At 44.2% G+C, this 144,179-nt stretch overlaps 3 protein-coding genes across 4 annotated transcripts in view; all 3 read right to left on the bottom strand.

The window, feature by feature from the left end:
- The window catches only part of LOC138799390 (serine/arginine-rich splicing factor 6-like), a 13,134-nt gene extending 6,284 nt beyond the window's left edge, over positions 1-6,850 (bottom strand). Inside the window, exons 1-4 of one of the 2 annotated variants that reach the window (XM_069980488.1) lie at positions 6,609-6,850; positions 5,285-5,412; positions 3,301-3,413; positions 837-1,045 (exon numbers count right to left, since the gene is read on the bottom strand). In XM_069980488.1, coding sequence (XP_069836589.1) covers positions 837-1,045; positions 3,301-3,413; positions 5,285-5,412; positions 6,609-6,733 — 575 coding nt within the window. In that variant the 5' untranslated portion in view covers positions 6,734-6,850. Of the gene's footprint in view, positions 1-836; positions 1,046-3,300; positions 3,414-3,741; positions 3,820-5,284; positions 5,413-6,608 lie in introns of those variants that run through there. The other variant, XM_069980489.1, reaches the window with a different exon arrangement.
- A 30,034-nt stretch (positions 6,851-36,884) lies between these two features.
- ALOX5 (arachidonate 5-lipoxygenase) lies at positions 36,885-93,840 on the bottom strand. The gene is made up of 14 exons (XM_069980487.1): positions 93,576-93,840; positions 63,314-63,512; positions 63,066-63,147; positions 61,939-62,061; positions 59,656-59,762; positions 59,130-59,302; positions 58,180-58,326; positions 57,098-57,301; positions 49,298-49,384; positions 45,419-45,597; positions 43,882-44,003; positions 40,083-40,183; positions 38,381-38,551; positions 36,885-38,102 (listed from the first exon to the last, which is right to left on the bottom strand). The coding sequence occupies exons 1-14, from the start codon at positions 93,723-93,725 to the stop codon at positions 37,923-37,925; spliced, it is 2,025 nt and encodes a 674-aa protein (XP_069836588.1). The 5' UTR covers positions 93,726-93,840; the 3' UTR covers positions 36,885-37,922.
- Positions 93,841-96,976: 3,136 nt separating this feature from the next.
- On the bottom strand, positions 96,977-125,962 carry LOC138798604 (uncharacterized). The gene is made up of 5 exons (XM_069979129.1): positions 125,837-125,962; positions 121,854-122,002; positions 119,392-119,496; positions 101,895-101,998; positions 96,977-97,399 (listed from the first exon to the last, which is right to left on the bottom strand). The coding sequence occupies exons 1-5, from the start codon at positions 125,960-125,962 to the stop codon at positions 97,227-97,229; spliced, it is 657 nt and encodes a 218-aa protein (XP_069835230.1). The 3' UTR covers positions 96,977-97,226.
- Positions 125,963-144,179: the final 18,217 nt, after the last annotated feature.

Genomic DNA, 144,179 nt, shown 5'->3' with positions numbered 1-144,179 from the left:
TATAGCGCTTTTATCCATTGGTCTATGGGGCTGTGTGAGGTGTCATTTTTTGTGACATGACATGCACTTTCTATCGGTACCTTGATTGCACATATGTGACTTTTTGATCACTTTTTAATACATTTTTTTCTGGATTTTATGCGACCAAAAAAAGCGCAATTTTGAACTTTGGATTTTTTTTTCGCTTACACAGTTTACCGTGCGAGTTCAGGAATGTGATAATTTAATAGTTCGGGCGATTACACACACGCCGATACCAAATATGTTTGTTTATTTATATTTATAAAATGGGAAAAGGGGGGTGATTTGGACTTTTAATAGGGGGGGGGGGGGGGATTTTTTATTAATAAAAAAAAATGTTCACTTTTTTTTTTTACATTAACTAGAAGTCTCCCTGGGGGACCTGTATATACACAGCACTGATCAGTGAGATCGGTGATAGATTGCAGTGGCCTGCTGGAGGCCATAGCAATCTACTGCCGAACCGTGTCAGTGCGACGCTGAGGCCCGACACGGGCAGAAGAACCGATCTCTCTCCAGCGCGATCGCATCGCTGGTGGGAGAACCGTCCCACTAAACACCAGGGAGATTATGTATAAAGCACTTCAATGCAGCTGTCATGTTGTGCTAATAGAGGCGCACCCCGGCTGCAGATCACAGCCGTGAGCGGCGCCGTTCAGAGCTGGGTCCCGGCGGGACCCCTCTCTGAACTCCCCCAGCGCCACCATGACGTACCAGATACGTCATGGGACGCTAAGGGGTTAAACAAACCACAAGATGTACCAACATTAAGTAACTTATATGCTAGACTTTATTACTAGAACCAAAAAGCTTACCTTGAGCGACTGCGGGAAGAGGAACGTTTTGGCAACGACTCAGCTCTATCCTCCACAAGACGGATCTTTCGCCCATTCACTTCTCTGCCATCCAGTCTTTCTAATGCTCTCTTCATGTCAGAATATGAACGAAATTCTATGACTCCTTCATTGGGCCGATGGTGGTGGGCATCAGCAAAAGTAACTTCCCCTGCTTGTCGCATAAAATCCTTTGGAAAAAAAAAAAATAAAAGTATGAGATACATAAGGCAGCATACATGTATAGTAAATAAATACTATGTAGAATTTTACCCTGTACTTAAAAGCATTTGCAATGTCACATTTCAGTACAGTATAGTGCATGAGTCACACATCCAATGAAGTCTTTATATTAAAAGGAGAAGTCTGGCCAAAAGTATTTTTTAATATGTTATTACATAAGGAAAGAAAGACAAATTCCTAATATACACTTATTATGGAAAATGCACATATACTGCTTTTTTCCTCAATTTAGTAGATCATGCAGACTTCAATTTCTCTAAAAAAATGTGACGTCACGAACCGAACCAGAGCTGGTCTGGGTCCTATGAAGCTCCAAGCAGGGGGTGCAGTATATGGAGAATTTACATGTAATTGGGTTGCAGTCATCCATAGCAGCTTGTGCACTCACCGGGTGGCAGAAAGAGGCTGCCCGGGCACCAGTCCAACCTGCACTGGCTCCCCTAGCCCCCCAAAGGACCCTCCCACACCCGTCCATCACACTGGCCACCCTCCCCTAGCCCTCCCGCACCCGTCCATGCTGCTGGCCGCCCTCCCCTAGCCACGTCCACGCTGCTGGCCGCCCTCCCCTAGCCCCGTCCATGCTGCTGGCTGCCCTCCCCTAGCCCCATCCATGCTGCTGGCTGCCCTCCCCTAGCCCCATCCATGCTGCTGGCTGCCCTCCCCTAGCCACATCCATGCTGCTGGCCGCCCTCCCCTAGCCACATCCATGCTGCTGGCCGCCCTCCCCTAGCCACATCCATGCTGCTGGCCGCCCTCCCCTAGCCACATCCATGCTGCTGGCCGCCCTCCCCTAGCCACATCCATGCTGCTGGCCACCCCCCCGCACCTGACCATGTCACCGGCCGACCGGTGACATGGCCGGGTGCGGGGGTGGCGGCCAGCAGCATGGCCGCGTGCGGGGGGCGGCCGGTGACATGGTCGGGTGCAGGGGGCGGCCAGCAGCATGGACGGGTGCAGGGGGCGGCCGGTGACATGGTCGAGTGCGGGGAGGCGGCCAGCAGCATGGACGGGGCTAGAAGAGGGCAGCCAACAGCATGGACGGGGCTAGGGGAGGGTGGCCAGTGTGATGGACGGGTGTGGGGGGTCCTTTGGGGGGCTAGGGGAGCCGATGCAGGTTGGACTGGTGCCGGGCAGCCTCTTTCTGCCACCCGGTGAGTGCACAAGTTTCTATGGATGACTGCAACCCAATTACAATGTAAATTCTCCATATACTGCGCCCCCTGCTGGTAGCTTAATAGTAATTACACCCAGCCCTGCTCTGGTTCGGTTCATGACGTCACTTTTTTTTTTTTTTTTTGAGAAATTGAAGTCTGCATAATCTACTAAATTGAGGAAAAAAGCAGTATATGTGCATTTTCAATAATAAGTGTATATTAGGAATTTGTCTAACTTTCCTTATGTAATAAAATACTTTTGGCCGGACTTGTCCTTTAAGCATAGTTTCACTATTGCACATATCTGCATCCTGCCATATACACCTCAGAATCAGAGGATGAGCTGGCAACTTTATAAATAAAATGGAGGAGGAGGGCTCCTTAATCTCGAGTACAGGGATATCCCAGGAGTTATTTTAACATCATTTTGTAGCCTTGGGTATCCACATCAGAATGCGGTATTTATTGAATAACTTAAAAAAAGGTGTGCGCATGCTAGGCTATGGGTGTGAATATAAGGATGAGGGGGCTTAATGTTGGTATCAGGGCACCTGGAGACTACCAAATGGTACAAAACTAATGCCCCTATTCCACGAGTCGTTTGAAGGAGCAAACGAGCGCTATTAGCGCTCGTTTGCTCCTCGTTCCCCGCTCGCTGCCGCCGCTATTCAACGCGGCTGCAGCGAGCGGGTGAGTGCGGGAGGGGCGGCGGGGAGCTGCCCGGGGGATTGCTGATCGTCCGGGCAGCCCATAGGATACAGCAGCGCCTGCTGCCGATGCTCCTATTCAACGGAGCGACGGCAGCAGATCGCTGCTATATCAGTCGCTTGTTTTTCAACATGTTGAAAAACAAGCGACTGCAACGATCAGCCGACATGAACGATGTCGGCTGATCGTTGCACTTTATTCCACGGGACGAATATCGTTCGTAGCGGTCGATATCGGCCGAATACGAACGATATTGCTCCTCTAAACGACCCGTGGAATAGGGCCTTAAGGACTATAGGTTTCCTAAACCTAAGTCTAAAGTTCTATCACAAAAAGCATACCTTTAAATCTTGCCAACTGCACCTTGTAGATAGGTTTTCCACCCTCAGACGATACATTGTGCGAACAGGAGGTCCAAACTTGTCGCTGCCACTTTTACGGTGGCCATAGCCACCTGGGACACAGGGATAAAGGAGAGAGATCAGGGGCAGCAGATGTTTAGCTAAGAATGAAAACAGCAAAAAGGCACACTCTTGTCCCCTATATACACTAATTTAATTTTTCTTATGACAACTGAGATGTTATACAAAAACAACTGGCCACAACAATTCACAATTTTCTGTACAAAACTTTCCCCCAGTTTTGACATCTGTCCTCCTTTAGGGCAGTCTCTCCATAGTGCCCTATCCAGTTACTGTTATTGCCTACCAACAGTTCATACGTGCTACCCTCCCCTACACAAGCTCTCATTAAAACGTACATGCACCCCACAATTCACTTACCTTAGAATAAAGGGCTCCCCTTTGTCGCCCACGTTCAGCAGCCTCGGCCCCCCGCCGACTGGTAAACCCAACGCGCTCACCCACGTACGCGCCCCCCCGTGGCACCTCCTCGGATCTCACGAGAAGAAGAAAGAGGCGGGGGAAGGAAGAGGCTGCATCGTCAATATTACTTGGAGACAGACCCAGAGTCAGCCCCATGCCAGCCTCCGCATAATCTCCCAACGGCAGTCTTAAAATGGTCACAATCATTCTCCACACCCCCAAGACCATTTTAAAATGCATTAGGCAATAGTTAAGTTGAACAGCAAAAGTCACAGAAAAGAAAAGGAAGGTGGGTTTTGAAATATCCAAAATTATCACTGATGAAGAGTATATCAAAACCCCTCTCCAAAGCATAAACTTATAGTGGTAAAGCAAAGGATTAACACAATTTTGTGTGTTAGTTTCAAGGGTTAAAATAAACGCAAATACTCACCTATTCCCCAGCCTTGTTAAACCTTTATAGAAATCTAGCTGCTAAACCCTACATTTTAGCTGGGGACTTACTCTACAGACTGCATGCTTATTGCGGCTATAGCAGGGAGAGGAGGTTTCTGTTACATTAAGCCACCATTGTTACCAAGGAGCCAAACGTCTGGCAAAGAAGACCACTGTGTCGTGAGAGATGCAGTCTGGTACTCTTCTGTCCCAAACCACAATCCAAAGGGAAGGTGGAATAATAAAGTAGGCAAAAAAAAAGAAAAAAGAAAAAAAGAATTTCTCCCTTCATGAATATGCATGTTCAGAATCACCAGGGAGCATATTCATTGCTGAAAAAGAAAGGAGAAATACACTGCTGTATCCTCTGGTGTCCGTCGTATCCCAGGATAGACATGATGGTATATGCTGAACCCCAACCTGCCAATCCTCGACTCCTGGGAGGAATTGGGTTCTGCAGGGATCACATGGCGTACCATTCAGAGGAATGGGACAGTCACAACAACAAATCTGCCATGTGGAAATGCAGCCTTACAGTGACTAGAGAACCATCTGTCCTTTCCAAATGCTTCTCATACAACTACTAGAATACTTGTAAAACCAGCAGCAGACTCAAAGAAACTGCTCATTTTCCAGCCACATTATGAGAAGGACTTATAGAATGTAGCATTTGCCGCTGACTTGGGGGGGGGGGGCAGATCTGTTGGGTACATACCACAGTGGGGAAACTATGGAGGTAGAATAGCTTTTGCTTCTAAAATTTTCAATTCACAATTGAAAAATGATTCATGGCACAGGCCCTCTAGGAACTAGGGTATCTTTTATATGCCAAAGGGTACCACTGTACACGATAGGGCCACACTGGCACATGCCATATACTACCCTGTGGTTAACATTCTGACTGCCAGGGGGCCATGCTGTGCAGGATGCTCTATGGAGCTCTGTAGCGCCCACACACACTGGTGAAGCAGCACATATAATAGACACTCTAGTTTAGAGAAAACCTGGCAAATCCTATTATAATGTCTGCTCCACAAAACGTAGACGGCTTCATTGGAATACTCACTGCGCAAGTCTCTGCGTGGTGCACGAGCATGTTCCACAATGACGCGCTCACCACATAGGTCTCTCCCATTCATTTCATACACGGCGTCATCGGCATCGCGGACATCTTCAAACTCCACAAATCCGTAGCTTCATAAAGGAAGGAAAGAAATATAATGTTTAATATAAAGTGGGACAATAATCTTATAGAAAAAGCACCAAATGTACAAGCTGTGAGGTACATGTAAAAGCATTGTGTAAGTGCTGTACATCTATAAGAGCCACAAAACTGAGCTAGTGACGCAATGTTTATACCCCCACCCAAATATTCCACTTCCTGCACCTTGAGGGCATCACATGAGCTCCGGAGACAGCACTTTGGGGGAGGGGAGGGGGGGGGGGGGGGGGGGAGTTAAATGGGGGGCCGGGCTGTACACAGGGCAGCCATGTTGGATTGCTGCACACTTGACTCTCAGTGGAGACAAGCGGTGGCGGAAAGGTCTCAGCTTCTTATCTCACACTGGGAACAGTCATGTTTTAGTCCACTCTCACCTAATCCCTGGATCTCTACTCAAAGGGGTTCTCTGGGCGGGGTTATTTTATTGTATGGCGGGAAAAGGGGTGGAAATAGAGGCCGCCGGTCACTTACCTTCTCAGTTCCGGCACAGGGTCACACCGCCCTGTTCTCTCATCCTGGTCTGAGCTGCGGCTTGAGACGTGACGTCTCAAGGAAGCTCAGCCATTCAGCGTCTGAGGTGGGACTCCGCTACGACCGCTGAATCACCCTGAGACATCACATCTCAAGCCGCAGCTCAGACCAGGAAGCGGGACGGGAGAACAGGGGCGCTGGAACCGGGGAGGTAAGTGACCGCCAGCCTATACTTCCACCGCTTCCCCGGCCACATAATAAAAATAACCCCCACCAAGAGTACCCCTTAAATGCAGAACAACAATCCCCACTACACCTAGAAGGCCTGGCAAAGCATGCTGGGACCTGTAGTCCCACTGTTCAGACCAGCGATGGGGAACCTGCAGCCCTCTGACTGGTGCAAAACTACATCTCCCATCATGCTTGAACAGCCAAAGCCAAGCACAGAGTTTCCAGGCATGATGGGAGTTGTAGTTTGTCACCAGCTGGAGGGCCCGGGTTCCCCATCCCTGATCTGAGTGCCGGGCGGCTGTCCGGGGACGTAACACTAGGCCGTGCAGCCCCTCACACTCGGTGGAGCGGTTATGGAGACGCAGCCGCCCGCCCGTTCAGGATACGCACGCATGTGGCGGGCCGGGAGGGAGACTCCGCAGCGTCTTCTACACTACATCCCATCCACCTGCCGCCGGACGCTCACCCATTCTTCAGGTCCACCTCCACGATCTTCCCGAAACCTTTGAAGAATCGCTCCACGTCCCTCTCCCGGGCCCGATGACTGAGCCGTCCAATGTAAATCCTTGGCATCACCGATGACCGTGACATGTGAACAGTGTCTAGAAACCTGCGCAGCACGCGACCTCAACCAGACACACGCGCTCACTGCCTGCAAACGCAACGGCCAAAGCGCGGGCTCGAAACCGGAAGTGAGAATGGGGGCAGACGACGCCTGCGTGGAACGCAGAATGTACGTGGTGACGTAGTTCCGGAGGTGGCGCGTATGAGTCGTCAAGCATAAAGAGTGTGGAAGAAGTGGGGGCAGTCTGGGGATTGTAGACGGTGGAGGACTAGATGTCCCAGCATGCCTTACAGTGTATGCAAAGGCTTTCGTCCCTCAGCAGCTACTCACACTACTAGTTGGGGTGTATGATATCTATACTGTAGTGCAGTGTTTGTAAAGTATGGCGCCCCCTGGTTGTTGGTGAGGAAATTTTCAGGAGTATAAGCCGCACAGTCCATTAGCTGACTGATACAATCTGCATTAGCATTGGGAATCATTGATGTACACCAGTCATGAATATTTGGCGCAAATCTGCACAGAACTCCCAGATACTGTTGAGCAGATCTGTCACAATGTTCGGGTTCAAACACTTTATTTGATTCTGACCGCTCAATGTTTGGTTGCGCAGCAGTAGAAGATGGCTGCTGCTCTATGGAGTCATGGGAAACACTGATACAGCCGTTTTCTGTAGCCATGTTTTCCTGGCAGCCTGAGTGCAGCATCCAAGTTCTGCAAGCAAACGCTGAGCATTCAGGTTTGGATAACGCTGAACCTGAACACTATACTACTCGCAAACACTTAGGACGTTTCCACGGCAAACTGAATCTCTACCAGCAGCAGTGTCTGCACACGCGGTTTACTGTCTGCATGCACTTCCACTTTGGCCCTGCTATATTGCACATAGTGTACCTTCAATATACAAGGATGGCTTTACATCTGTGTTGTCTGTACCATCATTTTCCCTCACAGAAGAGAATAAAAAAAAAAAGGGTAGCTTCATATGTACCAGAATTGTGAGGGATTTTCCGCTCCAATTCCTGGTACTGTCAGTTTATATGGGTTTACATACTCGCAGCGGATTCTTCATTCCGCTACAAGTATATAAACTCAGCCCCCCTTAACCCTCCGCGGCTCAGTGAATACTTTACCCGTCTGCTCCCTGACATCCCGCCACAACCACTGGTTGAGAGGGAAGCCAGGAGCCACAGATGAAGGCCGGAGCGCGGACGGGTAAAGTATTCACCTCAGAGGGTTAAAGAGGATGTTTAACACTAATGAAAAAAAAAAAAAAAAAGGCTGGCATAGTGGCTACTGTTTACCCAAGTCAACCTGGAAAGTTTTGTTGTGATCTGCTATTTTTGGGGGCCATGGTAGAGTCTTTTCTATCCAGGCATCTTCACTTCCTGGTTTTGATAATATGCCCACCCACTGTCTCAGACTACATGGACCAGCCTGCTATGCAAGCCAGAGCCAGCCTTCTGCTGCTAATGTCTCCCATATTCTAGTTACTTCCCCCTTGCCCAGTGATGCTACTGACTACAGACACTCTCTATGTAAGGCAATGTACCTTATCTAATATACTGCTGTTAGCTTATAACAGTCAACTACTATACTTATAGCTGCTTGCAGCATTGGGTCACTCAGACATATGGATCCTGCCAGTAGTGTAATTTGGTGGGGGCAGAGGGGGCGGCCGCTCCGGGGCCCACACAGGCAGAGGGCCCACTGAAGATTTCACCAATTAATGCTGTCCACAAAAGCTATTGCTTTTGCAGACAGACTTAACAAATGTCTATTGGCTGTAGGTGGCCCCCTGGCCAGCACTAAGTGCTCCTCAGGGGTCCACACGGCTAGCAAATGCTGTGCCTGATGCGAGGAGAAAACAAATAAATATCTAAGCAGCACCAGATAAGAAATGTGTATATATGGGTGCATGTCTCACCAGAACAGAGAAGAACAGTTGAATGCAGAACGGTGATTGAAAAGGCTCTCCACCTTGCCAATCACTGTTGTGGCCACAAGAGGCCGTTCCCTCCCTTAGAGCTGCGGGACATGAGTGATGTCACTCGTGCGCTCACAGAGCAGGGAGAGAGTTGACATCAGAAGACTACAGTACTGCAGCTCAACAGCAGGTTGATATGGCTTTTGTTTTGTTAGTTATAGAGGAGGAGACCTATGGGGGTGGGTGGGGCTAACTCTTGGGAAGGATTTCATCTATGGGGGTTGAGGTATGGGATAACTGAAAAGGGGGTATTTAATTTGGAGGTACAGTCTACTGACAGTGGTAGTGGTGGTGGTGGGGGGGGGGGGTGTCTAACCACCAGTAGGATTACCAGGGAGATTGCTGCTGGGGGAGGGGGTGGTGAATACATACCGGGGGGGGGGGGGGGGGTTACCTACATGAGAGGTCTAAATACTATATAGATGAACAGAGGGGACTTTAACTTCTATATGAGGGCACAGAGGGCCCTAACTACTACTACTACATGGAAACAGAGAGAAATAATTACTGTATTGGGGCACAGAATGCATAGAGAAGCTGAACTTCAATTTGAAGGTACAGAGGTACAGACTACTATATGTCTTTATGGAGGTAGAGGGGTTGATAATCTACTATGTTAAGGTAGAGATGGTGGCCTTTTTACTATCTGTGAGCATAGAGGGACCCTGCGTTCTATGTGAGGGCTAAAACTGGGTCTAAGTACTACATGAGGGCATAAAGTGGGCAACAGTGTGGAGCAATACACATAGGCATGGTGCCTTAGTGAGATGCCTAAAATGTTTGTTTGGCAGAGACGAGGCATTGCCAGGAGAAGTCTTCATGATGGCCGAGCCAAACAGAGGAAAAAGGAAAAGTAAGCCACCTACCAAACTTGTCACTAACATTTCATACAGAGAAGACGCCCCCTGTGCTTTGTCTGTCCAAGCATGATGGGAATTGTAGTTTTGAAAAATCTGGAGGGACATGAGTTTGACACCCCTGGTGTTAGTCATTAGGTTGTGATGAAGCTAGTAGTCATTGTGTTGAGGTATTACTTGTAGAATTGTCTTATGTTTAAAAAAAAATAATAATAATAAAAAAAAAAATATATATATATATATATATATATATTATCTTTTATGTTGCGTTAGTCTGGCTTTTTTGTATATAGGTTATTTAGTATAGTTGCCTTGAACTGCATGGGACTATTTATTGTTATTACCCAGCATTTGTACTATACATTTACTCTATTAGTACTGCAGGTATGGTATCCCCTTCGGATGTTGCCTATTTGGTAATTGACGATCAGCTATGGTGTAGTCCTCATGCTGCCCAATAAATATTAGACAGATAGATATGAGATAAAGAGATAGAAGAATGGATGGATAGAAAACAGAAACAGCGCCATAGCTTCCTCTATGATGTTTGTGGTGTTACAACTTGGTTCAATTTTTTTTTTAGTGGAACTCTAGCTGCACTACCACATCCAAGCTTTGGAGGAGAGTGGCGCTGTCTCTGGAAAGAGGCCGCTATGTTTTTGCAATGCTGAATAACCCCTTTAATATTTACATGGTTATATATGTGAAATATAGAAAGTCTTTTCCACTGTTCAGTCCCTGTTCACTCTGAATAATGTAGTAGAAAATACCCTTTATTATTTGGAAAGCATTGTCATCCGCTAAGATTCTCTATGGGTAACATAATCGGTTGGGGGCCCACTGAGACTCACTCGCCCCCCCTAGGCTGAACCCCTAGCTATGCCCCTGGATCCTGCAGCTGCTGCTGGACTGCATGCACTGGGACTGAGCAGGGGTGGGAGCTGGGCCTGGTCCTCACCTACAGTAAGCACTGCTCTCCCTCTCTGCTCCATCAGCCTCTGACTGCCCCACCTCTTATCTTCTAAGCCCAGAGAGGAGGAGGGCCAGGCACAAGTTACAAGTGGGTATGCTTTCTGCCCCATCCATCCCCATCTGTGTGACACCTTCAGCCCTGCTAGACAGAGGGGATAACACATTCAGCTCTGCTACATGTAGGTGGTGGTGACACATTCAGCTCTGTAATATCTAGGGGCTGGTGACACATTCAACTCTGCTACATGTGGGGGGTGGTGACACATTCAGCTCTGCTATATCTGGTTGGTGGTGACACATGCAGCTCTGCTACATGTGGGCGGTGGTGACACATTCAGCTCTGTTATATCTGGGTGGTGGTGACACCTTCAGCTCTGCTACATGTGGGGGGATGACACATTCAGCTCTGCTACATCTAGGTGGTGGTGACACATTCAGCTCTGCTTTATCTGGGGAGCCATTCAGTAGCTATGGGGGGGGGGGGATTCTATTGGCTGAGACAGTGCAGTGATGAAGGTCTTGCAGAGCTCTGTTATTGGCCAGATAGGGACATGTGACAATTGGACCAATCAGAATGCATATGCAGATTAGTTATGTGGAGCAAGTGCTGCCGAAGTTACTGTGTGAGGTATTGGCACAAAATGGCGTCCTGTAAGTTGGTGTCGACAGTAATTGAAAATTTTAGACCTACATGACTTCCTGGGCTGCAGGAGAGGGATGAAAAGTGCAGGAAAACGTGGGGACTGTATAACTTGGGGAAAGGTAGAGAATGGAGAAAAAAAGATTTAAACCAGACAACCCCTTTAACCCTTTAAGGACGGAGACAATTTTTGTTTTTTTGCGTTTTCGTTTTTTCCTCCTTGTGTTTAAAAGGCTATAGCACTTGCATTTTTCCACCTAGAAAGCCACATGAGCCCTTATTTTTTGCGTCACTAATTGTACTTTGCAATGACAGGCTGAAAAGTATGCTGAGCAACCAGAAAAAAATTCAAAGTGTGGTGAAATTGAAAAAAAAAAAAAAAACGCATTTCTTTCATTTGGGGGGTATTTGTTTTTACACCATTCGCCCTGGGGTAAAACTGACTTGTTATATATGTTCCTCAAGTCGTTACAATTAAAACAATATGTAACATGTCTAACTTTTCTTTTATCTGATGGCCTGTAAAAAATTCAAACCATTGTTAACAAATATAAGTTCCTTAAAATCGCTCTATTCCCAGGCTTATAGCGCTTTTATCCTTTGGTCTATGGGGCTGTATCAGGTGTCATTTTTTGTGCCATGATGTGTTCTTTCTATCGGTACCTTGATTGCGCATATACGACTTTTTGATCGCTTTTTATTAAATTTTTTCTGGATTTGATGGAACCAAAAATGCGCAATTTTGCACTTTAGGATTTTTTTGCGCTGACGCCGTTTACCGTGCAAGATCAGGAATTATTAATTAATAGTTCGGGCGATTACGCACGCGGCGATAGCAAACATGTTTATTTATTTACTTTTATTTAAAACCTGGGAAAAGGGTGATGGGTGATTCAGACTTTTATTAGGGGAGGGGACTTTTTACTAATAACAATCCTTTTTTTTTTTTTTTTTTTTTTACACATATACTAGAAGCCCCCCTGGGGGACTTCTAGTATATACACTTTGATCTCTCATTGAGATCTTTGCTGTATACTTATACAGCAAAGATCAATGAGATCGGCACTCGTTTGCTTTCGGCTGCTGCAGCCGAAAACAAACGAGTGCCGAGCCGGGGTCGACGCCATTTTGGCGACGCCAGCACCACACACGGAGATCCCCCACTAGACACCAGGGTACGGCTGCATCCGGTAATCGGAGGCAGCTGTCAACTTTGACAGCTGCCTCCGATTACCTTATTAGCCGGCACGGCAATCGGACTAATAGCCGCGCTCCCGGACTACACGCGGCACCCAGGATCGCGGCGGTTCAGAGCGGGGTCGCCGCGCGGCCCCGCTCTGAACACCTCCTGGGGACATATGACGTATGGGTACGTCATATGTCCTTAAGGGGTTAAGGGGAACATTTTTATTATTTACATTTTAGATTTTTCCTCCTCCCCTTCCTAGCACTGTAACATATTGGGGTAGACAATCATTTCTGATTACTTTTTGTATAATTTTTTTTTTTTTCCCAGCATGGCCACCTCTAAAATATGAGCATAAGGGTACAAACCCACACACCGTATAAGCAGCAGATACGCAGCAAATACGCAGCAGATTTGATGGTGCAGATTTGATGCTGAGTTCAGTTATTTAGATCTAATCTGCTGCGTATTGGCTGCGTGTTTGCTGCGTGTTTGCTGCGTATTTGCTGCGTATCGCAGCAGTAAATACGCTGCATATACGGTGTGTGGGTTTATACCCTAAATCTCCGGAATAGTGACCCACCCCCAGAAATCCAGTTAAAACACCATATGGCAGAGAGGTCCGTAGTCCCACTGTTCTTCCAGTAAAGAATCTCCTCCTTGTCAGTCTTAGGTTTAAAAGTTTCAGTGCAAGCAAAGACTGCAGATGCACTACTCTAATTAAATCAAATTAAGTATGCATAAAAGGGGCAGCGGCACACCGAAATACAGATAGGTATAAATCTCTTTATTTAACAAACCATGAAACAGAAAAGAAACACTTGAAAAAAGATTAAAAACACTTAAAAATTAGAACAAGAGACCATGATTGTAATCATTTACTCAGGGCCAGTTTAGGAGAACCATATACTCCAGGTAAATGTCTTAATCCCTATCTGATAACATAATACTAGTCCATCAACACCAGAAAAATCCTGGACGAAAATGTATAACATAAACCAGAATATATACAAACAAAGTGCAAATGCATGGAAAAAATGGATGGAGAATGAAAGATGGTAGCATGAAAGCCCCTACCAAGCGTGTGACATTTCCCCTAATACAAATAAATGCCAATGTATCTGGCAATCAGATGTAAACACAGGGAAACAGTGACAGGGATGGAGAGTGCTAATGGTGCGTTTACACAGGCAGATTTATCTGACAGATTTTGAAAGCCAAAACCAGGAATGGATTTGAAAAGAGGAGAAATCTCAATCCTTCCTTTATGACCCGTTCCCTGTTTATGGTCTGTTCCTGGCTTTGGCTTCAAAAATCTGTCAGATAAATCTGCCTGTGTAAACGCACCATAAAACAAAAACCATGCAGCACATAAGTAAGTCATAAAACATATGACTAGGAGACAAAAGTTGAAGGACAGAGGGGGAGAGGCAAGTAACCAGTAACTATGGCCCAGCGATGTCCCACGCGTTCCGTCCTGCGCACAGGACTTCCTCAGTGATAAATGCAATAAAGAACAAGTGTTCCTTTTATACATGTACAGTAATTAGCATATGAAACAATAAATATGCAGAAAATGGGCTAACAGACCTGTTGCTGACCGGAGGGGAGTTAGTAACACACGTGCTGCACCAATATGGCCGAACCGGCGTGTGGCTGTCAACACCGCGCATGCGTGAAAAAAGAGGACGTCATTAGAATCGTACGCCTGCGCAGTAATGAAGATAATCAAAGATGGCCGCCGCAGAGTAGGCCACACATATTGCGCATGCACCACTCAAAAGTCCAAAAAATAGTCGCTAAACGAGCCAAACGCAGGCCGAAACTATTGCTCTTTAATATTACCATGCGTACCAACAACAAAGATCTAAAACACATATTTGAAAGTCAGTGTGTCGAAACATCCAATAATTTATAGTTATTAAAGAAACATATTACATATTATATATTAAAAGTTTCAAAACATTGTTTAAAAATCCAATGCCAATTATTTGCCATCCACACAATCTACCCTTGATTTTGGTTTCAAAATACTGAGCAAAAATACTGTGTGTGAACATAGCGTTAACCAGTTAAAGTAGACCTGTCATGAAAAAAAAATGAAATCAGGATAACAAGCAGGTAGGAGCACTTGGCGGCGTGCTACACTTCCCAGCTGTCCATAATCTACGTCCATCAGCCCCAAAGACTTTGAAAGGAGCTGCCTGGACAGAGATCACTGCAAAGCAATGAGCGAAAACAAGTATAGGCATAAAAGAATGTAAAAGAAAAAAAAAAATTGTCGGGGTCTGGGTGTTTAGACTAATCAGTAGAACAATCACGCCTCCCTCCCTAATCTGTGCCTATGTCAGTGAGAAGGCCCCATAGACTCACATTATGTGGCTGTCTTGGTTACATGACACAGAGTCAGGGAGAGCTCAATATTTCTGGGAGACTACCAGAGAATTTTATTACTTCAACTCCAAAGATGTTTAGCCCTTTTTCCTGTTACTAATATAAATAAAATATAGCTTTTATTATTGAAAGCCATAAAAGATAAGTATATAAATACTAAAAGTTCTGGTTTATTGATTTATAGTAATAGGGGAATAAAGGACTAAAGGTTTGGTTCAATTGTTTGTATTATTTATTGTGTTTGTACTGGACATTTTGGAATAGATAACTAGTACCTTGGTGCCTTGGATTACGAGCATAATTTGTCCCGGGATCGCGCTTGTAATCCAAATCCACTCAAACCAAAGCACCTTTTCCAATAAGAAATTACTGATATGCAGACAATTGGTTCCACACCCTTAAAAATAATGATTTTTTATTCTGAATAACATGTAAAACAAATGAAACAAACATTCAGAAACCGCAGAATATGTGATATTATAAGTTACTGTACAGTAATGGAGAGGATAGGAAACACAAGGGCGGACAGAGACTGCAGGGAGTATGAAGGAATGCAGGGCAGATGTGTGGGCACAGTATAGCAGCGCTCTCTGTCTGGGGAGAGAGGGGTTACAGCTATGGAGAGATTACCTCCACAGTCCTGAAGTGGATCTGCTATGATTTGGAAGGTGAGGGAGACTTCCTGGGTCAGAGTACAGGGCTGTAGACACGGCTATGCAGACCATCCCCCTCCCCCACTCACCCTCCCACCCAGTACAGGGAGCTCTTAAACCAAAGCAATGCTCTTAAACCAAGTCACAATTTTGAAAAACTGTGAGCTCTTAAACCAAAACAGTCTTAAACCAAGGTACCACTGTATTTCTATAGTATAGTAAACAAGGGTCAAAATAAAGTCTGGTTGCATGTAGAGATGAGCGAATTTACAGTAAGTGTGGGCAAGTTCAGATACAGCCGGGGGCTAGGTTCACACTATGTAACTGTGCGGCTGTATTTTTTATGCGGCTGTAAATGTGCGGATGAAACTACGGCCGTGGGAAAAAATAGACATGCGGCTCAAAACATACGGTCATTTACTTGGAAATCTGGTTCAACTAAAAATAACAAATAAAATCTTAAGAAAGTGATGCAAACACCTCTGGATGCATCTGGGAAAGCAGAGAACACAGTTTACATGAATTGCTATTACCGGGGTTTGCGATCCTCTGCACTAATGCCGATGTCTCTCATGGTTAATATATTAAAATAATAAAACACATTTTCGTTGTAATAAAGTCCCTTTCATTGTTCAATAATTAAATTTAAACTAATCCATCATTTTGCAATTAAATATACTGTTAAAATAAATATATAAATAAATGTATATTTATATATATTTATTTTTTGACAGTATACTTAATTGCACAATGATGGATTCGTTAGAATTAAATTATTGAACAACGAAACTGAATTTATTTAATCGAAAATGTGTTTTATTAATTAAATTTTAATTAGTACAGGAAGCTCCATAAGCCGTTAATTCATATTGCAAAAGAGCTTTCTGTACTAATCATCACTTTACTTTAATGAAAACATCAAATGTTTCTTCTAATTATCTTATCACAATAGCATTATTAGAAGAAACATTTAGAATTATATGTGCGCTCAGCTGATTGGCTGATCGGCTCAGCGCACATATAATGAGCCGGTCCGCAGTACAGTGACTTCATTGTGCTGCGGACCAGCGAAGAGGACACATCGGGGTCAGGGCCGTCTTAACAGCATTATGGGCCCCTGGGCAGAGGTGCGAATTGGGCCCCACCCAATCTTTGCAACCCCGCCCCTAGCCAGTACAATTACGTACAATAAAAAATACAAATTATTGTTAACATAAACTTTAATTTACAACACAGTCTTTCAGCAGCACAAAAACAAAAAAATAACCGTGCGTGCATGCCTCACCAAACCAGACCAGGTTGGCTTCAAAGTATCCAAAAAACGCAATGGAGACAGCACTTCCAACAGCAATCTGCAGGGTTTATTGTCACACCAGTGCAACATGTCTCATATACACAGAGGGGCAACAACATGACTATTATATATGAGAACCATGTTGTCTGCCTGTATGTATACTGTATAATACAATATACAGGGAAACAACATGTCTCATATATACAAAGGGGCAGCAACATGACTATAATATATGAGAACCATGTTGTCTCCCTGTATGTATACTGTATAATACAATATACAGGGAAACAACATGGCTTATATATAGAGAAGGGCAAAACAACATGTCTCATATATACAGAGGGGCAACAACATGACTATTATATATGAGAACCATGTTGTTTCCCTGTATGTATACTGTATAATACAATATACAGGGAAACAACATGGCTTATATATAGAGAAGGGCAAAACAACATGTCTTATATATACAGAGGGGCAACAACATGACTATTATATTATATATGAACCATGTTGTTTCCCTGTATACAGAATACAGGGAAACAACATGGTTCATATATAATATAATAGTCATGTTGTTGCTCCTCTGTCTATATGAGACATATTGTTTTGCCCTTCTCTATATATATGCCAGATAACAAGCAACAAATATTACCACCGCATACTGACTAACACCACCGCTGCTACTGACTAATCCACTGTACACAGATCACTATCACCTCATCCAGTCATATAGAGGTACCCAGCCCTACACAGGTTCTGTACACCATATACATTACAGTGCAGATACATCAAGTGACTCACATGGGACGTCTTCTCTGATCGGAGTTCTTCCCTTTTCATCTTCTTTTCCATTTGCCCTGTGCCATTATGAGAACTTCTCCGAGCCACGAATCCACAGAATCTGCCAGACAGACATATTAGGCTCCACACTCTGTCACTATCCTCATCTCTCTACACACTGCACATCTGTATTGGCCCCTTATAGATAGCTCCCCCTGTATTACCCCCTTATAGATGGCTCCCCCCCGTATTACCCCCTTATAGATGGCTCCCCCCTGTATCCCCCCGTATAGATGGCTCCCCCTGTATTACCCCCTTATAGATGGCTCCCCCTGTATTACCCCCTTATAGATGGCTCCCCCTGTATTACCCCCTTATAGATGGCTCCCCCTGTATTACCCCCTTATAGATGGCTCCCCCCTGTATTACCCCCTTATAGATGGCTCCCCCCTGTATTACCCCCTTATAGATGGCTCCCCCTGTATTACCCCCTTATAGATGGCTCCCCCCTGTATTACCCCCTTATAGATGGCTCCCCCCTGTATTACCCCCTTATAGATGGCTCCCCCCTGTATTACCCCCTTATAGATAGATCCCCCCTGTATTACCCCCTTATAGATGGCTCCCTCCTGTATCCCCCCCCTGTATAGATGGCTCCCCCCTGTATCCCCCCCGTATAGATGGCTCCCCCGCATTCCCCCCTTATAGATGGCTCCCCCCTGTATCCCCCCCTATAGATGGCTCCCCCATATTCCCCCTTATAGATGGCTCCCCCCTGTATCCCCCCCCTCGTATAGATGGCTCCCCCCTGTATCCCCCCCTATAGATGGCTCCCCCCTGTATCCCCCCTATAGATGGCTCCCCCTGTATCCCCCCTATAGATGGCTCCCCCTGTATCCCCCTATAGATGGCTCCCCCTGTATCCCCCCTATAGATGGCTCCCCCCTGTATCCCCCCCTATAGATGGCTCCCCCTTGTATCCCCCCCTATAGATGGCTCCCCCTGTATCCCCCTATAGATGGCTCCCCCCTGTATCCCCCCCCTATAGATGGCTCCCCCCTGTATCCCCCCTTATAGATGGCTCCCCCTGTATCCCCCCTATAGATGGCTCCCCCCTGTATCCCCCCTATAGATGGCCCCCCTTTATCCCCCCCTATAGATGGCTCCCCCGTATTCCCCCCTTATAGATGGCTCCCCCCTGTATCCCCCCCCTCTCGTATAGATGGCTCCCCCCCTGTATCCCCCCCTTATAGATGGCTCCCCCCTGTATCCCCCCCTTATAGATGGCTCCCCCCTGTATCCCCCCCCTCTCGTATAGATGGCTCCCCCCTGTACAGTATCCCCCCCTTATAGATGGCTCACCTCCCCTGTATTTCCCCCTTATAGTTTGCCCCCTGCACAGCAGATAAAAAAAACAAACACCCAACTCACCTACCAGCGCTCCCCCGTCGCTGCTTCCTCTCCTCTTCTGCCCCCGGCTGATGCGTCGCTCCCTGGGGGATTCTCCGGGAGCGCACACATCCGGAAGCTCAGTGTGCGCCCAGACGGGACTTCCGGTACAGGAAACCCCAGCGACGCGCACTGAGGTTCCTGATGCGTGCGCTCCCGGAGAATCCCACGGGGAGCGACGCATCAGCCGGGGCCGGATTTCCTCTTGCGACCGCAAGCAAGAAAGTGCTTGCGGTCGCAAGAGAAGGGGAAGGGGGGGGGGGGCGCGCAGGGCCGTCTTACCCATTGGGCATGGGAGGCGGCTGCACGGGGACCCTTGCGTCCTAGGGGGCCCCTGCCCGCTGTCACAGCGGGCAGGGGCCCCCTAGGACGCAAGGGCCCCCGGGCAGCCGCCTACCATGCCCAATGGGTAAGACGGCCCTGATCTGGGTGAGTATAGAGCTCTCCACACCCCCTCCCCAGCACTGCACCCCTCCCAGCAAGGAAGGGGGGTCACTTAACCCCTTCCTTGCTGGGATGGGTGCAGTCTGACATCAGTCTGGCTTCCAAGGGGTTAAGGGGGATGCAATACATCCTCCCTTAACCCCTTGGGGGCCAGACTGTAAGCAGCGATCTGTAAAGATGCTGCATACTGTAAGGTGCACAACACCGTTCACAATGATGGGTGTTGTGCTCCTGTTTGTGTGTTTTTTGTGTGTTTCTCCCTTTTTGTTTTTCAGATATCGGTATCCTGTGGATTACGTCGGATTCCGTGGACTACATCGATGACCAGCGTTTTTTTAATGTTTTTTTTTTTTTTATAAAATGGTCAATGAGGGGTGTGGGGGTGTTTTTATTTGAATAAAAATTTTTTTTAACTTATGTCTTGTCTTTATTTCTTTACTTTATAGACTTAGTAGTGGAAGCCGTCTAATAGACGGAATCCATTACTAAGTTGGGGCCTAGTGTTAGCCGGTATAAAATGGCTAACACTAACCCCCTATTATTACCCCGGTACCCAATGCCACCAGGGGTACTGGGAAGAGCCGGGTGCCAGTGGTCCCGGAGCGTCAAAATTGGCGCTCCTGGACCGGGCGGCAGCAGGCTGGTAAGATTTAGGCTGGGGAGGGCCTAAACCAATGGCTCTTCCCACCCTGGTGTTACCAGGCTGCTGTCGTTTGGTTTTTAACCCAGCTGGTTATAAAAATAGGGGGGACCCTATGCGGTTTTTTTTTAAAATAAATAAATAATTAAAAAAAAAACAGGATACCGATATCTGAAAAACAAAAAGGGAGAAACACACAAAAAACACACAAACAGGGGCACAACACCCATCATTGTAAACGGTGTTGTGCACCTTACAGTATGCAGCATCTTTACAGATCGCTGCTTACAGTCTGGCCCCCAAGGGGTTAAGGGAGGATGTATTGCATCCCCCTTAACCCCTTGGGGGCCAGACTGATGTCAGACTGCACCCATCCCAGCAAGGAAGGGGTTAAGTGACCCCCCCTTCCTTGCTGGGAGGGGTGCAGTGCTGGGGAGGGGGTGGGGAGAGCTCTATACTCACCCCGATGTTGTCTCTTCGCTGGTCCGCAGCACAATGAAGTGACTGTGCTGCGGACCCGCTAATTATATGTGCGCTCAGCCAATCAGCTGAGCGCACATATAATTCTTAATGTTTCTTCTAATAATGCTATTGTGATAACATAATTAGAAGAAACATTTGATGTTTTCATTAAAGTAAAGTGATGATTAGTACAGAAAGCTCTATTGCCGGCAATATGAATTAACGGCTTATGGAGCTTCCTGTACTAATTAATATTTAATTAATAAAACACATTTTCGATGAAATAAATTAAGTTTCGTTGTTCAATCATTTAATTCTAACGAATCCATCATTGTGCAATTAAATATACTGTCAAAAAATAAATATATAAATATACATTTATTTATATAGCTATTTATTTTAACAGTATATTTAATTGCAAAATGATGGATTCGTTAGAATTAAATTATTGACCAACGAAAGGGACTTTATTACAAAGAAAATGTGTTTTATTAATTTAATATATTAACTACTAGAGGCATCGGCATTCGGCATCATTGCCGGCTATTTTTGAAGTACTCCGTACGGACCGCCTGTCAATCCTCGGCCGCATGTCCAGCCGCAAACAATGGTCTTGTTCATTTTTTACGGGTCCGTTTACGATCGGGCCGTAGATTCATACATAGTGTGCACTGTGCAGCCGTATATCCTATACTTTCCAGCGTATGCATGAACCACCAAAAATACCGCCGCACAATTACAGCCGCAAATACAGCCGCACAGTTACATAGTCTGAACCTGGCCTATGGCTGTATCCATGTTTTCCAGGTATTGTTAGGGCTGCATCCATCTTCTCCAGCCATTGGGAGTCAAATACATGTCAACCTGAAATTACAGTAAGTTTGCTCTTCTCTAGTTATATACTAGGCTAAACAGTTTTTATACAAAAAAATTTTTATGTTATTAGTTTCATATGTAATTTTCAGAAATGGTAAAATAGGACAACGACAGATTGTTATTATTTTATCACTGTGCAATCTCCATAGAGATGTATGGAGCTATGATGCCTAATCCATAAACTCCATTTTACTTATCACCTATCTTTTTGATAGATGTCATTGGTGGGACCAGTTTTTGAATCAATGTTTTGTTGGTCCCCACCAGGGCCGGTTTTAGACTAAATGTGGCCCTGGGCAAAGTTGAAGGTGGGGCCCCATATGCTGAAATATTGTAGCAACAATTTAAGGTCCCCATACATGTTACACTTTTGTTGGTACCTGCTGCTCGTGGTGGGTTCGCCCATCAGTGTAAGGTGTATGGGGCTCTCTGGACCGTCCTCTGACAGATGACATCAGTGGACATAGGGGGTCGGACTTGATGGAAAATCAACACCCAACCTCTTTGTTGTCAGAGAGATAAGCCACCATCAGATCTGTCTGGCTATAGCTTATCCCTCTTATACAGGACACAGGAACACTCATCTGTGCCGAACATTCCTGTGTATGGGGAGGACAGGGCCGGATGGGAGAGAGAATTGTCAGCTGAAGGATTGTTCAGCCAGCAGCTACTGAAAGTGTACGGACAGTATAAGGGCCGTACTACACGGCCTGATATTCCGGAGAAGTGAGCGCCAATCTAGTAGAATGGAGCTTGCTTACAGAGCCTACCACATGACTCAATTATTGTGCAGCAAAGGCTGTATATATACATATATATATATATATATATAATCTATCATTAGTGATGTCTGTGCAGCCCTTGCTGTATATAGTAAATAATAAAGATATATATATACTACCTTATCACGTTGCCCGGTGTCCTCAGGCCTTGTCTGTGGGATCCCCCAGTCACCGCAGCTGCAGCTCTCAATTCTAGTCCCCTCTCTGAGGTGACAGGCCGCTCATGCAATCACTGGCCATAACAAACAGACAAAGCCTGAAGACACCAGGAACATGATCGGGTAAGTAACAGCTTTATTATTTTATATGCACATCAGCCAATGATTTTTAAACTTGCCAAAAGAAAACGATCAGTTGATGATTGTTGTCTTTATTACACAGAGTGATATCGTCTGGATTCGAACAATTTTCGCTCCGTGTATTAGGGCCCTTATTCACATTGAGTCAGTTCAGAAGGTTACATGCCAGGACTGCCGCTACTGTACATGCCGGGACTGCCGCTACTGTACATGCCGGGACTGCCGCTACTGTACATGCCGGGACTGCTGCTACTTGTACATGCCGGGACTGCCGCTACTGTACATGCCAGGACTGCCGCTACTGTATGCATTATATACAGAACTATATTATGTGGTGGTCAGTCTATGGCAGTAATGACTCTATATACACTATATACAGACTAATATTACCCCCATACAGTGACCACCACCTTATTTTTTTCTCAATAAAATACATGGTATTGCCTTAGTGACATCATCATACACTATACATAGGAGCTGCAGCCATCACCGGCCTCAGTAGTCACCGGCAGCAATTACATAGGACTGATAAGGCCAGAGAATAGCTGCAGCTCCTATATACAGTACATTCACTTCTACACCTCTGCTGGACAGTGCTAATACACACACTATACAATATATATATATATATATATATATATATATATATATATATACACACACACTAACACATGCATGAATACAAATCCAAACCACACAGTCCACAGACATGTAACACACACTACATTCATGCATTATACACCTACATTTATACACACTACATATACAGTATACTTACTACCACTAGCAGCATGCTGGGAGTAATGGTGCATCCTCTGATGTCCATGCAGCAGCAGCAGCAGGCTGGGATCCTCACACTGCAGCCTGCAGCCCTCTCCTCCATGTCCCGACTGCTTTAATATTACACCATGTGACACAGAGGAAGTCACAAGGTGCAGTGAAGCTGGAGGGAGGGGAGGAAGCACACTCCGGAGCAGAGCGGGTCCTGCAGCCTCTGTTTGACCCCTGATATCAGCCATCAGCTGTAGCCAGGGATCACTGCCAGAGGCTGCAGGACACTGTCTGTGCACTCCTGCCCCTGACACATACTGTAAGTGCCGTAGGGGGCCCCCAGGGGATGGGGGCCCTGGGCATTTGCCCTGTCTGCCACCCCCCTAACGCCGGCCCTGGTCCCCACAGCACTGTAGATCTTGGGTAAAAGGGAATACAAAGTGGTATAAGGGGGAAGCAGAATGAAAATAACATGTAAAAGCTTCATGGAGCTGGATTATTAATAGCAAAATGGTCAGGTTGGGGGATTTCTGATGATATTTTGATGGTAGAATATGCCGCATAAGAATTACATATAGATGGAGAATATGCCGCATAAGAATTACATATAGATGGAAGCCTCCTTTTAATTATAGAAACAGGACTCTTTCTGTAACCTATGGCCATAGACCAAGTTAATAAGGTCATTCATTTTATTAAATTTTTATGTTTTCCACTTCCGTTCTTTACAATGCGGGATATTTAAAGGTCTGTGGAGTTTATTTTCTCCTCCTTGACATTTACTCTTATACGACACTGTGGTTGCCTGAATATGTATTTAGATGGTGTGCTTTTCATTTGCATGGAAATCTTTGGCATTCACTTTTAGCCCAAGAGGAATAGGGGCAAGTCACTAGTTGAAATAAGTGGGTGTGCTTAGTTTAGAGATCATGTGAAATTCTCACATTTTGCTACAATAACCTGATACCTTGTTAACCTCATTTTTTTTTTTTTGCATTTTCAGGTAGGGATGTCATTTACATGGGACTGTGTTTTAGAGGAGGCTGATATCTATTTGACCTGGCTCTTTCTCCAATAGTGTTTCTGATGCGACCCACCATGTTGTTGTCCAGGCCACTGGGAGCAAAAATCAGGGAGCCTCACTATTAAATCTATGGGGGACAGTGTGTGGCAATATTATAAGTAGGTGTCACAATGTGTGGCACTATTATGGCCTGACAAAAGAGTGTGTTATTATATCCGGGGTCACAATGTACTATTATTTCCTGGAAGAACGGTGTTTAGCAATGTTATATTCATGTGTCACAATGTGTGGTGCTATAATGTCCTGGGGGGACAGTGTGCGGTACTATTAATTCCATATGGACAGTGTGTGGCAATATTATATCCAGGGGACAAAGGGTGTGTCAGTATAGCAAAAGTGAGATGCCAAATATATTTGTGGCAAACACTCGGGAGATATGTAATGAATGGGTCTAGGCCAGTTGAATAAAAGGTCAGAAAACAACATAGTTGCTTTCTTTCAAAAAGAGAACCACCCCTGTCCTCAAGTTGTGTGTGGTATTACAACTCAGCTAAATTTACTTTAATAAGAAACAAAAAAAAGGTGAGCAAACTCTGTAGCTTGTCTAAACACAATTCTGGTAATGAATATGTAGATGTGTACTTACTCCTAGGAGAGGAGTACGATGGAAACTCCCCCCCAAGCCGGATTGCCTTCAGCAAGTTGCTTCTCTACGACTTGTGCACTCTCAGCGGCCCCTCGCGCTCTCACCAATGCTGCAGTTCTCGCTGCTGTGTGGGGTGTGCCAAACATCAAACTCCTTCTGGGCTGCGCTCCAGGGAAAAACAGATGCATAGAGGCAGCAATTCGCCTTAATACATTAAAAACATTTATTGCACGATTCCAAAGAAAAATCCAACACGTATCGGGGAGTGTATCCCCTTCCTCAGGGATCATAAAAGCAACTGACATAAAACACCATTAAAAAAGCATTACCCTCCTCTTTGCCCCGCCCCCTTCATAACATCAGACACCCAAATAGTACAGTCTCGACAAATCTAAAGCTTTAGCTGTCCAGGCATGATGGGAATTGTAGTTTTGCAACAGCTGGAGGGCCGCAGTTTGGAGACCCATGATTTGGACCTTTTGGCACCAAGGTGTTCAACCTAAAAATCCAATAGCTCTCTGCGACACAGCTTAATTAATCTATGCAGCTGGTCAGTAAGTGTTTTTTTTTTGTTTGTTTTGTTTTAAAATTCACTTTAATAGAACTGAAATGCAATACCTTACAGAAGCTGAGGACAAGAGTGGTGCTTTCCTAATCAACTCTCCTTTTAAAGATCCAGAATGTCATACTTGATGCTCACACAACGTTTTTTCAGCTCCGTGTAAAATGATGTCCGTCATTTGAGTCTAAAATAACGGACGTCATTTAGCAGCCTGGCCTTCCCTTAGTGTAATGACGGCTGTTGGTACATAATTCTAGTTTCGGATTACTAATTGGCCTTTGGATGTGACTTAATTGAGAAGTCCATTGAAAAACTGTGTGAACTACTAATAAAAAACGTCTGCTGTTTGCAAAAGACATCCTAAAATAATGATCGAGTTTATTATTTTGACGTCCGCGGTTAAAACGTCCATTATTTAATACACTGTGTGCATTGGACGTCTGTCTTCCTATTGACTCCAATGCACTGGACGTTTTATTAAATAGCTATATCGGCCGCCTTTTCTCTATTTTTGACTTTGTGTGAACAAAGCCTACCTGTAATGTAACATTAGGAGGTTATTTCATCTTAGATTTGGTGTTTATTTGTGTTCTGCGGAAGCCATGTTGGGGGGGCCTGTATGCTTTTTTAACAGTTTCCCTTATTTGTTCTATAGGCACACATAAATGTTGCAATATTGACCTGTAAACATACCTGTATGTTTAATACACAATAGGTGGATGGAAATAAAGGGGATTTTTTGGTACCAGTAAGCAGGAATATAAACAGAGTCTATTAAGCGTGCTATGTGATTGTTTGAAGAAAGTCTACTGTTTTGTTAAAGGGGTAGTGCGGCGGTAAACAATTATTCACAGAATAACACACATTACAAAGTTATACAACTTTTATGTTATGTCTGTGAATGGCCCCCTTTCCCGTGTCCCACCACCCCACCCATGTACCCAGAAGTGCGGTGCGCTATACATACCTGTCACGTGCCGACTCGTCTCCGATCTTCAGTCTGCGATGTCGTCTTCGGCCGAATCCCTCCATCCGTCCTGAGTGACGGCCGCCCTCTGCCGCGTCATCAGCTGCTCAGCCGCGATTGGCTGAGCCAAACTGTGCTCAGCCAATCGCGGCTGAGCATCTGATGATGCTGAAGAGGGCGGCCGGCACTCAGGACGCTCGGAGGGATTCGGCCCGGCCGTCCGAAGACGACATCGCAGACTGAAGATCGGAGAAGAGTCGGCACGTGACAGGTGTGTATAGCGCACCACACTTCTGGGTACACGGGTGGGGGTGGTGGGACACGGGGAAGGGGGCCATTCACAGACATAACATACATTACAAGGCTGGGTTCACACTACGTATATTTGAGGCTGTATGTTTGAGGCTGTATAGCAACCAAAACCAGGAGTGGATTAAAAACACAGAAAGGCTCTGTTCACATAATGTTGTAATTGAGTGGATGGCCGTCATTTAATTGCAAATATTTGCTGTTATTTTAAAACAACGGCTGTTATATTGAAATAATGGAAGTTATTTACCGTTATATGGCGGCCATCCACTCAATTTCACCAGTGTGTGAACATATCCTTTCTGGGTTTTCAATCCACTCCTGGTTTTGGTTGCTATGAGGACCTGACATGAGGACCAAATACAGCCTGAAATATACATAGTGTGAACCCAGCCTTCAAAGTTGTATAACTTTGTAATGTGTGTTATTCTGTGAATAATTGTTTACCGCCGCACTACCCCTTTAATGCGTTACACAGGACTGGTCTGCGGGTTGTACTTTACTCTGCAGACAGGAGCCTCTGCACTTGTATAAGAAGACTTTAGGAGAAGCAATTTAATAATGTGTATATTAGAAAACTGTATGATTTCCTAGTTTATGAATTAATAAAAATAAACATAAACCCTTTAATAAAAAAATATATCTATCTATCTATCTATCTATCTATCTATCTAATGTAAATGAAACAACTATAAAAGCTCAAGGGTAAGGACTAGAGAAGATGTCTCAAGGACACTTTATGGCTATGTTCACACATAGTATTTCCGTCAGTCACTTTTGGTCAGTTTTTATTTTTTCAACCAAAATCAGAAGTGGAACTAATGGCAACATTATAATAGAAATTATAATTTGCATAGCTTCATAGCTGGGTTTTTTTTCAACCCACTCCTGGATTTGGTTGGGAAAAGACTGACCAAAAGACTGATGGAAATACTTTGTGTGAACATAGCCTATGGATGGTACTTCTACCCAACCAAACTACACCAACTATATCCTTCTACCTCCCATTTGTGTTGAAGGAACTGCAACCAGTCGGGTACCCTGGCCCATGTTCTGGGGCATTGTTCTGCAATCATACCCCTTTGGTGAGCGGCATACGAGATAATAGCTCAAACTACTGGAGCCCAAGTTTACTTCAAACCAGAGAAAGCCTTATTGATGACTGAACTAATCTTATTTGTTCTTGTTCTAGTTGCCTTTGTTTGATCTCTGAGTATTCTATGTACATCATGAGACATTGTGTGTTTACACCTTGTCCACTGTATTATATACTATACATGGTAATGAAAAATACTTTCAATAAAAACTAATAGAAATAAAAGCTTAAGGGCAAGGGCCTACACACATACATGTTTTGTGCTGCAAAACCGATCACACCACTAGGTGGCTGTAAAGGAGCATGTTGTAAGCAGCATTCCTTCATTCCTTAAAGGACAACTCCCGCGGGACCCCAAAAAAAAAAAAACACAGACACACACAGACACCATACTCACCATCTCTCCGGTGACGATCGCCACTCGATTCGCCCGCCGTCCGCCTCTCCGTCGCCGCCTTCCGCCATCCAGCGATGTCTCCAACTTCCGGGTCCAGGGGATGGAAAAGGCTGCCAGTGCGCTTGCGCACCGGCAGCCTTTTCATTGGCTGGAGCGCATCACATGGCTTCCAGCAAGCTCAGCCAATCAGGGCTGAGCAAGCTGGAAGCCATGTGATGCGCTCCAGCCAATGAAAAGGCTGCTGGTGCGCATGTGCACCAGCAGCCTTTTCATCCCCATTCACTTTGCATGAAGACGCCGAGGAGGAAGAAGACCCGGACCGCCCCTCGGCTCTGACGTCGTCGTCACCAGATGCCGCCCCGGAGAAGAGGACCGTGACGATCGTAATAGGTAATGTATACATTCCTTAACTTCCGGGGTGGGGGGTCGGGGGTCCGAAAGTGGGGGAAGGGGGCCAGGCCGGGTATTTAACCACATTACAAAGTTATATAACTTTGTAATGTGTGTTAAATGAGCAAAAAAAAATTTTTGTGGGAGTTGTCCTTTAAGGAGGTGTAGTTTACAGAAAAATATCTAGCAAAGCAGCAAAATAGAATTTAAAAATCTAAAATACGTACTGATATACATAGTGCCAAATATCTGAAGCCAAAGGTGTGACTTGTAGCTCTTGTGGGCTCCAGTCCAAAATCTGTATGAGTGAGACCTCCATGTAGAATTTGCCATTTAGAATACTTTTGTCTTATTAAGTACAAGATGGGGCACCAGGCATCAGGTTCTGGATGCGACTGTTAGTTCTGCACCCCCTATAGTCATACCCTCTGCCTGGAGCTATTCCTTCTAGCTATTTGGTTAATTTAAAATTTAGAATCTCTACAGGGGTTTAATAGAGGCCTATATATATATATATATATATATATATATATATATATATATATATATATATATATATATATATGTGTGTGTGTGTGTGTGTGTGTTGCTCTGTATATACAAAAGGTTCTATGCTGCTTTAGGCTGGGTTCACACCCAATATATTTAAGTCAGTATTTGGCCAGTGTTTTGCAACTTCAACCAGTAGTGGATTGAAAACACAGAAAGGCTCTGTTCACACAATGTTGAAATTGAGTGATTGGCCATCATATAATGGTAAAGAACTGCCATTATTTCAATACTCCACAGCCTATTTTGGCCTTAAAAGGGTACTCCGGTGCTGATAAAAAAAAACAATCAATCAATCAAACATAGTTTTTACATTTATCATCTCTCCTGAGTCTTTCTCCGTTTGAATTTTCTGCTGTTTGCAGGTCCCTGAAGTTCCAGCTGGTGGCTTCATTTTTTCTTTACTTCCTGGTTTGTGCTTTCACATAATGCACTTTGTCTCCAGTGATGTCTAACTCTGTAAAACTGTTAGATTGCTTACATCTTGTTCAGCCAATCAGAGCTGAGCAACCTGTGTCATCTGACAAAGGGAAGGCTGGCTTAACAGGGCTTAGACCCGCCTCCCTCTTTTATTATTATTATTATTATTTATTTATAAAGCGCCCTTAATTCCAGAGCGCTATACAATAGAAAGGCAACAGGCAGGAACAATACAAGATCAGAAGACATTACGTGAAGGCAAAAGACAGACTGGTACATGGGGGAAGAGGACCCTGCCCGCGAGGGCTTACAATCTATAGGGTATAGGGAGAGAAACAGGAGGTAAAGTGCAGCCATTCAAGTGTGATGCAGAGTTATTGTATGTTGTAGCCTAGTTTGAAGAGATGGGTTTTCAGGTTACTTTTGGAGGACATGATGGTGGATGAGAGACGGATGTGTCAGGGTAGCGAGTTCCAGAGTATGGGGGAGGCTCGAGCAAAGTCTTGGAGGCGGTTGTGCGAAGTACGAACAAGGGGGGAGCGCAGACGGAGGTCACTGGAGGATCGAAGGTTGCGTGAGGGACGGTAGCGGGATATCAGGTCAGAGATGTACGGAGGGGAGAGGTTGTGGATGGCCTTGTATGTCATGGTCAACAGTTTAAAGTGAATACGTTGGGCAATGGGGAGCCAGTGGAGGGATTGGCAGAGGGGAAAGGCTGAGGCAAAGCGAGGGGAAAGGTGGATTAGTCGGGCAGCAGTGTTAACCTCCTTTTTGCATTTTTGCATCTCTACACAGGTGTTAAGGGGAAATTTAGCGTTTTTCATACCTTATTTCATATCATACGTCATGGTGCTTGTTCAAGTAAAAAGTGTCCTTTTATCAACTGCAGATTGTATTAAGTGGGCGTGGCCTCGTGTCATTAGCGCCACTTAGCCCCGCCCACAATGGCACCGTTGGTCCCGCCCCCTCGTCGGCCATTGGAACAGGCTGGCCGAAAGGTCTAGACCCCACCCCCTTTACGTCGGCCAACCAATGGGCGTAACGGGGGCGGAGTCAACGGTGCCGTTGTGGGCGGGGCGAAGTGGCGCTAATGTCGTGAGGCCACGCCCACTTAATACAATCTGCAGTTGATAAAAGGACACTTTTTACTTGAACAAAAACCATGACGTATGATATGAAAAATGGCATGAAAAACGCTAAATTTACCCTTTACACCTGTGTAGAGATGTCAGAATGCACAAAGGGGGTGACAGTGTCACTTTAAGGATAGACTGGAGGGGATCAAGGGAGTTAGCTGGAAGGCAAGAGAGGAGGATGTTACAGTAGTCCAAGCGGGAGATAATGAGAGCATGTACCAATAGTTTGGTGGAGTCAGGGGTGAGGAAAGAGCAGATTCTGGAAATTTTTTTGAGGTGAAGGTGGCAGGAGGTGGTCAGGGCCTGAATATGTGGTTTAAAGGAGAGGGCAGAGTCAAAGGTGACCCCAAGGCAGCGGACATGGGGGACAGGGGACAGAGTGCAGCCATTGATAGTGATTGACAGATTAGAAGGCGGGGTGGAGCGAGATGGGGGAAAGATGATAAGTTCTGTTTTGTCCATGTTGAGTTTTAGAAAGCGGGAGGAAAAGAAGGAGGATATGGCGCGAGGTTTTGGCAGTCAGCAGGTCTTTAGCCACTTTGGTGAGGGCGGTTTCTGTGGAGTGGTGGGGGCGGAAGCCAGATTGCAGGGAGTCAAAAAGCGAGTTGGATGAAAAATGGGAGGAAAGTTCATGGTAGACATGTTGTTCCAGGAGTTTTGAGGCAAAGGGGAGAAGAGAGATGGGGCGGTAGCTGGATAAGGAGGTAGGATCAAGGGATGGCTTTTTGAGGATGGGTGTGATGGTTGCATGTTTGTATGGAGATGGGAAGACGCCAGAAGTTAGTGATAGATTGAAGAGATGGGTTAGTGCTGGGATAAGTGCTGAGGAGAGGTTGGGGATAAGGTGGGATGGAATTGGGTCAAGTGCGCAGGTGGTGAGATGTGATGTGGAAAGTAGTTTGGAGAGATGTTCTTCTGTGATGGTGGAGAGGTGAGTTAGTGGGGACGGGCAGTAGACAGGCATGAGGGGGGGCTGAGGGGACTGTGAGGTGAAGCTTACCCTGATGTCATCGATTTTCTGCTTTAAGAATGTGGCGAAGTCCTCAGAAGAGATGAGGGATGTGGGGGGTGGCAGTGGGGGGCGGAGAAGAGAGTTGAGAGTGTTAAACAGTAGCCTAGGGTTGTGAGATAAGGAAGATATGAGGGAAGAAAAGTAGTCCTGTTTAGCAGAGGTGAGGGCAGATTTGAACTCAAGGAGTGCTCTCCTGTATCTTTGGAAGTGTTCCTCAGAGTCGGTCTTCTTCCAGCGCCGCTCAGCAGCTCTGGACACTCTCCTTAGTTGTTTGGTTAGGTCGGTGTGCCAGGGCTGTCTGTTCGTGCTTCGTTTTCTCTTTTTCGTGAGAGGGGCAACAGAGTCGAGGGCTGAGGTTATTGTGGAGTTGTAGAAGGTTGCGGCTGTGTCAGTGTCGTTCAGAGTGTATGGTGGAGAGAGGCAGAAGGGAGTCAGAGAGTGTTTGAATGTTGAGGTTTCTGAGGTTCCTGCGAGGGTGGGCAAGTTTCTGGACTGGAGGGGCAGATGAAGAGAGGAGAAATGAGAAAGTTAGGAGGTTGTGGTCAGAGATGTGGAGAGATGTGCTGGTGAGGTCAAGTATGGGGCCGAGGCTCGAGAAGATGAGGTCCAGTGTGTGGCCCTTTTTGTGAGTGGTCATAGAGGACCACTGCGTAAGGCCAAAGGAGGAGGCTAGTGATAGGAGTTTAGAGGCGGGTGATTTGGTCGTGTCGATGGGGATGTTGAAGTCACCCATGATGATGGTGGGAATATCTGTTGAAAGGAAATGCAACAGCCAAGTGTTGAACTGGTCAAGGAAGGTGGTTGCGGAGCCTGGTGGTCGGTAGATGACGGCCACTTGGAGGTTAGAGGGGGAATAGATACGGATAGAGTGTACTTCAAAGGAGGTGAGGGTGAGAGCAGGGAGAGGAGGGCTTGGGGTAAAGGAGCAGTTGATGATGTCATTGTCACAAAATGGCTTCCTGGGGTCAACAGTCATTAGGTGAGAATGAGTTTACTTCCCTTCCTGGTGGGGGGTTGAGGGGGAAAAAGATAGAGAAGGGGGCAGATAGGTGATTGAAGCACATTACACAGTTATATAACTTTGTAATGTGTTTCAATTACTGGGAAAAAGCTTTTTGCTGGAGTACCCCTTTAATGCCCAGGGCCTATTTTTCAAATCTGACCTGTTTCTCTTTATGTAGTGATAACTCTGCGATGCTTTTAACTATTGCGGTTATTCTGAGATTGTTTTTTCGTGACATATTCCTCTTTATGTTTGTGGTATACTTTGGTTGATACACTCTTTTAAAATTTTTAAAATTTTACAATCCTTTATATTCAAAATTTTCATTTTTTTGGCAGATATTCCATTTTAATCCATTTTTTCCCTCTAACACAGCAATTACTAACTAAAAAATGCAACTCAATATGTATTCCCCATGTTTTAATGTTTCTAGAAATGCCCCATATGTGGCCGCAATGCGTCACCTGACTCAACCACAGGCCGCAGACATGACAAAGGCTTTGTGTATTTTTGGGGCCTTTATTTAATTCAGGTTTTTTTATAGCCATTATACCATCTCACAGAAGCCTTGGGGTGCCAAAATATTTTAGTAAGACGGGTTGACCTTTCCATCTGTACCATTCTGGGGGACGTGACACCCTGATCAATATTTATTAAATGGGTACGAATAAAAAACACAATTTAACAGTTTTTCATCATTTGTTTTGTACGCCGTTTACTATACGTCACATATAACATGTTATTGTTATTCATCAGGGCGGTACGATTACAGTGATATCCATTTCATATAGCTTTTGTTATAGTTTATGGCATTTATACTATAAAAACTGTTTGTGTCTTGCATATTGTAAGACCTGTAATATTAAAATTTTTTCGCCAATGGAGTTATGTGAGGGCTTTTTTTTGCGGCATACACTGGTGGTACACCTTTTGGGTACATGTGATGTTTTGATAGCTGTTTTCTATATTTTTTAGGGGGTGGGATTAACAAAAAATTGTCATTTTGGTTATTTTTTTATGGCATTAATCGGTTGGGATACTTAGTTACGGGTTAATAGACAGGGTCATTACGCGGCGATACCAAATATACTAACACTATTTTTAGGGGATCATTTATAAAGGGGGATAGGGACTGTGTATATTTATTTATTTATATTATTTATTTATGTATTTATTTAATTATTTATTTGTTTTAATTATATATTTATTTATTCATTTATTTGTGTGTGTCTTTTTTTATGTAACTTTTTCAGGTATATATATAACGCATTACAAAACAATCAGGTCCCTGCCTCAGTGCAGGGACCTGATCGTTATATACCACAGTAACCCAGACGCACTGGGCAGTGTCTGGGTTACTATGTGCACAGAGAGGGAGAGCACTGGCTGTGTACAAGAGGCCTTAGCTGTTAGTGAATAGCCTCTTTCTGGGCAAAATGCTTGTTGTACCAGGATCTTTGCGTAGAGACTTTTTCCATCATCACCAATTCTATTAGGGGATAACATTAACATTCCTTGAAGATATGGCCTGATAAATGAAGAAATTAAATAAATGAAGAAAGGAAGGAGCTATGAAGATACAGGGAGAGTCTGTTGCGTGTAAACTTGTCCTGTACTATCTTGTACATCTGGACAACTGGTTTTGTCATTTCGAATCCACAAACCACTCTTTTTATTAATGCTTACTGTACATTAAGCGGTCTGAGTGAGGAAATCAAAGGAGACAGACTGGAACATTGAAAAAGTTACAGTAGTTTATAAATAAAAAGGCACAAGCCAAAAAGACAGAAATGGCTGCACATCGCACCCATGGCTGACACGAAAGCTTGTTCAGCTACATTTAAAACCAACATCAGAAGTTAGTATATAATTTGGCCAAACCATATTGCTTCATGTACCACGTGCAGGTGGTTGTAGGGCCATTCCGTGGCCCCTCTTCTCTGCTTGCGCACGTTTTGCGGGGATTGTGGTCGCTGACCGGCACAGTGATGAGGTTTGGTTAGGGACTCATGTGTATCAGAAGACCTGCACGTGGTACATGAGGCAATATGGTTTGGCCAAATTATATACTAACTTCTGATGTTGGTTTTAAATGTAGCTGAACAAGCTTTCGTGTCAGCCATGGGTGCGGCCATTTCTGTCTTTTTGGCTTCTGCATATTATAAATAAAAAGGTTCCTCATACTAAATTACAATATTTTTCCATGTATAAGATGACTTTTTAACCTCGAAATATCTGCTCAAAAGTCAGGGGCCAACTTATATGCCGTGTATCGTCACCGCATACGGTGGGGAAGCTGAAAAATGGTTGTGGCCACACCCTGCCGTATGCGGCGACCGCTATTGGCGCCAATGCCTGCTCTGCAAACCCCCTCCTCTTGCAGGAAACAAAAACAAACTATCAACTGACCTGTCACCTGTTCCCCGCAGCTCTGCGTCTCCTCTGTCATCTTCCTAGCGTAGGCAGCGTGGCACAGAGACACTGCCTGCGCCGTAAGACCCTGCAGCCTCTGTCATTCATCTGGCTGGGGAGTGGTGTGTGGCTCATTTCTAATAGGTTGACTAAATTGCAGGCCACCTCCTGATTGGATTAACCCCTACCTGACTGCAGCTGGGCTCCCCAGCTGCAGCTAGTCACTCACTTCTAAATTATAGTCTGTATAGTCGGGGGTCAGTCAGTCTTATAGTCAGTCTTATATGCTGGAAAATACGGCTACATGCGCAGTTAAGACAATTGTGCAGCAGGATAGAAATGAGTGCTTCTCGGGCTGAGGGTTCTGTGATTTTTGTGGTGAACATCCTTTGGGCATAAGTTTGGTCATTTTACATTAGGATACCTCATGGAATTTACTGTTAAACAGTAAAGATATCTTCCCTCAACAAATGCTTACATATGGCCTACAATGCCGCATGCAAAATCATTATTATTGACATACAGCGATGACTATTGCAAACCTGGGTGTGTGCCTTTGTGGTGGCCAGGTAAATTATAAGCAGATGTGGAGAATTAAAGGGGTAGTCCAGTGGAAAAAAAATGTTTTCAAATAACTGGTGCCAGAAAATTATACAGAGTTTTAAATGACTTTAAAAATATCATCTTCTGTATGTCCTGCAGGAGCAGGAGAGGTTTTCTATGGGCGTTTGTTACAGCTCTGGACAATGATATCAGCAGAGAGCACTGTGTCAGACTGGACAGATAACTCCACTTCCTGCAGGACATGCAGCAGCTGATAAGTACTGGAAGACTTGAGGTTTTTAAATAGAATTCATATATAAGGCTATGTATGCACATTAGGAAAGTGTCCGGAGTTCCAGACTGTTTGCTCACCACCCATACCCCTATCCCCTGGGCCTCACCAGTCGGCTCCCCCAGCCTCCTGCTGCCGCTGCTCCTAGTCTGCGTCTGGTGTGCTCTGGCACCCCCGGCCTCTTGCTGGCTCCCTGGCCTCCTGCTGCTGCCACCGCCCCCGGTCTTCCCGGCAATCTTGGCCTCTTGCTGCCTCTACACCCCCCATCCACCGGACCTAGGGAGGACAGAGTAGGATCCAGTACAGGTGAGATTATCCCTCAAAACTACTACTCCCATCATGTTCTGCTGACAGTTCATGATGGGAGTTGTAGTTTTGCAACAGATTAGAGGATGACACAGTATGGAAGTAGAGGCAGTGGCACAGTAGAACTACATCTCCAATCATGGTGTGTGTGGTAATATGCAAGACTATCACATAATGGGAGTTGTAGTTCTGCAACAGATTATAGGACGACATATGGCATGAGGGGGATATTGTGGCACCGTGCACGAGGGGCACGTAGTGGCAGGGTACACAAGTGGGGTGCAGTGGCAGGGTACACGAGGGGGGGCACAGTGGCAGGGCACACGAGGGGGATGCAATGGTAGGGTACACAAGGGGGACGCAGTGGCAGGGTACACGAGGGGACGCAGTAGCAGGGTACATGAGGGGGATGCAGTGGCAGGGTACACGAGTGGGGTGCAGTGGCAGGGTACACAAGGGGGATGCAGTAGCAGGGTACATGAGGGGGATGCAGTGGCAGGGTACACGAGGGGGAGATGGGGCACGGAGCAGCTGGCTCTGTTCACTGTGCACTGTCTGTACTGTGCCATTGCAGCTCAGCTCTTATTCCAAGGATCAAAGAAGAAAAGAATTAAAAATGCACACCCATGAATCCTAAAATATAGCTTTATTAACACCATTTAAGACCATAAAAAATACACAAATGTGTGATCCTCCAATACAACAAAAGCTAGACAGATATCAAAAATGGCCAGGAATAAAGGCAGAAAATAATGAAATAAGCATTACACTATACATGAAATGACTGCTCTAAATGGGTAGTCCAATTTGGGTGTAGTCGGGGATAGCAGTTGCAACAGAGCCCTTGTGTCTGAAGGACCCAAAGGTCCCTTAGTCACATATAACCCTGACACTTTTTATAATACCAAGTTAAATTTGACATGTACAAATACAATAATTAAAGGATAACTTTTAGCCTGGAATTTTTAAATTATTATTATTATGTTCTGCCCAATGAAGTGGTGCCACCTGCCAGTCATCTGTACAGCCTTTGCCTTATGTATAACTATTAGGATATGTTCACACATAATATTTCCTTCAGTCATTTGGTCAGTATTTTTTTTTTATTAAAATCAGGAAGGGAACTGACAGGGCAAAATTATAATGGAAAGATTCACACAGTTTTTGTGTTTTCAGTCCACTCCTGGTTTTGGTTGAAAAAAGACTGATGAAAATACTATGTGTGAACAGATCCTTAACATGTTACATATTTATAGTCCACTTGTTGTTTTAATATAACCAATATATGCCGGTCTGTTGCAAGAATTACATTTTATTGTAATACAGAGATGCTAGTTAAGATAGACTATTGTCAATATTTAATGTGTTCCTAATGCACAAAGTTGAGTTTAACAGAGCTTAGTTTTGCATTTAGCGCAATGTGTTATATCAAGGTACAGTATGTTCATATATGCTGTCTTGGGAGTACAGAGAAACCATAAGTCTGTGCTTATACAGTAGCATAAAACTTAAATGCAGTTTTCTCATCTATGCAGCACATGAAATATACTGTGAGTACAGCAAATACAATTAAAACTTCTGCCCTTGGTCAGGTGGCTGTTATTGTCAAGTTTGAGTTGCACAAAACATTTTACATTGCTGATCCAGCAGGTATCTTCAGGAACCCTATACAGCAACACTGTTAGGGATCTTGTCTGGTGACAGATACCAATATGGCAGCTTCTTATTCTTGTTGCGGTCATGGATGAAACTGGTAATGTCTTCAAGGTTCTTCCTGAACTTGGCCATTGCTTGTTTTACTGATTTTTCAACAAAATGTTCATCAGGATACATCCCTAGAAACAACTAGATATACAGCATGGTATAAGATATAAGACAGTGCTATTACCTGTAATGGGCAGAAACATAGAAGGTATAAACACCAATTATTGTGTGAGAATGGAGAAATATATAGGCGGCTAATGGGAGCAACCATTGTTGTTCTGTACTCCAGTTGTATGACTTCATATAAAGATCCTTTTTATCAGATATTAGAGCTAGAAATCTGCTCACTCCAGCTTTAAACAAAACATATGGATACATACAAAGCATATGATGGTTATTGTGGCTATTGAGTTGCTTACCTCATTGTCTTGAAACTGGCTCAAAGCCCATACAGCTCCAAGATGCCAGCATGACCGACCTCTGTCAGGTAAGCTTTCAATGATATGCTGTATGGTAACCACTCCTTTTTCTTTAGGTGGAGGGCAGCGCATGGTAGGAGGAGAATTGGGGATCCACGAACACCAGTCATACTGCAGGGCAAGTTTCCATAGATTAGAGTCAGTAAAGAGGTATAGGGGTCGGCACTATCTAATGTCCATTAGCCATACGTGCCAAACATTAAAGTTCTCATCATGATCATCAGTAGAGGGTGTTAGCGTCCTCCGCCTGCTTGCTACATGTTGTGTGTACCAAGACACGAATAAACAAGGTTTTTCTGCACAAATTGGTGAGTGCATTCAGATTTTCTTCTTCTATGATTGCTTTCCATATATTAGGTTTGAGAATTTAGTATCCTCCTAAGTATTTTGAGCCATCTCCTGTCTTTCTAGCTGCTGCCATTCCTGTGTTACAAGTTTTTCTAAAAGCTGGTCTATATCCAAGATGGCGCTGCCAGGAATCTCTATTTCCCATCATGCATCCCTTTGATTGGTCCTTTTGTGTTCTCGCCCCCTTAGCTTTCTTTCTTGCCCACTGCTGTCATTACTTTTGCACGGTAAACACAGGACTGTTTTTTGAACTGATTTTGCATCACATCACCCCAGTATTTATTCTATACTAGCTGATGATGTTACAGAGCTGATGCGTAGATCGTGTTTACCAAGGAATGTAGTGTAGGTTTAGATCTCTGCTTGCCGTCTGTGAATGAAAACATTCTAGTTCCGTCCAGGCTCTAAAAACATCCATAACACTTACAATATACAGAGCTGTAACACAAAGACAGGTACAAATGCTTGCATTCACTGACAGCAACCAGAGATAGAATAATAACTTCTCGGATACCGAGAAGATGATTTTAGCCATCCAGAGTGGGTAAGTATGAGAGAAAAAACAGGAAAAGGGTGCAGGATAGATTATACATGTATATTAGATTTAATGTGGTATTGGGAAGGGGGATCATTTAGAATATTGTTTTTGTTTTCCGGATAACCCTTTTATACATATCATACTGTATTTTGCTGACAGATCCTATGCAGGGCTGAATCTACCACTAGGAACCCGAGAGCTATGTTTGATATCACTGCTGCTGGCTTCCATCTAACTTCTTCCTTTGGTTGAATTCACATGGGTCAGGGCTGCAGATTAAACCTGCAGATCTGCAGGCACAGGTGAGTGAACAGAGCCTTAGGAAAGAATTTATCAAGACCTGCGTAGGCAGTATGGCAGCCTCAGAAATCTATACCCGCTTTGAGCTACATCTTATGCTTGGTTGTGGCATACATTGTAATAGGCACAGTCCCATGACCCCTTTGCACTATGTCATACTTTATTTGTGAACTATTCTGCATTATGAGAACATATGATACATTGCCACTTAGACTCCTTTTCTTTTACTTATATTATTGCTAGTCCCACCCCTAGTATTTCTCATGTTTATGCCAATAGAGCCACATTTGTCCACCAGAATTTCTAGCCCTTTTTTGCCGCCTACCAAGCTACCCACTAATTTACTCATTAACCAAAATAAGTATTACTAAAGTTCAAGCAATTTATATTTAAAGTAGTTTTTTTTTATTTAATTATTTCATCTTGACATTCACATTACAGTTATTACAGGCTCACCTGACCAAAGTTTACAGCAGCATGCTGCCCAGATGCAGTGAAAATGGCAAGAGTGAGGTATTCTACTAACTTCTGTTTGCTTTTGATAGTCTTTGGAAAACCTATAAAAACAGTATGTTAATAATCTTTATCCATCTGTCTGTGTGTCATAAAATCTAACAGCATCTCCTATCTATCTATCATCTATCTATCTATCTATCTATCTATCTATCTATCTATCTATCTATCTATCTATCTATCTATCTATCTATCTATCTATCCATCCAATCTACTTTATTTTTAGAGCAAAAAAGGACAATCCAGGACCATCCTGTGTTAAAACCTAGATTTTAATTTCATATGAGTTAAAAGGCATAGTTGTGTTTCGCGCAGGTGTGCCTACTCATGATATAATGCATGATAATAGGCAAGAAGTTTAAAAGTAAATAACATCCAATAACATCATGGCACGTCATAGGCATTTTGCATGGTAATCACATGGTAACAAAGGAAAAAGTGTGCATTTAACCCATTAAATGCTATAGGGAGCATAAAATTCTGAATTCATAATCCTTATATAAATTAATGCAAAAAAGGGATAAACTATACACTGCGTGGGTCACTACAAAGTGCAATATGCATAAGGCAAAATAAAGGCCCTATTCCACGGAACGATTATCGTCTGTATTCGGCCGATATCGGCCGATACGGACAATAATAGTCCCGTGGAATAGAGTGCAACGATCAGCAGACATCGTTCATGTCGGCTGATCGTTGCAGTCGCTTGTTTTTCAACATGTTGAAAAACAAGCGACTGATATAGCAGCGATCTGCTGCCGGAGCTCCGTTGAATAGGAGCATCGGCAGCAGACGCTGCTATATCCTATGGGCTGCCCGGACGATCAGCGATCCGCCGAGCAGCCCCCCTGCAGCTCCCCATCGCCCCCTCCCGCACTCACCCGCTCGCTGCAGCCGCATTGAATAGCGGCGGCAGCAAGTGGGGAACGAGGAGAGCGCTGAGAGCGCTCGTTTGCTCCTCTAAACAACCCGTGTAATAGGCCCTTTAGAAAACACAGCAAACCACCTCAAAGAGGCCGAGATTATCTTTCGTCTAGAAACCAGAATACCACAAGGTCTTAATTATATTATATTATATATAACCTATATGTACTACTGGGGAATACACACATGGCTCCCTCTAGCATTTAATGGGTTAAATGCACACCTTTTCTGTTGTTGATCACCATGTGACTTGCATGCTTATGAGGTGTCCCGATTTTATTGGATGTTGTTAGCTTTTAAACTTTTTGCCAATTTTCACACATTAGATTATGATTAAGTGCACCTGCGTGAATCGTGTTGGTCCAACATGCAACCATATAGCCTTTAACTTGTATGGAATTAAAAGTTAAGCTTTAACACAGGGCAGCATCCTGAGGTGCTGGATATCCATTTTTTGCTCTATACTCCTCACATACCATGTACCTAGTCCCCACCAGAGCTTGTGCTCCCTCCTAGGAGGCTTTATTTGCTATCAACAATTCTCAAGGTGAGCTGACTCACACCACTTTGTATAGGTTTCTTTTATTACTAGACTTACCCAGCTTTGCACGGATCTATTTAATTTAACGATTTGTTCTCTGTGTGTGGTTAAACACTTGGTTTGCTAGTGATATGAAGGTGACGTTTAATAAAGTAAACCTTTTACTATAAAGTACAGAAAATATTATTTCAAGACATATCCCTACTAATAATGATTTCCCTGCAGGTTTCTGGGGGAAAGAAGAGAAAGTATATACCCTCCTCTTTGTTTACCTGAGAAGAGAAAAAAAATATTAAACAAAAAGAAGCATGGCACCTGGAAAGGGTCACGCTAGATATCAGTCCCTCACTCAATAATGTGACTACAGCCTGTTAGACAGACCCTTGTGTTGTTTGCCCAGGTCTGTTTGAAGTGTATCTCTACATATTTTTTTAGTGTACACTATGGAGGGACATAGCTTACGAGTTTGGCTAGTAGATCGGCGTTCATTTACTGGGCCTATTACACGGCCCGATAATTGTTTAACAAGGGCTGCAAGGACATCATTACCGATGTCCTTGCAGCCCTTGTTTAAACTGTATACATACCTATCCAGGCTGCAGGGCTCCTCTTCCTCTGTGCTTCTGTGCTGCTCAGCCAATCACTGGCCATGGCAGTCCCGGCCTGTGATTGGCCGAGCCGCCTGTCAGCTGAGACAAGCCACTGTGAAGCTGGAGCGCGCGGGACCCGGGGAGAAGCACAGAGGAGGAGGACCCTGCAGCCTGGATAGGTAATGTATTCCTCTTACGATTATAGGTCAGAACCTATATCAACGATCAGCCGATGACAACGATCATCGGCTGATCCTTGTCTTTATTAGACCGAACGATAATCAGCCAGATAGGGCCGATTCGGCTGATTATCGTTCCGTGTAATAGTACCCTTAGTTTCCTTTGGGTTGTTACCAGGCTCCACATATTTTGTGTTAACTGTTTGACCTTTTAATGGTGTTTTTAAAGCATAACATTTGATAAGATATATGCTTTTTTCTATACATCTTTTTTCTTTGTTTCTAAACAATAAAAAATATAAATACACAGAAAAGGTTGTTCGAAAGCCATAGCTCTACCTGTCTTCATGGCTAACTAGAAGTGACTGAGCATGTATGCTTATTGTAATATCCAGAGAAAAATAAGTGGCTACCATACACAATTCTGCTTCCACATACCTTTTTGTCAGTACAAACTAACTATCCAATATGTCTAACTCATGTACCGCCAACAGTAGATATGAGGGAACAGTGGCATTGCCACATTAGTTGTTGTTAAACCTGGATGGTTGTGATGGCATATGCCATAAATGATCCAACCAGCTAAAGTTGCTCACAATTTATATGCTACTGCTATTGAGAGAAGGGGCACTTACCAGACACCAGGGGCGCACAAAACGTAAGGGTATGTGCACACTATGGAATCCTGAAGGAACACCCGCCGCGGATTCCGCAGCTTGCGGACTCTGCCAGCTGCTCCCATAGACGACTTCATTCTATTGTTTGACAGACTCTGCCTTCCGTCCGAAGAATGAACCTGTTCATTCTGGTGTGAGCTGCGCAATCCATGGCGGATGTTCTGTCGGGATTCTGTAGTGTGCACATAACCTAACTTTGGAAACCGAAAGGAAAAATATGAATGGCTTCAATGCTGCTCCCCTCTGGCAGTCGTGCTGCGAGCCCGACACTGCCAGTCACGTGTAGAAATGTTGCCTCTTGCTGCCTGTCCATGGAACCGGGATACCTAAGTATCTATTCAGAGAAGAGTGGCACATTGGAGGTCCAAGTATGCATGGATTCCGGGACATCAAGACATTAGTCATGGATAGTGGGAGACGTAGTAAAGTTTTATTACGTATAATGCGTTTCAAGGTGAACCTGTTAATAAAACCTTTTATCTTCACTACTATGTCTCCCATCATCCATGATTTGGTGTACTGTCAGTGCCAACTAGTGCCTTGATGTTCTGGAATCTGTGCATACTTGGACCTTCAACGTGCCACTCTTCTTTCACCTGTTACTAATACAACATGTCAAGAGTTTTAATTGATGGCGGTCTTGGTATTCACTAGTATGACAATGGAGAACATGCAACTAAGCGCTTCTCTCCCTATCTATCTACTGTATTTACTGCACAAGATGGACTCCATGGACTTTAATAATAATATATATCTATATATGACACTTTTGCTGTCACACATGGCATGCGTAATATTTTGACACTGTAATAAAAGTAGTAGTTATTTTACCTGAGGCTTCATTGTCCCGAAGTCCATAAACGAATACATCTTTTACAAAAGCTTGGAGCTCAGTGTCTTCACAGACTGTCTGATCACTTTCATAATAAATGTCCACCAAATCTCCCACAAAGCTGTATAAAAACAGTAAAGGATGTGTATTACATGTATGTGCCTGGAATCATTTTTTTTTTTAATACAAAGCCAGTCATTGATAATTGTTCTGCATTCAGGTGACATGTCTACTACGTTTTACAGTGATACCTTGGTTTAAGAGTAACTTGGATTGAGAGCATTTTGCAAGAAGAGCTCACAGTTTTTCAAAATTGTAATTTGGTTTAAGAGCTCCCTGTACTGGGTGGGAGGCCGAGTGGGGGAAAGAAATGGTCTACATGGTGTGGTCTGCAGTCCTGTACTCTGACCCAGGAAGTCTCCCTCACCCTCCAAATCATAGCAGATCCACTTCAGGCTGGGGCTTGCATCAGGAGACAAGAGTTTAAGAGTGGATTTGGATTACAAGCACGGTCCCGGAGCAAATTATGCTCGTAATCCAAGGTACCACTGTATTTCTCCATTGTTCTATATCAGTTGAACTGTGCCATCCAATATCTCAGGCTATAGTTAAATGGTAGCTAACCCAAAGTGAAAATCCCTTAAAAAGTCCCCACTCCTAAGTAAGTCACCTTTCCCTTATTACACTAATATTTTTTTTACATTTGCCTAATTAAATTTTATTACTTTAGTTATTTGTGGATGCTATATGACATCTCACATTTCCATATGTTATAAACTATGAATGAGGAACATGAAACAATGGAGCTGACTCAATCAAACTTCACTTCCTCTATTGTAATTAGAAGGCAAGTATGCAAAACAGCTGCACAGAACAAAGAAATTGGTTTGTGATACTTGTAGGCAGTGGCGTAGATGTGGCAAGTACACTTGACCTTAGGCTGAGTGGGTGCGTTTCTGACATGGTCCTATACATGCAGGGTTATTAGGAAGGTGGGGCTGTTACTTTGACACAACTACAGAGATCAAGGTACTCCATCCTAAATAACCCTTACACCATCCATACTGCTGTCGGCAGAACTCACCCACTTTTAAATGTCTGCTTTGGCAATTCTTCCCCTTATATTCCTTTTTTCTTTTGTTCTCCTGTTTTTTTTTCAACTTAATCTTCACTACTACAGTCTAAATAGTCCCATCTTAGTAGATCAGAAGTTAAAGCAGAATTAAATTTTGTCAGCTGTATTTTATTTACCTACTCCGGATGTTACTATTGCAATATTGTCCTCTACAGGCAGACAATACCATTCTACTTCTAGAACGTGATTTGCTAATAAATATAGCAGATGTTTATTCGTTCCCTCTCTGTCCACTTATAGCAGATTGGGGGTTGGGTTTCCATCTAAACATTTAATGCCCTGTTTGCATAAGTGTGTCTGACCAATAGACGTGTCTCTAAACCTATACACACATCATGTTTTATCAGTTAGTAAAGAAACATAAATATAAATGAACAATCAAGCAAATGTCCTTCTCTTACGCAAGTAATGCTTCCCAGACTTTCATTCCATCATCTCTGTAGAAATAATAGGGGATTTCCTCTTTGTTTTCCATGCCCCTCAACTTGATTGATTCTGGAAAGCAAAGACTCTCATATGTAAACTCCTTCATGGCTTTCAGCACCAACTCTACATGTCCTCCTCCTCCTGTTGCGTTGGCCTACAATATAATTTACATTAAATGAAAAACAACTAAGCTATTTGCATTCGCAGATGGTCATTAACTGTACAGGTTCCAGTTCATGACGACTAGAACAGCAAATGACAATGAAGGAGTTGTCTGTGTAAAGACCCTGGAGGATCTCTGGAACTGTTGGGACTAGGTAAATATTAATTTGGAAATGCAGTTGGCACCTTTCCTCTAAGAGAAAGCTGCTTCAGGGGTACTTTGAGTTTCACTTTTTTATTTTATCTGTTGCTTAATAAAAAACAAAAGTTTAAAGGAAAAAAACAACCGAGGACCTATAGCAGCTTATAGAATGTTCAACAAACAGTGTCTGCCAACATGGGAAATATGCATATGGGAAAGTCAACGTGCTGACCCTAGTATTTCGTTCAGATAAGTGGTTGCTTATTAGCACATTTAATAGTGGAATTGGTGGAGATAGCCCTTAATTCAGAGATCTCATGGCTACAGTGTTGTTCACCTGGAGTTTTTAAATCAAGCTTTTTCTGCACAGTGTGGGGAGTCTTTTTATTCAGGTGCATATTGAGCTTTATGGTTTTATTCAAGGACAGGGCAATATTTATTCATAGGGTACATTGTGTTGCATTTTATGTTCAGGAAACACATTGTATGGATTGTTTTTACTCATCAGCTAAAGTTCAGCACATATTTAAATTCAAGACAACAATAATGTTTTTCCTATAAGGGTACGTTCACACTGCGGAATCCGCACAGAGATTTCAAGCAGATTCCACTAGGCGGCCTCCGCTTGAAGTCCAGCCCGTTCCTTAGACTCAATGATATTTGACATGTCAATTCTTTGGGCGGACGGCGAAATCCACCAGCAAAGACCATTGAGTCGATGCAGGGGCGGACACAGACTGCAAAGGGCCCCTGTGCAAAAAATGTGTTTGGGCCCCCATAACCCATTCTTTTCTCCACCTTTCTGCCTTGAAAGCGCACACATATATACGACTGGGTATCCGGTACATGTGTCCTGGTTTCTAGGAAGGGCCCTACAGCAAAGATGACAGGGCCCACTAAAGAACTGTACTCCAGTCTGTGCAGGCCCCAGTATGGGGTACCTAAGGCTCACCAATAGAACTGATCATGGGGGGGCACCCAAATAAAGAACACGTCAGAAGCGACATGCAAACCTGGTCCCATCCTGCACTGATGTATCTTTGACCACAACTCCTGGAATAACAATAACTACAACTCTCAGAATGCCTTACACTTATGAAGCTCTCAGAGAGTGCTGGAAGTTGTAGTTTCCAAGGGGACAACCCCTTTAGTTGTCTTCTCATTTGTACTTCAAATCTCAGCACATCCTGAGGACTTCAGACTGCAGTAAATGCTGGGAGTTGTAGTGTTTGCAGCAGTTGTACTTAGAGGGTCCTGGGTGCATTATACACTGGATGCTGTGTGGGGGATGAGAGTATATAGCTCAGAAGGTAGAAGTGACCCCAGAACAGCACTAATAGGGGATAGAACAAATGGGCCCTTAATCACTGTTGGGGCACAGGTGGGATACATGTACTGTATGTGGCTGCACAGGTGGGATACACATACTGTATGTGGCTGCACAGGTGGGATACATGTACTGTATGTGGCTGCACAGGTGGGATACGTGTACTGTATGTGGCTGCACAGGTGGGATACATGTACTTTATATGGCTGCACAGGTGGGAGACATGTACTGTATGTGGCTGCACAGGTGGGATACATGTACTGTATGTGGCTGCACAGGTGGGATACATGCACTGTATATAGCTGCATAGGTAGGATACATGCACTGTATATAGCTGCATAGGTAGGATACATGTACTGTACTGCTTAGGGGGGAGATGAAAGAGAAAAACAACCATGCTGCAGAAATAGGGGGGCACAGATATTGGCTAAAAATGCACAAACTTACAATAAAACTTACAGCACCAGAGAGGGGGTGGGGGCTCTGTGCTATCTTACAACTTCCAGCAGCCTGACAGACACACTGACAATAATCACTCACTGTCAGAGCTGCTGTTGTTGCTTCTCTTCTTAGTCCTGTCCCTGGCAGCCATAACCCTGCAGGATTCCTCCAGCCCCTGTCATCACATGCTCTATCCTCTCCTCCTCACACAAGGTATGCCAGAGAGTGGAGTACAGGAAGGAAGGGGGGGATCTGTCATCACATGCTCTCTCTCCTCTCCTCCTCACACAAGGTATGCCAGAGAGTGGAGTACAGGAAGGGGGGGGGGGGGTCTGTCATCACATGCTCTCTCTCCGCTCCTCCTCACACACGGTATGCCAGAGAGTGGAGTACAGGAAGGAAGGGGGGATCTGTCATCACATGCTCTCTCTCCTCTCCTCCTCACACAAGGTATGCCAGAGAGTGGAGTACAGGAAGGGGGGGGGGGGGGGGGGGTCTGTCATCACATGCTCTCTCTCCTCTCCTCCTCACACAAGGTATGCCAGAGAGTGGAGTACAGGAAGGAAGGGGGGATCTGTCATCACATGCTCTCTCTCCTCTCCTCCTCACACAAGGTATGCCAGAGAGTGGAGTACAGGAAGGGGGGGGGGGGTCTGTCATCACATGCTCTCTCTCCTCTCCTCCTCACACAAGGTATGCCAGAGAGTGGAGTACAGGAAGGGGGGGGGGTCTGTCATCACATGCTCTCTCTCCTCTCCTCCTCACACAAGGTATGCCAGAGAGTGGAGTACAGGAAGGAAGGGGGGATCTGTCATCACATGCTCTCTCTCCTCCTCACACAAGGTATGCCAGAGAGTGGAGTACAGGAAGGGGGGGGGGTGTCTTTCATCACATGCTCTATCCTCTCCTCCTCACACAAGGTATGCCAGAGAGTGGAGTACAGGAAGGGGGGGGGGGGTCTGTCATCACATGCTCTCTCTCCTCTCCTCCTCATACAAGGTATGCCAGACAGTGGAGTACAGGAGGGGGTGTCAGAAGCAGCAGCGTGCAGGAGAAGAGAGGAGAACCAGCCCCGACTGGGCACAGCATCCATGCTTGACAAAGGCCAGCAGGCCGAAACGTTGCATTTTTTTTGTGTACCCTGATGTGTGAATAAACACACTATTTTCATCCTGGATGCTGTGGGAAACCTTTTCTTTTGGAGTTCGTTGTGCTCATACCTAGGATTGTGAGCATACCTGCGTGCATCCTTTAGTCTATTGCTGGCCATTATCGGAGAATCTCCAAGGTGCTGTTGGACTTCTTTTGTGAGCACAGCATCCAGTCACTAAGTGGGCTCCACAGGAGCATAGGGCCTGCACTTCCCGGGTGCTGATGCCGCCTGGGGGGCCCACTACAGACATGTGCCATGCTGAGCTGACACTTAAGAGTCTGAGCCTAGCGGGCCCCTCTATTGGCCTGGGCCCCTGTGCAGCTAAACAGGCTGCACAAGTGATAGTCCGCCTCTGAGTCTGTGGAACATGTGGGACTTCAAGCGAGGGCCACACGGTGGAAACCGCTTGAAGTATTCACATGAATTCCGCAGTGTAAATGTACCTTTAAGAGTTTAGGTTGATTGTTTTTCAGGGAGCAGAGTATGGGGCGTATTTTTAAAGGGCGCAATAGACTGTGTTGCCCAAGAGCCAGACACACCTACTATAAAAAAATAAATCACATGTATCTAAGAACTAAAAAATATCTACATCATTATAAAAAGTTTAGTTGCAGAGTGAGATTTCATACCTTATCGAAGAGGCCACATTCACAAATAAGCTGTTCCCTTGCCTTTGTGTTGATTGCTATGGTGAATCTTACATGTGGGATCAGAAGCTGAAACATAAAATAAAAATTTTAATTAAAAAAAGCTACACATTAAAGCATATATGGTAGAAAATTAGTTTAGTCATGGTCACACATATCTAGTACCTCGGTACCACCGCTCAGGGTAGCCGAGTGATAGTAAAAGTGATATCCAGACACAGGATCATTCTTTTTGAGTGTACCTGTCACTTTTAAAAACTTTTGGCATGTTGTAGAGACATGATTGGTGTGTGGGGGGGGGGGGGGGGCTGGGTGCTAGAATGGTCAGAAGACAACCTGACAGCCATATTGTTTCTCAGCGTACAGTTTATACAGTTTGTTTTTCTCTTTTAATAAGAGCATAAGCTGCTCACATATACTTGTCCTCCATTGAGCTTACTGCAACATAAAAGCCATTGTTGCTATGAAACATAATCAGAATAAGAATCAAGTTGTTATGCAAATACTAATACTCAGTTCCAGTGTTCTGTGCGGAGACCAAGTATCCTTAGAGACCAATATTCCACTGTAAAAATCCACTTTGCATTCCTTGTACTGCAGTCAGATATGATAACATTTTGCTCAAGTTAACAGTATCTTTGGGGTATTTTTTATCATAAACTCTGCATCTGTTGTAGATATGCAGATACATACATAGATAGGTAAATAAATAGACCAGAATATAGGCTCAAACGTGCAAAAGAGTTCCATGACCTTGTATAGGACAGGGCAAGGGAAATGGGTGGTGACTTATAATCGTCACAATGTATCTAAAAAAGGAGGAAGGAAGAATGTTAGTCTATTAGGCAATGATGTCCTCCCTGGTCCTTATCATAGTTGTCGTTTAGCAATGTTTAGCAATTAGGTGTGAAGCAATTTTTGTGCAGGGAAAATCTTACACTATCATTTTATGAAGAACAGTTTGGCAGATAGGGTTATGGCCTATATTATAGTGCATAGGGCACTATATTATAGGGCAGACTGACCCTAGAGACAGGCAGTGAAGCTTGCAGCCAGAGGAACTCTATAGCAGCGTATTTATCAAATGGAATCTGTCACATTGACCGTGTGGGCTGATCTACAGTGTGATATAGAGCGGAGGAGCTGATCACATTGGTGTATAGCTTTGTGGGAAAAAATTCAGTGTTACCTCTATGTATAAACTGTGCTTTTATTATAAAAAGCTTTTGACATGTCACACATGGCAAACACAAAAACACTATGGGGGAGATTTATAAAAAAAAAAGTGTAAAGTACAATTGGCTGAGTTGCCCCTAGCAACCAATCCTCGCAGATTCTTTAAAAAATGAAAGGTGGAATCTAATTGGTTGCTAGGGGCAATTAAGACAATTCTGCTTTACACCAGTTTGATAAATCTCCCCCTATGTGTAAGGTGTATTATATTTCCCTGTTGACTCTCAGCTAACATCTGATGACTGCATTTTTTCAGCTAAAAAACCCACCAGTTTTGTTTTTATTGGCTTTTCATTTTGGAAAATAGTCTAGTCTGACAGCACTCTTAGGCAGGTGTGGAAGCAATGCTCCCGTCATGACTATTTCGGTCTATATTTTTATTCTGAACCAGAAAAAGGACCCCAAACATACATCCATATAGAGTCCTGGAAGTGATGATATGGCCCCCACAGAACCGTCATCATCCTGTCTGTGTGGGATTACACAATAAGACGGAAGGATTTGAGAAGCAACAGCCACAGGAAATTTGTGGTTAATTGTCCAAGATTTGTATAACAACCTCGCTGTAGAGTTCCTTCAAAAACTGTGTGTAAATATACCTAGAGATGTTGTTGTGAAGGAAAGGGAGATGACACCAAGTATTGATTTAGGTTCCTCTTTTGTTTTTTCACTTTATGTTTTGTTAATGGTAAAATTATACTACTAACACTTCTATATTTAAAAGCATTATTTCTTTCCGTGTTTTTTTTGCACAGCTAGCTAAACCTTTTGCATAATACTGTATATAAAATGTAAGCAGGTGATAACCAGTATAGATTCATGAAAAAATAGATTGTGCCTTTGCAGCTTGCTTAGAGCCATATTACATGGCCTGAAGCACTGTGTAAGCGAGCCCCAATCTAGATCGGCGCTTGCTTAAGGAGTCTATTACACGGCTCAATGATTGTGCAGCAAGGGCTTCGGATGATCATTGTCTTCATTATACGAAGTGGCCTAATTCGGCAGATTATCACTCCATGCAATAGGGCCCTTAGGTTTTATGAAGAGTTAAGTGCAAATCTCAATGCTGGTAATGTGGGTGACAAGATATTCCTAGATATTGCAAAAGCATTTCAAAAGGTACTACACAACAGTCCTGTACTGAAGCTTTGGATGCAAGGGATTAGGGACAGTGTATGGACATTGGCAAAGACAGGGGCATAACTAAAGGCTGTATTACACAGCCCAAAGTCTCACAGTAGCTTCTAGATTGGCGCTCGCTTGCCGAGCCTACACATGTCTTGATTATCGTGCAGCAAGGGCTGTATGTATGTCCTTAGAGATATCAGTGAAGCCCTTGCATTTTACTTTAAACATAATAAAAATCATACCCTCCTATTAACCCCCCCCCCCCCCATTGTCCTACAGCCTGTCACCTGTGTTCCTGTGTTACCTCTCCTGGTCCCATCTCTTTAGTAACAGGCTGCTCAGCCAATTGTAATGGCCCAGAACGGTATTTATTGTCAGGCGTCTGGAGATGTATTGTTGCTATTGGCAACCTTAGACAGTCTGTATTAGGGCCTATGTATTTGCTGCTCTTCCTTAGCTCTCTTGTAGTGGTATTGTTTTTTGCTATGTGTTTATGTTTTCTGTATGTTGTTATGTATTAATTGCTAATAATACAAGTGTTGAGCTTGATCAGTGCTCCTCCCCTGCAACCTACCACACTCTAGTGATTGGCCAGGGGAAAGCTAGCTCCGCCCACCTTTTACCCAGAAGGGCTGTGCGGTCTTGTCAGTGACAGTTGGTAGTCTGGCATTGCCAGAGTCACATCTAACCTCCCTACGTCACCTCAGTAATCCTGTCAGACTCCATCCTCAGCCCCCTAACCTGTTTCCAGTCAGCCATAAGGACTAATACGTGTCTTCTAAGTCTCAGCAGGACATCCTCTGTATTTATTAGTGCCTGCTGTCGGATTGGTGAAGTGATAGAGGGTCTCCCATTCACCGTCCACATCTTCCTGGCTTCCAAGTCAGTGTGTCCATGCGTCTTCCTCCTACATGATAGTGAGCGTCGACAGCGTCAAGTCTCTTCAGTAACTTCAAGTACCTATTCACACGTATCCTTATAAAGGCGGAAAGCTATAAAGTCTCTGGAACAGGTCTGTCTCTTTGAAATCCTGTTTATCCACCAAGTCTAAGCTATAGTAACCAAGGTAACCCTCCCCCTGAAGCAAAGGACTCTGATCAAGCCAACAGTTTGCCATCATCAGATGCCCCTGTATTGGATTGTATATAGTTATCCTTCAAGTAAAGTCTTGTTATACTTTCACCGCTATTGTGTGAAGACTTTTATTAAAAATTATACATCCCTGTGTGTATGCTGTAGAAGACAAGGCCCCAGCACCCTCGGACCCCACCGTGACAGGAAGGTTTCAGAAGGTGAGACCTAAGGTTGCACTACACCACCCAGCAACACAATACCCTGAGCATATTACACCACATACCACCAAAGGGACATTATAATTTTTTGGCGTCACGAATAGGGACATTATACAATCACAGGCTGACATAGGACAGCACCACAGCCAGTGATTGGCTGAGCAGTCTGTCACTAAAAAGACAGGGCCAGAAGCATCAGCGGTGAGCATGGAACATGGGCAAAGGCTGCAGGAAAACGGGGGAGAGTAGGTACGTACAATCTTTTTTTTTTATTTTACAAAGTCCGTTAGCCGTCGACTGCGCACCACTACACATAGCAATGCAAGGCCAGTGGCCAATGATTTTAAGAAGGTTTAAACAACAATGATTAGCCAATGATCGTTTCTTCTGATCATTTTCTTTATTACACCGAGCGCTAATCTGCCTGTTGAATCGGCAGATTACCTATTTGTCTAATAGGGCACTAACAGCTCCTGGGCCCTGGTGCATTTGTTCAGCTTGGACCCCCAGGCACATTCTTACAGTGTTAAGAAAGCAAAATAAACAGCTTTATTTAGGGGCTTACAGGAGCTGCTATTTTTCCTTTTCTTCACCATTCAGCCTAAGGGTCCTATTCCACGGGCCGAGGAGGGCCCGATCAACGATGTAAACGAGCGGCGATCTGCTAGATCGCCGCTCGTTTACTGGGCCTATTCCACGGCCCGATGATCGTTGAGCGAGGGCTGCAAGGATATCGTTACCGATGTCCTTGCAGCCCTTGCAGCATCATACATTACCTGGCTGCAGGGCTTGTCCTCCGCTCCGTCTCTATCTTCTGAATGGCCGGTCAGCTGACAGGCCACAATCAGCCAATCACAGGCCGCGGTGGTCCCGGCCTGTGATTGGCTGAGAGCTCCGTCAGCTGACCGGCCATTCAGAAGACAGCGCAGAGAAGAAGCCCTGCAGCAAGGTAATGTATGATGATGCTGCTGCTGTTTCTTCTCAAATCGTCGGTCGCCCGCCGCGCATCGCTACGGTTGAATGGGGGAACGATGATTTTAGGTCTGGCCCTAAATGAACGATCAGCCGATGACACGATCATCGGCTGATCGTTCTCTCTATTTCACCGAACGATAATTGGCCGAATCGGGCCAAATGGGCCCGATCCGGCCGATTATCGTTACTGTGGAATAGGGCCCTTAGGGTCTGTTCACACTGAGTAAAAGTGGCGGAACTGCGCACAGAGTCTCTGCTGCAGACTCTGCTCGGAATCTTGTCTGCATGTCAATTCTTTGAGTAGAGAGCGGAGGCATGCAAGACATCACATTGACACACTTAGGCAGGCGGGATTCAGAGCGGAGTCCGCAGCAGAGGCTCCGCTTGCAATGCTGACACTTTTACGGTGAACAGACCGTTACAGTCTTATCAGACAGTCAGATGCAGAATAAATGGCTTTGTTCAGGGACTTTCCTTCACCATTCAGCTCAGACGACCATAACAACTTCTCCCTATGTTTCAACTACTGCCTCATGTTGTACTCCCTACATATATCACTGCCACAAACAGTGTTTCCTAAAAAGAAGTGCTGCATTCCTAAATATAATACTGCTGCACACTGTTCTCCCTGAGTACAATACCAAAGAATAATTATGCCACTTTGCCTCAAACAATTATATGTTTACTTAAGGCCCTATTCCACGCAACGATTATAGGTCGTATTTGGCCGACATCGGCCGCTACAGACGATAATCGTCCCGTGGAATAGAGTACAACTATCAGCCGACATCGTTCATGTCGGCTGATCGTTGCAGTCGCTTGTTTTTCAACATGTTGAAAAACAAGCAACTAATAAAGCAGCGATCTGCTGCTGTCGCTCCGTTGAATAGGAGCGTCGGCAGCAGACGCTGCTATATCCTATGGGCTGCCCGGACGATCAGCGATCACCCGGGCAGCCCCCCCGCAGCTCCCCGCCGCCCCTTCCTGCACTCAACCGCTCGCTGCTGCCGCGTTGAATAGTGGCGGCAGCGAGCAGGGAACGAGGAGCAGACGAGCGCTGAGAGCGCTCGTTTGCTCCTCTTAACGACCAGTGTTTATTGTAATCTGTATTGTGAATCTCCAGTGTAGAGGACTTTCACCCAGAGAAACGAGAGTGTTTTTGTTTTAAAGTCAACTGGTGCCAGATATTTAATTACTTCTATTTAAAAAAGAAAAAAAGCACCTCTGTCCATGTCAGGAACTGCCCAGACCAGTAGCAAATTCCTATAGCAGAGGTGCACAACCTGCAGCCCTCCAGCTATTGCAAACCCACAATTCCCATCATATCTGGAAACCCCTTGGCTGTGCAGGCATGATGTGAATTGTAGTTTTGTAACAGCTGGAGGTCTGCAGGTTGTGCACCTCTGCTTTATACAGGGCCATTACCGGCCTTTAGGACAAATGAGTTTATTGCCTCAGATGGAATGTTCCATTCAGTGGCCATAAATCCTGCTGTCTGCTACACACCACTGACCTCACTGACCCTATGACCTGTAAATGACAGTTGGACACAAACATGGAATGCACGGCAGTCAGGACTGCAAACACTTTGCAGGTACAGTTATAGGTCAAAGGGTACTAACTCTCATTAAGGAGAGTTCCTCATAAAGACGTATGGAGACTTACAGACCATTGCTGCTCCATTGAGAAATCTGGGAAAAAAGAAGCTATTTTGCATATTGTTTCTTCCCAGAATTTTCAGTGGAGCAGCAATGGTGTGTAAGTCTCCATACGTCTTTATGATGAGCTCTCCTTAATGAGAGTTGGTACCGCTATGATCTACGTCCATAGACCTCTCACTAGCCAGCCAATACCCTGCTCTGCAAGAGGAACAGCAACCTCGAAACAGGTGTCTGTTTCCTTTTGGAGAGATTGTTTGGCTTGGCATAAAATCCCCAGTCAATGTTCTAAGACAGCAAGACTTGACTTGAAGGGACATCTCTTTGCCCAAGACGTGTGAGAGCTATTTTGCATATCATTTCTTCCCAGGTCCAGTTATATATGTTTCAGACAGAGAAAGTGATCACTACCCCTTTAAATGGAGCACAAGGTGTAATGGTAGTATGGCCATGAATATCACCATGAGCAGTGAAAAAGCAATGACTCTTGAATATGTCAGGTGCTTTTATTCTTTTTAAGTTAAAGTAGCAATAAAGATTAAAGAATTGTATACACACTTGTGGAACTGGAAACATTGAACCTTTTTCTGTATGGTCCCCAACATGGATTGTAGGTAGTGCTTAAACTGGGGAATTTATAGTTGAGCTGGATTGTGTGTAAGCAGTTATTGTTATGTGCTGCCGATTTTCTGCACACACACCTTTCTTATGATTTTCCTCAGGCAGCAGAAAACCTAGAATAGGTCCTGGCCCTATAGAAGACCTTTTCTTCTTTGAATGGTTCCACTTCCTGCAGGGCATACAGCAGATGTTAAGTACTGAGAGTTTTTTTTTTTAAATAGAAGTCCTTTACCAATCTGTATAACGTTCCAGCACTGTTTGATTTGATTTAAAGCTATTGCATAACTTATCTCTTTCCTTCCCTAGATAGGCAATGTGGGATCCTGTGCAATGGAACTGTGCAAGTTTTCATACCTAAAGCTACTCTCCATTCTGATTGCTAGAAAATATCCATAAAAAGGGTCTCACTGACCATTATAAGATTGTTGCTAAGTACAGAGTATCTTTTTGCGTTATTCCTGTTAACTTCTTTGTACCTTGTTGATTTGTATTTGTCTTATCAGTTAAGTAAAATATATCTATTCGCTAAGAAAAAGGGCAATAGGAATCCACATGTTTTTACTATAGGGAGTTGTATGTTGGAACACTCAATCAACACTTATTTCCCTATCCAATATAACATATACATGGTATATACATACACATGCAGACAATATAGCAATATTGTTACTGGAGATCAACATTTAATGGGTTTTCCAGTTAGGGAATATGGATGTCATAGAGCTGGGTAACTTATTTAAGGGCCTACCAATATAAGAGAAGCAGTGACCTTTTTCTTAGTGGAGAATAGAAATTCATTTGTTACACTTCTTTAGCAGTCGGCCGCATCATCATCATTATTAAATTAATGCACATTATGATAATAATTACTTTACCTTAAAAATTGGGTGAACAGCGGGTAGCTGGCGGTACATAGCAATTGCAAAAACTTCTGTAAGGAGATGAGACCTCAGAAGATGGCTAACTGTCTGATGAATGTGGAAATCGGAGGATCTGGCCCAAATCTTAGCTAGGAGCCAATCGTACTTGGCATCAGATGGCAGAAATATTGGATTTTCTGGCCCTGGTGTTTGATTCAGCTATAAAAATATAAAAGAAAAAAGTGTTATATCCATATGAATAATTAATTAAATCTACAGCATATACAGTAAATGTACAGCATATACACGGCCTGACGTGTAGTGTAAGAGCCTATTACATATCTCGATTATAGTGCGGCAAAGGCTGCCAGGACCTCATTAGCTATGTCCGTGCAGCCCTTAGTTTCTATAGAAAATAATAAACATGTAAACTTACCTGGCCTGCTTCCCAGTGTCCTGCTGCCTTTTCCCCTCTGATCACAGCCGCTACTGAAGCTTCTGAGCCTTAAAGTGACAGGCTGCTCAGCCAATCAACGGCCAAGATGGGACAGCGTGGTGGCCAGTGATTGGCTGAGTAGCCTGTCACTTCATGAATGGCTTTAGAAGCTTCAACGACAGCTGCAGCAAGTGGGGAAAACAGAGAAAAGGCAGCAGGACACCAGGCAAACCTGGACAGGTAAGTATAATGTTTTTTTTTCTTTACAGTCTTTAGTAATCAGCCGCACATCTCTATACATGTTGCCATGTGTTGTTTTTATTACATGGAGTGATATCTGGCCCTAACAATGAAGTGGTAATGACTCTATTCAGATTGAGCTAAGTATGTTCTAGCAGCCTTAATGCCTTTATTACATTTTATCTATGCTCAGCATATTCTGCAGAGCTGTCCTGAGAATTAAACCTTATTGTTACACTTCCTAGTGCTCAACATTTATTGACCCTATATCACACATATACAGTAATACAGAATTGAGGCTCTGCTATTTTCCAGAAATTTTTGATATCTGACTACACATTTTTGGGTGATAGTTTTCAGTACAATTAGGCTATTTATTTTAAACAGAATAGGAATGGAATGTGCTTTGCATTTACGGTACCTGTATAGCAATTGGTACAATTTTGTTCTCAAGATTTTTGTACAATAGGCAGATGGGTGCAGCAAGGTATTGGATGGTGCACGGATCAGTTTTGTTTGCAGAGATGCCATCAAGAAGATGAAAATCAACAATGAAGATGTTATTTTGCTGTAATAAGAGATGGAAAGTATATATTCTGTTACATACAGCATTTGGTTGCTATTCTTCAGATCACCATTTTTGTTCAAGCTTAATAAATGAACATAATTAGTTCACATGATCTACTCTAGGGTCATACAGCTAAAAGTCTTCTTCTGTAGGCTCTTACAAGTTTATTGCATGTTACAAAGCTGTACACCAGAAATTGCCGAAATGACACCTCCAAGTCTACAGGTTGCTGCTTCAGCAAATATATACAGACCAGGAAGTGATGTCCGAGGACATCTATAACTTGTCAGGCTAACTTCTGATAAGTTATAGCCACATGTCAGAAGTTTATATCGGTTAGTGTCCAGATCCTGAGACCCTCCCAAATTGCTAGAACAAAGGGGCAGAAGTGCTTAGTAGCGCATGCTCTGCTCCACTGCTCTCACTGCTAAGCTAGCAGTGAATGGAATTATAATGGCAGTCTATGGAACTTCCGGTGGACATGATTGCTGGAAGTTTTATAGACTCCATTATAATTTTGTCCACTGCTACTTTAGCAGTGAGAATGTTAAGTACTTCTGCCCCTTCGTTCTTGCAATTGGCGGGGTTCTCAGCACCCGGACACCCACCAATACAAACATCTGACATGTGGCTATAACAAGTCAGACATTTGTTGAAATGACAAGTATGCTTTAGTTTTACAGAACACCTTGGAGTCCTGTAGATTTAACAATACTGATATGTTATAGGATTCTAGTAGCTCAATTTGACTCTGCATATTTCCCTGGAGTTTCAGTTTGAAGCGACAATGAAAAGACATGTACCTCCATTTCTTTCTCAAGTGTAATGTTCCGTTCCAGGCTACATTCCACCATTTGATGGGTTACTGGGAATTTCTCTGGTATTTTTTTGCATTTTTTTATTAAAACTGGGTTGCAGCCATTGAGAAACTGATATCCAAACATGAAGTCTTCCTGCCAGTGCTGCATAACATATTCTACAAGACAAGACAAGAGATGAAGGATATATATAGTAGTATATATGTAGTGCTAACGTATTCTGCAGCGTCATACATAGATTGGAATCAGGTGCATCCGTTCTAAAAGTGTTTCAGAATGTTGGAGGCATCCCACACAAATGTGTAGAACTTGCTAGTGTTGTCTCTGGCTGGATTCAAACTCAAGACACCACAGCTGCAAAACAACAGAGCTTACTACTAAACGGAAAGTTGTTTTTAATTGTATTCCAATATTGTACATCATGCATTTTCATGGGCACTCTTATTCCTTTTTTATTCAGGTGAACTGGCTTTGAAAATAGAAGTTTTTGGAATCTTTGGCTGAAACCCACCGGATATTGTATTACTAATTCTCACAAAAATCCGTTCAAAATCAGCAAAATCACTCCAGGAGGACTGGAACATATGCATGAAACTGTTCACAAAGAGGTTTTCCATACTGTAAGATATAAAAATAAATAGTATCAGTGTAGATTTTCGACCTTTAACACACAACCTTTTTGAGGTCATGTAAGTTTTAACCAAGTAACCAACCATCCAACTGAAAACATAACTTCCTAAGACCGCTCTAGTAGCTTGCCCTTTATTTATGTTGTAGTTGTGTAGTCTTTTAACCACCTTAACCTCTTAACGACGCATGATGGGTATACCCGTCATGCGGCCATTAAGAGTAAACAGAGAGGGCTCCCGGCGTGAGCCCTCTCTGCAGCGCACGGTCCCTGGTTGCTAAGTGCAGCCAGGGACCGCGTGTATTAGCCGGCGCGGCCGATCGCCGCAGCCGGCTAATTAACTATTCAAATGCCGCTGTCAAAGCTGACAGCTGCATTTGAATAGCAGCTGTGCCCCCTCTCCCTGGTGTCCAGTGGGGGATCTCCCCCCCGCGATGCGATCGCGGAGGGGAGATCCGTTCTAATGAGTCGGCCGGGGCTCAGCGTCGGAATGACGCTGATCCCGGCTCGGCAATCTATTCAGATGGTCTGCAGCAGACCATTATAATAGAGCACCGATCTGATGGATCATTGCTCTATTATATACACAGGATTGATCTGAATGGGAGATCAGTTCTGTGTATATAGAAGTCCCCCAGGGAGCTTCATATTACTGTGAGTGAAAGTGAAAAAAAGTGTTTTTATTAATAAAAAGCCCCCTCCACTAATAAAAGTCTGAATCACCCCCCTTTTCCCATTTTACAAATAAAAATAAATAAATAAATAAACATGTTTGCTATCGCCGCGTGCGTAATCGCCCGAACTATTAATTAATCACATTCCTGATCTCGCACGGTAAACGGTGTAAGCGCAAAAAAATCCCAAAGTGCAAAATTGCGCATTTTTGGTCGCATCAAATCCAGAAAAAATGTAATATAAAGCGATCAAAAAGTCTCATATGCGCAATCAAGTTATCGATAGAAAGAACACATCATGGCGCAAAAAATGACACCTGACACAGCCCCATAGACCAAAGGATAAAAGCGCTATAAGCCTGGGAATAGAGCGATTTTAAGGAACGTATATTTGTTAACAATGGTTTTAATTTTTTACAGGCCATCAGATACAATAAAAGTTATACATGTTACATATCGTTTTAATCGTAATGACTTGAGGAACATATATAACAACTAAGTTTTTCCATAGGACACACGGCGTAAAAATGAAGCCCCCCCAAAGAAAAATAATTGCAGTTTTTTTTCAATTTCACTGCGCATATCATTTTTTTCTGGTTTTGCAGCATATTTTATGGAAAAATTCAGCCTGTCATTGCGAAGTACAATTAGTGACGCAAAAAATAAGGGCTTATGTGGGTCTGAAGGTGTAAAATGCAAGTGCAATGGCCTTTTAAGCACATTAAGGCCTTTTAAATGCAAAAACGAAAGTTAGCACGGTCCTTAAAGGGTTAAAGGTAACATACATCTTATAGCCTCCCACAGCTATCTTGAAAGTCAGTGGATTGGACTGACATTTTACTATAGTGTAAGGGGACCTTGAAAGTCTTTCTCTGCCCAATGGAATAACCATGCATGGTTGAGTAAAAAAAGTTGTTTCCTACCCCCTGCTCCCTCGTGCTGCCCCCCTGCAAGGTGCTACCCTAGGCACCAGACCATGGGTAAAAATGGTAAATACAGCCCTAAGTAGTGTGCAAAAGTTATATAGATTTGTAATTTACTTCTATTTAAAAATCCGGTCTTACCATACTTATCAGCTGCTGTATGTCCTGCAAGAAATGTTGTTTTTTTCTCAATCTCACAGTGCTCTCATCTGACATCTCTGTCCGAGACAGGAACTGTCCAGAGCAGTAGTAAATCCCCATAGAATACCTCTCCTGCTCTGGACAGTTCCTGTCTCATACAGAGGTGGCAGAAGAGAGCACTGTGTCAGACTGAAAAGAAAACACTTCCTGCGGGACATACAGCAGCTGATAAGACTGGAAGTCTTGCAATTTTTAAATAGAAGTAAATCACAAATCTATATAACTTTCTGAAACAGTTGATTTGAAAGGAAAAGATTTTTGCTGTAGTACCCTTTAGTACCCTCAACATTTAGTTTTGAGGTCTTGCATATTGCAATGAATCTACCATATCACACAAGTATATTTACTTATTTTTTTTGTCTACTTACGCTTTTGTGTAGTTCAAAATGAAGTCAACTCCCTTTTCACTGTCAAACTGTATGTCATGGGGCAAGTCATGATGACAGTGAGCATCAATACTCAATGGAAAGCCAGGATGCCATTCCTTCCATCTGTAGAACATAAGGTTACTGTTAATATTTAAACATATTTCATATAACTTTGATGGTTTATTTAGTTAAAAAGTTAAAAAGTTTACTAGTGATGGTTAAATGTTAAAAGCTGGTATTGTATACAGTATTGATGTTTCAATAATGTCACGTTAGGGCCAGTTCACAAAAGTGACGGAATCAGAGAGGAAAGTGTTTAGCCTGGAATCAGCTCTCACGGAATTCCGCATGGAATACTCGCGAAATTCTTACAGAAAGTGTTCCCCCTGGAGGCAGCACTCATGGAATTCTTTGCGGAATTCTCACATATTTCACGCGGAATGCAAGTAGAATTTCCGCACGGAAATGTGGGAGGGAGACACAGACAATATGTTGCAAAGTTGTCTTTTGAGTTGTCTCTTGAGTCTGGTCTGACATTCTGTGCTGATTCCTCACTCAAAAATCTCACAGAGAAAAATCAAAGCCCCATTGATTTCTATAGGATTCCGCCAGCGGAAGTATGAACATGTCTATTCTTCTGGCGGAAAGTGGATCTGATGTGATCTGTGTGAACTGCAGAGCGGAATTTCCATTGAATGGAAATTATCTCTGCAACAATTTCATGAGCGCTGAAATTGCACTGCTTTTCATCCGTTTGAACTGGCCCTTTACTGTATCTCCTTACATGGTATTTTTCAGGCCTTCATCAGTTCTATAAGGGTATTAATTGTTTGGTGGGACTCATAGTTTCACAGCCACCCTTTTAAAAGCACGAGCGCTTTAGGCCAACAATGTTCTATGATGTGTGATCATGATGTTAAAAATATTGGCTTGTTGAGGGAATAAAGTACTTATTGACAGGGGTAGAAGCATTTAATAGCCTCCAATTATCGTTTTCTCACTGTATTGCAGGCTCCTATTGAATATTGATTTCTACCTTCTAACTTCTCAAAGGCCTCAGATCAGACCAGTTTTTGACACCTCCATTGTCCACTGGATATGGTCATCGCTCCGGCAAGTTAGCATACCTGTACTGTTTTTGTCTGTCTTCCAACTCTTTTCTTCTGTGTTGCTTATGAATTTGTGTTACATCCTGTGTGACCAGTTTAGCTGTTATATAGGAAAATAAAGCATATTTGTAAGATGTAGGATAACGGAAATCCTTCGTAAAAATCAGAATTGCCCCAGTTTATCTCAAAAAACGATTTTGTTTCTTACAAAGATGGTAAAACAATGAGTGACCATATTGTCATCATAGTATTATCGTAGTACTAACCTGTTCCTTCGCGAAGAATTATTTCTTTGTCATTGGTAATCCATCTGTAGCAGGGGAATTCTACATAATCTCCTGAGGGAGTTTTAAGTGTGATGTGCCGACAATACCAGTCGTCTTTATACCAATATTTATGTTTTTCAATTTTAATTAACTGGATCTCTCCAATATCTTCGGATATTGTAAAATCGTAGGAGTCAATCTAAAGGTGATAGAAATAAAAAAAAAATAATTAAATGGATTAAAAAATATTTCAAGGCTACAAATAGAGTACTTTCTTTCCAGTCTGACACAGTGCCCTCTGCTGCCACCTCTGTCTGTGTCAGAAACTGTCTAGGTTTTCAATGCTGCCTGGGGGCCCATCACTCATAGGAGGCTCCTCAAACCCTGGGAGCTTCTATACACAGTATAGTGAGGATGGACGAGAGGGGATACAAGAGAACGCTGCAGCCGCCAGACATACAGCATGCTATGCTTTGTGCTGTGTGCTCAACATAAATCAGTTGGCTATATGTGTTATCTGTTACACAGGCCCTGCTTCCTTCTGTCAGTGTGGTCACCTGTGACCTCTGCACTGCATGTGTGCATTCTTCCTCCTCCTAAGGGCCCTATTCCACCGGACGATTATCTTTCAGATTATCGTTAAATCGTTCGAATCTAAACCATAATCGTTCGGTTGAAATGCAGTTAACAATTAACGACCAAACGAGAAATCGTTGATCGCTTTATAAGACCTGGACCTATTTTTATCGTTGCTCATTCGCAAAATGTTCGCAAATCGTTCGCATTGAATAAGACATTGTTCGGTCATTTGCAATAGATACGAACGCAATTGCGAAGAAATAGCAAAGAAAAACGATCGCAATTACGATCATAAGTAACGATTATCGTTCCCTGGAAATGAGTGAATGTTTTCAGGTCTTTCGCAATAGCGGTCGTTAGAGATCGTTAATCGTTAACGATTATGCGAACGATAATCGTCTGGTAAAATAGGGCCCTAAACCTTCCCCTGCACTGTCCAGCATCCTGTATACTATACATGAGGTGTATATGTGGTGCATCCCCTGCTGTATACTGTACATGAATTGTATATGGGGTGTATCCCCTGCTGTATACTATACATGAGGTGTATATGTGGTGCATCCTCTGCTGTATACTGTACATGAGTTGTATATGGGATGTATCCCCTGCTGTGTACTATACATGAGGTGTATATGTGTGTTGAATCCCCTGCTGTATACTGTACATGAGGTGTATATGGGGTGTATCCCTGGCTGTATACTGTACATGAGATTTATATGTGGTGAATCCCCTGCTGTATTCTGTACATGCCGTGTATATGTTTTGCATCCCTTTCTGTATACTGTACATGAGGTGTATATGTGGTGCATCCCTTTCTGTATACTGTACATGAGGTGAATATGTGGTGGATCCCTTGTTGTATACTGTACATGAGGTGAATATGTGGTGTATCATCTTCTGTATACTGTACATGAGGTGTAAATGTGGTGTATCCCGTGCTGTATACTGTACATGAGGTGTAATTATAGTGGATCCCATGCTGTATACTGTATATAAGTTGTATATGTGGTGTATCCTCTGCTGTATACTGTACATGAGGTGTATATGTGGTGTATCCTCTCCTGTATACTGTACATGAGGTGTATATGTGGTGCATCTCTTGTTGTATACTGTACATGAGGTGTATATGTGGTGCATCCCTTTCTGTATACTGTACATGAGGTGAATATGTGGTGGATCCCTTGTTGTATACTGTACATGAGGTGAATATGTGGTGTATCATCTGCTGTATACTGTACATGAGGTGTAAATGTGGTGTATCCCGTGCTGTATACTGTACATGAGGTGTAATTATAGTGGATCCCATGCTGTATACTGTATATAAGTTGTATATGTGGTGTATCCTCTGCTGTATACTGTACATGAGGTGTACATGTGGTGTATCCTCTCCTGTATACTGTACATGAGGTGTATATGTGGTGCATCTCTTGTTGTATACTGTACATGAGGTGTATATGTGGTGTATCCTCTTCTGTATACTGTACATGAGGTGTAAATGTGGTGTATCCCGTGCTGTATACTGTACATGAGGTGTAATTATAGTGGATCCCATGCTGTATACTGTATATAAGTTGTATATGTGGTGTATCCTCTGCTGTATACTGTACATGAGGTGTATATGTGGTGTATCCTCTCCTGTATACTGTACATGAGGTGTATATGTGGTGCATCTCTTGTTGTATACTGTACATGAGGTGTATATGTGGTGTATCCTCTTCTGTATACTGTACATGAGGTGTATATGTGGTGTATCCTCTCCTGTATACTGTACATGAGGTGTATATGTGGTGTATCCTCTCCTGTATACTGTACATGAGGTGTATATGTGGTGTATCCTCTCCTGTATACTGTACATGAGGTGTATATGTGGTGTATCCTCTCCTGTATACTGTACATGAGGTGTATATGTGGTGCATCTCTTGTTGTATACTGTACATGAGGTGCATATGTGGTTTATCATCTGCTGTATACTGTACATGAGGTTTACATAAAGCTGTTAAGATAGCCTGACCTGGATAGTTCCTGTCAGAGGACAGAGGTGGTAGCAGAAAACACTGTGTTAGGGTACAAACACACACAGCAGATACGCAGCAGATACGCAGCAGATTTGATACTGTGTTCAGTTATTTAGATCTAATCTGCTGCGTATCGCAGCAGTAAATACGCAGCGTATAAGCCGTGTGTGTTTGTACCCTCAGACTGAAAATAATTAACCACCTTCTGCAGGACATACAGCAGCTGATATGTACTGGAAGACTGCATCCCCCACCAGTCATCTGTATATGCAGAAATGTTTGAGGTGTCCTTTATGCTGGAGACATGTCACATAATATGGAGGCTCAAGCAAGTCCTGAGTTCCTGAGTGGCAGCTGTACCACGGCTGCCGTAGAATCTGTCAGGGACCCTGAGTTTAGGAGATACTGTGAAGAGTGGACTGGGCCAAAATACTTGGACCAGTCCATGGGGAAGAAAAACTACCCTACTAATCCATCAAATCCCCATACATGTCTTTCTAAAGCTTATGGCCTCCATCTCGGGGACAAGTTTGCACCACAACTCCCACCAGTTTTTCCAAGTGGAAGCAAGTCCTGCATGACATCTTTTATCAACTTGACAAAGGTGCAGGCAGCATCTATGTCTTTATGCTACTGACAGTGCCGCGCCTGAAGCATGATCACTCCAGAGTCCACCTATAGCATTGCTGAAACTCCTATGGTGTCCCCCAAGATAAAAGCACATATTGCGCCCTTGTTTTTTTTTTTTTTTGCACATTGATAGAATTTATAGACATAAACGTTGTCACACTTGAGCAGGAGCTTCAGGAAGCATGAATATTGCACAGACAGCATGAAGCAAGAACCTGATTACTATGAAGCAAATTCATCACACTTCATGACATGAAAGTATATGACCACCTATTCTGAATGTTTGGTTCAGCCATTTTAACCAAACTCAATGCAAATCAGAACCTTAAATCAATTAAGACAAAGGAATATGATATGGAAGCAACATGTGATCTGTAAAACAGCAATCAGAACAAAACTGCCCAGCTGTCCTTGGTTGCAACCTTTGATACAATCACATACATGAGCAATGGCAAATGTCTTCTAGAATCATGTAAAGAACAAATATAGTAAACGAATTATAGCTTTGAGTTGTTTTCCAAGGATGGATATCATACAATGACATTATAAAGAATGACATGGCAGCATGACAATGAGCACACTCACACAGGAAAAAAAGGTGTGTGTCATATGGGAACTGCAAGAGCTAAAAAAATGAAATGCTCCCAAACCTAGCTGGTCTTAGGGTACTATTACACCAACAGATCTGACGAAAGATTATCTGCCAAAGATTTGAAGCCAAACCCAGGAGTGGATTTGAAAAGAGGAGAAATCCAGTCTTTCCTTTATGACCTGATCTCTGTATATAGTCTGTTCCTGGGTTTGGCTTCAAATCTTTGGCAGATAATCTTTCGTCAGATCTGTTGGTGTAATAGTACCCTAACTCACCAAGTCCCCCTGAGTATTTTGAGTTGTCTCCCGTCTTTCTAGCGGCTGCCATTCCTGAGAAAAAGTTTTTCTAAAAGCCGATATATACATGCAAGATGGTGCTGGCCAGGAAACTACTGCTTGCTGCTTGCTGGGACCTGTAGTTCTGCAGAAGCTCTGTGACCTGATGATGTGGATGGATAGCAGCTTACTGGGACCTGTAGTGCTACACAATATATCAGGTCACAGAACTTCTGTAGAACTACAGGTCCCAGCAAGCTGCTATCAGTCCAAATCAGAAACTGTGTGACATGATCTGTTGTGTAGAACTACAGGTCCCAGCTATCCATCCACATCACAATATATCAGGTCACAGAGCCTCTGATGTGGATGGATAGTGGTGGTGGTAGGGAATTAGCGACGGGGGGGGGGGGGGGGGGGGGCAGCGGATTGTAGATGTATCAGCATGTCTACAGCAGAGGCTGGAAGCTGCAAGGGGAGGCTGAGGAGGAGGGAGGACACACATGGCGGGCAGAGGTCACAGGTCACCACACGGCCTGTGCTACAGAGACACACACTGATTGATTTATGACCTGATAACACAGTTCAGGAAAGCTGTCGGCTGCAGTGTTCTCTTCACACACGCTGCTTTCCTGTCACAGAACCAGCGAAGGGAGCGGGCGTGTCATCCCACAGAAGAGAGAGGAGGACACATGATCCCGACTCCAAAGCTGGGGGCCGGGAATAAGGAGCGTGTCGGCCTGGTCTCCATTTACCTCTTTTTGAGAATGCTGAGGGGGTCAATAGGCAAAAATAGCTCCAAAATGGCTCAAAACAGGTAATTACTTGCTTTGAGCAATATATTGAGCAATGGGTGGGCTATTCTGCCCCTTTCCCCCCTCACTTGTATCCAGTTCAGGTGTGGTTTGCAATTAAGCTCCATTTACTTCAATGGAACTGAGTTTGAAACTCCACCCAATCTGGAGACAAGAGAGGGGAAAAGTGGCCATGTTTTTGTAGCGCTGGATAACCCCTTTAACTTTATACCCTGTAATATATTACTATAGTGAAACTACTGTACCTTGTGTAATAATAGTTACTCAAGAGCACTGCTGCACCTATTGTTGGACTCATGGGGCACAGAGTTATAAAGATGCAGGAGAACTAACAGGATGGTTTCTTGGAAGTCTTTTTTTGATATGCAGAAGTGCCTTTATTATAAAACATGTGTTTTTTGCACGTAGAAGACCACTTCCTGTGTGGGAAGTCTCTAACTTACGTGCAAGTTCCACAACAAGAAGGCAGGGCGCCAGAATCTCTCTGGTTTCACTTTGTCCAAATTTCTAGATAATATATAAATTATATATATATATATATATATATATATATATATATGCTTGTATTTATAGTGATAGATGCCATAGTGTATGCTATCAAGTCAAAAAGTGGATAGTAAAAGAATAAAGCATGACTACAAGAGAAACAGATTGCTGATCTCAGGGAGACCAGCCAAACGACAACACTGCCGTCTGCTAGTGAAAGTGCTCAAAGCAGTGAAGTCCTAGGTGCATTGCCCCCTGGGAAACATGAATATGCAAAAGAAGAGCCCGTGGAGCCTCATCAAAGAGTCTCAAAACACAGGAGTAGCCAGATATCCCTCCGGGAAGGACCCAGCCAAGGGGTGACTCCTGTAAGGAAACCACCCAAACCACCATATTAAGTGGCCCTATAAGTCAATGTAATGACAAGGAAAAAACAAAGGCCAGGTAACCATTCACATACAGCTGTTTCGAGGTGTTGCCCCTCATCAGCGTGGAGCAGAATTCTGGCTAGGTGGGAGCAATGACTAGTAGAGCCACAAGAGAAAGAGATTATTAAACAGCTGAAAGTGTCCGAAATTTAGCATTTCTCTAGATATGACTAAGAGGAAATACATTTTTATAATTTAAAGCGTGCAAAGCCATTTCTTTTTGAAAAGTCGTGTCAAACTGATATTTCTTTCAAAAAAGATCTAAATCTTATGTTTGTGAAAGTTTTTGTAAACCACATGAACGAAAATAATATGAGGTATCCATTTCTATATCAACTATTTTGGAAACGTTGTAATATCACTTTGCTCTATGTAAACCGATCAGACACTAAGGCTAAGTTCACACAGAGCAAAAGGGGCGGATTTTGCGAGGAAATATTTCCGCCTGAAATCAACTGATGCTGAATTCCGAGCAGAATATAAGCAGAATGTAAGCAGAATCCCTGCGTATTCCACTAGGAAAGTGTTCAGCTCGTAATCAGCTCTTAACAAATTCAGCGCGGAATACTCGAGGAATCCGCACTGAATCCGCATGCATTCAGGGCTGAAATTCAGCGAGTATTTGGCGAGTAAACTAGACTATACCAGAATATATACTAGAATCCTCCTCCCCCCTTTTTTCCCCATTTCCGCGCTGATTCAGTGCGTAATTTCCGCTTGTATTACACTTGTATTCCGCGCTGATTACGTGCGTATTCCGCGCTGAAACAGAAAATCAGAGCCCCATTGATTTGTAAAGGCTTCCGCTAGCGGAAGAATGAACATGTTCATTCTTCTGGCGAAAAGCGGATTAGTTCAGTGCGGAAATTCCACCATGTGAACTGCAGAGCAGAATTTCCATTCAACACAATGAAAATTAGCTCTGCACCTATTTTAACGGCTGAAATTTCAGTGCTGATTCAGCGCAGAAATTCAGCTGCTTTTGCTCAGTGTGAACTAGCCCTAAGGGTATGTACACACTAGGGAATCCCGGCAGATCACCTGCCATGGATTCCTTAGTTTGCCCCCACTCGCTGACGCTGGCGAACGTGCGCATCTCTGCTGGTTCCATGGGCTTCATTCTATGGTTTGCCAGATTCCGCCATCCACTTGAAGAATGAACTTCATTTTTCGGGCGGATGGCGGAATCGGACAAACCATAAAATTAAGCCTATGGGAACAGCAGAGATGCCCGCATCTGCCAGCAAGGGCGAGCTGCGGAATCTGAGGCAGGTGATCCGCGGGGATTCTGTTGTGTGCACACACCCTAAAAGTGTGAATTTTTAAGAGCCCACCTCCCCAGTTTGTATCTGTGTCAACTCTATGTCATTCATGCATTTTCATGTTCTGACCATTTGAATTAGGACTGTACTGTCCATCTAGCATTTCTGGCAAATGCCAGAGGAGCTGGTGCATGTTTACTGGTGGCGTACACCTATCCTGGCTGCAAAAGAATGTAGGATGGTATGCCTGTCCCTGACCATATGACTATTTGTTTGTATGTTCAGCTTATTTTTCTTCTTAGGGTGTGTCCACACTACGGAATCACCCGCCACGGATTCCGCAGCTTGCCCTCGCTCATCAGGGGTCACATTATCTACCAGATGAATAAATATGGTGAATAAATATGAACAATTCGGTGATCTGACGGGATTCCTTAGTGTGGACATACCCTGATTTTGAAGATGTGGTTTAGTATCTGATCAAATACTGCATAATATTCTGCAACACCTAGTTTACCATTGCTTTTCTGCAATATGGCATAGGGGTGATACAGTAGTAGCTGTTGGGGCTGCTTTTTAGTTCCAGACTGGCCCTGCTCTTAAAAGGGTTATTCACCGTTTGAAACACATGGCCACTTTCTTCCAGAGACAGCACTACTCTTGTCTCCAGTTTGGACGGGGTTTAGAAACTCAGTTCCATTGAAGTGAATGGAGCTTAATAGCAAACCACACTTGAACTGGAGACAAGAGTGTTGCTGTCACTGGAAGAAAGTGGCCATGTTTTTCTAACACTGGATAACCCCTTTAAAGAAATCTTCAAATCCCACAGCAACTGCTGTGTGGACCAGAGGTAACTTTCTCTATTTATTCCTATGAAATGCTCAATGCCAGTCTCTGATTAAAGAAAGTGACATCTGGTCCACACAGTAGATGCTACGGGATTTGGACCATCTCATCAGGGGTCACATTATCTAACAACGGCTGTGTTTTCATCTACAAAATAAACCATAGTTTCTATTTGTGATCGTTTCCAATTCTGGTTGGCTAAAAATACTGACCAAAATACTGTGTGTGAACCCAGCCTTACAGGCAGCCACGTTGGGTATAGGTATGTACCTACTCAAGACTGTATAGAGGCCTTGCAAAGCACACTAGACTTCAGTTAAATCTCACTACCCCTAAAAATAAAACATTCACATAAACAAAATTGAGGAACTTCACAAAGGCAGCAAATCCCTCCTAAAGGCCCTATACATATATTGTACCACTATGTTTTACTAACACGCCAGTGGTTTTCAGCTTCAACATTTGCTTGCTAGGCTAGAACAAATTCCTCTTTCTCAGGCCTTGTTAGAAAAGATTTCTGCAATTGTATAAAAAAGTAAATTGCAATTACAATGGGGAATGTTCCTGAAATTGTTAGCTGAACTATAGCTGAAGGACATATCAATTGGGAGATTCAACCAGGATGCATTGCAACCCTGGACAAACCACCAGCACCCCATCTCCAGGTTGTTTGTGGTATTATGATTCAGCTCAATTAATTGCAGTGGAACCAAGCTGCGAAACCCCCACCCAAAGAACAAGAGTGGTGCTGTTTCTGGAAGAAGGCGACCATGCCTATATGGAGACAGGCTGCTGTTCTTGCACATGCACTTCAAAGAACAGCCTGATTATCTTTACATGAATGTGCATATGTAGGCATCACCGAAGGAAGTGGGCCAAGAGGGGTGCTCTGGGGGGGCCTGCTGTATGAACCCCCTGATAGTTTCCCTTCAAAACTTTTGACATATCCCAGTGATATTCCAAAACTTTTTTTTTTATGATGATTACACTTTAAGTTTAAAAACCATCTTAAGACAAATTTTCCCTTGGAAACCTGATCACATATTTTAAGAACCACATGATGTAACTGGATGATAGAAGTGGTATAGTTTATGATTTTGATTATGATTTGAGATGGTATTTTGGATTTAAACCCATACACAAGTAACTATAATGCAGTTTTTCTTGTTGCGTGTCTGCCTTTGGTAAGGCCAGGTGGGTACACAAATTTTTGGGAACATGAGATGCAACAAAGTGGATCCTTTGCATCCAGCATGCCGCCTGGTACTGAAATGGGGCACAGCAATGGCCTATGAACCATTTTTTTTTTTTTTTAAATCTAGCACAACTATGCCAGAATGTCCGACATGTGAATGTGAATCTGACCTAACAGGGCTACTCACCAGAGACAAGGTAACCACAGATTTTTAGTTAGCTCTCCAGCAGTGACCCCTCAGCATGCCCCTTACAGCCTGTTGTCTATGTAATAAAGGAAGTGAAAATGCTGCTTGCTGTATTAGTCCTGAAAATCACCATTCATGCTCTCAATATTTCTGCGCTGTTGAGTCTTTTCAGACACAAGTTAACTCTGACGTTGCAAGACAGATGTTTTATTGTTCAAGCTAAACAGCAGCACCCAGAGTCCTCGTGTGCAACATGTACAACCACATTATGCTCCATAGGCTGCCCTGTGTGGGAGACACTCTCTTTTAGATGTAATGCAGCATCGTAATAAGCCATAATATAGCTAAAATGAGATCATCACTTTTCTGTGGAGGCACATTATAGTTCATTTTGTATGTTGTATCCATTAAGATTTGAACATGTGTGGTGCAACTTCTTGTAACAAACTCCTTATTACTACATTATCCTATTACATTTACTATTACATCAGTCTCATCCAAAGCGCTCTAAGGACTTCATAATGAAGACTTTCCCCTTTTGCTCTTTTAGCTTTTGTTCTGCTGTACTTTTACTATTAGTTATAGCATCACAGAACAAGCTATATTGTTTCGTTGATGTCTTGTTGACTGATCCTCAACTTTTTAACTCTAAAAATTGATACAAAAGAACACAAAATAGATACAAAAGCACATTTTACTCCCCGGCTGGCTGCTCAATCCAACTCATTGCAGGAGACAGACTCCCTAGAGACCCTATCCCCTGCAATGAATCAGATCAAGCAGCGAGCCAGGGAGTGAAACTTTTTTAAAATTATTTTTTATACCCAATCATCAGCCGTCGGACATCATCTATTACACAGGTAGATGTGCATCCGGTGAACAATTAGTCATTTTAATATCTGACACATTTACTGTGGGATATTCACATTTTATTTTTCACCCATTAAAACGAACCACGGAAATTACATGAACTTTGGTTATAATCATTTTACCATCTAATTATATGCTGCAAACTTCCTTCCTCAACCGAGAATAGTGCCTTTATGTACTGGCATTTTTTTTTTTTTTTTTTCAGAGTAAAGTAATTTTAAACTATTGGAACTGTGATGACACAGTAATTCATAGGTTCATAGGTGCCATATTTTTTCTTTCAAATCAACTGGTGTCAGAAAGTGCCAGAGATTTGTAATATACTCCTAAATCTCCTAAAAAACTCCTAAAAAAATCTCAAGTCTTCAGTGTCAGGATTGTATTTTTGCGGAGCGTGATGCGCCCCTCGGCTCGTGCTGTGGGGCCGAGAAGGTGCTAATTTTCTGGTATTGTTCTGTTTCTGAGTTTTGTTTTGCAGTGTATGAACACTGGTTTATTTGCTCTCTTGGTTTGGTGGACACGTTCTTCACCTGCAGAATTCAATTCAATTATAGATTGTAAGTAGAGATGAGCGAACCTTGAGCATGCGCGAGTCGATCCGAACCCGAACTTTCAGCATTTGATTAGCGGTGGCTGCTGAAGTTGGATAGAGCCCTAAGGCTATGTGGAAAACATGGATATAGTCATTGGCTGTATCTATGTTTTCCAGACAACCTTAGAGCTTTATCCAAGTTCAGCAGCCACCGCTAATCAAATGCTGAATGTTCGGGTTCGGATGGACTCGAACTCGAACCCGCTTCGATCGTCTCTAATTGTAAGCCCTCGCAGGCAGGGTCCTCTTCCCCATGTACCAGTCTGCCATTTGCCTTCATGTAATGTGTTTTCATCTTGTGTTTTTTCTGCTCGTTACCCCTATCTATTGTATAGCGCTCTGGAATTAAGGACGCTCTAAAATAAATAATAAAAATAATAAAAAAAATTCTGTCTGGCCATGTCAGGGTTAATCTGTGTTTTGGTTCTGCTGTGACTGACAGGTCGTCCTGCCAGTGGATGTGTTTGTTCTCAGGTGTCTGTGTTTGGAGATCAGGGGAATGGTCCAATTATGTCCTGGACCAGATCCCTGGCCTCCTATATAACTAACCCCAGTCTGTGCACTCATTGCTGGTTATTGACTTTGTCTCTGCCTGTTAGTGTCTTCTGTCTATTTGCATCTCCTGATCTTTACATTTGTATCTTTGACCTCCCCTGCTTATCGCCTGCTCCTGACCATATTGCCTGTACTACGCCTATTGGATTCTGATTTTATAGGGACCATCTTGTGGTTGTCCGCGGCTGCCTAGGGCCATTTAACCCCTAGATGACCTAGGACGTACCGGTACGTCCTGGAAGTCTGTGCCTAGACGACCCTGGACGTACCGAAACGTCCTGAGCTATGAAGCGTGCAATCAGCAGCCGACACCTCACCGTTAATGACACGCTGCAGCGTGCCATTAACTCCTTAAACGCCGTGTGGTTGCGGCGTTTAAGTGTAAGTGACAGGGGGAGTCCCCTGTCACTTACCGATCGGGACCCCTGCAGTGTGACTGCAGGGGTCCCGATCGTTAAAACAAATCGCCGGAGGTCTCTTACCTTCCTCCGTGCGGCCCGATTGGCGCTCTGGTCACTGAGCCTGCACAGGCAGGCTCAATGAGCATGTCGCCGATAACACTGATCAATGCTATGCCTATGGCATAGCAGTGATCAGTGTAGAAAATAAAACTAATGTATGTACAAGTCCCCCAAAGGGACTTAAAATGTATAAAAATAAAACTGTTATAAGGCCCATTTTATTAATAACTAATTGCCAAAAAAAAGGATTTCATTAAAAAAATATATATATAACATTAGAGAATCTGTGTAAACGTGCATATGGTTGTGTTCAGACTGACCTATAGAATAATGGTATCATGTCGCTTTTACCATATAGTGCATTACGTAGACACAGGAATCCCCCAAAAGTTACCATATTGCATTCTTTTTTACGATTTCACCTACTTATATCTTCATAAATAATCCTTCCCCTTCCTTACAAATTTCTGCTGCCTAGCCTCCTGCTTGCTCATGCTGTCACTTGAATCTCCTAGCCTCATTGTGATAGAGCTGTGGTCTAGGAGTAAATCACCCGTCTAAAGACCAGCAACAGTTTTCTTTCCTGACGGAAATTAAATATAGTTTTAATGAAATGAAATAATAATAATAATAATAATAATAATAATAAAATAATGAAAATAACTATATTTTATTTCCATCAGAGAAACAGATCGGGGATCTCAGGGAGACCAGCCAAACGACATCACCGCCGGCTGCTAGTGAAAACGCTCAAAGCAGTGAAGTCCTAGGTGCATTGCCCCCTGGGAAACATGAATATGCAAAAGAAGAGCCCATGGAGCCTCATCAAAGAGTCTCGAAACACAGGACTAGCCAGATATCCCTCCAGGAAGGACCCAGCCAAGGGGTGGCTCCTGTAAGGAAACCACCAAAACCACCATATTAAGTGGCCCTATAAGTCAATGTAATGACAAGGGATAAACCAAGGCTAGGTAACCATCCACATACAGCTGTTTCGGGGTGTTGCCCCTCATCAGTGTGGAGCAGGATTCTGGCTAGGTGGGAGCAATGCCTAATAGAGCCATTAGAGAAACAGATCGTGGATCTCAGGAAGACCAGCCAAATGACAACACTGCCGGCTGCTAGTGAAAGCGCTCAAAGCAGTGAAGTCCTAGGTGCATTGCCCCCTGGGAAACATGAATATGCAAAAGAAGAGCCCGTGGAGCCTCATCAGATATCATTCTAACATAAAAATAATAGTTATTTTTCATTAAATATTATACATTTTTTTTTTTACATTTTCAGCAATAATCTGCATTCTTTGAATTATTCTGTATGTAGTTGACATTGTAAAGTGTTCCAAAGTTTCTGCCCCCTTCCTGGTCCCGCCTCCCTGTGAGGGGACCTGGTTCCAGATCTGCTTATTTAGCGGCTGTAGCAGGTTCCTCCTGTACCACTGACTGGCTAAGCAGGCCTGGAATGTCGTCACCTCCCAGGTCCCCTTTCAGACCAGGAATTAGCCATGAATCGGATTGGCTGTATGCAGGCACCAGCGCTGGAGCCAGGGAGGTAAGTGCACTTTAGTTTTTTAATACTCCTCAGAAATTTTGAAAAATAGTCCTTTTGTGGAGTTCTCCTTTAAAGTGACTCTGTACCCACAATCTGACCCCCCCCACCAAACCGCTTGTAACTTCAGATAGCTGCTTTTAATCCAAGATCTGTCCTGGGGTCCGTTCGGCAGGTGATGCAGTTATTGTTCTAAAAAACAACTTTTAAACTGGCAGCCCTGTGACCAACGGGAGTGGCCTAGATTGTGTATGCATTAGGCTGGCACAACCTCTTTGTCCCTCCTCCCCGCCCTCCTCATCATTAGGAATGCTTCAGGCAGATTGTCTCATATATAAACAAACTCTATACAAATATATATTTTATATATTTTATACCTACTGTAAATACATATATCATATACACACATACTGTACATACATCATATATACTATGCATATATTCTTTACACACACACACACACACACACACACTACACAAACTGTGCACATTACATACTTGTACACGCTCTATACAGATACACACATTGCATAAATATGCATTCAAAGACACAGACACACACAGACAAAAACAAACAAACCAACACTTTTCATGACGAAGTTCTTTAGATCTCAGGTACTAGCAGATCCCCCTTCCTACTTACAGCCAGCATTGTGGTCTCCTGACCCTCCCCCTGTGCACTGACTGCAGAGCAAAGCATAAGGGGGATGGTGAGGGTCACTGAGGGGGTCAGCAGACACAGTAGTGGACTATAATAGGTCTGTTTTGGACGGTAGTCTTGGGCCCTGAGCTCCTGGGGGCCCATGGCCACCCAAATACACTTGTAATTTTAGTTCTGCCATGATTTGCAAATAAATATATATATTTTTTTTTTTACTGCGATTTTGCACAAATCAGGGCAAAACTGCAGACAATTCAGTAACATTAGAGAACATACTAAAGGACCTAAACATGTAGCTATGATGTCACCACAGGTGCTTTACAGACTGCATTATGGTGGTGGAAAACTAAAGCTACAGGTATGTTTAAAAGGGACAGGGAGGACAATCAGTAGTGAGAGGGGTACAGGGTGACCAGTCTGGGGTGGGGGCAGGGGGATACAGGGTGACCAGTCTGGGGTGGGAGCAAGGGGATACAGGGTGACCAATATGGGGTGGGGGCAGGTGGATACAGGGTGACCAGTCTTGGTTGAGGGTAGGGACACAAGAGAGCAGGGTAATGGGAGCAGAGTGCATGTGTGTGTAAGAAAAGCCTGTGGCCTCAGGTGGGGGGAGCCTCGGGGGTCTTTAGTGTACAGTAACCCCTCCTCCCCATGCACTGTTCAGAGACTACTAAACAGTGAGTGCGGGGGAGGTGGATATTCTGTATGATACAGGGTCCCCTTCCACTATGTAATCTTCAGGGCCTGGTGGCCATACAGAACCCCCAGAGGAAATGCCTAACATGAAGATGCTATCTGCTGGAGAAGGGGGGCAAACTAACAGGGGAATTGCCTACAGTGGGATGCCTCCTATATTGGGGGATACTACGTACTGAGGTTAACTACCAGGGAGATTACCTAATTTAGGGGATAATACCGGGGGTGGGGGTAACTACCAAGGGAATTACCAAAAAGGGATATTTAATATATGTCGGCACAGAGGGGTTTTATGTATTATTTAAGGGCACTCATTGGGCCAATTTACTATGTGAGGAAATAGAGGGGACCTAAGTACTGTTTAAAGATCCAAATTGGCCTTAAATACTATGGTGGGGACAAAGTGGGGCATTGTTACAGTGTGGAGCAATACAAATGGGGACTTTGGATAGAAGTGAGGATAGTGCTGGAGCGAAGAGCAAAAAATGTTTGTCTGGCAGAATCTGTGGAGACCAGTTTTCACCAGGAGAAGTCTTCATGATGACTGTGAACCAAATGGAGAAGAAAGGAAAAGTGAGTTTCTCCAGTCAGAGAAGATGCCCCCAGTGAATCACTGGATGTAACTGCACTGTAATCATTTATATGGTGTGCAGAGCCTGTGTACCATTAGCATCTACTGCTATATAGGTCAGTGTATAGGGCGGCAATAATGGTCTTTGTATAGTGGATGTTATTAGTAATGCTATGGTGGTATTAGTCAGTTTGTGGTGGTAATGGTGGTAGTCATGGTGCAGCGATATAATGTATTTTTTATATAATGGTATTGGTCTTGGTTTACTGAATTTTAGTATTGGTATGTGGGGGCATTATTTAGTATGTGTTGAAAGTATAGGGATAGCATATGTTTCTTATGTACTGGTATTATTGGTCTTGGTTTATTGGATTTGGTCAGTAACAGTGTGGCAATATGGTATGAATCTACTTGTGGCTTTTGACACATTTTCTGCTGGAAAAATATGCAGTGTATGGCGCTACCCTATGATTCAAGTGATATGAATGAATATAAATGAACAGTAGGCAGTCTTTGGGCATGGTTTTGGTGCATTGCACATTGCATTAACCCCTTAACGACCGCAAGCGTATATTTACCACTGCGGTTCCGGGTGCGGCATGTAGCCCGGGGCCACGGCTATTAGCGGGCATGGTCCGATCGCCGTGGTGGCTAATCAAGTAATCAGATGCAGCTGTTAAAGTTGACAGCTGCATCCGATTACCGTATGCAGCACTTCCCTGGTGTCTAGTGGCGGAGATCGCCCCCCCGGGACGTTGTCCCGGAGGAGCAATCTCTGTGACTGGTGCCGGCCGGGGTCTCCGCCAAAATGGCGCTGATCCAGGCTCGGCACTCATTTGTTTTCGGCTGCAGCAGCCGAAAGCAAACGAGTGCCGATCTCATTGATCTATGCTGCATATCTATGCAGCATAGATCTCAATGAGAGATCAGTGCACTTATACTAGAAGTCCCCCAGGGGGATTTCTAGTATAAGTGTAAAAGTTAAAAAAAGTGATGTTTTCTATCAAAAGCCCCCTCCCCTAATAAAAGTCTGAATCGCCCCCCTTTTCCCATGTAATAAATAAACATAAATAAATAAACATGTTTGGTATCGCCGTGTGCGTAATCGCCCGAACTATTAATTAATTACATTCCTGATCTCGCACAGTAAACGACGTAAGCGCCAAAAAATCCCAAAGTGCAAAATTGCGCATTTTTGGTCGCATCAAATCCAGAAAAATTTTAATAAAAAGCGATCAAAAAAGTTGCATATGCGCAATCAAGGTACCAATAGAAAGAACACATCATGGCGCAAAAAATTACACCTGACACAGCCCCATAGACCAAAGGATAAAAGCATTATAAGCGAACAGCGTAAAAACAAATACCCCCCAAATAAACAAAATGTGGGTTGTTTTTTTTCAATTTCACCATACGTTTAGTTTTTTTCTGGTTTTCCAGTGTACTTTATGAAAAAAATTTAGCATGTCATTGCAAAGTACAATTAGTGGCGCAAAAAATAAGGGCTCATGTGGGTTTCTAGGTGAAAAATGCAAGTGCTATGGCCTTTTAAACACAAGGAGGAAAAAACAAATACTCAAAAATCGAAATTGGCCCGGTCCTTAAGGGGTTAAATGTCCCTCTTTGGTTTTAGCAAAAGTTGGAAAGTATGCCCCCCTCCCCATAAACTGTTCAGGATCTAGTGAATAGTATACAGACAGGGGGGAGGGAATCCTGTGGCACCCCCAACCCATATAATGTTCAGGGATTGTTACCCATACATACTGTGTGGATGGGGATTATGCATGGGCACCAAGCCCTGAACAGTATATAGGGAGGGTATGTTACAGTAGTGTATGGTACACTAATGGGGACTGTATGATACCCCATGTACTGTTGAAGGCCTGGTGGCACTGCTGACTCCACTGACCCCAGCAGAAGTCACCATAGACTGTGAATAGGAGCTGCAGCCATTTTCTGGCCTCTTCAGTCCTTTGTAATTGCTGACCACTGAGGCCGGTGTTTGGCTGCAGTGGTCCCATGAATAGCATATAACATCACATAGGCAATTCTGTGTTTTTTCAGAAACTAAAAGTGGTATTCAGTCATTATGCAGTGGTCATTCTATGGTGGTAATATTGGTTTGCATATATTGTGTTTTTGAGGTGGTCATTCATATAAATAGTTTTGGTTTTATTCAGTCTTTTACAATCCTGACATGCCACCTTCTGAACTGACTGAATGTGACTAAAGGTGGTCACATATCTTCAATAACTACTGTTTGAACAACTGAAAAATGTTCGGAACGGCCGAGTGTTTCTGTGTTCTCTGTGGGGAGCAGTAAGCCACAGCCAAGAACAAAGAGGTTGGGCAATGATTTTTCATAACGTCTGACCCCCATCTGTCAGGGGACTGCCTAGAGAGGCCTATGCACCTTATACTGACGGGTAAACCCGCTGCAAGCAGCAGGTACCGCTGACAAAAGTGTAAAGTGTATGAGGACCTTAAATTGTTGCTACAATATTTCAACATTTGGGACCCCACCTTCAACTTTGTCCAGGACCACAATTATACTAAAACTGGCCCTGGGGGTGGGTACTGTTGGTGAGGTCACTGAGGGGGCGGAGAGGGTTGGTAAGGTCTCCAGACAGCACGGGGGGGGAGAACAGGCCCGCAGGCCCCACAGACTGTAGCTCGGTGGAAAAACAGGCCTATAAGGGATTGTACTTTTGCAACAGCTGGAGGGCCAGAAGTTCCCCATCCCTGTGTTTTTCTGCTCCTGTTCCACCAACAGTTTTAATATTCTACAGAGAACTCATGTACACTGAGCATTATTGTAAGAGCATTATTTTGGTAATGTAAAGTATGATAGTATTGTATGGAGACTTATACCATGTATTCACACACAAGAACCAATAGGAAAACAGTTGTTCATAATGATAATAAGGTTGCTGTGAGATGCTAGAGGTACATAACCGATACTCAGAAGTCTTATTGACTCCCCTGGATAAAATGTTCCGGGAAGTGTTAAGAACTGAGAGGTTACCTGATTCACTATACAACATTACTATCGTAGTGATGCTTAAGCCGGATAAGGATCCGCTGGAATGTGGGTTGTATAGGTCCATTTTGCTATTAAATGTGGATTATAAAATCATTACAAAGGTATTGGCTAATCACCTTAATAAGGTTATACTTACAATAGTGCATGAAGACCAGCTGGGCTTTATGGCCAGCAGATCGACCACGGGCAATATATATCGAGTGCAGGCTGCAATCCAGACAGGAGTGGCTCTGGAGGGAGACTGGGTCTTGCCCTCACTAGATGAGGCCAGGGCCTTTGACTCCATTGAGTGGCCATTCTTACTAGCTGTACTCAAGAGATTTGGCTTTGGTAATAATTTCATCCAATTTCTGTTCTTTACAGGTCCCCTAGAGCACAGGTGTTGGTAAATGACATTTGCTCCTCCCTTTTTGAGCTCGGGTGTGGTCTTTTGCCGCTGTTTCCGCAATGGCGATAGAGACATTGGAGCTTTTAGTTAAACAGGACTGGAGGGTGGTGGGTATGGCTGTGGGAGATAGAGAAGATCGTATAGGGCTCTATGCAGACGATTTGGTGCTATTCATGACCCAGCCAACTACTATGCTTTCATATTTGACAGCCAGATAGATAGATTCGGAGACTTCTCAGGACTCAATCGGACTCCATTAGAATCATTTGGTCCGAGTTGGTTTTCTGCCCTTTGGGTAATACACACTGGCTACTCTCTATGTGGGGGCTGAAAGTATTTGCCAGTTTTAAATATTTAGGGATAAATATACATAAGGATGTGAAATTAGAGCTAGCGGGTACTATGCTCCCCTTGATAACCCTTGTAAAAGATAAATTCAAGATATGGAGCTCTTTGCCGCTGACAGTGCCAGAACGAATAAATCTGATCAAAATGTTAATATTTCCCAAATGTTTTCATCAAAAACGCCTCAGTCCCAGTGCCTGAAAGTCCTTATCTCCTCACTATAAACACATCTCATCTAGCTTAAAATAGCTAAAAACCCTCTATGGGAAGAGGAATATTGCAGAAAGTACATTTCTTCTCAGTCTGTGGCAAGATATACTGTGAATATGCAAAAGAAGAGCCTGTGGAGCCTCATTGAAGAGTCTCAAAACACTGGACTAGCCAGATATCCCTCCGGGAAGGACCCAGCCAAGTGGCAGCTCCTGTTAGGAAACCACCAAATCCACCATATTAAGTGGCCCTAGAAGTCAATGTAATGACAAGGGATAAACCAAGGCCAGGTAACCATCCACATACAGCTGTTTCGGGGTCCTTCCCGGAGGGATATCTGGCTAGTCCTGTGTTTTGAGACTCTTCAATGAGGCTTCACGGGCTCTTCTTTTGCATAATTATGTTTCCCAGGGGGCAATGCACCTAGGACTTCACTGCATTGAGCGCTTTCACTAGCAGCCGGCAGTGTTGTCGTTTGACTGGTCTCCCTGAGTTCAGCAATCAATTTCTCTTATGGCTCTACTAGGCATTGCTCCCACCTAGCCAGAATCCTGCTCCATACTGATGAGGGGCAACACCCCGAAACAGCTGTATGTGGATGGTTACCTAGCCTTGGTTTATCCCTTGTCATTACATTGACTTATAGGGCCACTTAATATAGTGGTTTTAGTGGTTTCCTAACAGGAGCTGCCCCTTGGCCGGGTCCTTCCCTAAGGGATATCTGGCTAGTCCTGTGTTTTGAGACTCTTCAATGAGGCTCCACGGGCTCTTATTTTGCATATTCATGTTTCCCAGGGGGCAATGCACCTAGGACTTCACTGCATTGAGCGCTTTCACTAGCAGCCGGCAGTGTTGTCGTTTGGCCGGTCTCCCTGAGTTCAGCAATCTGTTTCTCTTAAGATAAACTGTGTTTACATACCCAGGTGTCTCCAGCAGCTAATAATATGATTCAATGTTTTTTATGCAAAATAGCTCCCTTAAGCCTATATGCCTGAATCACATGAGTAGGATGGCCAATGATGAATGCCATAGGTGTCATCAGCCTAGGGCAGATTTTTGGCACCTTATGTGGCAATGTCCATATGAATACTCTTTTTGGGGTGAGGTAGTGGATATAACCTATTTCACTACTGCCACTTTACATGCTTATTCGGCATGGTATCATAGTAAGAGTGGACTCACCATGACAGAATATTCCCGCTTGGCGGCCCCTGTTAACCTTTAGTACTGGAACTCCCCTGTCCCGCTCCCCAGCAGCTGCTCTCACATCTTCTGGCACAGACAGCGGGATACAGAGACACTGCCTGCACTCTGCATCGGATGTGACCTGCAGCCCTGCTACCATTCATCTGCAGGGACAGCCGACGCAGGCAGTGTCTCTGTACTACGATGTCTGCACCGGAAAATGAGAGGAGAATGCACACTGCAGAGGAGCTGCTGGGGAGCGGGTGACAGGTAAGTATTTTGTTTTGTTTTTCTGATAGGGTCACTGTTGCGGGGATTGGATACTATATGAGGCACAATGGGGGATTGGCTACTATATAGGGCACTTTTGGGGGAATTAGCTACTATATACAGAAGATCCTAAATGTGTGAATGGACTCAACAAATTGACCCATAAGCATGTGGTGACATGTACAGAGCAAAATATTTCCAATTGCTCAAATGACCCAGTTTTTCTTCCTATGTGAGGTCTTCACTATTATTACTTTTCTATAAAAAGAGCCCAGATCCTATCTCTGTAAACAAAAGGGTAAAAAAAACCTGTCTGTATCTACAATGTATTAGTAGATTACCAATGGCCTGTAACACTCCTGCAATACTGCGGTCTGCTATCTCACATATATGAAAAAGGTTTATCTGCAGAATACACCTCTTAAGAAAGCACAGCTGAGATATTAAACCACAGTATTGCAGGAGTCTTACAGTACACATTGGTAACCTATGCATACATTGCAGGGACCGACCATTGATTTCACTTTTTAACTTTTGTTTTGGTAAAGCTGTTTTCTGGGATTTTCAAATTAGAGTTTTAGATTCTGGATGCTTGGTGGCTAATAGGGGTCATTAATTTGCCCTTGAGCAATAGCAAGTAGCTTACAGGATGGCTGATGGCTCACGGTGGGTTCTTCTGTCAGTATAAGGTATATGAAGCTCTCCCAACAGACCACTGACAGATGATGTCAGTGGAGATGGGGATCGGGCATGATGGAAAAGCACCACCCTACTCCTTTGTTCTGGGAGAGATCAGCCACAGCCAGAGCTCTCTTAACCCTCCCCATAGAGAAGACAAGAATGATTGGCCCTGCCAAATGTTTCTGTGTATGGGAAGAGCACACAGCGGACTGGCAAGATAAATGAATGCCAAAACGATCGCTTTAGCCAAGACATTGCTGTTTACTGGAAATGAAATAAAAGCTATATTTTATCAGAAGTCAGGTGCCTTGGATTCGACTATTTTCTGAACCTTATTCCCAATGTTATCAACTAAAACAGAACATGGCAAGTCCACTGATTCCAGCTTTTTAAAGGACTACTCTGGCGAATATGTTTTTCAAGCCAACTGGTTCCAGATAGTTATATAGATTTGATATAACTATCTGGAACCAGTTGGCTTGAAAAACATATTCGCCAGAGTAGTCCTTTAAAAAGCTGGAATTTATTTCTATTTAACAATTTGAAGTCTTCCCATACTTATCAGCTGCTGTATGTCCTGAAGGAAATGTTGTTTCCTTTTTAGTCTGAGTGCTCTCCGCTGCCACCTCTGTCCGAGATAGGAACTGTCTAGAGAGGCAGCTTATTCCCATAGAAAACCTTTTCTGCTCTGGACAGTTCCTGTCTCAGACAGAGATATCAGCAGAGAGCACTGTGTCAGACTGAAAAAAAAACACAATTTCCTGCAGGACATTCAGCTGCTGATAAGTACTGGAAGACTTGAGAATTTAAAAAAGAAGTAAATTACAAATCTATATAACGATCTGAAACCATGTGATCTGGAAGAAAAAGATTTTCACCGGAGTACCCTTTTAACCCTTTGAGGACCAAGCCCAAAATGACCCAGTGGACCGCACAAATTTTCGTGTTTTCGTTATTTCCTCCCCTTCTAAGAGCTCTAGCACTCTCAGTTTTCTATCTACAAGCCATGTAAGTGCTTGTTTTTTACAGAAGTAGTTGTACTTTGTAATGGAGTCTTTCATTCTACCATAACATGTATGATGGAATCCCAAATATATTATTTATGAAGATATAAATTGGTGAAATCGTAAAAAAGAAAGCAATATGGTAACGTTTGGGGGGTTCCTGTGTCTACCTAATGCACTATATGGTAACAGCGACATGATACAATTATTCTATAGGTCAGCCCAAACACAACCATATGCAGGTTACACAGATCTCTAATGTTATATATTTTATATTAATGAAATCCTAAGGCCCAATTATTAATAAAATGGGCCTATTGTGACGCTTATAACAGTTTTATTTTTTCACCTACGGGGCTGTATGGGGTGTCATTTTTTCCGCCATGATCTCTAGTTTTAATACCATATTTGTGAAGATCGGATGTTTTGATCACTTCTTATTAATTTTTTTTAATGTATAACGTAACAAAAATTGGTAATCCGCGCACTTTTTCCCTCTTTTCATCTACGCCAATGACGATTATTATATATTAATAGATCAGACAATTACACGCGCTACGGTATATAATATGTTTATTTATTTATTATTATGTGTTTTATTTATATAATGGGAAAGGGGGGTGATTTAAACTTATTGGGGGAGGGGCTTTAGGGTCCTTATAAAGACATTTTTACTTTTATAAAAAAATTTTTTTTTACTAATTTCCCTTGGGGGATATTTACATACAATTGTTAGATTATACACACTGATCATTGCTATGCGATAGGCATAGCATAGATCATTGTGATAGGCGCTCTGCTGATTAAGCCTGCCTGTGGCAGACTTAATCATCAGAGCGCCGATCGGACTGCACGGAGGAAGGTGAGAGACCTCCAACGGTCCGTTAAAACAATTGGGACCCCCGCAGTCACACTGCAGGGGTCGCAATCGGTAAGTGACAGGGGGCTGTCCCTGTCACTCACATTTACACTTTAATAACACGCTGCAGCGCGATCGCTGAAGACTGTCATTAATGGCGAGATCCGGGCTGCTCACTGCTTCATAGCCCAGGACGTACCGGTACGCTCAGGGTCGTCTGGGGACAGACTTCCAGGGCGTACCTGTACGTCCTAGGTCATCTTCCTAGGTCATCTAGAGGTTAACAGCTCACCCACCATGCTAGCAAATGCTCTCACTCCATGGGGCATATCACCAATGTATAGTACAATATATTGTAACATGGCATGTACATTATCAATAAAGACAAGTGAACATTATGTAACATTATTTTGTAAGGAATCAAATTCTCCTGATAAGGTAAATTAGTCCTAGTCTGCATGTCTGAGATAGGAATGCTAGATTTTGAGCCTCGCTGGAGACAGTGAATGATAACAATACTGAAAATGTTAGTGGTATTTAGGAAATAGGAAAAAATAATATTTCTGTTTTATGGTGCAAATAAATTTTGACCTAAATATATAGCATTCACTTGATATGGGCTGTAACTGAGTCAACTCCTTAAAGTGTCCCTGTTATTTCAAATATAAACTTTTGACATGTCACAGAGACATGTTTAAAGCTATGATCTGTTGTGAACTGAGACCTATATAGGATGGGAGCGAGGAAGGTAAGTAAGGGAGGTAAGTAAATGAGTTGTTTTTTTTAATATATATATATATATATAAACAATGTATTCAGAAAGTCTTCATACTCTTCTAAATTTTTCACATTTTATTATGCTGCAGCCTTGTGCTAAAAAAAGTTCACATTTTCCCCCATCATTCTGCACTCAATACCTCATAATGAGAGAGTGAAAATAGAATGTTAGAAATGTTTTTTAGTTTATTGTAAAGGAAAAACTAAAATAATGTATTGACATAAGTATTTAGACCCTTTAGGGTGCCTTTACACAGAGAGATTTATCTGACAGATTTTTGAAGCCAAAGCCAGGAATGGATTTGAGAAGGGGAGAAATCTCAGTCTTTCCTTTATGACCTGCTCCCTATTTATAGGCCATTTTTGGCTTTGGCTTAAAAAATCTGTCAGATAAATCTGTCTGTGTAAAGGCACCCTTACTCTGTACTTAGCGAGCGAGGAGGAGCAGGTAAGAGCCTGGGTGACTGCAGAAAGACCTGTCAGTTCACACAATGAAGCAAGCGGCTCCGGCCGCTTGTTTCATTGTGTGCTATGTAGAGTTCTGATACAAGCGCGTGCTGATGCGCCTGCTTCAGAACATTGCAGCTGGAAATATTATACGGCCGGTACTTAAGTACCGCCCGGAATGATCTTTGCATAGACCGGCCGTTCCGTGACCCGGCCGGGTCACGGAACGGCCGGTCTCTTACGTAGTGGGAACATAGTCTAACTCTGTACATTACTATATTCAGTTTCTCCTCCACCCTGATCCTATCTCTGTCCCTGCCACTGAAAAACCCCTACAGTATGATAGCTGCCGCCACCATGCTTCACTGTAGGGATTCAATTGGGAAGGTGATGAGCAGTGTCTGATTTCCTGCTCACATGACAAGAATTAAGGCCAAAAAGTCCAGCCTTGGTTTAATGAGACCAGAGAGTCTTGTTTCTTCCAGGTATTTTTTTTTCAGTGTCTTTTCCTGAGGAGAGACTTATGGACACTCTACCATAAAGCCCAGTGTCAGGTTTGTACCTGGTAAAACCACGCTCGCAAGCTCTGGTCGCCGGTTACGATCATGGCGGCAAAATGTACGTGCACAGTAGTTATTTTCTATCATTTTATTAGTGTGAACACGGTGTGATCCTGCCTTGGCATTTATATTGATTTAGGTTAACTCCCTACTCATTGTCTGGGAAGATTTCTTCCAGCAGGTATACAGTTAACACCTTGCCTTGGATAATGACTGACAGCCTGGTCCTCCTGTGCAATCTTGTTTCTCTGCTCCAATCGTCTCTGAGACCGGGACTTGCTTTCAGATAAAGCTCAGTCATTTCCTAAGCCTGATGCCTGGTATAGGTTTACACTTGTTTACCTGTCTCTGGCTTTCTGCTCCTGTGTATTCCTGTTATACCTGACCCTTGCTTGCTTTTGACTATTCTTTGTCTCTGTGATTCTGATCTATATTTTGATTCTCCTGGTTCTGACCCATTTTTGCCTGACCATCCGCCATTGTGTTTTGTCTGTCTTTGTTGTTGTCTTTTGTCTTGTCTCATGTTTCACCCTGTTGCAGTGCAGGGAACGTCACCTAGTTGTCCGCCATCATTTAGGGTGGTCTAGTGGCAAGCAGGTAGGGGCAGTGGGAGTGGGACAGTGTCAGGGCTTCACCTGTCTGTGTGAGTGTTTTCTTGTGTGCCCTGAACTGTCCTGACACCCAGACTGGTGGAGGCTGCAGTGATAGTTGGCCTATGGAGTATTCCAAGGTCCTTCTCCCTGATTACTTAATTTAGTGGAGCAGCAGCTTTAGGAAAAGTCTGTTTTTTGTTAAAATTGTTCCATTTAAGAATTATGGAGGCCCCTTTGTTGGTGCCGCAGAAATTATCTTGTACCCTTCTTCAGATGACTCAAATCAAGGTGTAGAAACATCTCACAGCTGGCTGGGCAACTACGTTATCTTGCCATGTGGGTGGAGGCAGCAACTTTACCCAGCAGGGAACATCATCTAGCTCATGTCCTGGGGCTCGAACATCTGTGGACAATGTTGGGGGGGGGGGGGGATGCCACGGGGAACTAAATTACTTCCAATGCATAAATTGGGGAGACAGGTGTGGGTGGAAACCAGGAAGCTTCTAGCTTTTACAGATAATATGTTGGAAATGCCACTTTGGCACAATTCCCAATTCACGCACGTATCTGAAGCACTAGAGCCCTCGTTCTGGATCAATCATGGGGTCACAAAGGTGGGGGATGTTCACAGGACTCAGGGATTTCATGATTTTCAGCACTTCCAAAACACTTTTGGTTTAACTAGGGAGTCCATTTATCGCTATACACAGTTAAGACATGCTTTTAGGGCTCAGTTCCCCTCCACTGGACCACCGTTCTCTAAATTTCCTCTGATAGGGATAATTAGGTCTCAGGGCCCTAGAGGTCTTATATCGGCCATATAGTCTTATCTTCTTCGTTCTAAACTAGAATTAGAATCTCTTCCTGTTAGGGCACGATGGGAAGACTAATGGTATTACAGATGACATCTGGCTGGATATGTTAGCTTCCCATGTATCAGTTTCCCCTGCTGCAACTAATAAATTTACACAACCCTTTATCACACACCAGAGCTATTTGACCCCAAGGTCAAGGTTACACAAGATGGGCAGATGCCCTGGAACAGAACGTCACCGTTGTAGGGTACCTTCCTCCGATTTTTAGCATATGATGTGGGATTGCCCACCGTTTCAGGACTTCTAGCGAGGGGGGGGGTATTGGAGGTCCTTAAGGAAGTGCTAACAGTGTCTGTGCCACATGACCCTAAAATCTGTCTATTTGGTATCCTAGACAAGGAACAGTGGCCGCTTTACCAGAGAATTTTTTTAAGGGAGGCCCTATTCATGGCTCGAAAAACTGTGGCTATCAGGTGGATGGATGTTCGATCCCATGTATGGAAATGGAAGGTGTTGGTGAACTCTATGTTACCATATATGTATGTGACTGATAAAAACAGGGGGTGTGTATCTAAATTTAATAAGGTCTGGGGATCGTGGTGCTCATCACCTTGTACTAATTACTCACCTAACCAATATATGAGAGAGAGAAAAGATGTCTAGGAGATGAGGTTCTTGTATGGCTGACTCCCTGACGTTCTGGTATGGTTCTGTTGATGATCATCTATCGTGCCTTCTTCCTGCATATTTCTTTGTCTCTTTGTATTGAGCGCTCTGCACCTGGAGGGACTTGATATGTACATACTGATAACAGCAGACTGATTTCTGATGTTTGTGTCACCTTTATTGATTTTACTGTATATTTTGCATATGTAATCTTTTGTGTATATTGGTGTACATACTTCAATAAAACGAGTTTAACCCCTTAAAGACAGAACCAATTTCGATTTTTGCACTTTCATTTTTTTTCCTCCTTGTGCTTAAAAGGCTTAATGAGCCCTTACTTTTTGTGCCACTAATTGTACTTTGCAATGACAGGCTGTATTTTTTCATAAAGTACACTGCAAAACCAGAAAAAAAATAAATGTGTGGTGAAATAGAAAAAAAAATTAATTCTGTTTATTTGGGGGGACTTTTTGTTGTTACGCCGTTCGCCCTGGGGTAAAACTGACTTGTTATACATGTTCCTCAAGTCGTTATGATTACAAGGATATGTAACATGTATAACTTTTATTTTAGGTGATGGCTTGTAAAAATTTCAAACCATTGATAACAAATATATGTTCCTTAAAATCGCTCTATTCCCAGGCTTATAGCGCTTTTATCCTTTGGTCTATGGGGCTGTGTGAGGTATAATTTTTTGTGCCATGACGTGTACTTTCTATCGGTACCTTGATTGCGCATATGCGACTTTTTGATCGCTTTTTATTACAATTTTTCTGGATTTGATGCGACCAAAATAGCGCGATTTTCCACTTTGGAATTTTTTACGTTTACGCCATTTACCGTGCGAGATCAGGGATGAAATAAATTAGTAATTCGGGCGATTACGCAAGCAGCGATACCAAACATGTTTATTTATTTATTTTATTTATAACATGGAAAAAAGGGGGGTGATTCAAACTTTTATTAGGGGAGGGAGATTTTTATTAATAACAACACTTTATTTATTTATTTTACACTTATATTAGAAGCCCGCCTGGGGGACTTCTAGTATATGCACACTGTTCTCTCATTGAGGTCTATGCTGTATAGTTATACAGCATAGATCAATGAGATAGGTACTGGATTGCTTTCGGCTGCTGCAGCCGAAAGCATTGGAGTGCCGAGCCGGGATCAGCGTCATTATAGCGCGGACCCTGGCCGGTGAGGGATGTTTGGATCGCTCCTCCGGGAGATCGATGAGATCAGTGTTCTATTGCTTTTGGCTGCTGCAGCCAAAAGCAATAGAAGGCCGAGCCGGGAAAGTCTCAATCCATCAGCTACTGATGACCTATCCTGAGGATCAGGTGTAACTCTCCCCCTCTGCATCCCCATAGCAATATGGCTAAATACAGACCTAGGCTATAGTTCTCGTCGCCTCGGTGGGACAATGCCTATTGATGAATGGGATCCCGGCCGGAGCGTACACACAACGTACACGCTCCGGCCAGGAGCCCATGCGGGTCCGCAAAAAACTGACATGTCAGTTTTCTGTGGCCGGAATTCAATGAATTCCGGCCGCTAAAATACCTGTCCGGCCGCTCGCTTCACTGTGTGCTATGGTAAGCTCTGATGCGGGCGCACGCTGATCTGTCCGGCACTTAAGTCACGGAATGGCCGGTCTCTAACGGTGTGTGAACATAGCCCTAGTATGTTATTGCAACCAATCGGACCACTTCTTTTACATTTCTAATGTAAGGAAACGGTTTATATTAGATGTTCAGAGCAATGGTTTGTCATGTGTACAATATTTGCATATTGTTAGGATTTGCCTACATGTATTCAATATGGTATGAATAATTAGGAACAAAGTGTTCCAGAAGTACATTCACGTACTTGCAGAGTTCTGTAAAACATGGGTAGAACATACTAGAAGCCATTTGTGATATGGAAATAGTAATGTACATGCTCCTTTCCTTCTCCTTTCTTAGATGCTAACCTAGTAGAATGGCTCACATGGTGACACGGCATAATTGCTCACAGCAATTATAACCATAATTTTCATATGTATTGCATAGTTATAAAATATAAGTAAATATACTCAAATCTTTAGAGTATTTCATTACTGTAATCTGTTCTCTTCTATATGAAATCCACATTGAAACAGCTCTCCTCCCCCATTCATTCATGAAGTGGCCTGGTTATGTGTTTTATCTGTACACAATTAGCTGAGTAAGGACAGCAGCAAACAATGACATAACTGCTCCTTCAATGCTCACTTGACTGTGCCTGGTGTGCTCCTTCTCTAAACACGTTCACCCAATGGTCTACCCAATGCTCCCTGTCTCTAGTATCTGGTACAACATTGGCTAAACATGTTCTTTAAAGGATCCCTTTTATCAGTTTGTATCAGCTGGGGATATGTTTCTTTAACAGAATCAAAAAAACTAAGTGCTATTTTCCAGAATACAGAACCAGATTTTAAAAAACAAACAAACAATAAACCTGTATGTTTTACACATTAGTTATCCAATCAGTTCGAATTAGTTACACATAAACAATTAAAAAAAAGGTCTTCTAGCAAAAATACAGTACCATCATACAGTGCCCAAATAAACGTTGCATATAATTAAAAAAGAGGCATACAGTAGCTTTAACACGGTTAAAGGTACCGTCAGGTATATTCACTTTAAGTTTTGCATATGGATAGAATGGAAATACAAAGTATGTACAAAGTATTTTTGCTCAGTATTTTGCAACCCAAACTACAGAAAATACAGAAAGGCTATTTTCACATAAAATTCAATGGATGGCCGTCATTTAATGGCAAATAACGGTCGTTGTTTTAAAATAACAGTAATTATTTGCCATTAAATGATGGCCATCAACCCAATTTCAGCAGTGTGTGAACATAGCCTTTCTGTGTTTCCAATCCACTCCTGGTTTTGCTTGCAAAATACTGACCAAAAATACTGTGTGTGAACATAGCCTTACACTGAAAATACAGCTGTATTTTACCTCAAATTTACATGCATATTTTGCTTTTATTTTACACTGTGTGAACATAGCCTAAATGTGATGATGTGATGTCACTTGTAAAACCCATTCTGGATCTATAACCTATTATAACATAACTCTAGTGTAATAAACTGGTAATTTTATAAAAGATAAGCCATACTTACAGCTCCCCGCTCAAAATCATTGTAGAAAGGTTTGTCCAACAAATTCTTTTCACTGCAGCCTTTTGATCCAATGAGTGTAATATAGATGTAATCATCTGTGCCAGCAAACCACTGGCTGCCAGTTGCCACTGTGATGGTGTAATGAGGCATCTTCTTGGTACCAGGGAGATAACTATAAGCCTTAGTGATCTGCTCAGCAGGAGCTGTCAGGTAGAATCTAGAAACAGACTGGTAAAATTTGTGAATACTCCTCTAGTTACTGAGCCCTCCCCTCTTATTTGACTGAATGCACTCCTTGCCCTGTGGTTTTGACTTTAGACTTCCTCTTTTATTTTCAGTGCCTTCTGTGTTGCATCCACAAACCTACTCTCATTGGTGACATATAATTAAGGATTGTACAACCTTGTTAGGTAAAGAACTCCTTTCATGCAATTTATTTACTCATGTTTGCAATAGCTACATTGTGAACAATCACTAGGCATAGTGTTCACAACATCACAACCATGCAGGGTTTTCTAATAATTGTATTTGAAAGGTTTTAGTTCTTCTGAAAAAAGCCACTATAAGCCAATTGGTTACAGTCACTTTAAGTGGTACAGTATGCTTAGTGGTTTCTCTTGTGGTAGCAGAATTGTGAGAACAGATATTTTACCTTAGGTGTACACAGTTTTTGCTACACTAACTTATATTCACCTTTGTGTAGTTTGTTCCAAAAGGTTATTTAAGTAGAAGGTTATTTTTTAAGATAGTTCTTCAAGAGGAAGTATTCCATGAGCCTGGACCAGGATAAGAAAAATATATATGTAGATATATAAACTAAGTATATCTATAACTGGTTATGTGAACTGATTGTATACAAGTTCAGGATAGATATAACTATCTACATTTGTCCGTTTTCTTATAGACCTTCTTGAGAGGTCAGTGAAGTTTGGACTTAACTTACAAGCGCTGCGGAATCTGTTGGCGCTATACAAATAAATATTTATTATTATTATTATTATTATTATTATTATTATTATTATTAATAATAAAAGAGCCCGACACAGAGTGGAGTTTGTGCATTGGCATCCCATCCCATAAGAACTGTATTTCTTCAATGAGTTTTTAAATGAAATTACAAGTCACAGAGCAGTTGAGGTATCTATTACACTCTGCTGATACCTATATCAAGATAAATTGGATATTTTTGTGAGTGCTTTAGGGCAGTGATTCTCAAACTATTTCTATTGAAGCCTCACCCAACAGACCAAGGCAATGCCTGGACCTCACCAGACTGACTAAGAGGGTGCCTGGGCCTCACCATCTGTGATGAAAGTCCATTTAAAAGCTGAAAATAATGCTAGGGCTACCTCTCACCCATCTCCCAAGCTCTATATAATAATAAAGCAAGTACAAAATAAATTAATAATGTTGCTAAAATGGAGATTTTGGAGGACTGTGCAGATCATAGTTACTTTTGTGAAAACTGGCTCCCCAGCTGGGCCTCACCAACAACTAGGGGGCGCCTCACAGTTTGAGAAGCACTGCTTTAGGGTACACAGGTGATAAGTCACATACAGTTGGTTAAGATGCACCATGTTATTGTAACAACAAATGCAAGATGCAAACAATACATAATTTAGAGAAGAGATTTTCATAGGTTTGATTATTCATCTATCTAGATCTAGACACAATGTGATATATGAAATATTTGCAACATGTTGTTTGTAATGTTTTTCTTAAAATAAGTTAATTATTACACTAAATTAAGTGTGACTTGACTTTAGTCTGTAAGGGTGGTCCATCGGCAGGCGAAGTTGGCTTCTCTGTTTTCCATCCCACCCTACGAAAATTGTTTTATAAATACACTGAGCTTTTTGGAACAATTCAGAAATACTTCATAAAACACCAATTTGCGTGTCTGAGTTTCTCTCTCCCCAGCTGGCCCCACCATCAACGGGGAATTCATGCTAACTCTAATTTGTTTCTCACAGGCAACCAGGTCAGGTTCTGGGCCTACCTAGCGCACTGCAGTGACACTCTCACAATTGCTTGAGAGAAGGGGGCAATGGAGGGGGAGGGGCAAGGATCCATCAATCACTATGTTAATCCTGAGGGCAGTTAGGGAGGTGTAACATCCTTGGCCCTACTTACTGGTCCACATGTTGGCTTTAAAGTGGACGTTGGCAATTCTGGTGGTGGTGGCTCTGTTGCTACATACTCCTTTTGAGGGGAGACAGGTTGGACTGTCACTAGGGATAAAGAGGCCATGAAAAAGCAGAAAAGGGCTTTTGCTGTAAATCTTTTTTTACCCTATTTACACACAGGGCTTGTTTTTGTTTGACAGGCTGTATTATTCACACAAAAAATAGCAATTCAACTTTTTTTGAACATTTTACACAACTTAGTGATTGTAGTACAAATCCCCTTTCTTCTGTTTTTATCACTTAGTGTCACTGGCAATGAGCTGTATTTCTGTCTGGGTCTTCCCCTAGCAGCAGCTTGGACCACATGCAGGCTGCCAGTTGGATAAATGTGGTACTGATGATGATGAGTGTAAGATTGCTGGTGATGAGAACAATATTTTACAAAAGGTTAAAAAAAAACTATATGAATAGTTTTAGACTTTTTATTAAGCTTTAACAATGACACAAACAGTATGAAGTATAAATGTACTATGAAATTAGATAAGCTCAGATTTACTAAAATTAGCTAATTCTTAGACATAAACTTAGTCTAAGACTGCTTCAGATTTATCATAAAAGCTCAGGCTGTCATTTTTGCTATTAGTTGGCTTAAACTGTCCAGGATTTTGTGGCGCTGTGCCCCAAAAATGTTAAAAAAACAACCCCTTTTGTGGGGTTTATAGCTAATCTGTACCCACAATCTGCCCCCCCCCCCCCCCAAACCACTTGTACCTTCAGATAACTGCTTTTAATTCAAGATCTGTCCTGGGGTCTGTTTGGCAGGTGATGCATTTGTTGTCTTAAAAAAAAACTTTTAAACTTGCAGCCCATGCCAAACGGGAGTATCTGTGCCCTAACTTTTCACCACCCCTCCGTCCCTCCTCCCCACCCTCCTCATCATTAGGAATGCTCCAGGCAGATTGTCTCCTATTCCTCAGCTGTGTAAGCACGACACATGGGCTGGATTGTTAAGGCACCTGTGCAATGTTCAGACAGGAGAAAATGTTCTAGGGGCATTCCAAATGATGAAGAGGGTGGGGAGAAGGGACGGAGGAGTGGTGCAAAGTTAGGGCACAGGTACTCCCTTTGGGCGCGGGATGCACGTTTAAAAGTTGTTTTTTAGGACAATAATTGCATCACATGCCGAATGGACCCCAGTACAGATCTTGGATTAAAAGCAGCTATCCGAAGGTACAAGTGGTTTGGCGGGTCAGATTGTGGGTACAGAGTCGCTTTAATGAAAAGTCTCTGAAACTCATAATAAATGTGGCACTTTAAAACAGCTTTTTGTGCAGATAACAAGAGAATTCTGGTACATTTGCAGTCATAAATCTATCCCGTAATATTGTCTGTAAACCAAGAAATGCTACAGTTGTGCAATTGGCATTACGCATATCTCACTTGGACTAGGAATTGATTCTGCTTAAGCTGCAAGTTAACCACATAAACCATAAACCACTAAATGGAAATTGATGGACTGATGTATCTAAAACAGATTTGTTTTTAACATGATCTCAATAAATTCTGTCATATCCACTGCATGGTCTCCATTCTTGTCTGCTGCCTCCAACATCTCTTCTAGCTCTTTGCGTGAAAACTGAATGCCAGCTAATGAGGAGACAGCCTGTAGATCTGCAGCTGTAATTTTGCCATCTTTATCTGCCAACAGAATTAGAATTTTTATTATATAATGTATTAAATATTTTTTCATAATGCATATGTTTAATTTGTTATTTATTTTATCACAGTAAAGGCAGAAGCCTTCAAATCTACTTTCCACTTCAATATGGTCCCAAAGCTATCTTAAGGACTGCTTATGTCCATACTGTATCTTTATGGATTCACAGATTAAGTTTTTGCAGTTCATCCACCTACAATGCAGGTTTTCCCACCCAAAAAGAATTGAGGTCTGTAATTTCTATCGTAGTTTACCTAAAGTGTCAGAGACAGAATCTATAAACATTTTTTTAGAAAATCATATTGTATTTTTATTGCATGAAATAGGTATTTGATCACCTACCAACCAACAAGAGTTCTGGATCTCACAAACCTGTTAGTTTGTGTGTAAGGACACCAGGGAAAAAATTGTAGACCAGCATAAGGCTGGGATGGGCTACAGAGCAATAAGCAAGCTGCTTGGTTAGAAGGCAACAACTGGTGGCACAATTATTAGAAGATGGAAGAAACACAAGATGACTGTCAATTTTCCTCGGTCTGGGGCACCATACAAGATCTTACCTCATGGCGTAAGGATGATTTTGAAAAAGGTCAGGAATTACAACAGAATTTCATAGGGAGACCTGGTCAACTTAACAGGGGGACCACAATCTCAAAGATTACCATTAGTAACACACTATGCCATCATGTATTAAAATCCTGAAGGGCACACAAGGCCCCCTTGCTCACACCAGCGCATACCCAGACCTGTTTGAAGTTCACCAATGACCATCTAGATGATCCAGAGGAGTTATAGGAGAAGGTAGTATGGTCAGATGGGACCAAAATACAACTGGTATAAACTCCATTTGCCATGTTTGGAGGAAGAAGAATGATGAGTACAACCCAGGAACACAATCCCAAGTGTGAATCATTGGGGTGGAAACATCATACTTTGGGGGTGCATTTCTTCAGATGGGACAGGACAAGCCACCATATTAAAGGGAAGATGGATGGGACCATGTATTGTGAGATTTTGGCCATCAACCTCCTTCTTTCAGTAAGAGCATTGGAGATTGGTCGTGGCTGGGTCTTTCAACACTACAATGACCCGAAACACACAGCCATGGCAACTAGGGAGTGGCTCTGTAAGAAGCATTTTAAGGTCTTGGATTGGCCTAGCCGGTCTCCAGACCTGGACCCAATTGAATATCTTTGGGGGAGCTGAAACTCAATGTTAAGCACCAGAATCGCCATCCTGGGCACGCTGGGGGGTAGTGAGTAATCCCTGTGGGGATGAGTGCACCATATCTGCACTGTGACTTTTTATCATGATGGCTGTCTTTACAAACACTGTCAGTATATATGCTTCATGCACTTGCCAGTTTTTGTGATTGTACCTGCTGTATGAGACTTTTTTTCATCTTCCAGGATTGGATGTTCCTCTAGTACTCGGCAGACATAGCTAGTATATGCATGGTTGCCATAGATTATCGTAGAGGTTATGCATGTTATCATATTTGCATGTGGCTTGTGACATCATAGGATACTGGTATCTAACCTGAACCCCAAAGGACTGGCTCTGAGGGTCATTGCTATCTCTATTGGTCATACATACAGTTTCTGACGTGTAATACTGCAGCCATAAAAGTGTACTCCTGACTGTGTGGTTTGTCTGTGTCTTGGGGTTATCCTGACCTGTCGCTCCAAGTGCTTATCGGAGGCCGGGCCAGGGTGAACACCCGACGCACACACAGAGTACACACACTATATATCCCCACTTGTCTCCTACCCTTTTCTATATTCATCTGATTTTTCTATTTATTTAAACACAACTATTCTATATAATCTCTAAACAGTAACCATTGTGTTTTGTGAAGGTCTCCTGATGATCCCAGGGACATATCTGGGACTTGGATTGAGACAGAGATACTTGTTTATTGCAAATTTTTCAGAAGTCTGGTTTCATCTTTATGCATTTGGGCTAATCTATCCTTAAGTATACCAGTCTATCAGAGGGTCAACACCCTAGATCTGTTGTGAAGTGCCAATTTCATATGTGTAGAACACTTCTTTTAATACATTTTTTACTTTTAACCCCTTAAGGACAGAGACAACTTAGATTTTTGCATTTTCGTTTTTTCCTCCTTGTGCTTAAAAGGCCATAGCACTTACATTTTTCCACCTAGGAAACCCACATGAGCCCTTATTTTTTGCGTCACTAATTGTACTTTGCAATGACAGGCTGATTTTTTTTTTATAAAGTACACTGCGAAACCAGAAAAAAAATAAATGTGTGGTGAAACTGAAAAAAAAAACGCATTTTGTTTATTTGGGAGGTATTTGTTTTTACGCCATTCGCCCTGGGGTAAAACTGACTTGTTATATATGTTCCTCAAGTTGTTATGATTAAATTGATATATAACATGTATAACTTTCAAATTCAAAAAATTCAAACCATTGTTAACAAATCGCTCCATTCCCAGGCTTATAGCGCTTTTATCCTTTGGTCTATGGGGCTGTGTGAGGTGTCATTTTTTGCGCATATACGACTTTTTGATCGCTTTTTATTAATTTTTTTCTGGATTTGATGCGACCAAAAATGCGCAATTTTGCACTTTGGGATTTTTTGGCGCTGACCCCGTTTACCGTGTGAGATCAGGAATGTGATTAATTAATAGTTCAGGCGATTACGCACGCGGCGATAGCAAACATGTTTAATTATTTATTTATTTATTTTTATTTATAACCTGGGAAAAGGGGGGTGATTCAGACTTTTATTGGGGAGGGGGCTTTTTATTGATAACAACACTTTATTTATTTTTTTTACACATATACTAGAAGCCCCCTGGGGGACTTCTAGTATATACACTTTGATTTCTCATTGAGATCTTTGCTGTATACTTATACAGCAAAGATCAATGAGATCGGCACTCGTTTGCTTTCAGCTGCTGCAGCTGAAAACAAACATGTGCCGAGTCGGGGTCGGCGCCATCTTGGAGCGGATCCCGGCCGGCACAACACACGGAGATCGCTCCTCCGGGACAACGTCCCGGAGGAGCGATCTTCCTCACCAGACACCAGGGAACGGATGCCTCCGGTAATCGGAGGCAGCTGTCAACTTTGACAGCTGCCTCCGATTACCTTATTAGCGGGCACGGCGATCAGACCGTGCCCGCTAATAGCCGTGGTCCCGGGCTACTCGCGGCACCTGGGATCACGGCGGTTCAGAGCGGGGTCGCCGCGCGGCCCCGTTTTGAACGCCCTTAATGACAACAGGGCGTAAATATACTAGATTTTATAGATGATTCTGGGAAATGAAACTCAACGTTGCCTACAACCCTGAAACCTGAACTACAGGAAATATCTTACCTCTGTAACTGCAAACAAAAGTTTCTGTACCAAACATTAAGTTCTGGTTTTCTATTATCAAATACTTATTTCATGCGATAAAATGCAAAATATTTATTAAAAGATCGTACAAGGTGAGTTTCTGGAATTTTTATTTTATAGATTCTGTCTCTCACATGTGGTGTACATACAATAAAAATTTCAGACCTCTCCATTCTTTGTATTTGGACAAACTTGCAAAACTGGCAGTGTATCAAATATTTATTTTCCCCATTGTAAATTAAAATACCCAAGAATTTGAATGGGACCAAACTGCAGTTAAATGTAAATGTTTCATCATTTTTATAATACGTAAATTAGCAGTTTCTACATCTAAGAGAATATTTATTGGGCCATGAACCAAAATTATTACCTAGCCACATGATAGGGGATAAATTCCTGACTGCTGAAGGGTTCCCCATTTTAAATGTAGCAAAGCTTGTGTTCACTGGCACACCATTCAACTCTGGGACTGATGAAGATAGAAGTACTGGACTTCTCTTTGGTTGCTCCATAGACCTTTATTGGAGCAGCATGGCACAGAATGTCTACTACACTACACAGAAAATGTGTTATCCTCAGTTACTGCACCTGGGCGTGCAGGAACCAAGGATGAAATGCCCAATCTGGGACTTCTGGTTAGGTCGGGGATCTTGGACCTCATTTTCGCCTGGCGCAGCAAACTATAGATATTGTGTAAAAAACAAAATTTCTCGAAGTTACACACACCCTGTGTATGCTCGTTTATCTTGTTGAATTTTACACACCAAGCTCAAAAGGTTGGCCTTCACTGGTTTAGGAGGTGCTTCCCAGGATATGTAGTTATTTTTGATATCTAGTATGTAATTTTAATGCATACAAGAAGTTTTATTCATGGCCCTTGTTGGAGATATCCACCTTATTTGCTGTAAGGATGTGATGCAATAATGCCTTTTGGTTGACCAACTTTTAAGATGTTGGCCAATGTGTTAGCTTCTGCTCCTTGATAACCATCTGTGGTTGGGCACTATGTACAGTACATAGTAAAACATTACATTCCTCAATACTTAGTAAATCTGTCAATGTGTTATTATTTAAATATTTCAACTATGTTGTTTTAGTTTCTCACCAAAGTCAAGAACTGAAAATCCTCTTTTGAGTTCTGCATAGAAATCTCGTGTTACACCGTGCCAATCCGTAACAAGTTTCTGGAATGCCTTGAAGTTAAGATTCCTAAAGTGGGTTAGATTGAGAAAGATAGGACAAAACAAAACATAATTATCATAAAAGAAGCATGCACTTAGGCAATCAAGACTGGGATTACACACAGGTCTGTGATGGGTCAACGAATATCACTTGTTCAGTGCCAGCTTCAATGATCATTGTTAGGCCTTGTTCACATGACAGAATTTTACACTGATTTCGGTATGGAATTCCTGAGTATTCTGTGCCTAAATCTGTTTGAAATCTGGTCCAAAACAACGGCCCCTATTTTAGCTAATTCTTCTGTAATCTTTTTAGTGAGGATTTCTCAGATGCAGATTTGAAAATATATTTTTTTTAAAAAAGGGGACATGTAACTTATTGACGCATTTCTTATTCCACCCAGATTCATCAGTTTGGATTCAAGGGGTTATCCAGCGCTACAAAAACATGGCCACTTTCCCCCTACTGTTGTCTCCAGTTTGGGTGGAGTTTTGAAACTCAGTTCCATTGAAGTAAATGGAGCTTAATTGCAAACCGCACCTGAACTGGAGACAACAGTAGGGGGAAAAGTGGCCATGTTTTTGTAGCGCTGGATAACCCCTTTAACATTAAAGGGGATGTTCAGGTAGAGGGCGAAAAAAAGAAACTTCTGCAGAAGCATATAGCATTATTTACCTATCTATCTAGTTTTGAAAGTACCAAAAATCAATTTTTTTGGGGGGGGGGGGAGGGGGGGGGGGGGTTGTTCTGTTTTGTATTTCTGCACTTCCTGGTTGAGCAGTTCTACACAGTACTACAGGTTCCAGAATGCAATGCTTTCCCTCAGCTGTTCATCACAGTCCTAAACCCTGATCAGTTCAAGCCCAAAGCTGTTGCAGAACATCTAGGCTGTGTTCACCATTGCAGTTTCATTGTGATACTAAATTATTTGCAGTACTTGCAGTTATCATTTCATTGTGGTCGAACCCACACCGCACACAGTTACTACCTGTAACACCACACTGTAGCTGTATTCTCTACCTGTAACCCCACACAGCACGCTATATTCTCTACCTGTAACACCACACAGCACGCTGTATACTCCACCTGAACAACACACAGCACACTGTATTCTCTAGCTGTAACACCACACAGTACACTGTATTCTCTAGCTGTAACACCACACAGCACACTGTATTCTCTAGCTGTAACACCACACAGCACACTATTCTCTAGCTGTAACACCACACAGCACACTGTATTTTCTACCTGTAACACCACATAGCACTGTATTTTCTACCTGTAAACCACATAGCACATTGTATTCTCTGCCTGTAACACCACACAGCACACTGTATTCTCTACCTGTAACAGAACACAGTGCTCTGTATTCTCTACCTGTAACACCACACAGCGCGCTGTATTCTCTACCTGTAACACCACACAGCACGCTGTATTCTCTACCTGTAACACCACACAGCACGCTGTATTCTCTACCTGTAACACCACACAGCACGCTGTATTCTCTACCTGTAACACCACACAGCACGCTGTATTCTCTACCTGTAAGACCACACAGCACGCTGTATTCTCTGTCTGTAACACCACACAGCACGCTGTATTCTCTACCTGTAACACCACACAGCACGCTGTATTCTCTACCTGTAACACCACACAGCACGCTGTATTCTCTACCTGTAACACCACACAGCACGCTGTATTCTCTACCTGTAACACCACACAGCACGCTGTATTCTCTACCTGTAACACCACACAGCACGCTGTATTCTCTACCTGTAAAACCACACAGCACGCTGTATTCTCTACCTGTAACACCACACAGCACGCTGTATTCTCTACCTGTAACACCACACAGCACGCTGTATTCTCTGCCTTTAACACAGATATTGGAATAAAGTAAAGAACTTTTTAAATTTAAATTTATTTATTTTTTCTTTTCATCCCCATGCACATATTATGATCATCTTTTATCTTTCAAAGTGAGCCCCACAATAAGGAGTTTATCCAATATTATCATATATGGGATATACTGTTTATGCTTTGTTTTTGTGCAGGTGGGATTGGCAGTGCCGGCTCTCATCCTCTGTACCGTTTAGCATCATTTAATTGTGTTACTGCATCATTTTTGTAAATACGCTGCAGTACTGCAATGAGACTCCAACATGTGTGAACATGGCCATAATACACATACACATATAACTGTATTCAGTGACCATATTCTAGGAAATCCTCTTAATAACATTGTCCTATTATTTGCAATAGGAATCTGTGCCCTAACTCGTATTGTGCAGATTATTTCAATGCATAATTGCAAATGGAAACTAAAGTGACCTGTCACTTACTGACAGGTTTACACATGGAACAGGTTGCCAGGATGCAGGTAAGCCTCAATGTATAGGGCTAATTTGTGCCCCAGATTGTAGCAAACTTGTCCAATTTAGAAGAACTCTCTCATTTGAAATAAGAGGGTATACCCAGGCTGGTATGCACTTAGCTAAGCATATCTTTTTACCTGTATTACATCCCATGACATCCTGTGCTTCTGCTCAGTGTTTGCAGCTTGAAAGTAACCTGGCACCATAGTGCCATCTAGTGTGCACAAAGCTCACTTCACAAAATAAGAAAATAAAGGAACTTTTCCTGTTTACACATTGCAATGTTCTATTGCTTCTATTTGTGGAAATTAATGCATGGGTATTATTGCATAGAACTGCCAATGTTAAATATAATAGTTACAATAGTCATTATATTCCATGTTCTGCATGCTCTGCTCAAAACATAAAATAAGTGACACTTCTTGAAAAGTGGTATATAATAAATGCCCCCCACAAAACCCAAATTACAGAGAAGGTTCAGTGCACAAAGGTTTGCAATATATAATATGGCGCTGGAAATACAAGTAGATAGAAGTTATAGGAAGCAGGGAACAATGTTACGGATTTATATGCTGGATTTATCAGTGATAATGAGGGTAGTTCACATTATTAGATATTTACACTAAATTAAGAGACATTGGGCTCTGAATGACACTGAATGTATTTAGTTTCTGGGTACCTGCTGTAATTGCAAAATATCATAAAAGGGCCAAATATGTCTGCCACACCATGACCTCTGCCATTATCACCATACTGTTACTGAATAAAAGCCAGTGCTGACCGTACAAATGTGCCACCATGTAGTAGTTACTTTCTTTCTGTGCCCTGATATAGTATTTAGGCCCCCTCTGTCCCCTATTTAATAGTGAGATCCTTATGTACTCCCATATAGTAGTGAGCTGAAGTATCGTAATGAAAATAAGTATTTTAATGAAAATAATCTTATAAGGCAGCACCAGCATAAGTTCATGAGGGATCGGTTCTGTCAGACTAATCTGATCGGCTTCTATGAAGAGGTCCGTTATAGACTTGACCTGGGGGAGGCTGTGAACGTTGTGTATCTGGACTTTTCAAAGGCATTTGATACTGTGCCAAATAAAAGGTTTGTACATAAAATATGTAAATGGGTAAGTAACTGGCTGAATGATAGGAAACACAGGGTGGTCATTGATGGAACATGGTCAGATTGTATGACAGTTACTAGTGGGGTACCACAGGGCTCAGTATTCGGTCCAATTCTTTTTAATATATTTATTAATGATGTTGAAGAGAGTAGAATCTCCATTTTTGCAGATGACACTAAACTGGGGAAATTAAGTAAGTACAGTTGTGTACTAAATAATAAAACACTGGATAAAACTGCTTCCAAAAAGGACCTGAGGGTATTGGTGGACAGTAGAGATGAACGAATTTACATTACAAACGAAGCAAAGTGCTTTGTTTACTCGGCAGTCGTCTTATACTGTATGTAGAATACTGTGTACAGTTTTGGGCACCAGTATATAAGAAGGACAAGGCTTAACTGGAGGGGGTGCAGAGGTGGGTGACCAAGGTCACTAAGGGAATGGGTGGGCTACAGTGCCAAGATAGGTTATCAAGTTTAGGCCTATTTAGTTTAGAAAAAAGACGTCTGATTCCAATGTACAAATATGAATGGAGAGTACAGAGATCTTTGTAGTGATCTTTTTACACCTAGGCCTGTAACCATGACAAGAGGGCATCCTTTACGTCTTCAGGAAAGAAGATTTCACCACCAGCACAAACGTGGATTCTTTACTGTAAGAGCAGCGAGACTATGGAACTCTCTGCTATATGATTTCTTCATGGCTGATTCTTTAAATATAGGAAGCCTGGATGCTTTTCTTACAAACTATAGTATAAAACATTATGAGCACTAAATTTCATGTAATAGGATGTGTATCCAGGGATTATTTTGAATGCCATTGGAGTCGGGAAGCATTTGACATCTCATAAAGGTTTTTGCCTTTCTCTGGATCAACAAAGTAGGGTTTCTGAAGGTTGAACTTGATCTTGGTCTTTAATTCCCTATTAGTATCCATCTCATGCAACTCAACATGAGAACAATGGCCATTCATACAATCATTTCCCTTTTCTAGTTATCTTTACTGGTTTTACTATTCTTGTATATATTTTCCTATCAAATAACTGATGACTATTCATATAGGAGGCTAGGTGTTTGGCATTGCAGTTTCTGTGTTCTCTCCTCTCTCTCTCCGGAACGTTTATGATGAACCATTTTGAATATCATAGTTATGAAGTAATATAAAACAATTGCAATAAAAGTCATATCCTGTTTCATAAAATGTTGGTTGCAAATTGTGACCAGTGTTTTCACTGTCTGGTCATGAAGATAACCCGAGTAGGTTGGTAAATAGTTTTGTGCAAAAAGTTACAAGATAGCTTGTCATTTATTCAACAGTCTGCTCATTCTGGGCTAAGTAGTCATGTGGGTGGTCCTAATCATTGATTGACAGCACTCTCTTCTTGTACTATTAAAGGGGTTGTCCAGTGCTACAAAAACATGGCCACTTTCTTTCAGAGACAACACAACGCTTGTCTCCAGTTCGGGTGCAGTTTGCAATTAAGCTCCATTCACTTCAATGGAACTGAGCAGCAAAACCCCACCCAAGCTGGAGACAAGGTCTGTCTCTGGAAGAAAGTGGCCATGTTTTTGTAGCGTTGGATAACCCCTTTAAGGCCTTATTAGATGGCCCAACCATCACTGTAAGCGAGTGTTGATCTGGTGCTCGCTTACCGAGCCTATTACACAGATCGATAATCCATGCAGACCTTTGCTTAAATCAGTTACCAGGCATGCATCACCTATAAAATGGAGAGATGTGCGGCCAACAGAAGATTTTTGATCTGAAAGACCACGACCAACCGACGAGTGAGCATTCGCTTGCTTGTCGGCTGATGGCTGGCTTTATTACACAGGGAAATATCTGACTTGGCAGGTGGGGAGTTTGACTGGGGCGGTACAACTGTCAAACCGTAAAGCAGGTGTCCTAAGGCGAACTCAGGGAGGACAGAAACTTCCCATAGAGCAGAAGGGAGCTTTTCTCAAAAAAATATAAATCAGTCTCCTGCACTCTAACATGCTTTCTGGCTTATACTTGCGATTCATGGCTTATCCTAAGGGTGGACTATGAATACATCATTGTGGATAACTGCTTATAACTGTAAAGTCTGCTAAGCTTGCAGCAGCTTAATCCCAATCAAGTGAATGGGAGGGTATGTGTATGCGATGCCCTGGCCCCTTGGGGCCACTTCCGCAGTGCTGGTGTTATGAGCGAGCAATGACCGGGGCAGCTGCAGGGGTTATACTTGTCACGGTATAGGCCTGAGGGCGGCACAGCTGTAGGGCCGGTCTGTGGAATCTGCGGGTGATGATGGGCATGCGATTCTTCGCTGCACCTAGTCAGGGCACCAGTTAGTGGACACCAATGCCAGGGTTCAGTAACAGCGGTTTTATTATAGATGAGGTAACTAGTAGCAACAGTCTCTCCGGATGCAACCGGGTATATAGCAGGCTTTGACAAATAAGGCAGGAGTGGTGCTGCATAGGCTGTGAGAATACGTGCCGGATGATGGGAGTAGTAGTATGAGAGAAATAGCGTTGCTGGGTGGATTAGCTTGAGAGTAATACTTGCTGTGAATCCTTGTAGCGATGAGGAGAGATAACGGAATGACACCCAGATGAGAGAGAAGACTCCGGACACTTGAGCAGGCAGATACAGCCGAAGACTTGAATATAGCAGAGCACCTGATCCACACTTCTAGTGGTGAAGTGGAAGCTGCAGAGAAGAAGCCCAACTCCTCTGAGGCAGGAGAGGGACGATACACATCCTCCTTGCTTGGAAGCAGGGGGAAGACTCACTTGTTAGGAAGAAGTGGGAGGTCACATGGTTGCTCCTGGCCAGAGCTAGTCGGCCATTGGAGGAACCATGGTTACAGGTCACGTGATCAACAGCCTTGCATACCACTGTACAATGCAATAATACACAGGAATACATGAGAATACACATGAGAATGCACATTACCAGAGAATACTAGGGGAAAACCAGCAGCAGTTGCAGTGCAAACACTTACCAGAACAGGCATTGACACAGCAAGAGAAATGGCCATAATAGGAGTAGTAGTCTGCATGTTCTGGGACACTGCATGTACACAGAGGAAAACACACGGGGGACTTGGGCTCTCACACTTCACTCTCCGCCTGTGCCATAGACTATTCTGTGGTTTGGCAGATTTCGCGATCCCTTTGAAGATTGAACCCACTCATTCTTTGAGCGGACGGCGGAATCCAACAAACCATAGAATGAAGCCTATGGGACTAGCATAGATGCGCGTGGCTGCGAGAAGGGTCGAGCTGCGGAATCCGTGTCGGGTGATCCGCCGGGATTCCGTAGTGTGGACATACCCTGATACTAAACACAGGGAATATCAAAAGTACAACTCTGTGCCTGGTAACCATTTGTGAATTACCAGTAGCGGTCTTTGGCACCAAGCACCCCAAGCAATCGCTTGGGGCCCCCAACATCCAGGGGGGCCCCCACGCCCCGCTCTTGTCTTGTGCTCAAGACCGCTAGACAGGGCTGCTGCCCCGCTCACTGCTGTGATCTGAACTGTAACGATGGGCACTCGTAATGAGCGCTCACAGTTACATGCAGCAGCAGCACTGACAGGGCAGGAGCCATTGTCTCCCTTTCTGTCAGTCACTCTTGTGGCCGCAGGAAGTGTTTTACCTGCGGTCACAAGTGGCCGCTCTGTCCTTGTGGTGTCACTGGAGCATCGGCGCCAGGAGAAGGGGAGTGCGGCCTCTTGTGACCGCAGGGAAAACCCTTGCGGCCACAATAGTGAAGAGAAGAGGAGACACCCGGACCCAGGTGAGTATAAGTGTTTGTTTTATTGTGTTATATACTATATGGAAGGGGGAATACACAGGGGCCTGTGTAACTGGGGGAGTGCACAGTGGGGGTCTATATAAATAGGGGGAGCACACAGTGGGGCTATATAACGGGGAAGACACAGGGGGTCTATATATAACTGGGGGAGCACACAGGGGGGCTATAGACTACTGGGGCTTCACAGAGGGGTCTATATACTACTTGGGTCAGCACACAGGGTGTCTATATACCACTTGGGGCAGCAGAATGGGGTCTATATAAAACTGGGGGAGCACACAGGAGGTCTATATCCAAGTGGGGGAGCACACAGGGGGGCTATATACTACTGGGGGAGCACACAGGGGGGCTATATACTACTGGGGTAGCACACAGGGAGGCTATATACTACTGGGGTAGCACACAGGGGGTCTATATACTACTGGGGTAGCACACAGGGGTCTATATACTACTGGTGGGGCACACAGGGGGTCTATATACTACTGGGGGAACACACAGGAGTCTATATACTACTGGGGGAACACACAGGAGTCTATATACTGCTGGTGGGGCACACAGGGGGTCTATATACTGCTGATGCAGCACATAGGGGGTCTATATATAACTGGGGGGCACACAGGGGTCTATATACTACTGAGGCAGCACACAGGGGGTCTATATACTACTGGAGGAGCACACAGAGGTCTATATACTACTGGTGGGGCACACAGAGGTCTATACACTACTGGTGGGGCACACAGGGGGTCTATATACTACTGGGGGCAGCACACAGGGGGTCTATATATAACGGGGAGCACACAGGGGGTCTATATATAACTGGGGGAGCACACGGGGTCTATATATAACTGGGGGCAGCACACAAGGGGTCTATATACTGCTGGAGGAGCACATAGTGGTCTATATACTACTGGGGGAGCACACAGGTATATATAATACTGGTGGAGCACACAGGGGGTCTATATACTACTGGGGGAACCACACAGGGAGTTTATATACTACTGGAGGAGCACACAGGGGTCTATATCCAAGTGGGGGAGCACACACGGGGGCTATATACTAGTGGGGGAGCACACAGGGGGTATATGCAACTGGGGGCAGCACACAGGGTATATATGACTGGGGGCAGCACACGGGGAGTTTATATACAACTGGGACAGCACACAGGGGGTCTATATACTTTTGGGGGAGCACACGGGGGGGCTATATATACAGTGACTAGGGGAACACACAGGCGCCTATACACTACTGGGGGAAGCACACAAGGAGTATATACTACTGAGGGGAAGCACACAAGGGGTATATACTACTGGCGGCTGCGCACAAGGGGTATATACTACTGGGGGCAGCATACAGCGGTCTATTGTTGTGGAGTGCATGTCGAGGGGGGGCCCAGACATAACTTCGCTTTGGGCCCCAGAAATGCCAAGACCACCCCTGTGAATTACCAAATGATTTCAACATCGGTTAGTCTGCAAGTGTCTCTGTAAGGATGTTCTTCAACGTCTTTGTAAAAAGCCATAAGGCTTCCTGCTTCCCATCCTGGTGATCATGTGATTGCCAGGTTTCTGTAGGAGTTGCTGGATATTAACAGACCCACATCAGCACTGCTCATAGTGATTAACTCCTTCTTGTCCACCAGGGTCAAATTAAAACGTGTGCAACATGGTGATATTGTAAACTATAACAACATGTTTGGATTTGCAAGAATAAGAAGGAAACTGTGGTCAGGGCATGTTAAAGTTTGTGTTCCCATGTAAATAAACATGAAATAAACAATGCTGGACCTGACTGCATCTAATCCCTTATGGTTGTGGACAACCCTACTCAATCTCCAATAATCTTTCTATGATTGCATGGGGGAAGGGCTATTTTCTCATTTAAAGGGGTTATGCAGCGTTAAAAAAACATGGCCACTTTCTTCTAGAAACAACACCACTCTTGTCTCCAGTTCAGGTGTGGTTTGCAATTAAGCTCCATTCACATCAATGGAACTGAGTTGCAAAACCTGCACCCAAACACAAGACAAGACGAGTCCTGCTGTCTCTGAAAGAAAGTGGCCATTTTTTTCTAACACTGGATAACCCCTTTAAACAGCAGTGTTAGTAGCACAGTCATTTACATGAGGATGTTGAGCCTGATACCAACAGTTTAGCTGCTTACCTCGGTGGGTTGTGGGAAGCCTGTGCTATAATTCCTTATTTAGAGCCAGTTCAGACGGAGTAAAACTGGCGGAAAACATGTCAATTCTTCCGAGCGGAGAGAGGAGGCGCGAGCCCTCCGATAGACAGCCTGTATGACACGGAGGCTGGCGGGACTCCGAGAATATTGCCAGTTTTACTCAGTGTGAACTGGCGCTTAGAATGTTCAATTGAAGACCAAATTCTGAGGTGGAATAGTGAGAGGCTGTGATGGGAGAGGCTGTCACGATAGCGTTTGGAGGAAAGGTGACAGGCTAGAGGTCATGCAGATGATACAATGGGCTGGTAGAGGTGATGCTGGAGCGATTTTGCAGCATCAGACCTTGGAGAACAATCTATATCCCACCAGGTCTGGTAAAATATATCCAGTGAGGCTATTTAGGCTGTGCTAGCGCAAATTATAGAAAAAGAAGATGCAATGCCAGGGATTGCTGCATCCTGCACAGACCCAGTAAGGAGAAGGGGGTAGGGTGATTCTCAGGTTGTGGGTTTATTAGGGTACAGAAACCCAGCACAGTTGTTAGGTAATGACATAACTTGCTCTGCATGCGCTATGTTTAGTTTGAATGATAGGTAACTAATTTTTATTTTGGGGAACATTACAGGCTGTGGTTAGATAGGACACCTGGCATTCTTTTATTGCATGTAAATGCTATGGCATAGGCATTCAGATATGTACAGTAGGCTAGTATAAGAGGTATTACACAGTTGTAGATACAGGTGCCTTCTAGCTGGAGGGAGTCTTCTGAAAGCTACAGTTTCATTCATGTGTAGTGTGGTATTTATGGGTTTGGATAATTGGGACCAAATGGTAGAAGTTGACAATACCTATGATATGTCTTAAAAACTTTAAGGGTATATTCACACGGGCGGGCTCGCAGCGAGATTCTCGCTGCGAGCCCGGCAGGTCCTGTCAGTTCCCATAAACTACATACTTGCTGCGGTCTAAACGACCGCAGCGAGTATGTAATTATACCGCACTTAACCCCTTCTACTCCCGCCAGCTCCCCCGCTGTAAGCAGCATACATTACCTGTCCTTGCTGCACGGGTCCGGCGTCCTGCTCTCCCGCCCGGCCAATCAGTGGCTGCGGCTGGGCAACACACTAATTGGCCGGACGGGAGAGCAGGACGCCGGACCCGTGCAGCGAGGACAGGTAATGTATGCTGCTTACAGCGGGGGCAGAAGGGGTTAAGGGCGGTATAATTACATACTCGCTGCGGTCGTTTAGACCGCAGCAAGTATGTAGTTTATGGGAACTGACAGGACCTGTCGGGCTCGCAGCGAGAATCTCGCTGCGAGCCCGCCCGTGTGAATATACCCTAAATGACTTCAAAACTGCCCATCTGCAGGGCCGTATTTGCCACTAGGCACCCGTGGTCCGGTGCCTAGGGCGGCGCCCTGCAGGGGGCGGCACTTACAGGGATCAAAATATATTTTTTTTTATAAAAAAAATATTTTTAACCCCCGCCGCCCTACGTACCGGACCGCTGGTGCCTTGTCCGGGCGGGGGGGGGGGGGGGGGCGTGCGAAACCGCCGCTGCCGCCACCGTTGTGCAGCCCCGGGGCATCCGGGTGAGCTCCTTCCGGCACACGCTGCTTCTATCTCAGGCCGGCAGCTCACCCGTGCAGCCCCGCAGTGCCCGAACTTCTTCCTGCTCGGCGCGATGATGTCACGAGCGCTGCAGCAGGAAGAAGTTCGGGCACTGCGGGGCTGCAGGGGTGAGCTGCCGGCCTGAGATAGAAGCAGCGTGTGCCGGAAGGAGCTCACCCCGGACGCCACGAAGCTGCTTTGGGGGGACCTGACCGGTCTGCCTCTGCCCCCGGCTGTTCCCTCTTCCCCCCCACAGCTCCTCCCCCTGCCTGTGCCCCCATCTGCTCCCCCTGCTTGTGCCCCCATCTGCTCCCCCTGCCTGTGCCCCCCATCTGCTCCCCCTGCCCCCATCTGCTCCCCCTGCCTGTGCCCCCATCTGCTCCCCCTGCCTGTGCCCCCCATCTGCTCCCCCTGCCCCAATCTGCTCCCCCTGCCTGTGCCCCCCATCTGCTCCCCCGCCCTCATCTGCCCCCTTTGCCTGTGCCCCCCATCTTCCCCCCCTGCCCTCATCTGCCCCCTTTGCCTGTGCCCCCCATCTGCTCCCCCAGCCCCCATCTGCTCCCCCTGCCTGTGCCCCAGCTGCTCCTCTGCTTCCCAGTTGCTCCCTCTTCTCCCCTTGTCCCCCCAGCTTCTCCCCTGCCACCCCAGCTGCCCCATCCTCTCCCTGCCACCCCATCTGCTCCCCCTGCCCCCATCTGCTCCCCCTGCCTGTGCCCCCCTGCCCCCATCTGCTCCCCCTGCCCCCATCTGCTCCCCCTGCCTGTGCCCCCCATCTGCTCCCCCTGCCCCCATCTGCTCCCCCTGCCTGTGCCCCCCATCTGCTCCCCCTGCCCCCATCTGCCCCCTTTGCCTGTGCCTCCCATCTGCTCCCCCTGCCCTCATCTGCCCCCTTTGCCTGTGCCCCCCATCTGCCCCCCCTGCCCTCATCTGCCCCCTTTGCCTGTGCCCCCCATCTGCTCCCCCTGCCCCCATCTGCTCCCCCTGCCTGTGCCCCAGCTGCTCCTCTGCTTCCCAGTTGCTCCCTCTTCTCCCCTTGTCCCCCCAGCTTCTCCCCTGCCACCCCAGCTGCCCCCATCCTCTCCCTGCCACCCCAGCGGCTCCCCCTGCACCCTCAGATGCTCCCCCTGCCTCCCCAGATTCTCGCCCTGCCCCTGCCACCCCCAGCTGCTCCCCTTTCCGTCACCCCAGCTGCTCCCCCCTGTCACCCCAGCTCTTCCCCCTGTCTCCCCCAGCTGCCTCCCTTCCCCAGTCCCCCCCCCCAGCTGCCTTCCTTCCTCAGCCCCCCCAGCTGCCTCCCTTCCTCAGCCCCCCCAGCTGCCTCCCTTCCTCAGCCCCCCCAGCTGCCTCCCTTCCTCAGCCCCCCCCAGCTGCCTCCCTTCCCCTGTCACCCCCAGCTGCCTCCCTTCCTCAGCCCCCCCAGCTGCCTCCCTTCCTCAGCCCCCCCAGCTGCCTCCCTTCCCCAGTCCCCCCCAGCTGCCTTCCTTCCTCAGCCCCCCCAGCTGCCTCCCTTCCTCAGCCCCCCCCAGCTGCCTCCCTTCCCCTGTCACCCCAGCTGCCTCCCTTCCCCAGCCCCCCTCAGCTGCCTCCCTTCCCCAGTCACCCCCAGCTGCCTCCCTTCCCCAGTCACCCCCAGCTGCCTCCCTTCCCCAGTCACCCCCAGCTGCCTCCCTTCCTCAGCCCCCCCAGCTGCCTCCCTTCCCCAGTCACCCCCAGCTGCCTCCCTTCCCCAGTCACCCCCAGCTGCCTCCCTTCCCCAGTCACCCCCAGCTGCCTCCCTTCCCCAGTCACCCCCAGCTGCCTCCCTTCCTCAGCCCCCCCAGCTGCCTCCCTTCCCCAGTCACCCCCAGCTGCCTCCTTTCCCCAGTCACCCCCAGCTGCCTCCCTTCTCCAGTCACCCCCAGCTGCCTCCCTTCCTCAGCCCCCCCCAGCTGCCTCCCTTCCCCAGTCACCCCAGCTGCCTCCCTTCCCCAGTCAACCCCAGCTGCCTCCCTTCCCCAGTCACCCCCAGCTGCCTCCCTTACTCAGCCCCCCCAGCTGCCTCCCTTCCCCAGTCACCCCCAGCTGCCTCCCTTCCCCAGTCACCCCCAGCTGCCTCCCTTCCCCAGTCACCCCCAGCTGCCTCCCTTCCCCAGTCACCCCCAGCTGCCTCCCTTCCCCAGTCACCCCCAGCTGCCTCCCTTCCCCAGTCACCCCCAGCTGCCTCCCTTCCCCAGTCACCCCCAGCTGCCTCCCTTACTCAGCCCCCCCAGCTGCCTCCCTTCCCCAGTCACCCCCAGCTGCCTCCCTTCCCCAGTCACCCCCAGCTGCCTCCCTTCCCCAGTCACCCCAGCTGCCTCCCTTCCCCAGTCACCCCCAGCTGCCTCCCTTACTCAGCCCCCCCAGCTGCCTCCCTTCCCCAGTCACCCCCAGCTGCCTCCCTTCCCCAGTCACCCCCAGCTGCCTCCCTTCCCCAGTCACCCCCAGCTGCCTCCCTTCCCCAGTCACCCCCAGCTGCCTCCCTTCCCCAGTCCCCCCCAGCTGCCTCCCTTCCCCAGTCCCCCCCAGCTGCCTCCCTTCCCCAGTCACCCCCAGCTGCCCGCCTGCAGATGAGTTGTGGTCAGAGAAGTCTTCATGATGGTTGCGCCAGATGGAGAAGAAAGCAAAAAGTGAGCAACGGCAATGGGAGAAGACGTCACCTGTGAGTCATTAGTAACTGCACTGTAAACACTTCTATAGTGTGCAGAGCCTGTGTACCATTGGGGTCTAAATGGGTCAGTGTATGGTTTGCGGTAGTGTACTGACACAGCCCCGCGTACACTACAGTACACTAGCACAAACTTTTAAACTAGAATCAAACTACAACAGCTGCAGGCACTACAACTCCCAGCATATGCTGAGGGCTGCAGACTGTCAGTACATGCTGGGAGTTGTAGTGCCTGCAGCTGTTGTAGTTGGGCCCTAGGTGGCATATAAGAATATATAGATCAGTGGGGGCTCAGTGCAGGGAAGTCACCCCAGAACATCACTAATAGGGGATAGAACAAAAACATCTCCCCCCTATCCATATTAGTGATATTCTGGGGTCACTTCCCTGCACTGAGCCCCCACAGATCTCTGTATTATTATATGCCACACAGCATCCAGTGTATAATGCACCTAGGACCCAACTACAACAGCTGCAGGCACTACAACTCCCAGCATGTACCGACAGTCTGCAGCCCTCAGCATATGCTGGGAGTTGTAGTGCCTGCAGCTGTTGTAGTTGGGTCCTATACACTGGATGCTTTGTGGCATATAAGAATACATAGATCTGTGGGGGTTCAGTGCAGGGAAGTGACCCCAGAACATCACTAATAGGGGATAGAACAAAAACATCTCCCCCTACCATATTAGTGATATTCTGGGGTCACTTCCCTGCACTGAGCCCCCACAGATCTCTGTATTCTGATCTCCCACAAAGCTTACAGTGTATGATGCACCTAGGACCCAACTACAACAGCTACAGGAACTAGAACTCCCAGCATGTACTGACAGTCTTCAGCCCTCAGGATATGCTGGGAGTTGTAGTACAGCGTAGACAGATGTATTGCTGGACCTTCAGGGCTGATGGTTGTCACCCACAGATTGCAGCCTCCAGGAGTCTCAGCACACAGTGATTTATTACAGGGTTGTCCTCTCAGAGACTACAACTCCCAGCATAGCCGGAGAGCTGTATAAATGTAGGGATTTGTCACAGATACAGATGAATTCAGGAAAGGAGCGGGGTCAGCATGTCGTGTCTCACTGGTTCTATATTGGTGGGCCCCAGGTGCCCCAGTCCCACACTGGACAGAAGCGGCCCCCGAACTAAGACGTCCCCGGCCTCCTTCCTTCCTCCATCACGTCTGTTTGATGAGAACAGCGGGCATCAAGCAGAGCGACACCCAAGTGCCAGGGTATATACCATGCATGTAACCAGCCAGTGCCGGGGGGGGGGGGGGGGGCGCCACAGCAAGCAAGGTGCCTAGGGCAGCATGAACTCTAAATACAGGCCTGCCCATCTGCAATGTCTCAGTTCCCCACAGGTCTCTTAAACTGAACTTAGATCACAATAGAGTTCTGTTGAGACCGAAGTTTAAAGTGACACTGTCGCCCCCTTTTTGCATTATGATTTCTCTACCCAGGTGTAAAGGGTACATTTTGCAGTTTTAAAACCTTATTTTATATGATACATCATGGTGCTTGTTCCTGTAAAAAGTGATCTTTTATCACCTGTGGATTCTGCCACCTAGGTGGGGCTTCACAGCCACAGTGCCACTTAGCCCCGCCCACATCACCACCATAGGCCCTGCCCCTCCTTGACATAATCTGTGCATAGGCACCGCCCCTCTGGCAGCCTTGGAAAGGGGCCGGCCTAAAGGTCTAAAGGACCCCCTCTAGGTCAGCCCATACCAATGGATGCTGATGGGGGCCTATTTGCTGATGATGTCACAGAGTGGCGGGGCATATGGTGTTGATGTGGGCGGGGCTAAGTGGTGCTGCGCCCATGAAGGCCCACCAAGGTAGCACAATCCGCAGATGATAAAAGATCACTTTTTACTGGAACAAGCACCTTGATGTATGATATACAATAAGGTATGGAAACTGCAAAATGTCCCCTTTACACCTGTGTAGACAAGTCATAAAGCAAAAAGGGGGTGACAGTGTCACTTTAAGTCAGTACAACTATAGAAAGGCCAAGTTTTACAAATATAATATGAATTTTAAAATGTAGATGTTAGGAACTTACCTGCTCCAGCGACATCTTCCATGGCGTCGAAGCACCGTCACAGACTCATAGGGACTTGCTTTGGCAGCGGCTCACTGCAGAGGCACGTCCCTTTTTACAGCTCCAGTGCCGCTTGCCAGGTGATGTCACAGATGCCCGACGGCATCCCTGACAACCAGGGACACCGCAGGTTCATGTCACTAAGTGGGAAATTTGAATCTCCTTCTGTGAATGGTGTTAACTGGCAGCTCTCCATGCCAGTCAGTGTTTTTTGTGACAGGTGTCTATGGTTGGAGATCAGGGGGCTGGTCCAGTCACGTTCTGGACCAGACCCCTGACCTCCTATATAACTTTTCCTTAGTCTATTGAAGAGGTTGTTCACCAAAATGTTTTTTCTTTTAACCCAACTGGTGCCAGAAAGTGCCCAAAATTTGTAATTTACTTCTAATAAAAAACCTCCAGTCTTCCAGTACTTATCAGCTGCTGTATGCCCTACAGAAAGTGGTATTCTTTCCAGTCTAGAGAGCAGGAGAGGTTTTCTTTGGGCATTTGCAGCTGTTCTGGACAGTTCCTGACATGGACAGAGGTTGCAGCAGAGAGCACTATATCAGACTGGAAAGAATATACCACTTCTTGCAGGACATGCAGCAGCTAATAAGTACGGGAAGACTGGATATTTTCTAATAGAAGTAAATTACAAATCTCTGGCACATGCTGGGACCGTGTGATTTAAAAAATGTATTTTTTTTCTGAACTACCCATTTAACCCTTGCTTGCTATTAGACTAGTTTACTAGCTTGCTTAGTGTGTTTGATATCTTTATCTGCTTTCTTTTCTGGCTTTCCTGGCCTTGGCTTGGATTCTGATTTTGTACTTAGCTGCCTGTTTGGTTTGACTCCGGCCTGTTGACTACTCCTTATATGTAAGTTTATCTTGTCCGTGCTTTATGTTTTCATGTTATTGTAAGTTAGAGACTGTCGCCCACTTGCCCGCAGTCACCTAGGGCTGTCTGAGGCAAGTAGGCAGGGACAGTGGGACAAGTTCAAGGTTCACCATCTGCGTCCACCCCATCCTTTCCCTGACCGTACTCTCCCTTCAGTATTATGACAGTAGAAATGCAGAAATGAAACTCGCCTAAGATATTATGGCAGTTTGGCTATAGCAACATCTAGAAGAAAACTTAAGAGGCCATTTTTTCATAAATTAAACCTTAGGGGCCTATTACGTAGGCCAATTATTGACCAAATGAATGTTGGTAGGAATGTTCTTTCCTGATGATTCACCCATGTAAAAAGACCAGTGATCAGCTAACCAACCAAGAAAATTCATTGAAGGTTTGTACGGCACTGCACAGACACCTTAGACACCTGAGACACAGGCCGGCCTAAGAGAGGTCTTACAGCCAACTGCAGTAGTCCTCCTGTTAGTGCCCCAATTAGCTGTGGCCGCCAAATTCTTTTCCATAGATCCTTGTTGCAGCTCTGCGCCAATTTTCATTTTACTTGATAATTTTAAAGGTTCAAGGTCACAGTCAAGCTTAAAATAAGCATGTCATCTGTTAATGACTGAGCTCTATATTATTCTTATGAACTAGACTTACCCCTCATTAGAATCAAGCTGTTTTCTCACATATTCTTTCCCTTCACTGTCGAATACAAAGCCAAGCAGTTGCAGAGCGCTCTGCACTTCATTTTTATTAAGAAATCTAGAAAAAGAATATAAGAGTATATCTGTGTGTATACTTTAAAATGGTATAGGCAGGGAATACTAGTAGATCATTGATGTATTACATTGAAATTTATAAGCAATCAAGTTATTGTGTAGTAAAGTCCTAGAGGTAGAAAAAAAGATTTGAAATTTAAAAAAATATAAAGAAAACCCCATAATAAAAACCCAAATGCCACAATTACATTTTTTGTTGTTGTGTCTTTAAATTTAATTAAAACAATCAAAAAGTCTAATTTATGCCAAAATGCTATATATATATATATATATATATATATATATATATATATATACACACATCACTGCAGATGGGTGAGTGCCCTTATCTTTCTATATACAAGCATATATATATATATATATATATATATATATATATATATATATATATATATTGGAGATGGTCCGAACCAAGTTCGGTTCGGGTTCATACGAACCCGAACCCTCGGTAATGATTCCCGCTGTCTGCCCGCTCTGCGCAGCGGGCGGATCCAGCGGGAGGACCGCCTGGAAAACTGGAATACAGCCATAGCCATAGGCTGTATCCCAGTTTTCCAGGCTTTCTTCCCGCTGTATCCACCCGCTCCACGGAGCAGGCAGACAGCGGGAATCTGCTGCCGAGCGTTCGGGTTCATACGAACCCGAACCTCGGCAGGTTCGGACAATCCCTAATATATATATATTTTTTTTTACTGCACAGTGTGCCGTGGAAGGCTATGTTGATATAACGAACTATAACAAACTGACAGGGCAAAATTATAATGGAAAGATTTATAATTTGAAAGAATTTCTGTTTTCAACCCCCTCCTGGTTTTGGTTGAAAAAAGAGACAGACAGAAATATTAAGTGAGAACATAGCCTTTGTGTTTTCAACCCCCCCAAAAAATGCTAATTGATTTTTTGTTGTTGTTGGGGTTAAACTGCAGAACAAATATTGACTTTGTCTTTAACCCCTGGATGACCCTGGGCGTACGTCCTCGGTTGCCTAGGGGACTTTGAACCGCCCCAGTCCCGGGTGCCGCATGTAGTCCGGGACCGCGGCTATTAGCTGGCACGGTCCGATCGCCGTGCCCGCTAATTGAGTATTCAGATGCAGCTGTCAAAGTTGACAGCTGCATTTGAATACTTCTTGCAGCCATTCCCTGGTATAGTGGGGATATGCCCCCCCCCCCCCACGTTGCTGCAGGGGAGCGATCCCCGTGTCCGGCACCAGCCGGGGTCTGCGCCGTAATATTGCTGATCCCGGCTCGGCACTTGATTGCTTTTAGCATAACTATACTGCATAAATCTCAATGAGAGATCAGTGTACTTATACTAGAAATCCTACAGGGGGAATAACCATAAACCCAGGGGGAATAACTCTAACACCAGGGGGGCTTCTAGTATAAGTGTAACAAAAAAAAGTGTTATTAATAAAAAGCCCCCTCCCCTAATAAAAGTTTTAATCACCCCCCTTTTCCCATGTTATAAATAAAAATAAATGAGTAAATAAACATGTTTTGTATCGCTGCATGCGTAATCACCCAAAATATTAATTTATTACATTCCTGATCTCGCACGGTAAATGGCGTAAGCGCAAAAAAAATGCCAAAGTGCAAAGTTGCTCATTTTTGGGCGCATCAAATCCAGAAAAATTGTAATTGCAAAAAGTCGCATATGCGCAATCAAGGTACTGATAGAAAGTACAGATCATGGCGCAAAAAATGACACCTCACACAGCCCCATAGACCAAAGGATAAAAGCGCTATAGCCTGGGAATGGAGCGATTTTAAGGAACATATATTTGTTAACAATGGTTTGAATTTTTTACAAGCCGTCACATAATATAAAAGTTATACATGTTATATATCCTTGTAATCGTAACGATTTGAGGAACATATATAACAAGTCAGTTTTATCCCAGGGTGAACGGCGTAAAAACAATGTGTTTTTTTTTTTAAATTTCACCACACACTGCTTTAGCAGTGTACTTTATGAAAAAATTCAGCCAGTCATTGCAAAGTACAATTAGTGGCGCAAAAAATAAGGGCTCATGTGGGTTTCTAGGTGAAAAAAAAATGCAAAAATTTTTATTGGCTCCGGTCCTCTAAGAGTTAAAGAATTAATATTTAGCTGCAATTATTACTGGAAAAAGAGCCATAGATATGGAAGACAGTCCCCAGGCTTCCATGGGTAATGACAGAGGGAATCTTTTTAATTTTTTTTTAAAGCTGCCCTAAAAACTATTCAGACTGAAGTGGAGTTAGATGATAAATGTAATCAATGTTTTTACTGTCATACATTTTAATAAAAGCAATTAATGATTAATTCTTTATGTTTATTCTAAAGAATTTAACTTACCCTTTATTCTCAGAATCAAGGCATTTAAAAACGAGTTTTAAGTCTTTTCCTCTTCTCTCTAGCATTTCGCTTTCACTGGCTTGACTTGATAGATCAGACAGATCAGCTTCTTGGCTTCCATTCTTCCACTCTTCAAGAGCTGCTAGTAGCTATAAAATGTATAGAATACTGCCATTTTCAGTATTCTGGATATTGGATACTTACATATAGTCTATGCTAACAATGCATTTCTCTAGCTATCTATCTACACATTCTTATCTGTTGTCTGATCTTTAACAACTGGAACAATGTTCGCCAAATTTAGCATATAGGTAACGCAGACACTTTGAAAGGTAGTTCTCCAAGACCTACTAATTTTAAGATATTCACACAAAAAAAGGTTGAGTTCACACTAAGTTTTTCCTATCTTTTTTTTTTATTCCTTTTTTAAAATTATTTTTTTTTTTAATGAACACAAAAACTTACTCAACCTCATTTTTGTGTCCGTTAAAAAAGGGATGCATTTTGATCCATTTTGTTTATAATGAAAGTCAATAGAAAAACGAATTAAAACGGATGCACACAAATGCATCAGTTTTTTTCATCCGTTTTTTGAAAAAAATGGATAGGAAAAACGTAGTGTGAACCCAGCCAAACTCAGCTCCTCAACTTCTTAGTCTGTTTTCATGACAACAATGACTCATGCCCATAGTGGTAGTTGTAGATAACATAGCTGAGCTTCTTAGGTATCTGTATGTTGTGAACCAGGAGTGGAGGCAACTCCCTGACCACATCTAGCAGCCTTGTAGAATGCTATGTTCCAACCAACTCCAGCCATTTTCCTTTAATTCATTTGGTCTCCATAAACATGTATAACCAGAAAAGGCTCTATCTCACACACTGCAGTCACATTATTAGAGGTGCCAAGTCTGTCTCACAGGTTTCAGTCACAAAATTAGAGGTGCAGGGTCTGTCTCACAGGCTGCAGTCCCAGAGGTACAGGGTCTGTCTCACAGACTGCAGGCACATTATTAGATACATAAACATGTAAGCCAGAAAAGGCCTGTCCCACAGGCTGCAGTCACATTATTAGATGTACAGAATATGTCTTACAGGCTGAAGTCACAATATTAGAGGTGCAGGGTCTGACCCAGAGGGTGCTGTCTCATATTTTTAGTCACAATGAGCCCTTGATGATATTCTGAGGGCTGACCATTTGTGTGAGACATAACATCTTTTTTATGTCTTTTTTGTCACATTCCTCTTTAGTCCCATCTCTGTATATTCGAGAAAAAAAAAAATGAAAACGCAAAAATGAAAACTGTCTGTGACCCCTAAGGGTTAGTTACCACCAAAGACTGTACTTTCTCCACAGATGTGTTCATGCAAAAAATACATAATTTTTTGTCCTAATCCATCCCCTGACTCTTCTGTTATATCCTTCTTTTCCATCTTTTTCTTAAAAAAAGGGGTATGTTTTTCAGTAGGTTGCAATGTCATGCCATTCCTATACCCCCCATAGGTCTCTGAAGAATATTCGGTGGACTCTGTCACTTCGTTCTGGTTGGCCTCCTGTCCATTACTGGGTCGCTGCTGCAGTCCTTATTTCGACTTATTCTTGCAGGACATTGTGAAAAACCTGCACGTTTTCTCTCTGATGCAGGATATTTCCTTGATGTGAGAATAAACGTTTTATGTACTCTTGTGTGTGTCAGTAAGTGTGTGTTTGTGTATGTTAGTGGTTTTCTCAAATGATTGTGCATAGTGGATGGATAAGGGGCCCACTTAATCTCTGTTGCCCAACCTGGAGCCGGCTGTGACTCTTTATGTACAAAGTGTATGCACCAATATGCCCCAGGATGAGGGAATGTCCTGTATCAGAGACCAATTGAACAAAAACTTTTAATTTGATGATAATATGATCAATTTTTTCATGGGTCTTCTGGATCATGGGTTAACTAAAAATTACTTCAGGCTTGACTCATGGAGTTTCTATGGGCTCATCAGTACTCCCCAGTCTAGCCAATATTTTTATATATGTCTTTGAGGAGAAGTTTGTTGTTAATGGTCGCATGCCCACATTGTCCACATGGGTTCTGTCAGGAAACAGGCCGCACACTGGTATCCACATAATTCTTTTTACTTGTGATGTTTGATGATTTGATGTATATTTTTTATTTTTTGGTCTACATATAAGCTACGTTCACACGCTGCAATAAATCCGGAAAAATACGGCCGTAGTGGTCACTGAACACAGTGGCTGTAGGCTTCTGAATTGATTTCTATTGATTTCAATAGCACAACGGCCATTGTTGAGCACACAGTGCATTTACTACAGCTGTTATTTACTGCGGCTGTATAAAATAATAAACCTCTATTTTCTACGACCGCAGTTCGCAAACAACGGCCCTAGAAAAAAGACACACACTGTTCACACACTCTGCGGCCGTTCTGCTGGCTGTAGTGTACATGAAAGTCAATAGTTAATTAATTTTCATTCACATTCTTACGGCCAGCAGATAACTATGGGTGTAAAATAATGTTCCTACGGCCAATAATGCATTTTTGGCTGAAGGAAGACATAATACAACGGCCGTTGTATTACAGCGTGCAAACATGGCTATAAACTGCACTCACACTATTTCCACCCTTTTAACCCTTTATATATAAAGTGTACTGTTTATGGCATCCCCACATATTATTGTAGTATGTGCACATGGTTTTAGGCATACTTTAGATGTTTGTATTTTTTGTCTTTATTGGGAGTCCATTTCTTGTATATGTTGTTATAACAACACAGTTGATGTTGATGAATAAGGCTATGTTCACACTGCGTAAGTTCCGTAGTAAATAAGGACGTTTTTGCCGATTTGCAACAACGGCCGTGATTACTACAGAACTTTGAATCCCGGCCTGAGTGTATACACATAGGCAGGGGCGCATTAAGGGTACCACAGGCCCCAGGCAGTTTAGAAATTGTGGGCCCCCTGCTACCCCCCCCCCCCCCCAATTAACCGTGCCGCTAACCACCAGCCACTGTCATCACCAGCAGCTTCAACATCTCTACCGGGTGCCCCTTTCATTCTCCCTGGCATGTCCTCCTTGGTAGGCACACCTTGACACTGCCGCAACTGACCCTTGGCGACATGCGTGCATCACATGACCCGGATGTCCTACACGCCCACTACTCAATTTGGGAGGCGGGTGGTAGCTGTGAAGATCAGGGGCTAGCAATCAAAAGGGAGACTAGACGGCATCAATTAGTGTGGTGCATTCCGGTGGAGGATATTATCCAGCCATGAGCAGTGGTGGACAGTAGCCCAGATTGCCCTCATTATAATCCGCCTATGCACATAGGGGGAGATTTATGAAAGGGTGTAAATATACACCTGGTGTAAACTGCCCACAGCAACCAATCACAGCTCAGCTTTCAGCTCTGGTAAAATATAAAAGGAGCTGTGATTGGTTGCTGTGGGCAGTTTACACCAGGTGTACATTTACACCATTTCATAAATCTCCCCCATAGTATACACTCTGGCCGGGATCCCTAGCATCACCGCAAAAAAAAAAAACGGGTCACGGAACGGCCAGTGTCTTGCGCCATGTGAACATTTGGCCTTATAGTTAATAGACAAATTTAGCTTCATTTTTTTCTATGTGCCTATTCACAAGTTTGCCAAAAAAGAAAAAAAGAAAGAAAAAGGACATGTCCGAGTGTGGCACAGACACAGCAATAGTAATCTACGGGATCTGCATTTTGTGCGGACGTTACCTCAGTAACATCTGCAAAAAAAAATATGCGGACGTGCCAAAATATAATGATGCGTGAATGAAGCCTAAGGTTCTGATGGGTCCAATGGATTATTGGATCCCATATTGACAATACAAAAACTCTTGCATCTGATCACCCATGTTCTTTTAAAGTATTTTCTACCCTTGCAATCTACAGTATAATGGACTGGAAGGATTTAACCCAAAACAGGATCTAAAGAAATGATTCTTACCTTTTCACCTGGAACTGGTGGGGGAATCCGTGTGAAGTGGATCACAGACTTTGGTACTTCAGTAGTTTCAGTGCTCGTGGATTTTTTAACAGTTTTTTTCTTAAGCTTCTTTTTTGCTCTCAGCATTTCTGTTATTATGTAGAAGCTTCTAAATGAAGCTTTGGATGTTCACATTGTTTGTTTGCGTTTCTATGGGCAATGAATGGCAGTGTTAAGTATTTCTACGGCCACAAGAGGGAGCCCTCATTAACCTTTTTCATTCTTTCTTTTGATACATATGGAAGTGAAGACTAAAAACTTTCCTCTAGCTCAGTTATACAAATCATTTTTGCATCTTTTTTTCATATGTAGGGCCTATTTCTTATGTCAATTTTATATTAGAACTATTTTGGGACATTGCAAATTATGCCTGTTTTTAATGTGTAATGTTTTTTTTTCTCTAATTTATTATTTATTTTAATCACCACTAAGATAATTTTCTAGATTTTTCTGAAGAAACGCCGATTACAAGGCGTGAAACAGCTGTCATCCCTGGTGGAAGGTGTTGGCGTCCCTCTCCCCTCTACCCTGTACTGTACCAACATGAACGTAAGAATTGAATAAAGCAAGCATTTTTACCGGACCGGGTGAGTGCACTTGGATTTTTTCTCTTCCACAAGTACATTGCTATGCAGAAACACTGCTGCTCCTCCATTCTAATAATTGATGGAGTCTCAGCAGCTAGACCCCCACTGATAACAACTTCTCTTATATGTCTCTATGACGTCTCAAAGTTAAGTTACACTTTATCTGCTTTGCACCCATCCTACGTGTTAGGAGTACCCCATAACAATAAGTCAATCAAAAAGTGGCCCCCTGGGACCCTTAGGGATCAACTGGCAGTAATAGAGCAATGTATCAAAATTGCGTCTGGCATACGTCAGGTAAAAGGTACAGATTTTTGTGCAAAAAAATCTGCACATATTCCCCAGCATACAGCCTGCTAACCTCTTGGGAAGGCAGGGGGGGCGTAGCAGGGTGCCTGATTTATCAGCTTCAGATCTGGTGTAGATTTCGGCGCAGTCTCAGATTAGAAGCATGCTCCTCTTAGGCCCCATTCACACGTCCGTTGTGTGGCCCCTAATTGCGGACCCACAATTACAGACAGAATGTGCATCCATAATGGTTCGCAAATTATGGAACACTGCATAGAAGATAGTGATCCGTGCTGCAATTGTGGGTCCACACTAGGACCTGTCCTGTTTTTGAGGCAGGGATCATGGCTTTGTACATATAGGTCCTATGTTTCATCCGCAATTGTAGACAGAACTATGGGCATGTAAATGAGGCCTTAGTGAATCTGGTGGAGTGCATGGGAGCAGGGCTATATATTAGATTGGCATATTTATACACCGCCCTTGATAAATTCCCCCCAATGTGTTCAATTTATCTAAAGCACTCTCACAGGGAAAATTCGGTGTTACACTGTGCATATTCACATCAGGGTATTATCTGTGTGTATCCTACTGAACCAGCAATGTTCTTGTAAAAAAACATTAAACATGTTTAAAGGGAACCTGTCACCCCCCGTGCTGGGGTGACAGGCTCCCGACCCCCCTGCTAGAGCCCTCTATACTTACCTGATCACGCTCCTGGGATGAGTCAGACTCTCATAGAGAATGAATAAAGCGTCTGACTCACCATTCATTCTCTATGGGCATCGGACTCATCCCAGGAGCGCGCGCGCTGGGCTTCGGGCGCTGAAATCTCCGTCACCGGACCGACTCAAGAAGCGGGACAGTGACAGGTCCTCTTTAACATAAACCAGACAGTGAACTGACCTTTGTGCTCTCCAATGCCAGGACTGAATTTTTAGTTCCAGTCCGGCCCTGAGCCCTGTACTAACCCGGTGGCAGCCCAGAACTGGACCACGTTCTCTATAATGACTAATAAACTAGCTAGTCAAACAACCAGCCAGGTATGGATAAGCCGCTAAACAAGGCATGCCCAAAAACAAGTCAGGGAGTCAGAGAATCAAGAGAATAAAAACATAAACAAACACAAACCCAAGTGTCATAGTAAAGCCACCTAGTGGCCAGGGAGACACTCAGTAGTCCAGACTTTGGAGCTACTTTTCTGGAGTAAGGAGTCATTTTTGATAAATGAGGTGATACACAGGAAAATGTTAGGAATCACATAGGTCAAATTGAGGAAGGATGAAAGAACAGTGACCATTTAACTCAAAATTCCCTAACAGGGTATAAGAAAATAAGTATTCTAGTTGGATCACTCCTTAAAAAAAATGCTTCATTGGAAAACAACATGTTGTTTAAAAGAAGTTTTTATATTAGATATATTTTAAAAATTTTCAGTGATTTTCCATCTACAGTGGTACCTTGGTTTAAGAGTAACTTGGATTAAGAGCATTTTGCAAGAAGAGCTCACAGTTTTTCAAAATTGTAACTTGGTTTAAGAGCATTGCTTTGGTTTAAGAGCTCCCTGTACTTGGTGGGAGGGTGAGTGGGGGAGGGGCATGGTCTGCATAGCGGGGCCTACAGCTCTGTACCCTAGCTCAGGAAGTCTTCCTCACCTTCCAAATCATAGCAGATCCACCTCAGGCTGGGGCTTGCATCAGGGGACAGGACTGTGGAGGTAATCTCTTCATAGCTGTAACCCCTCTCTCCCCAGACAGAGAGTGCTGCATGTATGTGCCCACATCTGCCCTGCTCACTCCTTCATGCTCCCTGCAGTTTCTGTCAGCCCTTGTGTGTGTTTCACATGTTATTCAGAATAAAAAATCATTATTTTGGAGGCGGGGGACATATTGTCTGCATTTCAATAATTTCTTTTGGGAAAATTTGCTTTGGTTTAAGAGTGATTTGGATTACAAGCACGGTCCCAGAACAAATTATGCTCTTAATCCAAGACACCACTGTACTATCAATATTTTAAAATAATTTGGAAATCGTACAGCTTTAATTATCACCAATAGGCTTAAAGGAGAACTCCACATAAGGAAAAAAAATTCTATTAAAAGTACATTAAGAGTTATATAGATGTGTCTATAAAATGTATTACCGTATCTGTGCTGTTCTGCCACACTGGTAGCTGTTTGAAATCCAGGAAGTGAAGAAAACTGTCCTCTGTGCCAATTCACTGTCCTGCTCGCACTGCTCTCCCACCTTAGGAGACAAATCTTCCATGCCTCTGTCTCACATTGTGTGTGATGCAGACAGGGGGCAGGGTGTGATGTCACAGGAGGATTGGCTGAGTCCCCCAATCCCCTAAATGATTCATCATCTCTAACCAGCAGCAAGCTGAACTGATTTCTCTGATTGTGCAGAAGTGTGCAGTGAAATTAGGGCTGTGTTCACACATGTTGGAGTGTCATTGCAGTACTTCAGTGTATTCACAAAAATGATGCAGTAACACAAGTAAATGATGCTAAACAACAGAGAATCAGAGCCGACACTGCAAATCCCACCTGGAGAAAAAACAAGGCATAAACAGTATATCCAATGTAAGATAATATTGGATAAAGTCCTTATTGTGGGGCTCAACTTCAAAGATAAAAGATGCTTGATCAAAATATGTGCGTGGAAATGAAAAGAAAAAAGATTCAAAAAGTTATTTTCTTTATTCCAATATCAGCATTACAGGTAGAGAATACAGCGTGCTGTGTGTTGTTACAGGTAGAGAATTGTAACGCCTGGAGTAGTGGATCCACTGGACCGTCACCAGCGATGGCACTAACCTCACCACGGAGCGGAGTCTAAGGGGCCGCTGGTTTTCACCAGAGCCCGCCGCAAGGCGGGATGGACTTGCTGCGGCAGGCGACCCCCAGGCCGCTACCCCTGGCTTGGTTGCTAGTGACGGCAGGCGAGGCGTGGCAGGAGCAGTAGGCGGGAGATGGTGCTGGCAGAGGTCTGTAGGCGTAACCGCAGGTGACAGGCTGAACACAGGAGCAGTGGTGTAACAGGGGAGCAGGAACCAGGAACAAGGACTAGGGACCAGGTAGCGGATAGGAATCAGGAACAATGGGAAGGCAGCGGGCAAGGACTAGGGACAAGGACTGGAGACAGGAACAAGGAACAGGGACTAAGGTCAGGAACAACAGGGGGCTGGGCCAAACGCTATGGGAAGCATGTAGAGGCTCCAACGCGAGGGACAGGGCACGCTGGGATTTATAGGAAGTGATTGGGTGTAACTACCAATTAGGGGCGGACTGGCCCTTTAAATCGGAGACAGCCGGCGCGCGCGCGCCCTAGGAGGCGGGGATGCGCGCGCCGGCCGGCACAGACGGAGACAGGAGCGGAGGAGAGGTGAGGCGTCCCTAGGGGCCGAACTAGCAGCACCGCCGGGTCCCTGCACAAGGACCCCGGCGGCTGCACGGGGCAGGAGGAGGTCGCGGCGTCCCGGAACACGGGACGCCGCCGCGGCTGTGACAGTACCCCCCGCCTTTGGCCTCCCCCTCTTTCTTGCCTGCAGATGGAGGCATCAGGCAAATCTTGGTATTCCGCCGGTAGGCCGGACAAAGGCTTGGCGGGCTCGGGTGACAACATAGAGTACTTGGGCTGAGGTGACCTCAGACACTGGTTGGAACAGTCCTGACCCCAACTGAGAATCTTCCCGGTTCTCCAGTCCAGCTTAGGGGCATGTAATTGCAGCCAAGGGAGTCCCAGGAGGATGGTGGAAGAAGAATGGGGCAGGACGTAGAAGGAGATCTTTTCCAGATGTGAAGTGCCCACCTGGAGGACTAGAGGTGCGGTCTGGTAGTGCACATGATCGGTAAGAATCTCGCCCGTGACCGAGGAGATAGTCAGGGGTCTGGCTAGTGGGGTCACGGGTAGCCGCCATCTCTGGACCAATGTAGCTGCAATAAAATTGCCTGCTGACCCAGAATTGAGAAAGGCAGTAGTCTGGAGAGTTTGTCCTGAGTGTGTCTGGATGGAAACTGGCACTGACAACTTTGGAGCGGTGGCATTCACACTCAGGGAGACCTCTCCCACCGGACCTAGGTGCTGGAGTTTCCCGGACGCTTGAGGACGTTGGGGACATCTCAGCCGAAAGTGATCCGAACCACCGCAGTAGAGGCAGAGATTCAGCTCCAGACGACGAATTCTTTCATCAGGCGTCAGGTGAGCCCGTTCCACCTGCATAGGAATCTCAGGAGTCGACTGGGACTCCGGAACGTCAGGATTCTGGAAGACCGGCGCCAGCTGGTGATGGCGACGGGACATGCCTAGTCGCCGTTCATGCCAGACCTCCTCCTCTCTCTCAGAAAAACGAGTATCGACCCTGGTGGCCAGTAGGATGAGTTCGTTCAGGGAGGGAGGTAGGTCTCGGGCGGAAAGCACGTCTCTCACCCGACTGGACAGGCCCTTCTTGAAGGTGGCTATTAGAGCGGCCTCATTCCAGTCTAATTCTGCCGCCAGGGTGCGGAACTGGATGGCGTAGTCACCAACAGAGGAAGTTCCTTGGGATAGGTTGAGGAGAGCAGTCTCAGCCGAAGACGCACGGGCAGGTTCCTCAAAGACAGAGCGGAACTCGGCCAGGAAAATTCGGAGATTAGCAGCCACAGGATCATCACGGTCCCACAGTGGTGTGGCCCAGGCCAGAGCTCTACCTTCCAATAGGCTGATGATGAAAGCCACTTTAGAGCGCTCGGTGGCAAACTGACTGCTTAGAAGTTCGATATGCATGGTGCATTGGGTCAGGAATCCTCTGCACAACTTGGAGTCACCAGAGTATTTACTTGGGAGAGCCAGTCGAAGTGTAGAAAAAGCAGCAGGAGGTGGTGAGCGCTGGGCTGTAGTATGCTGCTGTAAGGCGGCAGTGAGTTGCTGGATCTGCTGCGACTGTTGCTGGATTTGTTGCGCCTGTTGGGCGACCACTCGGGCTATGTCACGGATATCAGGCACCTCGCCGGGATCCATGGTTGGAGCCTACTGTAACGCCTGGAGTAGTGGATCCACTGGACCGTCACCAGCGATGGCACTAACCTCACCAGGGAGCGGAGTCTAAGGGGCTGCTGGTTTTCACCAGAGCCCGCCGCAAGGCGGGATGGACTTGCTGCGGCAGGCGACCCCCAGGTCGCTACCCCTGGCTTGGTTGCTAGTGACGGCAGGCGAGGCATGGCAGGAGCAGTAGGCGGGAGATGGTGCTGGCAGAGGTCTGTAGGCGTAACCGCAGGTGACAGGCTGAACACAGGAGCAGTGGTGTAACAGGGGAGCAGGAACCTGGAACAAGGACTAGGGACCAGGTAGCGGATAGGAATCAGGAACAACGGGAAGGCAGCGGGCAAGGACTAGGGACAAGGACTGGAGACAGGAACAAGGAACAGGGACTAAGGTCAGGAACAACAGGGGGCTGGGCCAAACGCTATGGGAAGCATGTAGAGGCTGGGATTTATAGGAAGTGATTGGGTGTAACTACCAATTAGGAGCAGGCTGGCCCTATAAATCTGAGACAGCCGGCGCGCGCGCCCTAGGAGGCGGGGACGCGCGCGCCGGCCGGCACAGACGGAGACAGGAGCGGAGGAGAGGTGAGGCGCCCCCAGGGGCCGAACTAGCAGCAGCGCCGGGTCCCTGCACAAGGACCCCGGCGGCTGCATGGGGAAGGAGGAGGTCGTGGCGGCGTCCCGGAACACGGGACGCTGCCGCGGCCGTGACAAGAATACAGCGTGCTGTGTAGTGTTACAGGTAGAGAATACAGCGTGATGTGTGGTGTTACAGGTAGAGAATACAGCGTGCTGTGTAGTGTTACAGGTAGAGAGTACAGTGTGCTGTGTGGTGTTACAGGTAGAGAGTACAGTGTGCTGTGTGGTGTTACAGGTAGAGAATACAGTGTGCTGTGTGGTGTTACAGGTAGAGAATACAGCGTGCTGTGTAGTGTTACAGGTAGAGAATACAGCGCGCTGTGTGGTGTTACAGGTAGAGAATACAGTGTGCTGTGTAGTGTTACAGGTAGAGAATACAGCGTGCTGTGTGGTGTTACAGGTAGAGAATACAGTGTGCTGTGTGGTGTTACAGGTAGAGAATACAGCGTGCTGTGTGGTGTTACAGGTACAGAATACACCGTGCTGTGTGGTGTTACAGGTAAAGAATACAGCGCGCTGTGTGGTGTTACAAGTAGAGAATACAGTGTGCTGTGTAGTGTTGCAGGTAGAGAATACAGCGTGCTGTGCGGTGTTACAGGAAGACAATACAGTGTGCAGTGTGGTGTTACAGGTAGAGAATACAGCGTGCTGTGTGGTGTTACAGGTAGAGAATACAGCGTGCTGTGTGGTGTTACAGGTAGAGAATACAGCGTGCTGTGTGTTGTTACAGGTAGAGAATACAGCGTGCTGTGTAGTGTTACAGGTAGAGAATACAGTGCTGTGTGATGTCACAAGTACAGAATACAGCGTACTGTATGGTGTTACAGGTAGAGAATACAGTGTGCTGTGTGGTGTTACAGGTAGAGAATACAGTGTGCTGTGTGGTGTTACAGGTAGAGAATACAGGGTGCTGTGTGGTGTTACAGGTAGAGAATACAGCGTACTGTATGGTGTTACAGGTAGAGAATACAGCGTGCTGTGGGGTGTTACAGGTAGAGAATACAGTGTACTGGGTGCTGTTACAGGTAGAGAATACAGTGTGCTGTGTGGTGTTACAGGTAGAGAATACAGCGTGCTGTGTGGTGTTACAGGAAGAGAATACAGCGTGCTGTGTGGTGTCACAGGTAGAGAATGCAGTGTGCTGTGTGGTGTTACAGGTAGAGAATACAGCGTGCTGTGTGGTGTCACAGGTAGAGAATGCAGTGTGCTGTGTGGTGTTACAGGTAGAGAATACAGCGTGCTGTGTGGTGTTACAGGTAGAGAAAACAGCATGCTGTGCGGTGTTACAGGTAGAGAATACAGGGTGCTGTGTGCTGTTACAGGTAGAGAATACAGCGTGCTATGTGGTGTTACAGGTAAAGAATACAGTGTACTGTGTGGTGTTACAGGTAGAGAATGCAGCATGCTGTGTGGTCTTACAGGTAGTGGGGTAGTGCTGTGTGGGTGGGACAGCAATGAGATGATAAAGTAATTCAGTAACACAATGAACCTGCAATGTGTGAACACAGCCTAAGGGTACTATTCCATGGGCCGAGGAGGGCCCGATCAAAGATCTGAACGAGCGGGGATCTGCTAGATCGGCGCTCGTTTACTGGGCCTATTCCACGGCCCGATGATCGTTGAGTGAGGGCTGCAAGGACATCGTTACCGATGTCCTTGCAGCTCTTGCAGCATCATACATTACCTGGCTGCAGGGCTTGTCCTCCGCTCCCTCTCCTCCCTGGGTCCCCCGCGCTCTATCTTCTGAATGGCCAGTCAGCTGACAGGCCACACTCAGCCAATCACAGGCCACGGCGGTCCCGGCCTGTGATTGGCTGAGCGCTCTGTCAGCTGACCGGCCATTCAGAAGATAGAGCGCACGGGACCCGGGGATGAAGACAGCGCAGAGAAGAAGCCCTGCAGCCAGGTAATATATGATGTTGCTGCTGTTTTTTCTCAAATCGTCAGTCGCCCGCCGTGCACCGCTATTCAACCGTAGCGATGCGCGGTGGGGGAACGATGATTTTAGGTCTGGCCCTAAATGAACGATCAGCCGATGACACGATCATCGGCTGATCGTTCTCTCTATTTCACCGAATGATAATCGGCCGAATCGGGCCAAATGGGCCCGATCCGGCCGATTATCGTTACTGTGGAATAGGGCCCTAAATGTTATGCAGCACATTTGGGCGGGAATGGTCAGGGTGGAGGACTGTGATGAACAGCTGAGGGAAAGCATTGCATTCTGGAACCAGTACTGCATTCTGGGAACTGCTCAACCAGGAAGTACAGAAACACAATACAGAACCAAACCCCCCACAACAAATGGATTTTTGGTAGTTTCAAAACTGCTATAGATAGGTAAGTAATGCCTGGAGTTCCCCTTTAAAAGTAAACTGAGACTTCCTGTTTTTTACAGATCATCACCCAGCAGTGTCCTTCTTATCAACACAATGGGAGTACAGTGACAGGTGGCACAAGTATATAGATAACAGAGGGACACACATTAGCTGTTTGCTCAGAACCAGTGCCCTCATCCCTGTAGAATAACTTCCGTAAAGGTCACTGAGTATGCTCAGAAGTCTTTCGCATTAATCTGAATGGGACAGATCCTGCTTATTGTGCCTGTGGCCCATGGGATATGCTGTATAGCATATCACTAAATGGTATTAAAACAGCAGTCCCAATAAAAGTGCTGTCAGGAATGTGCCTTTGCGCTCCCTAGTTCGGGTTGTGTGGCGCAGAAGACACTGAACCTGGTGTGAACAGGGCTCTGTTTTTATCTGTTCAGCCACACATGTCTAGGGTTACTGTGTTCTCTGCCAGCTGATTCCTGCAGCTTAGCAGTCTTGTCTGTTCCTTGACAGACAGGTGCCTCTGCCAGTTAGGGTCTTTATGAATCTGAGTGCCGGTGCAATGGTTATCTGGACCGGGCTCCTGGTCCTCATAAGTAGTCAGCTTGGCCAGCAGTAGTTGCTGGCTATTAGTTTAACCACTAGGCTAAGCGTTCCTGTTTGTTTCTTTGTACTTTAATCTGACCTCTGCTTGTATCCACTCAATCCTGTTTGCCACCTGCCCTGACCTTTGGCTTGTTTCCGTTTACCCGACTTGTCTGCCGACTTTGTACTTCTGCTGCCTGCCGTTACCGACCTGAATTGTTGACCTTGGATTTATTGTTTTTGTTTGTCTGTCTCTGTTCTGTGTTTCACCCTATTAAGTATAGGGACTGCCACCGTGGTTGTCGCCTAGGACTGTCTTGTGGCAAGTAGGCAGGGACAGTGGGGCTGGTCAGCTTAGGGCTCACTGTCCGTGTCTTGTCTGAATGCCTCTTGCCATACCTGACGCTGACAAGTGTACAAAAAGAAATTTACATTTGAAAAATAGAGACAGACTTAAAAAACACAAACACATTCTAGTATCTTGCTCTAATCAGTAAAAAAAATATAGGTAATACATTATTAAAGTGTCACTGTCGTTATAACTTTCAAAATATTAAATCAACAGTAGATGTGAAATAAAGCAAGTTTGCAATAAACATTCATTATTTTTTTGTTGTTGTCATCATGCTGTAAAACTAAACTTACCAGAAATCCAGGTCCAGTCTCCTGAAGGCAGATTTTCTGATCTGGTTGAAAAAAAACCCCAGACTATTAGTCACATGACTGCCTTCTCTCTGTGAGTGCTCAGATGGCCTGGGATACACAGGACTTCCTGTTTTTTTGACTGTTTCCTGTTCTTTGAGAAAAAAAACTGTCAGAAAACAGGAAGTGCAGTGTTTTCCATGATAACAACAACAAAATAAAAATTAATGTAAATTGCAAACTTGCTTTATATCACATCTACTGTTGATTTAGATTTTAAAAGTTATGACAGTGGCACTTTCAATTAAAATTGTTGGACAGACTTTTCATCTTTGGAGCACAGAACTCTTTGGGCCACATGTATCATCCTGCGAACGGATGATTTTCGGTGGAAAGTGCCGATTTGCGTATTTTTTTATACGCAAATGGCCGATTTGCGAATAAAATATTCGCAAATCGTCACTTTCCGCCGAGTACGCCAGGGGGGCGGAAAGGGGGCGTGTAGTGGGCGGAACTTTACCATCCGGAAATGTCCGCCTCTACATAAATCTCCGTAGCGCCGGAGCTGCGGGGGCATTTTTAAGTCCGCCGTAAAAAACGGCGGACTTAATAAATGCCCCCCTATGTGTAGCCTTGTCATTTTCATTAGTCCCATCACAGTTTTTAAAGAAGTCATCGTTACTATTTTTTTTTTTATACTAGGTCAATGGGTGATGAATTTGAAAAAAAAAAAGATACAAACTTTCTATCTATTATTAGTTTTTAACCAGTTTAGCTAAATTGCTGAAGAGAACAAATATTCCTGGATATGCTTTGTTACCCAAGAGTGGGCATAAACAGAACCCCTAGTGGGGGTACTTTATATTTGGCCCCAGAATAGGGTTCTGAACGGGGTTGTACTTGCTAGGAAAAAGCAGTCTGTGTATTATGGCATAGAGCAGTGTTGACCAACCTTTTTGACCTCGGGGCATCCCTACCAAACAAAAAAAACGTCATTTGTCATTCAGTGATTCACAGGTAATTTCTTCTTTGATCTGGGGCATTCACTTTCCTTTTTCTTTCCATCTGGCCCACAACACCATAATGATTTCTCTTTATGGTCTCTTTATCGTCTTTTCAGAGCGTGCCAGAGAAACATCTGAGGCTCCACACTTTTCAAGGTGCAATTGATTTCTCAGCTCCGCATAGCACCCCCGAGACCTCACTCATTAGAACAGCAGCAGTGAGTTTCTGGAGGAGGAAGAGATGGGTGCGCTATCCTGAGTTGAGTGAGGTCCGAGGTGGGGGGTTGCTACCTGCACCCCCTAGCAGTTGGTTAGCCCGGTACTAGAAATGGCTCTGTTCTCCCTTAAAAGGAATGCTGGCTAGGATCCCTTCTGGGACCCTGTGTTACACGTTATACATATGTCCTCCTCTGAATTTCAATAATTGTACAGTGAAATAGCAAAATGCATTAAATCTTAGGATGCCCTTTAAATTGAATATTAAATATTCTAATATTAAATGCAATAACTTGTTTTCTTACTGAAACTTTGCAAACAATGTTTTCTATAGCTTCAAAATGTATCTGTACTTCTGCAAATATATCCAATATTGCCCAAATCATTGCGTATGTTTCCAGGTTGTTTCACAATATATTACTGAAAAAAAGACCTGTGGTCAGTGTTTTGTCTGGTTTTGTAACATTTACGTACTTATGTAGGGAAAACTGCAAATATGCCACGTAAGCAAGAGTAGGCACCACCTAGTCATTAAACCTTACCGTTGGAGTGCTTGTACATATACAAAAAACAATGGCATATAGTTGCTTTATTGAGTGGTGTGCGTTTCTCAAGAAATGCGGTGGGGAAGACCAGGGCCGTATTTACCACTAGGCACCCGTGGTCCGGTGCCTAGGGAAGCACCTTGCAGGGGGGCAGCACCAGGGAGCAGGGGAAGAGAAAAACCTTTTTTATTTTTTTAGTCTCCAACCTCCCATTCAGACTTGCCAGTAAATCAGGTGTCTTTTCAAGGGGGGGGGAATAGGTTTATGGTTGTATTGGTCAGGTCTGGTATGGCTGTGTTAAATGTAATGCCTGAAGCTATTACCTACCAATCCAGTGGTGAGAATTCCATCAGACAATATGCAAATGAAATTCATTTATGTTTAAAGCCGTTAAAAAAAAATGAAAAACGTGATTTAGACAATGTTTCCACATGTAGAGAGATGCGTGTGGCCGAAACCACTCTCCCCCACGCTCCCCAAGATGGGGCGTCTTCAGGTTTAGTGCCTAGGGCAGCAGCAGCTGTTAATACTGCCCTGGGGAAGACGTAGGCAGAATTTCAAATAAAAGCAGTGTAAGAAATGTTCTTGATAAATCACCTTGTTACTTAGTAGAAAGGGTATGCAAAATAGCTCCCACACCTCTTGAGCAAAATGATGTCCCTTCAAGTCAAGTCTTACTCAATCAAGGAGCCTCAGAACATTGACTGGGGATATTATGTCAAGCCAAACAATCTCTCCAAAAAGAGAGTCACTATCGCCAGGGCCGTATTATCAGCTGTTGCTGCCCTAGGCACTAGACCTGAAGACGCCCCATGTTGGGGAACGGGGGAGGGGTGATTTTGGGCACATGCATTTCTCTACATGTAGAAACATTGTCTGAATCATGTTTTTCAAGGTTTTTAACGGCTTAAAACATAAACAAATTTCCACATTGAATGAATGATTAGAGCATACTGTGACTGGATTACACCGCCATACCAGGCCTGAACAATTCCATCATACACCCCCACCCCCCTACCCCCCTCGAAAAGACACCAGATTTACTGGCAAGTCTGAACTGGAGGTGGGAGACTTAAAAAAAAATAAAAAAATACAAAAGTTGTTTCCTTCCCCCGCTCCCTGATGCTGCCCCCCTGAAAGGTGCTGCCCTAGGCACCGGACCACGGGTGCCTAGTGGTAAATACGGCCCTGACTATGGCTTTGACCCACGTCAATAGACCTCTTACTAGCCAACCAATGCCCTGCTCTGCACTGATGAGGGGCAAAAGCCCCGAAACAGCTGTCTGCAGATGGGAAATATTTCCTTTTGGAGAGATTGTTTGGCTTTGCATAAAATCCCCAGTCAATGTTCTAAGGCTCCTTGATTGAGCGAGACTTGACTTGAAGGGACATCTTTTTGCTCAAGAGGTGTAAGAGCTATTTTTCATATGTTTTCTTCCCAGAATTCTTATTGGAGCAGCAATGGTCTGTAAGTCTCCACACGTCTTTATGACGAGCTTTCCTTGTTATGACGAGCTTTCCTTGTTGCTTAGTGGAATAACAACCATGCCAATTGGACTGGGTATCACGCAGTTTCATTATAACCAATATAACATAATTCTAAACAGAAGAAATAATGCTAAAAAAGGTGTCATCAAAGTGGGTACCAAATATCTACCAATAGACGTTCGATGCCCACAAAGATGGCCAAAACAAAATGTTGTGTAAACTTAGCCATATACAACAAAGTAAGAATTCTTAGAAGTTAACAAATTAACAAAATGCAAAATGAAGGAACAGAAAAGAAATCTAAATAAAATTATAATTAACTTATAATATCAAACAGGTGATTATAATCATCATTTTCATATGTAGGTTGAGGCACAGTCATTTAATGGTGTCTCTCATTTGGATCACAAGGCAGGATACCCTGCACTGTAGTTCACTTCTATAAAGTGCACAGTATATGGAACTGCCGATAGCCCCATAGACTTGCTTTGTAATACATTTTCAATGCAAGTCTATAGGGCTTCCGGCAGTTCTTTATACTGCTAGCTTTAGGAGTGGATTACAGCACTGCTGGGGGTTTGTAGGTTTGTGCCATGAACTGAAACAGAAAAATCTGTTTAGGAGGTTTTAAAACTAAGTGATGAACTGGCAGACTCTGCTACAAAGGTGAGGTGGTGGAAGAGTTTCATGTCATACAGTAAGTTGTACACCATGGCAAGACTGAGCACAACAACAGCAGTTATACTACCCCAACAAGGTCTCTCTCAGGCAAAAATTTCCAAGCAGACTGGGGTTAAAATTATGCTGTTCAAGCTCTTCTGAAGAATAACAAATAAATAGGAAACTTTGAAGACCATAGATGCAGTGGTTGGCAGCAGATGAAAGATACATCATGTTAATTTCCCTTTAAAATCAGAAGTACAGTATTGGCATCAGTTTACAGCTGGCAGAAACCAGGGGTCCCAAGTACACCCATGTCAAGTACAGAAGTGGTCTTCATAGAAGAATCGTGGCCAAAAGCCATAATCTTGATTTGGAAACAAGACCAAATAACTATACACAAAATCATGGGAACTGGAGTGCAGATAAATGGCAGGAGCTGCTCTGAACCATGGCTGGACTGGGAAAAAAAATCAGCCCTGGCATTGGAGAGTGTAGAGCATGGGTCTCCAAACTGTGGCCCTCCAGCTGTTGCAATACTACATTTCCCATCATGCCTGGACAGCCAAATCCAAAGCTTTAGCTGTTTGGACATGATTGTGATTTTGTGATTTTGCAACAGCTGGAGGGCCGCAGTTTGGAGACCTATGGCGTAGAGGCCCACTTGCTGTCTGGTTTATGTTAAATATGTTTAAAGGGGTTTTCAGATTTAACCTTACTTGTCCCCTATTCACAGGATCTCTAGATCTGCACTCCGGCTCCTTTGTTTTGAATGGAGCTGTGGGTTGGTGGGTGACCTGCGGCTATATTCATTCTCTATGAAGCCGCTAGAAATAGTTGAGTGCTAAGCTTGGCTCTCTAACTGCTTCACAGAGAATGAATGGAGCTGTCACAAGCCGACCTGCAGCTGCATTCATAACAAAGGAGTCGGGGCAGCAATCTAGAGATCTCCAGAGGTTGGAATCTCATACTTGTCCCCTATACTGTGGATAGAGGACTAGTGAGTTTAAAACGGAAAACCCCTTTAGGGTGTGTTCACACTTAGCCAGTTTGCAGGGGATTTCATGCTGCAAGTTTTACCAGTTTAACTATTTAGCTGCTATGCTGGTACAAATAATAAACAGCCAGTGCTTACCCCTGTCACGCTCCTGCTCAAGTCTCTCCTGCTCTCTGATGGCCCGCTCAACCAATCAGAGTCTGCAGCGGGACAGTGCACAGTTGCCTGAGCCTCGAGCAGGAGTGTGGCAGGAGGAACACAGACAGGTAAGCATTGGCTGTTTATTATTGTTACAGGCATGGAAGGTAAAACATACTACGCGGCAGCTAAATGTCACTACATTCTCACAACAAAATAAAAATCTGCAACGGGAATGTAGAGCCATAGACTATAATGGTACTGAGTATTGCAGCGGATTTCACTGCGAAATTCACTATTTTTTTTTGTGTCTTTACAAAATTTTAAATGGGATGTTTCTGTCAAAATAGGCTGATAAGCTATCCACAGGATAGGTCATCAATCTCTGATCAGAACCTGTTCACCTAAATTGGAACTGAGCTGTGGTTACAGGTCGCTAGTAGAGATGAGCACAACTTGAGCATGCTAGAGAGCAATCGCTTGTCATAAACTTGTGATAAGCTAACACATTTTGTAATACATTTGCTGGGTCCATGGTGTATTTTTCGAAATGCAGCATGCAGTAGGTATGGTATATTGTGGGTGTTTATAAGCCTATGGGAAGAAAATGCATGCTCAGTATGTAAGTGGCACAGGCATGCTGCATTAAAAAAAAAAAAGCATTAAAGCGAATGTACCATCAGGTACATGTTTTTTGTTTTTTTTTACATTAGCAGGCACAGGAATCCTGGTGGTGCAGTTCTTTTTTTTTTTTTACGCGCTGTACCTCGATCTTTTGTTGTGCATTGGCCCGACTCTATGCACTGGAGACGGGCCTGCCACCCCCCAGTGTGATGATATCCCCTCCCCTCTGTCACGTGTCTCCATTGATTCTAAGGGGGCATAGTCACACTGGGGGGCATGCAAAGTTTCAAAAAAAGGACAACACAGAAGTGCTTACATATCAGCCCCAACCAAGCTGCAAAGTAAATGAGTCTGGAAGCAGTTTGTCTCTGTGTAGAGGCAGCGACTAAAGATGAGTGTGACTGGAACATACTTGAGTGCGATCACTTGGCATTTGAATACTGGTGACTGACAAAGTTCGATGGAGCCCTAGGGACTCCTGAAAAACATGGATACAGCCTATGGCCTACTCTCAGACCTATGGTCTACTGATCAGACACTGATGGGACTATACTCTGGATGGCTCATCAGTCCATAGGCTTAAAAATAGTAAACACCCCCAATATATCATATATCTACAACATGGCGCATTGTGAAAAAACACCATGGACCCAACAGATCCATTGCAAAATGTGATAGCTTATCACTGGGAAATGTATAAGCCTTTGTACAGGACAAAGATACAGGGACCTCCCTACCTGATCCGAGCCTGAGTTAGGGGGCTGGGGCCGGCCTGGGCTGGGAAGAAGAGGAGAAGTAGAAGAAGAGGAGGAAGAAGAAGACTAGGACAGGCCTGGGCAGCTACAATAGTGGGAGTCTGATAGGTTATAGTTTCGTTTAGTTGCAGTTGCTTTTACAATGAAAAAAGTGGTAAAAATCAAAGTGCAAAAATAGTGAAAAAAAAGTAGCCAATGTGTAAGTGATTACACAGGACATAGGACACAACGTTCCTTGGACTCAGTAGGGTGGAAAACAGACATTTGACAGTGGAACCAGCAGCAGTAATAGTACTGTATTGGACCTAGTGTGGTAGAGAACAGACAATTGACAGAGGAGGAGGAGGCAGTAGCACTTGATTGCACCCAGCCCAGTATGGTTGAAAAAAGACTATTGGAGGAGGCAGCACCACTTGATTGCACCCAGCCCAGTATGATTGAGAACAGACTATTTGAGGAGGAGGACGCAGTACCTGATTGCACCCAGGCCAGTATGATTGACAACAGACTATTCATGGAGGAGAAGGAGGATGTTCAGCCTTGGAGTGGTGGCCTGGGAATCCTCGCTGATGATGTTGTTCACCGCACTTTCAAGAACACGGATGAGTGGGATGATGTTGTTGATGCCTGCTCACAGAGTCACGTCCTCAAAAGGGATCAAGAATTGGCACAACATTTTTGAAGAAACCTGTGCACTATGAGGTTTATCACATGTGCCATACAAGGTGTATGACAGAGCCCTCCCTGCTGCACTGCAGAGAAAAGGTTCCTCCCTTTGTGGGCTACAACACTTCCCACTGTTAGTTGACCTTGGGTCAGCCATTCATATATCTCCTCCCTGATGGTCCGGAGGAGCTCCTTCCCACTGTAGCTCCATTCACCCAGGCTCACAAAATGGAGGACAGCCTGAGAGCGCCGGGCCTGACATTGTTGGTAAGACACTGGAGCAGGTTGGACTGCAGTCAAAGCGGTGGATGGTTGCAAGCTGGTGGAGGCAGAACTTTTGCAGAATTGGCCCCCTAAAGCACCGGGGAGGTGACAGTGACAAGAATGGGCTAACTTTCTGGTGGTCTTCTGGGAGAATGTTAACCCAATGGGCACTAACAGACATGTACTGCCCTTGCCCATAATTAAAGGACCAGACATCAGCACTGGGATGCACGGTCTTGGACACCAAGAATCCCAATGAGTCGCCAACATTTTTCTACACAGCTGTGCAGTGATCAGACAGCCGACGGGACTTTTTTTGGGGCTTTTTTTTAAAAAAAACTTTTTGTTATTGCGGTTAAACGGGGTTCTCCTATTTTTTGAACCTTATTGTAAAGATATGAACTGATTTTCCCTTAATAAATTCGATAGGCTTGAAGACTGAAGCTGCTTTCATGTGTCTTGGTTGATACTCACAGACAGCTGTCACATTACATTTTTGATTAGGCAGCACCCAGGTATATCTGAGGATACTAATTTAAGGTCTCACCCTAACAGGGGTGACGTCACACATCTTGATATTCACAGAAAACCAGGATACAAGGGATTATAGGAGTAATAATCCCTTGTATCCTGGTCTATTCTGTGACAAAAGTACAATTTTGCGTCGTCGTTGTTATTTTTACTAGATTCGTAACAAACTTTATCAAAGTTTGGTCCGTTGCCAAGCCGAACTTTTTGCAAAGTTCGTAATGAATCTGGTTTGTTACGGTTCGGTTTGCTCATCCCTACTTTTGACAATACATCTAGCACTCTCACTACATGTATCAGTCAGCAGGACACAACACACAC

The sequence above is a fragment of the Dendropsophus ebraccatus genome, chromosome 8 (genome assembly GCF_027789765.1).
Source record: "Dendropsophus ebraccatus isolate aDenEbr1 chromosome 8, aDenEbr1.pat, whole genome shotgun sequence".
Taxonomy (NCBI): Eukaryota; Metazoa; Chordata; class Amphibia; order Anura; family Hylidae; genus Dendropsophus; species Dendropsophus ebraccatus.
This window is presented reverse-complemented; position numbering and strand designations above follow the sequence as displayed.

Bases quoted from the DNA above. Each gene is read 5' to 3' on its own strand.
- ALOX5 (XM_069980487.1), bottom strand. From the start codon at position 93,725: ATGCCTCATTACACCATCACAGTGGCAACTGGCAGCCAGTGGTTTGCT. The intron at 62,062-63,065 runs GTATGCTAACTT...TATGTTCTACAG, and splicing joins GACAGACAAAAACAGTACAG to ATGGAAGGAATGGCATCCTG. The intron at 59,763-61,938 runs GTAAGTAGACAA...TATATCTTACAG, and splicing joins ATTTTGAACTACACAAAAGC to TATGGAAAACCTCTTTGTGA.
- LOC138798604 (XM_069979129.1), bottom strand. From the start codon at position 125,962: ATGCTGAGAGCAAAAAAGAAGCTTAAGAAAAAAACTGTTAAAAAATCC. The intron at 119,497-121,853 runs GTAAGTTAAATT...TTCTTTTTCTAG, and splicing joins CTTGATTCTGAGAATAAAGG to ATTTCTTAATAAAAATGAAG. The intron at 101,999-119,391 runs GTAAGTCTAGTT...AACCCACTTTAG, and splicing joins CAGCTTGATTCTAATGAGGG to GAATCTTAACTTCAAGGCAT.